Source organism: Parasteatoda tepidariorum, chromosome 4 (genome assembly GCF_982258835.1).
Source record: "Parasteatoda tepidariorum strain Cologne lab strain chromosome 4, Ptep-v5.0, whole genome shotgun sequence".
Lineage (NCBI taxonomy): Eukaryota > Metazoa > Arthropoda > Arachnida > Araneae > Theridiidae > Parasteatoda > Parasteatoda tepidariorum.
The window spans coordinates 103,727,344-103,871,522 of NC_141758.1; the positions used below are offsets into that span (position 1 = coordinate 103,727,344).

Genomic DNA, 144,179 nt, shown 5'->3' on the forward strand with positions numbered 1-144,179 from the left:
AAAAACTCATGCTTGGATAGTGTGCTTGTTGGTTCACGGAGAAAAGTAATTTTAAATTGTGGCTAACTAAAAATGGCTTGCATTTTAAATGATAATGTGTTTTGGTTCACATTTCTGTTTTAATATGTTTGTTGGGTGTAGTGGGAAGTTCTAGAAAGAATCTTATTGTGGCATAGAAAGGAAGTTTGTTTTAATTCAGCGTGAATTTTTTTTAAAATCTTCCAGCGTTATCGTTTTCAAACCAAGGAAACTTAATTTTCAGTTTTTGGAGGGAAAAAATCTCCATTTGGTAAGTTTTTAAAATTAGATTTTTATGTCTAGTGAAAAAAATTTTGCAAATCAAGAATCAGAAGTGTTTTCAATCTAGATTAATACTAGTTAATAATTTAAAATTAGATATTAATTGTCCTGATTTAAAAAAAAAATCAAGGAATTTTGTATCTCTGCAAATGCATGTGAATTACATTTGATAGTTTCAAATTTGGATTCTGCATAATTCAATAATTTTATACTTGTATTTGGCATTATAGCTTTACTCATAAGATTTGTTTGTTTAAAAAAGAATTTGGGAAGAGAAATTATCTTGTATTATCAAATTTTCGTGATTATGAATTCTATGGTTATGATGATTTATTTCAAATTGAACTTATTAATTGTTTGATTTTTTTTTAAATATTTTTCTGCATTCAGACATAATTAAAAAAATTTCAGCTTTACATGAAAACTTTAAATTACCGTGTTGGTAATTTTTCCAAAAACTTTTTTATCTTTCAATAATAAATGAAGTTACATGTTTTGAATTGGTTGAAATTTCATCCGATATTTAAAGAAAAAATAAGGCGGAAGTTTATTTAAAATTGTAAAAGACAAGGTTGAAAAAGTAGATGCGTTATTTGGAGATAAAATAAGTTCAGATAAAACGTTAGTAGCCATTTTTTAAAACTTATCTGTTCAGTTGGACTGCAATAAGTCTGTTCTTTATCAATGGGATTGAAGTTCAATGTCGCGAAAATATCTCTACCAGTTTGTATATTTTACTGATAATTTTTATAGCTCTAATTAAGTTAAAGTATGATTGTTCTGACTGAATATTTAGTTGGTTATTATATCTTTTTTATTGTGATAAGGAACTTATTTCAATTCATTGTTGGGCTAATCTAAATATTAAAAAAAAAAACTATTCGCCGTTTTATACGTACAACTTGAAGCTGCATTTACTTTAATTTTTATCATTTATCCGTTATCTATTCGCACAAGCAATAAATCGAATACCATTTTTCAACTGAATTATATTTTTTTAACGGCAGAATCGTTCGAATGGAAATATTTTATGGCGACTACATGATTTTCAAACATTGATTAAATTTAAGGATGTTGAAATATAGAATATGGATTTAGATTTTTTATTAATTTTGAGTGTTCCGTAATCCTCTCCCTGAATGTATATTTTTAGAATGCTTATCGAAAAGGAAGACAAGTATGCATATTACGATCAGCAAATTTATGTATTAGGCAAGGTATACAAAAAAAAAATAAATGATATCGAAGTATGACTTCACAATTAAGTAAGGTTGATTTACGGGACGTGTCAAACCAATTTGATTGCTGGAAACTTGAAAGTGTTTCTGGTAATTGATTTTTAACTCCTGTGTCCAGCAATGAAACGGATTTCGCATTGGCGCTTTCTTTCACTATAAATTCTCAGATTTCGAAAGCATTCTTTTTTTTCCTCTCTCCTTTCTGAATAAAATATTTATCCCTAATTTGTATACTTTCTTTGTCTTCATTTTTATCAAAAATTGGAATGAGCATAACGAAACACTTGTATAAGTTGTTTTTTAAACTTATTGTACTATATTTTTTTCACGCTATTGATTTGACGTTTAACAGCAGCACTTAGATCGCATGCTTGAAAACGGCGTTTGCAGGTATCCAATCAAACCAGATTCGGAAATTGATTCAGCGTTATAATACCCAATTGTCAGCCCGAACCAACTACCTCTGGTTTAATAGTCTAAAAAAAAAATCGGTAACATCCAATGTGAAACTTACCGGATCAACCTGAAAAGTGGGCTTCTGTAGGCAAAAGGTATGGTCCTTACGTTAAACATTAATTAACGTGAAGGTTGTCAGTTCTATTTCTGTGGCCATTATGGGTGTATCTTTTATTCTGCTTTTGAAATGTTCTGTTAGTTTATCTTCTCTTTATAGGGGAAGCCCGCCGCTTACCATAGTTGACTCGGGCTTGTTTATTGAACTTTCGGGCGGTCTTGGATTCATGATGCGTAGCTGCCGACTCTACTAGATTTTACTCGTTTAATAAAAATTCTCCGGATTTTTGTACATTTTAAAGCTTTTTTTTTTGTTACAAAAATTCCGGATTATTTTTATTCTTAACTCCTCTTTCAAATTAAATCTTTTAACCATCAAATTACTTATCGATTACTATTCAAAATTGTGAGTTAACATAATAAGAATCATTTATAGATTAAAGTTCACAATCGGAAAATATTGGTTATAAATTATTAGTGTAAGAGAGTTTTGTATTTTTATGACAATCAAAATCCCTATATGTAAAATATTTGGCATATTATGCAACTATTGTCTCAGCATTTATATTTCGTAAAATCTACAAGATTTTTTCCTATCTGTGTTGGCAGCTATGATGATAACATTTAAACTAATGTTTGGTACAGTGATTAAGTATGCGATAAAAAGATTTTAATGTCTAATTTCCTTGTTTACACATCCAGGCGGACTCGACCTCCAGAAGCGAGCCTGAACTCATCTCCAACTTGGCGATTAGTCCTATATTATGGTTTTGTAACTCGCACCAAACAAGAAAAATAAAATGTCATACGATCATGTGATAAATTTTCAGCAAGCGTTTTATAGTCTGGAGGTAACGAGTTCGAAACTATCCATAACCGTGGAATATTTTTTTTTTACTATCCTTTAATTCGTGCTATCAGTACTTCAACTTGACATGGGTTCATAAACCATTCAATGTATTGAGCACACAAGTATGGGTACCATCTCATCCATAAGTAGGTAGGTACTTAATTTACGTGTCTCGCACTGGACTGATCATAAAGATACGGTTCCCAGTAGAACACCGAAGTCAAGCGTCACTGGCTGCGGTCTGTAAGCGGGTGGGTGACCACTTTGATCAGCCTGCTTAGGAACCGAGGATGCGCGGTGTCTGTCCTCTTTGTAATCGGACGACCAAAACAGGGGAGCCATCCCCTCTGCAGAGGATCAAAATTGTGATGGTATGTATTTGGATCATCCTCAGGGATGTTTCCCAGACCGTTGCCAATAGCCCATTGTGGAGCTTTAGTGCGACGTAAATAAAATACCTACCTACCAATTTTATTTACGTAGTACTAGAGCTTTACTCTGGGCTATCGGTGAAGGTCTGGGAAACATTCCTGAGGATGATCCGCAGATTATGATCCTCTGCAGTGGGATGGCTCCCCCACTTTGGTTGCCCGGCAACCTTCGCGCGTAGTCTAGAACTTTACGGTATTAATAGTTTAACCAGGACTGATACCGCGCACCCTCGGTCCCTACGCAGGTGATACTTGACTTCGGTGTTCTACTGGGAACCTTGTCTTTACAATCAGTCCAGTGGGGAACACCATGAGCAAGGTCAGAAAAATGGGTCAAAGGGGCCTCAGGCACCCATATATTTTATTCAGTTTAGCATACAAGCATAAACATGCATACGAATGAAAAATAAATTAAAAAAACATACTGATCACCAGGCTATCTTTCTAAATTTTTAAAACTTATGTTGATTTTGGATTTGTATGGCGTTTTTATTACTTAGGTGTTGTTGTAGTTCATTTACGTCGCACTAGAGCAGCACAATGGGCTATTGGCGACGGTCTGAGAAACATTCCTGAATATGATTCGAAGACACGCCGTTGCAATTTTGATCCTCTTCAGAGAGGATGACTCCCCCACTACGGTAGCCCGACGACCTGCACGCGAAGTCGAGCACTTTACGGTAGAACAGTTTAGCGAGGACCCATACCGCACACCCTCGGTCCCTACGCAAACTGATCCAAGTGGTCACCCACCCGCACACTGACCGCAGCCAGTGATGCTTGACTTCGGTGATCTGCTGGGAACCGTGTCTTGACGATCAGTCCACTGCGGGGCATTAATACTTTGTTGTGCTATAAGAAATATTGATCAGCCAACAAAAAATTTTTTTTATTGTTTTTTCTTATGAACTTTTTAAATAATAAAATAGGTGAATTTGTGAGATTACAATAAGTTATAAAAGGTAATATTTATGAGTTGATCATCTCATGATAGTTTTAAATGAAAAGGTTAAAGGTAAGTGATTTTCTGCAACAAAATTTTATTCGTGGGTATTGTATTCTTAAATATTGTTTTATTTATATTATTTGGTCTTGCAAATAATTGCGGTATGTATTACTCGCAAACTCATATGTAATATTCATAAATTCTGTGCGCAAAATAAATAAAACCATTGAACCTTAATACTTTTAATCAAGTGATCGAAGTTTCGCTTATATGATTCAATCTTATTTCGAGAGATCTTACTTCGGGCTCAGACCTCCAAAAGCGAGCCCGACGTCATTGCTACTACTGAGGTTACAGAATCGGAAAGAAAAACGTATTTTTTCTGGATAAATGAACCTATTTTTTTTAATGGAGTTAGATTTTTAACTATCAAAATATAAAAAATATAATTTAATCAAAAAAGCATAACCCTTTGAGGCAGAATTTTTACTAAACATATTTTTCATACTTTTTTCATAATTTTCTTTATGTTAAAATAAGTGAAAAATATTATATTTAGGATTTTAATAATTTATCGTTATGAAATACATCATGAAACAACTGCTGTCTTTTTAAAAAAATTCCAAACAATAATTTTTCAAATTTGCACTTCGTTGCAGTTATTGAGATCTAAGATAAATAGTTTTAAATTTATTATTGATATAAACTTAAAAGTTTTAAATTGATCAATATTTGATTTTAAGTGCAATATTTTATATAAAACTAAGTTTAATTTTTAGATGCAATGAATCTCGAACATTTCAATTGAAATATTCTTTGACTTTTTTTTTTTTTAGATAAGATTGGAGATTATTTTATTTTGCTAATTTGAGCTGTTTTACCTTGGAATAAATTGCACTTATATTGCATGAAAAGAAATTTAAAATATGAATTTAACTTTTTTTTTTTTTTTTTTTTTTTTTTTTTGCAAATTAACTTTTTGTTCTATACAATATTCTATACACTCCTCTTTATGAGGGGCGTTTAAGAAAGATAACCTCCAATCTTAACATTTTCTCGGAGCTCCCAAACAACCCTTTGCATCACTGCCCATTTTTACCAACTTTTGTTATTATTTTAGAATTTTGGACAAAAATTACAAAAAAATTATACACGTTAGGAAACTCAAATGTTAATAACGCACTGTAAAAATATGTTGAAAAAACATATGTAAATGCATTAGAAAAAATATTTTTCAGAATTTTTTTTATTTATTATTTACCTATATTTTAAAATGTCGGTCGAATTTATTTTATTTTTTTCATGAATCAGTAAAGAAAGTTTAGTTTATTTGAAAGATGAGTTTTATCTCTCTCTTGTACTCAATTCAAACCTTATCACATGTTTATTGTACAAACAACATAATTTTTACAATCCGATAAAATAAAAAAATAAAATAAATGTGTTCGTAAAGTCACTCGTGATACAGTAGAGAAACTCGTACATTTCTTTCACAATGGATTTATTTGGTAACTGAAGATAAAAAATGGATACAAAAATAATCGCTTCGATTCTCTCACTCATTGTTTTCAGTCTCAGTACACTTTGTTCGATGATAAATGAATGGAAGGTCAAATCTATCAGTTGTAGAATAAATCAAATTTCATATTGATAATCAGAATTTAATTTTAAAAATTTAACAGTTTAATGAAAAGCTACTCATTTTATAACTTAAGTTTTCAGTAATTTTTTTTATAATTATCGAAGTTAAAAAAACATTAACAATATATTGTTAATAAATTTTAAAATCATCGTTAAAAAGTAAACTCTTAAATTTAAGTCACGTTTTATTAAGTCCTCAGCAACTATATTTTATAGTCGGAATAACCTCGAAATTAGAGCTTTAAATGAAAATGGGATTTTAACTCGGAAATATGCTTAAAATAAAAAGTAAACTCATAAAGGCGGTTCAAAAATTAAACAAAAGAAAACTTCAATTAATGAACCTAAGTCGTGGGATGGAATGTTCGCCTTCCAATGAGGTGAACCGGGTTCGAATCCCAGAGATGGCTGGTTGATTTGGATTCCGCTCCCGGCTCTCACCAACCATAGTGCTGACGTAAAATATCCTCAGTTGAACACGGATCATGAGATAGAGTTTCCTTGCTGTCAGGCTTACCGTGGGAAGTTTCCCTGGTTTTCCTCTCCAAGCAATGCAAATATGGGGGTTAGTTCCATTAAAATGTCCTCCAAGAAGGCAAATTTCTTCCAATACTTGATCCAGGAATTCCCTTGTCTTCTGGATTTGATTCACTATTACAAGGCTACGGAGTTGAACATTAGCAAGTTTAAACCCAATATTGGGTCGGCTGTTCAACGACGGTTATAAAATAAAATTAAATCAATGACCTAGAGCCGTGGTGGCTCAGGGAATAGAGCCCTCGTCTCCCAATGAGGCTCAAATCCCAGGGGTAGCTATTTAATCAATGTAAATGAATCCAATAATATTTTTACATAGGCACAGGAATGAACGTCCATTTGATCTTTTCAACAGTAACTATGGAAACCTGTTCTTTGAGGGCGAAGTTTTTTACTGTACATTTTTATAACTTGGGTTTCCATTTCAGCTTTTTAACAATAACTATGGAAACCTTTTCTTTGAGGGTAAATTGTTTTATTGTACATTTTTATAACTTTGGTTTACATTTGAGCTTTTGAACAATATTTATGGAAACCTTTTCTTTGAAGGCGAATCCTAAAAATGCATCTTAATTATAGAACGTTTGGAATCTTTGTATGAGAGTGCTAAGGTACGAAGATACTAGAAACAGTTAGTTAGGGACCGTATAAATATTATGTAAGCATTTTTCTGGAGATTTCTGAGCCCGTCCCTCACTCTGTGGCAGGGAAACAAATTAACAACTATTATATTTTTTCTTACAATGTTCTTTTTAATATTACTTACTATTAGCAATAATATTATTGCTAATATTACTTTCAATTTTCAAATTTGTATCCTTGTAATAATGCAATTTACAATTGAGGGAATTTAGTGTCTTAAATAAACACTTCTTAAGCTCAATCAAAAATAAGCAAAATCTATTGAATCAGCGAAAATAAGTAAATCAGAACTCCTTTTCTCTTAGGTGCTTACGTAATATTTGAACGACCCCTGAAAAGCAATTGGCGGTTTTAAAAAAGGAAAAAAAACTTTCTTCTATCAAACTTAACTGCAAAAACATTATAGATAAAACAAACAGATTAAATAACATTGAACTATGAACAGGCAAGATAATGGCCCAAGGAAAAAAGTATTAAAGGTATAAAACTTAAATGCTAATAGAAGAAAAGGGGGGAGGGAGGTGAAAACACAACACGGTTAACACTTTTAATTTCATTCTTCAAGATTCACTGCAGTGAGTTTACTACGAATATTTGTATATCCTTCATACACGATTCGTACTTAAATTTTCACAGGATTGAGATGTTATAGATAATATGTCTGATGATACTATAAAATTTACGAGTGCGAAAAGAGTTTAATTTGGAATTTATTAAATGCCTGTGTAAATAAAAATCTAATATATTTATCATACATAAAAAAAAAAAAAAGACGGAACATTCAGTATGAATATTTAGTTTTCAAGGTTGTCATAACTAGGACTAGAAGAATTTTAAAAATATTGTTAGCCAGTAAAAAATATTAGCATTTTATTCATTTCTAGTTTATTTTTTCTTCCAAATTTGAAATTTAATTAAATACATCCATTCAAAAAATAAATAAATGAATGAAGTAATTTAGAATGTTTAGTACAAATGAATGAAACACTGCTTATTACTACGTAATAAAATATTATAAAATTTTTGAATGAAATTTCAAAGTATTATGTTTTGACTATTAAATATGTATAATATTTCAGAATTTGAGAAAACTTGTACTTCATTCGTCCGCTGTAGCCGAAGTATTTCGATTGAAAATTCCGAAATCACGAACCTCGCACAAAAATTACGCAATTGCCACGAATAAATATATGTTTCTTGTTATTTTGCTATTAAAATGGAATCGAAAATTTTCCATTTTTTTAGTTTTCGATTTCTAATTTTCTATTTTTTTAGTACGAAATTAATACGTCACGAAACTTTCGAATCATGTGTTCAAGTGATCATCTTTTGTGGAGCCAATTTCATCATAAATCCATGTGGTTTCTCATTGTAACAGATTTCTATACAGTTTTTTTGAAATCTGCTGCTACATTTAATCGGATATTATTACGTTGGTAAATTTCAAATCCCACCTTTGAAAAATAATTTTAGATCCAAGCGCCAATTGCGTAGTGATTTTTTCTTCTTTTTTTGAGAACTTTTTCGGTAGTTAAACACATGTATTTCAAAAATCTCGATATTTATTATTTGAAACTATCACGACACAGGAATCTCGAATCGCGCATATGAGTAATCAAGACCTTTCGTTTTTCAGCCACGTTAGTAGGATTTTGCACCTGTTTCATTATATAAATGTGCTTTTCGATCGTAATTCTGCTGTCATTCTTATGTATTTCTATAGGAATTTATTTAAATTCCAGTTTTTTTTAACACATTGTTACAAAAGACGGAATCAGAAATTTGAGGAATGCACGACAGTGAGAATATAAGAAAAATTCGGATTTTTTTTTCCAATGATTGTTCAAAACAAAAGCGAGAACGGAGGGGAGAGGGGTGATATCACTCAAGTTCGATTCGGAGACCGACTTTTTTTTCTAGCATAAAAAAAACTAAAAATATAGTCGCAATTTTAAATTTATCGGTTGACCGTTACGAGTCCTGATCATAACCATAAGTCTGCACATGCACAACCTTTTTCAGAAAAGGGCTGCAGGGGTAAAGAAAGAAAAAAAAAAAAAAAACCTAAGGAAAAGTCGAAATGAATTATACATCATATTTAAAAAGTTATATTCAATATAGTACTTTAAAAATGCGGTATTTTATCTTGAAAAAAATTAATTGCAGCTAGCTTTAAACTTTTTCAGTTAAAAAAAAATCTATTTGCTACTTTGTTTTAAATAAATAAGTTATTTCTTATATAATAAATTACTAAGTTGTTTTATATAAATAAATTACTTAATTATCTTTACATTTGAGATAAATAATTAAACAACAGTTACAAATAATAATTGAGCAACTGTAACTAAACTGTTTTTTCAAAGTCAATTGAAATTGGATTAAAAAAAACAGTAATAAAATTTCCTACGCTAATTATGTAGGTTAATTAATTTTTTTTTTGCAAGGTGGGTTGTGGTGCACCCCTACATTACAGAATCATTAATAATTTGTTCTATCCAGAATTTCTCGATTGCCGTAATTTAGAACAACTGAATTAGAAAATAAAACTTATAGAAAGGTCCAAATGTATTTTTTTTAAAATAATTATCTGTAATGAAATAATTAATGAAAAAAAAAAAAGCAAACGATCAAGCTCATTATACTACTGTACCTGTATTCTTTGACGTAAAAATCAACTCTAACGAGGTGGGAAAAAAGAAAAGAATAAAAATGGAAAAAATAGATAACTTGTTTCCGTCATAACTAGTCGACTTGTGTCAGAAACTAAAGATACATCCGTTTAACTTAAGACGAAAATAGAAGAAATATTTTCTCAATTCGACAATACGAAAGAAATGTTGCTGAATATAGTAGCTGTCCCCAAATCGTAATTTTAATTTTCTATATCAATAGGGGTCTATATTTTTTATATGGGAGGGAAAAAAGTCAAACGTTCTGGAGTTTTTACCAAAACGATTTTAAAAACTTTTTTTTGTTGAATATTTTATAATCTTCCTTCATTAATAAAGGGTTAAATTTTAATTTTCTTCCGTCTAAATAATTTATTGCAGAAATATCTTAACTAATTAAGAGCATCAGGCATTTTCTGTTTATAGCATTTTCTGTTCTAGAAATGATAAATTGCTCTTCTGGAAGAGATTTCAATGTTTAACAAATTAAAATTGTTATTATGTATTGCGGAAACTTTTTGGAAGAATTGAGAATAAAAATAAAAAGGAAAAATATCGTCATATATTTAGTAAAAACTCGTTCTAAACTCAAACATTGTTTGATTAAAGCACTATTATTTTATTTAAACTTTATTTTTTAAATAACATTAGCACAGAAAAAGTTATGCGAAGAATTTATAACATTTAATCTGCATCAGACAAAAATTGTTATCATATTACTATTTTATGACACTTAGAAAATCAAGTACTCAAATAAATGAAATAGCTACTCTGATCACGTGATTTATCTGACGGAATCGTTTTCTTATGATTTTATTCCAGAGGAAACAGGTTGATATTTTTTCTTGTTTTTCTGTTCTGTGTTCACTGAATTGTGGGTCTTACGTCACTAGATTGCGTAAACAAACTGTAGAAGAGCTTCCGCCTTTATCTCTATTCTGTTATTTTCGTTAATAATTCAGAAGCTATGTATTGGTGATGTGAATTATGTAATACATCAAGAATATTAAATGTCAGACAGAGGCTTTGGCAATATAAGATTCAAATGATATTAGAATACTTGTAACAAACTTAAATCTTTTAATTCTCTTTTAACCCTTTGACGCAAAATTATTATTATACATGTATTTCATATTTCTTTCATTATTTTGTATTACTTATGGTCAAAATAAGTGAAAAATATTTTATTTAGGATTTTAATAATTTATGATTATGAAATATAGCATATGAAACACCTATTTTTTTTTTCTGGCAAAAGGCAAAGTCTTTCAAATGCGGCTTACTTCCAAACAATAATTTTTCAAATTTGCATTTGCTAAGAGAAACAGTTAATATAATTGAACTTTCTCTAATTTACAAAATCAATTATTGATACATTTTCAGGTTGAGTGAAAAAAAATCTGACTACGCTTTTATATTTTTGTACAAATATAATTCTGATGATCTAACAGATTTTTTTATTGACTGCCAGACTGTTTTTTATAATTAAAAAAGAAAAAAGCCAAAATATATAATTCCTTGTAATTAAAACGTTAGAATATATGTATATATATTCTAACGTAATAATATATATACATATATATATAATCTTAGCCATCAATTATTACTACTCAACAATATTGAAATCGTAAAGTAATAATATTGTTTATAATTGTGGTTACTGGTTATTTCGTTTGATTTATATTAGTATAATTTTTAGAATTACAATTATTTTTTATTAATATTCTGTAATAATTTTTAAAGACACTGTTTAATTTCTGCGACCAACGTTGCAACTGTAGAATCATTTTAGCTTAATTTATTTTATTTAACATTAAACAATTTTCAGCTTGTTTTAAATTTATCTTTGGATTTGTGCGACAGTTAAATCAAGTATTACCATAACACTAGAGAAAACAAATGTTTTTTATAAAATTAAAAATGTTTTTTTTTTAAAATTATAAATATATTTTTTTAGTGTTTTTTTTAATTAAAAGAAAAAAGACCAACGAAGCATGTAAAGCAAAACATAACCTGGCCAAAATACATATCTTGCAATATTAGACTAGTATTTGGGAAAACGAAAACGGCCGTAACTTATACACTAATTAAGAAAACTGGTCACTTGTTCAACACAGCAGCTGACCGTCATCCTGCTCGCCTCCCAATGAATTGACCCGGGATTGAATCCCTGAGATATCTGGTCGATTCCGCACTCGGCTAGCACCGACGGCAGAGCTGACGTAAAATATCCTCAGCGAAAGACGAATCAAGAGGCCTTTTGTAGTCAGGCCAAGCGTGGGAGGTTTTCCTCCATGTAACGCAAATGCTTGTTAGTTCCACCTAAAAGTCCTCGAAAGCAAATTTCTCCCACTACTTAATCCAAGGTCGAGATAGCCCGGTTGGTAGGGCGTTGGACTCGTGTTTGTGAGAAAGGAAGTTCGGATCCGGCTAGCCGAAGAATCCCCGTGTATTAAACGGTGACTGGTGCACGTTAAATATGTTGGGGTCACAAAGTCCTCCAAGTTTCTATAACAAATCTGGAGGTACAGATTCAGGAGTTTTCTTGTCTTCCGGATTGGGTTCAAAAATACAAGTTTACAGAGTTGAACATTGGTAGTCGTAAACTCAAAATTGGGTCGGCTGTTCAACGACGGTTATAAAAAAAATAGGGTCTATGATCGCTTCTAACAGCAACACAATTCTTGCATCGTTGTTTCATAGTGTTTACAAGGGTCCTTATCAATCCCTGAGGCAACTTTGAACTTATCTATGTCTTTGAGCTACAATTTAGCGTCCCATAAGTGTTCGATGGGATTAAGGTCTGGGGACAGCGCAGGCTTCTTTAACCGCTAAATGTTCTACGATTGGAGGTATTCGTCAGATAGTTGGACCTTGCATGAACTGGCGTTATTGAGATAAAATTTGGTCAATATGCTTCGGGAAAGTCTCACATAGGAAACAAGGACCTCGTTCCAGTACAGCTGACCCATCTGAGCATTTCTATCGAAAACATGAAGTTCGGTACCCGGCTGTTATGATGCCTGTCCGGAGCATTTGTAAATTGCTTGCCTCTTGTTAACGTTATTTCAACACGTAAAAAGTAAAGAAATAATTGGTTTTCTTTTCCTATATTTTCTCCTTATTACAATTTTTATTTCTTTTTGTTCTTTCTAATAAAACGTCAAGTTTTTTCTCCCATGCTTTTTTTACATAATTTAGTTTTAAAAAATTCCTTTAAAAAATTAAAATAATAAAAAATAAGAAACGGCGAGCAAAATGAGTAAATAAAATATTTTGATTTTATAAACACCAACAAAGTAAAACTTCGGACAATTTTAGATTATTTGTGACTTTCGGTTAAATATTGGTCAGGCAGTGCCGGATTAGGCGTATGCAAGGCCCTAGGCCATTCAAATTTTTGGGGCCCATAGATTAAATTTTTTTTCTCGTATATTTTTTATTTATTCAAATATAATATAAAAGTATTTATGTATCTTTTCATTCAAGAAAGCATATTTAAAATAAAAATAAATTGAATTTTACTTTATTTTGTTAAATTAGAACTAAATCATTACATTTTATAATCATAACATATATATTTGAAATTGATTTTTTTTTAAATCATTGTTTTTCTTAATTTTTTAAATTTATTTAAAAAAAATTCATTTTAAGGGGGCCCCTAATCATTGGGGGTCCCAGGCCATGGCCTTGGGTAATTCGGCACTGGGGTCAGGAAAGGAAATATTGTTATTTTATAAAAAAATCTGAAAGCTTGGGCATTCAACCTCGGAAAATCTACTTTGAAAAAGTTTCTGAGTGACGTAAGCACACGTATTTGGTTGCCATTAGAAATGAATGCAACAAGTAGATGTCTCGAAAGTTGGCGACTTTTTATAAAAAAAAAAAAATTGAGCAGCGTATCAGGAAAATCAGTCCAGCTCATTCAAGCATTAAAAGTAAAGTAAAACATCTAAAGTGAAATTGTAACTATTTTAAAATTATGTGTTTTTAATTATTTATTCTAAGAACTTCAGAAACGTTTTTAAAAACTTAAGTGACAAAACTTTTAATGCACATAATGCCACTAGTAGCGCCATCTATGAGATTCATTATTAACTACGACTGCTCTGCATTCAAATTGAATGGAAAAGAAATTTGCATAATTATTATGCTAACGTCATAATATAAATTCCTTTAAGATAATCTCTCAAAGTTTCAAAATGTTTTCTTCTTTCGGAACAAAGCTGGTTTGGTTTTCCTAAAATCATGTGAAAACGGTCATGTGATGTTAATCCTTAATAATAAACGCAGGGAGGGAGAGGTGTATTGTTAACAGAGATCGGGTAAAAATTCCGTTGCTTATTAAATAAGAATTTTTTTTTTTAAATTCTGGTATAAAATTAGATTTGATTCAATGCTTTTCTGACATTTTCTCACATTTAATAAGTTTTTGTTCGAATATAGGATTTAAAAGTGTTGTTTCTCCATACAGTGGTAGGTAGGTAATTAAATTTCTTTTATGTCGCACTATAGCCGTATAATGCTAAATGCACTGAAATTTTTAAATATGTATGAGATGGTTATGACTGTGTAAAGCTAACCGTAGATGGCATTGGGGTTAATATTCGTCACACGCCTAATATTAAAAGAGCGCGCATTCTAATATTATTAGACTTGTAGTTTTTTCAATATAATGAGTTCTTTCAATTTAATTTTCGACTAAACAAATTAATTCGACAGACTTATAAAGCTTCTTATGCTACCCAAATTATTAAAAACGGCGCTACTTATAACAAATATAGCTAATTAAGGGATTACACACGAAACATGGTAGACATGCAGTATTTTATGCTGTGATACTAATTTTCTTAAATTTGTCTTAGGCTCATAACCTGCTAGAATTTATAAATGGCAGAGAACTCTTACGAATGGTAAAATTGCGTGTGTAAATTTAAACAGAAATCACAATAATAAAACTTGGGCCTGTTCACACATCACAATCTAAGCATAACATAAGTCAAGGGGGATACACGGAAGTTTTCTAAATTTTTTACGGTTTCTAGAAAGGTTGTACGTACAGAACCCGTTATCCGGAAATCAGAAAACCAAAAAACCGGAACGAAATTCAATAAATTTTCCGCCATTTTTTCTTTCCCTCATAAGATTTTAGGATTTTTCTTTCTTTTTTGAAAGATGTTTACCTTACCATCATTTTGGAAATAATCATCAGTGTATTACTTCATCGTTTTTTCTTCTTTTTAAGTTTATTTCCAAAAATTTTTTTTAGTTGGGTTTAACAATTAAAAAAACGGCTTTTTGTAGTGATTCAGAAAACCGGAAAAATCAGTTATCCGGAATAGCGTTGGTCCCGATCGTTCCGGATAATCGGTTCCCTACTGTAATTGTTTACATTCAGTCAACCATCCATATGAGAAAATTCCAATTTTTTTCCTTCCAAAACCTAGACTTCATAAGTGTTCCATGTAATTGATACAAACTGAAGGAAGTAGTTTAGTTAGTGCAGCGAGCAGTTGTGGTGCCTTCCAGTTTGTACTTATTTTCTTTCAGTCATTAAAGCTAATCTCATTTGTAAATAATGCACTGGTGTTAGCTTTTGGTGTGCTAAATCCCTGGAAGTCAAAAGCCTTTATCAAGCAATAATGGGCAGGGCCTGACTTAGCCTAATTGGGGCCCCGGGGCAAAACCTTCTTTGGGGGCCCCCTCTTCTTCACTACTTCAGTAAGAAGAATTAAACTTATGGAGGTATTTAAATTTTTCACCTCATTTTACATACATAACAAGAAAATTGACTAGAACCTAAAATAGCTATAAAGTCCCCCTCCTCTGGTCAGACGAAACATTGTTGTCCATTTTATTGATGTTCTGACAATTCTATATCCATCATGCCTAATGCAGTTTTCTAATTGTTAACTTTGTCATCTAGCTGTGAAGAATTCATATCGTTGCTGACAATTGGGCGGAATTCAGCTAAATTTTGGCTATTACGATGGCTCAATCAAGTCAATCAGAAGCTTGTATTTTTGTAAACATATCGCATTTTGGAATATGTGAAAATACAGGATTTTGATTGGCCAAATTCATCCATAGTAATTGCAAAAATTTAGCTGAATTCAGCACTAGAAAGACATGGATTTACGAAATATGGATTTTCTGTGTTCATACGATAGATTAATGAAGAAGCTAACATAAAACTGATTTATTGTACACTGTACTGTGATATTTTGTTTCAAAAAAGTTTTATTTAAATAAGCTATCAATTCGATTTGGGGGCCCCCTCTTATGCGAGGCCAGGGGCAACTGCCCCGTATACCCTTGCCTTTGTCAGGCTCTGATAATGGGGATAAAAATACTGAATTCCAATTTCACACTTTTCAAAACTACACCGCAGTTGCTAGGTGGCAGATTTCATCGGTGAAATTTGTTTCACCTGGGGACTGTTCCCTTTTAAGTTCAAAACTACTCCTTAAGTTTTGACTTAATGGGGCTTTTTTTTGCCTCCCTATATCATAAAAATATGAACTAGAAATGCTTTATTTCTTTTTATATATGATTATTATTTTAACATGCATAGACATAATACATTTTTAATACATAGAATCGTAAAAAAGTAGTTTTCAAATTTACAATAATGGTAAGGCATTTTCAACGCATTGTGACTAGTTCTTCAGCAGATGTGGGATGGATTGCTACACATTCATCGAATTGTTTTTTAGTTGCACCCATTTTAATTGCAACTGCAAAACCTTGAAGTATTTCATCACAACTTGTGCCAATCATGTGAAGGCCTATCACCTACACAGAAAAAAAACAAAAGAACGTGTGACAACAATTTTTTTACACCTAATACACAAACAAAGCCTTCACATTCACAAACAAAATAAGTTTTTCACCTTATCTATAGACAAGGGTCTAGTGGACTTGATCCTTGTTTATGAAGACAATTTGAACAAAAAAGTTATTTTTGACACTTAGTAAAATGCAGTATAAGAATGCAGATAGGCAGTATAAAGACTTCAAATACTAATAACCTATATTAAAAAATAATAAACAAATAAATACCTTTTCTTCTTTTCCCAAGCAAATTAATTTCATATGGCATTTGGTTTTTTCCTCGGTAATGGCGAAATACATAGGTGTAAAGACACTAGTGTAAATCTTTATATTTTCTTTTCCAAATTCCTTGATAGCTTCAACTACAATAAAATGGAAAAGACAATGATAATAATAATTATCAACATTTATGAAGTATCTGTTTTGTTATTCCGAAGCATATATATTAGTAATAAAATTACAGATCTCAAATAGTAATGCTACATGAGGTAATTAAAATTGCTAGGTACATTAATGTTTAGCATAGAAAAAAGAACTCTATTAATCAGAACTGCGAAACTAGAAGCCAAATGTTCAACTCCAATTCCTGAATTATGCGAGAACTCAAATCTCCATAAAATATTAATATTTTTACTAAAACAATATTTATTTCATTTTATATATGCACCATTACAGTTAAAAATATTGAAGTTGTATAAAACCAATGTAGTAACAGTGATTATATTGCTATAGACTTATTGAAGAAACTCCAAAGTAAAAATTAACAGCCTTCATTTTTATAAAAAAAAAAAAAAAAAAAAAAAAAAAATAGTAAACAATCTCAAGTCAAACAACCTCACACTTGCTAGTCAGAACAAAACGGTCTCCTTTTAGGAAGAAGGTAATTCTGAAGAGAACAATCATGGCAGCGCCATCTTTGATTTAACACAAATACTTATAAACAAAATGATAAATTCTGATATTACAATTATTAAAAAAAAAGCTAGTTATTTATATCTCACATGCACACTTGCAAATTTATTAACATCATATTACAAAAAGATTCTTTAGAGAATATTTTAGAACTAAAAACTATTATATATGATTAAAAGAATTCAATTGCATAGCTTTTCAAATAAGCTAAATATATTTGGTTTTGGAATTTATGCACTTTTTCAATGGAAAAAGTACACAAAGTCGTATTACTATCTAGTCATTGTAAAAAATTCTTAATAGTCAACAGGCGCTAACTTTTCTTTCATCAAAAGCGTGTTGTTTTGCAATGATTCTCAGGCAATTGGTATTGCTATGGCAATGATCAGACAGGTTTTTTTTTGCCAAAAATATGTGCTAAGTTGACACTTTGTATGAAACAAAAAACCTCTTATCTCAGTTCTAAACTATCTATTATGCAGTTAATGCCCCAGGATGAATTCTTATTTAAAATAAAAACCGAATATGGAAGAAATAATTGTCTTTAAGAAATGCCTGACAAACCTAAACTAGATCGCTTTGCATCTATTTGCCGAACAGGTATAATTGCTTTGCTGTTCATCTGTATCATATTCGTATTTTTACTGAGCCGCCTGCCAAGTGACAAAGAAACGAAGCTATGGATTAATATTCCCAGTAGAACTTCCTAGGGCGAATATCGAATTATAGAGATATTGGGAAGCAAGAGGAATGGACAATTATAGTGAATTTTTAAAAAAAATTTAGGGCATTCAGGCCCTCAAAACTTAAAGAAATTTTTTATTACTTTTCTAAGAGTGTTAATTATTAAATTATCTTTAAACAAAAGTGCTTACTTTCGTTTTCATTTGAAACGGGGAGTCATGGGATTATTCACGATCTGACGTCACCCGTGCCCATCATGGCACGGGTGACTTTTGGGGCCAGCGAATTTTCGGGGAATTTATCTGTTTAATAAGTAAATAAATAAACATCTGGAGGAAGAAGAAAAAAAAAACAGAATTTCAGATTCAGGAGAGAATCTGCAATAAGATTGAAAATAAAATTTAAAAAAAAAAAAAAATAATAATAATAATAAAAGACGCTGAAGTTCATTAAATGGTTATAAACACGTTTTGAAAATTTCCTGAAAACAAAATAAAATGAAAAGATCGAACATTGAAGTTGCTCTAAAATTGAAATACGTATTGATTACAAAGTAAGTAAATCATAAACATATAAATCATTTTTAAGATAGATTATTCTTACACAGTAACAAACAAAATATAAATCAGATACAATCAACATCTGAACATAGATTACAAACGTTAAAATGCATAAATTCAAATTTCAGAAGTGAAATATTAGTAATCATTATCAAAATTATTTCAAAACAAAATCTTTTTAAAATTGCATATCACGAGCAAAATGCGTACGAAAAAAAAAGAATAATTTCTATTCATTATGAATAACTTCTATTCAAAGAGAAAGAAAAATCTAAGAAAATTAGTTGCAATAATAAAATGAAATGTCATACCTTCAGTGAGACCGACAGTAGCAGCAGGAGGATGACTAAATACAACAGATGGAATGTTTGCATAATTTAAATGGCTGTCGGCGTCATCGGCAAATAACCGAATAGCTAATTTTCTTCCTGCAGCAATGGCAACTGTAACAATTAAAATAGTTTTTTTTTAAATATAAATAGTAAAATTTATTTGATTACAATTACAGTAGAACATTAATTATCCAAAAGTGGGAGAGAATTTGAACCTACTGTGGCAAATCAAGCCACAAATTCGTTTAATCCCCACAAAAGGGAAGTTTCAAAATGCCTCTTCCCTAACTGACAGAAAAATCAATTGTATTAGAAATTAAACTGATGGAATGAACACGTGGAATGGATTATCTGATTAATATAATGGAAAATAATAAGAAATTAATTGAAACTTAATGTTTATTTGAGTAAGTGTTTCGTGCAGTTAGCATGTATTTATGCAGTCAAAAAACTATATAAAAGAACAATTTCGAAAATTCACGGTCATATATTTTGCTTTTTTTTTATATTTAGACTAGCTATATTTGGCACCTTTATCAAGTAATTTGTGAAAAAAGAAAGAAAAAGAAACTGATTGTTTTTTGATCAAACATTAGTTTTTTGTTGTTGTTGCTAGAAAGCAATAATTGGTAGAAAATTTCGAAAAACATTTTAGGTTTAACATTTTATGTTAATCACTAATTTACTCAAACTTTAGTATACGTGATTACCTGTAATTATAAATTTTGATTACTTATAATCATGATTACATGTAATTGTTTCTTTTTGTGATAACAAGGAATATATGTAGTTAGGGATCATGATTACTTGTAATCGTAATTGCGACTAAAAGTAATAGATTACATAGTAGTAATTATCTGAAATCATTTACAGTTGTTATCGATTACTGTAATTGAGCACTGGTTTGAGAAATGGAATCAAATACTATTTATATTTTTTAAACGGCATTTCAAGTTCTGTCCACTTTCTTAAACACGCATTTCGAAGCATGTCCATTTTCATAAATACACATTTTGTTCTTCGTTCATTTTCGTAAATTTGCATATTGAGCTTTGTCCATTTTCGTAAACACGCATTTCGAGACATGTCCATTTTCATAAATACACATTTTGTTCTTTGTTTATTTTTGCAAATACGCATTTCGAGTTTTGTCCATTTTCGTACACACGCACACGCATTTTGAGCTATGTGATGTTCATTTTTTTTTTTAAAAAAAAAGTGTATTTCGTGCTATAACTACAGATTTAAAATCTCACCGACGAGATGTGTTATTTCTTATCAAGATGAAAAGTTCCAATGCGGAGTGGAAAAACCAATTGGTCAAAAAAAAAAAAGAAAAAACTTTCTTCATAATCGACTTTGGTTAACAAAGATATTCTGAGGGGCTCATCACAGGTCCGCGTAGAAAAAGTAGTAAAAAAAGTGACAACCATTTTTTAAGAAGTGATAAATAGTGACTTAATTATTTAGAAACATAATGAATACTTAATGAATATTTTTTAATTTTTCCTAACTAAAATAAATTAAATGTTTAACTTTTTAGCTACTACAGCCCGGCTAAAAGTATTATATTAAAATAACAGTGAAAGTATGCAACAAAAATATTGTTGTCACTGTTTAACGTCAATGCATGGGCAGTCATTCGTTATTGTTTTATTTTAAATAAATTTCTATTAGACAGGACTTTTTTCAAGAGTATAAAAACGACGTGTTTTTAAACGCAATGTGGGGAGATGAAGAAACGTTAATAATTGTTATTATTTTTCAAAAACAAACAAAAAAAGCAGAAAACTACCTATAGTTTTACAATGGAATTGCCACGAAACGAGTGCAGCAAAAAGTGATTACGAAATAGTATCGTATTAAAGTGTAAATTTGCCTGAAAAACGATAAATAACAGCTAGAAAAATGACGTGTAATAAAAAATGAATCGTCGCATTAGATCAGGGCTGAAGAGAATAGAAGGGCTGGTTCACTCCTTTGAAGAAACTCTCGCCGCACCAATCATCCGATTTTCTCTAGTGACGTCACTTTGGCGCAAAGCTCGCACTTTTACTTCAAGAACAGAGCGTTCAGCCTTACTAGCTCTAACTAATATTGGAGCATTTCTTTTTGTGACATATTCTAAGACATTTGTTATTTTCTATAATGACTTTACTCAGTTTTTGCCGTGAATTTACAAAATTTTAAAACGATTGCGCGATTGCAACTTGCAAAAATTCTGATAGAAAAACAAAAAGAAAAAATATAATTTTCCGCGTGTTCCCTAAAGTAAATGAACAACTATGTAAAGAATGGATTCCGAAATGACACAGTTAATATAAAACAGCAATACGTTTTTTCTATCGTTAAGAACTTTTATAAAAATTCTTTATCTAAATAGAAACCGCCTCGTTACTTCAAAAAGAAAGGCATGTGAAAAAAATTAAAAAATGGATAAAGTCAAAGAAAATTAAAACGTAAGTAAAAAGTATAAATAAAATACATAGTGTACAGTTGAAATTCTCCTAATTTCATAACTTATTTTTTTAATGTAGTTATTCTAAATATTTATGATTCTTTTTTAAAAATTATATTCTCTTGAATTTAAATATCTATAAATTATATCATCTTAAATTTAAATATCTATAAGCAATTGTAAAATTTCTAATGTCATTATGAACCTAAATTATTATTTTGTTTCAGTAATTAGCGTTTAAGGTTGATGTTTCCTAATGATTAAGTATGAACAAATTGCTATTAACGGCATATTTTAAAATCGGGGATTCTAAATTTAACTCAACTTATTGTTATAAAAGAATATGTAGATAAAAAAGTGTCGATATATGCTTTCATTTTTCTTAATAAGTAAAGTTAAAACTGAACTTTTTAAAATAAAGTATTTATAGTGTCATTTTTGCCAACTAGTAAAATATTTTTATAAGTTTAAAATGGTATTTTTTTAATATAATGGCCAAGAAAGTTTTTTTAAACTATGTTTATGAATGGAAATAATGTGTTAATAACGTAAAGTTTGAAAGCTAATAACCAGAAAAAGTCTAACTTCTTTTTACAAAGAGAAAGATGCAAAGTTATCATAATATCTTTGCGTGCGATCTTCCGAGATGTGTGGACACAGTGACGTCATGAGGAGGGAAATCGTAGCTTCAGCTCTAAGAGCGGAGTGAACTAGCCCTTCTATTCTCTTTAGCCCTGGCATTAGGTAGAATTATTTTAATCGTAGAATTAGATAGAATCACCGCATAGACTTGTCACGAAATGCGTGATCACGAACAAAAACTGTCTCAAAAAGTGATACGATTTTGACCCCTTTGTAGAGGACTGGCGTATGGATGTCTACTCGCTCCCAGTTAATACGTATTAAAACGAGGTGTAATACGAGAGTATCATATTCCTGTGATCTTGAGTCGCGGTCTCCATTTTTTTTTCCCGTCTTAGAAACCGTTATTGATGGAACTTCTTTTGGCGGAGCATAGGCAAAAAACAATCATTAGCAGCTGTAGATGTACTAATTAAAAAAAGAATGAAATCTTGGTGTATGCGTTTGCTGAAAATGAATTTAAAAAAAAAAAAGACTTTTATAAACATTGAAAATAGTAATAAGAGAAACGTAGATATTTTATTTTGAATTGAAAAGCTCGAAGAGAAATACTTGTAGTTATTTTTTAATGCATATTCTTTTTGTAAATTAATTATATTGTTAAGATTTTTTTTTTTTTAAAATTTTTATATTTTTTTTTATTGGCATTTTCTATCAATAATTTTATATAAACAACCTAAATTACATAAAGTATGAATTGTTGCTTAGATATGAATATAATCATTACTCTTTAGGGGAAAAAAAAACCTATCTCTCACAGCCACTTGTAATCTTTCCTCGGAACAACAGGGTTACTCCCAACACCTTTTGGGAAACTAGAGTAACAAAAAACTGTTAGAGTAACGCAGTGTTTCCCAAACTTATGACTTTCGTGTACCCTTTCTAAATTTTTCGTAACGCTGTGTACCACTAATAAAAAAAATGAATGTATTTTTTACTATAAAAAAAATTGCACAAAAAAAAAAATCATAACTGGCTGTTGACACTATTAATTATTAACTCTGCACAAAATAGCCAATAGAATAATAAGTAATCTTAAATTTTCATGGCTAGCTTTGTTTTTAAATAAAATTTTTTGAAATTTTCGTTTGTTGCAAGATATTTCGCATAAGAACGCGTACCCCCGCTAAACTGTTCTCGTACCCCTGGGGGTACGCGTACCACACTTTGGGAAACACCGGAGTAACGGAAAGGTTTGGATTGCTAGAGTAACAAAGGACTCGTTTCATGTATGGTACCATGGGGGTTTCCCAGGTTACTAATGGAAGATCTTCGGAATCGAACGAAGCCATGACTTCACCACACTAATGACAAGTAGTCAAATCTTCATTTTGTGACGTAGCTAAATTAATTGTTAACCAATCATAAAGCCAAAGCGTCCTCACAAAGTCCTCTTTTTTTGCTCCTCCGAATACACACATATATAGTTTGTCTACGGTAAGAACTCCCCCCGCGCCACAAAGTCGTCTGCTGCTATGGAAACAAGAGTTGCGCATTTCAGGGAGGGTAGCTTCTCTTCACTCTAGGGCTAACACAATAGACCGAAGTAAAAGATTCTGTTTAGCTCGCCGACCCGAGGCCAAAACCTGTCCTAAATAATGACCACAGCCACAGGCCCAGACGAATGGCTAGGTGAGTTTATATCTCATAACCCACGTTACGGATTTCAAATTATTAGCTAGTAAATTAGCAAAAGATCAAAAGTATTCGCCAGTTTTCAAAAGTCTTCCCTAAATACAAATCTTAACAATTTTTTATGCTAAATTGTTTTCCCATAGAAAACTATTTTACGGTAGTTTGTTTCAGACTTATATTATTTGGACAAAATTTTAATTGGCTATCTACCTAAAATAATGGCTGTAATCGAATAAAAATACTGATTTGTTTAGAAAAATTCATTAAATTATTTTGACGTAATTTTAATTTCTTTCCAATGGAAAAAAAATCATTTGCCAAAACACAATTTTATTAGCCAAATTTCATCGCATTTGGCGAGGAGGCGAATACTTAATGCGTGCCCTGTATATTCTATATATATACGCATATAATAATAAACATAAAAAAACTTCTGAAGCGTGCAGAGAGATTTTCCCTTTCTTTAACATAAAGAACTTGTTACGCTATAGAACCGGTTGAACATCTTTCTTTGCTTCGTAAATCACCTTTACTTACGAGGGAAACATAAACATTCGAACGTAAATTGTTGAGACACAGCCCTGTTCGCGTTGTGTTATTGGGCAATCAAATATTGGCTTTAAATAAAAATATATAAATTGATATTTAAATGACACTCATACAAATAAATCCAATATTCGCTTTAATTATGATTGATATACATTAAGTAATCTAACAATCATGTCAGCAAAACTATCTTATCACTGTAATAAATTGAAGACTTCCCGCAAGGAAGGATAAATGAGAATAATTAGCATTTTTTTTCTATTTAGGAGGAACGTTTGGCTTTTGTTTACAATTCATTCAACCATGAGTTTGATCGGTAAGTCAACATTCATTTTTCACGCCCATGCCTTTCTTGATTTTTGTTAGAAACGCTTTTTACGCTTAAAATATCCAACAATGTTTTTGAAATAATCATTTGCGACATTACTGCTAGTTATTGATTAGTGTGAACAATTATAACGTTTAACTGAAGCTTATTGCAAGTTAAATTATTTAAAATCTCTACAGTCATAAACGCATTAAATTTGATTTTAATGATTATATTTTTATGTATGTACTAGAATATGATTTGAAGTGAACAAGTTTAGTGAATAGAACATGATATTTAGTTTAGTGCTAAAACAATAAAAAACTGTGAAAACTTAATTTGTGTAACAATAAATTAAAAAAAAAAATTATAGCTATTCAGGGGTCTGTCCAGACATTTTGTGAAAGGTCCGTTTTTGTAAAATTGTGAAAAAATGACTCGAAATTTGTGAATATAAAATAAACGTTAAGTCACATTCTTTCAACCAGGGTCCTGCTTTTGTGAATTTTTGCACATAGGGTCCGTTATTGCAAAAAACCTTTTTCAAGGAGTTTTTAAATTGTAAAGAGATACAAGATTATGCTCAACACTGTAAATATATAATTAAAAAAATTTAATTTTAAAAAATAAACAGCAATTGCAGCTACTAAATTAGCAATGCAACATATAAATATTTGGTATTTAGCCTATACTGCTGAACGCAGAATATTCATTTCGGACGAATAAAGCAAGACAAAATTTAGTTCGTTTACATCTGTCTTTCTCCCTGGAAAGGGTTTATTCGATTAACAAAACAATAATGAAAATAAACAAATTTGTGAAGGGTCCGATTAAAAGATAAATTATTTTGTGAAGGGTCCGTTTTTAAGTTAAAATATTTTGTGAAAGGTCCATTTTAATGAAAATATATTTTGTGAAGAGTCTGTCAACGGACCCAACTTTCCTCTAAACAGATCCCTGCTATCTTCAAGAGTGCTATATTAATAAAATAAAATTTTAATTTTTTTAAAAAATTTATTTCTTTTCTTATGAAACATTCAAAATTAGGAAGAAAAAAAAGTGCAAATAAATTTAGTGTGCAGGGATAGTTTCTTATTTTAAATACCATTACAAATTTGTGTTAAGAGGACGACTATTTAGTTACTATTTAATAAATAATGTGCACATTTAACCATGGGAATATAGTAAATTTTAATGAAATTAAGAATTTAAAATAAATTAATAAAAATTCACATGATTACTTTTTATGTCAAACGAGAGTGAATGGTGTTCGTCCCATGGTCTATTACCCGCATTTGCATGACATGAGGAGTAAAACCACAAAATCTTCCATGGTTAGTCCGATGGCAAGGGGATTCTAACCTATGAGAATGTTTTACGCAGCACTGTGACCGGTATACTAGCTGTCACTGAGGTTCGAACTTGGGAAGAGTTCTATCACCGGAATAGTCCCAGCATAACATTTTGAGAGACTTGATTGAGTCTAGATTGAAACCTTTGAAAGTTGCTTAGAGAGAGGATTGATGATTTGAAAATCAATCATTTTCTGTGTTTTGTTACGGGAACCAGATAGTTTATTCTCATTAAATTTTAAAATTAGATACCAAGTTAGCCAACTGATTGTGTTGCTGAGTAGAAAAAACTTTAAAACAATGTTTTCTGCTGCATGTCAGATCATTTTATTTTTATAACCTTCGTTGAACAGCCGACCCGACTTTGAGTTCACGACTACCAATGTTCAACTCAGTAGCCTTGTAACTTTAAACCCAATTCAGAAGAAAAGGGAACTCAAGCATTGGAAGTAATTTGCATTCTTTGAGGAATTTTTGATGGAACTAACTCACACTTGCGTTACATGGAGAAGGAAACCACGAAAACCTCCCACGAATAGCCTGACTGCAAGGGCATTCTAATACATGATCCGTCTACCACTGAGGATATTTTACGTCAGCTTTATGGTTGGTGGGATCTGGGAGCGGAATACGCATCGACCGCCATTGTTGGATTCAAACCCGGCAACTCATTCGGTGGCGAGCGATCTAGCCCGGAAACCACCATGGCTTATGTCAGATTATTTAGTTACCGCCATTGAAGAGCGGACCCAATTTTAGCTTTACAACTACCAATATTCTACTCTGTAGCGTTGAAATTTTGAACCCAATCTAGAAGACAAGGAAACTCCTGGATCAAGTAATGGGAGAAATTCACGTTGGAGGACTTTTTGAGGGAACTAACCCGCATTTGCGTTACTGGATGCAAGATTAAGCCGAAGAAAACTGGATGCAAGATTAGACTACAACAAACGTAAAGAGCTAGCCCTTCAATTCTAAGGTGCCTCGCTATGGGGAATGGATTGCCTTTTTTTGAACTTTTAGAAACAAGTAAAATGTATAGTATTTCGATCACTGATGGGTTTTTAAGGTGGAGTGTCATTGCCTAGTACTAGACAAATATTTTCTTTAGAGCAAGGGCCATTGCCCGAAATTTTTTTAAAAATTTAAATTAGATTCTAAGAGCCAGCTCTAGGAAAAAAAAGCAACTGAATAAATATAATACAGTGTAACTGCTCTAGAACGACCACTTTCGTTCCACAGTAAAATTGTAGTTCATGGAGGTTGATCGTTCTTAGAGCTTCCATTGACTTCAAAATGTTATCGAAGATGCATGATTTTTCGCAAACGATTTTAATTTTAGTCAGTATCATTTTCTTGGTGCGGAAATGCCACTTGTGTTGACATCATGAAAACCAGGTCGATGAATAACATTTAGCATCAATAAAAATGATCCCTACTGATATAATTACATGTAATGTATATAAGTATGTGTGTGAATAATATAATCAGTGCTACAATCGTTCGTCGTAATTTTTTTTAAAAATTAAAACTGTAGCTATAGTCACATATTTGCTCCAATTTTTATGAAATCTTGCCTTCCACTTTTCCAAATCTTGCCACAAAATTTTAATCTATAACAGCTGTAATAAATTTTTTGGAAAAATTGCCAGTATGCAATGTTTGAAGAGATTTTTCGATAGATATTTAAAAGGAGTGTTATATTTTGTTTAAACTTTTCGAATAAGACTGTACTGAACATATTTAATTCGCCTTTTTAAGATTCGTTCTTTCTAAAAATTTATAAAAATTATATCTAAAAATTAATCTAATAAATCTTTCAAAATTTTTTTATTTATTATACTTAAAGAATTTTCTATTAACAAAAGTGTTTTTTTTTTTTTTTTTTTACAGATCTTCTTCTGTTTCTTTCACTGCTGACATTGTTAACAGCGGCAGAAAAAGAAAAAAGGTATTACAGGGCAGCTGTTGTTGAGCATGTCCGATTTGGCGATTATACTCACACGAAGGAGCAAATTTTAGAAACAAATTTGAAAACTTATGAGACAGCTACTCAAATAGCTGCAGATAATGTAAGTATTTATGTGGCCGATAATTCACAAATGCAAAGGAGGCCGATTAAAAGCGCTATGAATTATTATAATTTTAATTTGTAGAAATTTCAACTGTTTCTTTAAATAAGCGCGAACGCTAAGAGGTTTAGGCATTTTTCTTTATATTGGGTATGGAGGATCGTAATGAATGACGATAAATTTCCCCCATCTTTAGCATGAGTTTACATTAATTTTAAATGCCGTCATTAGAACAGATTAGTTAGTCGTTATTTGAGGTGCACTCCTACTTTCCTTTTGTACCTATACCTTTATATTTCCAATCAAGAAAAATCTCATTAAGCTAATAGTTTATGTCAGTCGATCATTTACGGATTTGTATTCATTTTACAGAGAAAATGAATTTTTTTTCACCTTTGTTCAATCAGAGACGTATCTAGGGAAAATAGTGCCTATGGCAAATCTCGAATTGGCGAACTTCACTGTATACAGTTAAACCCCGCTATAGTGGACATGGTTTATAGTGAACTCCCGGATATAGTGAACGAAATGTTCGCTCCCTTGCCTTGCTATACACGTATAATGTTATTTTTTTTTATGGATATAGTGAACCAAAAAAAGAGGGGAAGTTGGGCATTATGAACTTTTTTCTGTCTTCGACTGATTTTCTTAATTTTTTTGTAATAATTTTGAAATTTCTTTTCAAAAATAAATACAATGTACTGATTTATAAAACCATATATTGCATGGAATGTAACAATAAGCATTTTTTCTCATTTGCTTCATTATTAAATTGATTCAACATTCAAAGAAGCTGCAATCGTCCAGTACCTGGACAATTGTTTCAAGTCAAAGCTGACGAATTTGCTAAGCGATTTGGTGAGACTACTTTTATGTGCTCGAATGGCTGGTTAGACAGGTTTAAAAACCGGAATAAAATAAATTGAGGAAAAATTTCGGAGAGTCGGGAAGTGTTTCCATATCTAATATAGAGGATTGCTCATCAGCTAAAGATAAAATTTTTTTTAAGGCGAAGAGTAATAAAAAATAAAAGTTAACACATTTTTGTTACTACGTATTATTTTTCAGTCATTTTTCTATTTCATTTTATTTGTCACTTATTCAAATAATGTCGTGATAAATAAAAGGAACCATCAGTTGAAATTGTTTGCGAAACGGATATAGTGAACCGAAATTTCGGTCTCTTGAAGGTTTACTATTAGCGGCGTTTAACTGTATATATTTTAAAGATAATTAATAAAAGTATGTAATCATCTTAGTTATAGTGTAAAAGATAGTATTTTAACAATTAGTAGACAGTAACAATTTTTAATACATGTGTCGGATGTAAACAAATTAATGACTGATAAGTATGACTCAATGAAGAATATTATTATTTTCCTGGAAGGAATTTATTACAGGGCCCATAGGGGGTACACAGCATGACCCTAAAGTTTACTATGTATGTATATCTAAAACAGTGTTCTTAGAAGCTTTATTTTGAGGAAATTCGTATTCTAAAATGCTTTGAAACGGGGGTGTTCTAAGTCATTTTTCAATTCTAACGCAAGGCGCGATATGGAACCTTAATATTGACCCATAATATTTAAAATGCACCACGTATTATATTCTCATTGAATAGTGTACCCTACCAAAGGAATTAATTTTAGGTCCCATATGGGGCACACAATGTGGACCTACAGTTTACTCTGTATGTATAACTAAAATAGTGTTCTTAGAAGCTTAAAATGAAGAAATTCTGAAATTTATTAATATTATCCTGACTAATAAGTATGACTGAATGCAATTTCAATCCTGTGAGGCTTTTAAATAACTGTTCTTTGTCAAGAAAAAGTCGGCAATGGCAATGAGCTTTTATCATAATACTCAATTATTATTTTATTCTACTATTGACGAAAAGCAGCAAATCCACCCAAAATCTTGAGTGCTTCACTTTTTTACAGCAAGGATTGTTTTGAGAAAAAGTTGCAAACAATAAGCACGTGATTAAAAGGAGAAAATTAAGATTTTTCAATTGTTCTCCTCGTTTATAGAGATACGAAAAAAAAAACTTAGATAGTAATTATTAACACAACGTCCTAATTGTTTTAATCTAAGAATAACATCTTCAACAGGAATTGAACAAAAATTAGAAAGAAAAGAATGTTTTTTTTAACTAATCGCGAAAAATCTTGGTTTTAAAGCGTTGAGGATCACATAATTTTCAAAAGCATTATAATTGGTGGTACAAGTGCATGGAATTACATACAAATTAATGTCATTTTTTAAAATTTTAATGTACCGGCAGCTTTCTAACCTTAATACATTTGAAAAGAACAAAATAATTAGAAAAATAGTTTTTTAATATTATGACAATTTTACAATTTTTTTTTTATGCATTGGGTTTACCACCCATTAAAATGATTTTAAAATAATGTTTCAATCTTCAACATACTCTGTGGTCAAACAGAGACTATGAAAAAGAAAACATTAAAATAACCAACTCATTCGTAATTCTGCTTTTCGGACTATAATTCTTGAAATTTTTTTGATCCAAATTAAAGAGGCAATACAAGTACTTATTTGTATTTATAGGGTGCGGACATCATCGTTCTCCCAGAATTCGGCATTTTCCTTCCAAATAAAGAAAACAGGAGTTGGGTGAAGAACTTTGCCGAAGACGTCCCCGATCCCAAAGAAGAATTATCAAACCCTTGTTCTCAAAGTGATATGTTTGAAGATCGTCCGATATTAAAGCAACTCAGTTGCTTAGCGTATCGAAACAGGATTTATCTTGTGGCTAATTTGGTAGATGCCAAGAAATGTTCCAACAGGGGATCATGCGACGCAACTGGCATCACTTCATGTGCTGAGAGTTACAGTTTCTGTCCAGAAGATGAAGTTTTAATGTATAACACGAATGTGGTTTTCGATCGACAAGGCACGCTCATAGCGCGATACCACAAAAGACATCTCTACTTCGAACTGGACTTGAACCATCCTGTTGACCCGAAAGATATCTATTTCGAAACTGATTTTGGGACATTCACTACATTTATCTGCTTCGATATGATTTTCAAAGAGTCCGTGGAAGCCGTTGAGAAGTCTGGCGTGGTGAATGTGGCTTATCCAACGTATTGGTATGACACTGCTCCTTTCATTTATCTGGCTCATGCATACCAGCAGGCATGGGCAGTGAGGAACCAAGTCAACTTGCTAGCTGCAAACGCTCATAATCCAAGCAGTGGAACAATGGGAAGTGGAATTTATTCGGGAAGTCACGGCGCTTTGATTTACAGCCACAGTCCAGACTGGCGGAGTAAAATTCTGATATCTAATGTACCAAAGTTCATTGAACCTAAATTGCCAGAAAATTTAGATACAAAGATATTTTCAATTGATGGAGATAATTCTGTTGAAATAACGGAACAGAATGTGGATATCAAGCAAGCTAGTTGCATTGTAGGAGTGCCCGGGCCCATCAAAACAGGAGTGAAAGAATATAACTGCTTTCAAATGGATAGTAGCATGTATGAATATATGAAGTTGAAAGACGCGGAAGGCTTTCTGAAAAACTGCATGGATGATTTTTGCTGCGAGCTTTCTTATAAAGCAAACTCGATGGAAGAAAATTATTATTTAGGAGTATATTCTGGAGATTTTACTGGTATGCAAACATTCTCGTTAGGAACAGAAGCTTGTATCCTAGCCCGTTGCGATTCTACAAATGATGTGGCGTGTTCGAACTTCAAAACCAAATCATCAACAGTTTTCCAATATGTCAATATTCAAGGCAGTTTTACAAGCAAACATGTTTATCCGACTGCAGTTGATAGTAATACACGATTAACTGATAAAAAACAGTGGTATTTCAATGGAAAGTCTCAAATTATCTACAGTAACTTAAATCAAAATAGTTCATTAATTTTCTTAGGTTTGTATGGAAGACATTACAATAGAGATAAGATACCGGTTATGAACTATTAACAGGGATGTAGGTAAGGGAGGGGTTTAAACACCCCCATAGTAATTAACTCAATTATATATTATGTATGTAAAGGCTCAACCTGGATTAGATTTGAAGTGCCAATATATTTCATAAATTAGTTCTTTATAGGATTTTTTAATTGTTACTTGTTATATTTATTACAAAATAATTGCTATAAAAAAAAGATACTGAAAAAAAAAAGATACTGAAAAAAAAAAGATACTGAGATTACAAAAGTAATAACACTAAACATATAACTGTCGAAGAAAATGAAAAAACTGTTTTTAACCAACAAAGTAATAAACATACAATAATTAAGTAAAGTTGCAGTCTGACAACTGAAAATCTGCTCTGATTTAAATACTTCTGAGTAATATAAAATATTTGAGTTACTTAGAAAATTAAAAACAAAGTTAATAAATGCATAAAATGAAATAAGTTCACTCAAAGTCACTATTATTTTCATTGAAAATGGGTTGCAAAGAAATTTTACTTAGTTTTAAGTTTTTTTTTTGTTATATAATTGTAGCTATACATTTTAAGTTTTTATACTTGAGATTAAACATCGGCAATCACTCAAAAGGTTTTGATTTGAAGAAATATATTTAATTATAGTAAGAAAATTTTTTATTAGTCACAAATAGTTATTTTTTTATTTCTAATAAAGCAGTCACTTTAAGAGAAATAGAACAAAAGTTATTTTTTGAAAAATCCAATATTTCAAAAAAATTATTTATCAATATTATATTTTTTGGAAATTATGTATTTGAAATAAATTAAATCTGTAAGTAAAAAAGGGCTCTATGCAATCTGAGACCCACAATATATTATATTCATCTTTAAAAGTTGCATAAAACTTTCAAAATACTACATGTACTTTATTCTTTCTTTAAAACAATAATTTAGTTTTCGATATTTGTTTTTATACCACCTACTATTGAAATTATGTAATAACTAATTATAAAATTAAAAAGTATTTTTCTTTCAAATTTTCAGTTAAAGTGTTATCAGCAATTAGACATAATTTTTTTTAAAATTCTCTTTTATACTTATTTTAAAAGTTACTCATTTCTTATTAGTCACATATTTATAAAATCAATAAGTCTTACCTTACTGTAAAGCAATCGAATGAGTTAGAGAGATGGGAGATAAATAGAGCAATTGTTTTTATCTCAAATTCCAATCATACTTTAGTTTTTTTGCATATAAGTAGAAATATTAATCAAATTTTATTGTCCTTTAAAAATATCCACACGTCATTTTGCAAAACTTTGTTAGAACATTTTTATGGAATCGAAAATATTAATTAAAATGAAAGAAATTGTAACTCAGACCTAAACTATTTGAGGATTCAACAAAAAATACTCTCTGAATATAGTATCGTTAGAAATGTATTGATTTTGAAAATATCCGAAATTGGCACAAAATAAGCGTGAATTTGATTTTTTTTTTTTGGGGGGGGGGGACAAGAATAATGCCTAATGCTTATTTGCTGTCAAAATATTTATAATAATAAAATTTTTTGTAGCGAAATTATTAGCAAGGCAACCAAGGGATGATTAGAACATGCACTTGCTTCCATTTTCTGTTCAGTTTAACACAAAAAACTAATAAAAAACCTTTTTAACTTATTAAAATTCACATTGAAAACTAAAGTTATTTTGAATTGCGAGTTTTACGTTATTGCATTGAATAGAAAATCGACACCAACGTTCATTTCACTTATTCTCTCGATGCCTTAATTGAATTTTCCCAGTTCTGCATTGCATAGCATTATGTTTGAGGATTTTTTAATTTCAAAAACTCTAAAGTTAAATAACCCTTCGCCCCATTTTTCTTCTACATATTTTAAATTAAATTGTTAATAAAGAAAGTGAGTCTGTGATACTATTGCTTATATTTACAACACTTTGAATAAATTTTTATTAAAATTCTTCCTTTTGTTATGTTATTGATAGATTTGCTTTCATTCATAACTCTGTGTTATAGGTAGATTAAATTTTTTTTATTTAAAATTGAGTTTTTTTAAAATTATTGTTTTTGAGTACTTTTATGCCCATTTCGTTGATTTTTACCTTTTTTAAAAGTCGGTGGCATAAATTAAAAATATAACATCAGCATAGAAATTAGTTCAATTATAAATACAAAAAAAAAACTAACAAACTAGGTTATGCTGGCAGTTGACCATTGAGAAGCTAAAATAAACTAATTTTGAGAATATTGACAGTCAGAATGTTTTAACAGTGTCTCAATTTCCAACAATTTTTAATTTTTAAAATTAGCATGTTCTTTTAAGAATTTTTGTCATAAAAAAAGAAAGAAAGAAAAAAGATGTTGATATGACAAACTGGTTATCCATGTATATTTTTTTAAGAATAAAAATGTTCAAAAATTAATATACTTTTTGATACAAAATACAAGAAAATCATAAAAAATAATAACTAAGGGGAGAAAGACAAATGAATTTCTATCTACAAATTTCATTGGTAAGAAGAATTAACATACTATACTTCATTTACCTTTATAACTAAAAAAATAAGCATGTGGAAATGATTGACAAAACGATTATAAAACGAAGTAGATTTATGATGAAATTAAATCCTCAAAAGGGATAATTGAAATTTAAAATTTGTGTGTCGTAACTAGGACTGGGCTATAGATCGATATATCACGACATATCGATTTAACGCCTGTATCGGCAGGCCGATACAGCGACTTTCATTCCAGGCGATGCATCAGAAATCTGATTTAAGCCGTCGAGTAAAGAAGACGAACGATATACGATATAGCGATACAAGACACGCAAGGATCTCTTACGTTCCGATGCCAACTCGCGCTGGGGAAGACGATGTACGTATCGTTATATTGAAACGGCCTTGATTGATGAGCGGTAGAATCAGAATCAGTTTTGAGAACATATATCGTGATCTCGCATGTTCGTTTCCGCACCTCTTAGTTTTTTCCTCTTCTTTGTCGCGACTTGATATCGTTTCTTGTAGATTATTTTCAGTGGGACGGACTTTTTGTAATCGCCATCGTTACCTTGTTCTGAACGTAACCTATTATTGAAAAGAATATATAAAGAAGTGTTTCTTATTTAATTAGGTAAATTTTTTTTTTGAAACAAAACTTTCTTTTTTATCTTTAAATGTAAAAATTAATTTTGATATTATATGTTTCAGTATTATTTTACAAGATTGAATTTATTACAAACGGAAATCTAATTTAAGGTGCCCATAAAGAATTAAATTAAAAAGTAATTAAATTTGTTAGGCTATTTTTTACTTTATTTTAATTTATTAAAAACTTTTTGGATAAAATAATAATTTAATGGGTTTTTATTACTGATTTTAAATTTATAAATCTTTAGTTGTTTTCATTTTTATAAATAAAATTATAACAAAACTTATTTTTGCTCTTTTGAATTTAGACATAAGTCAATCAACTTTGTTTATTCAAAAAAATTAGTAATGTTTGCGATTACGACTTCTTTTTTTAAAACTCATTTAGCACTTCGTTTTATTAAAGAGTATAATCGTGTTTTTTAATTTTCTTTCAATATTGTCAGTTGAATGTATTATCGAATATCATAATTCTTTTGTTTTTATTTTTAAGGAATTAAACCCTACTTTGTTTTTTCGTTCACAATTTGGTAATTATTCAATTTAACTTTATTATTTATGTGAAGTAATAATGATAAAAAATAGTGTTTTTTTTGTTTAATTTATTTAGCACATTGTTTTAAGCATACAAATAATTTTTAACGAACTTGTTTTTTAAATTTTCTTTCTATATTATTAGGTAAATATATTGATAAATTTCAATTTTCTTTCTTTTTTTATTATTTATTTTTAAACTAAGAAATCTTTCGTTATTTGCGCGATCATTTTTAGAAAATATAACAATATCTTTATCAAGCAAAACATATACATCAAATTCATAAATTGATTTAAATCAATCTGAGTATGAAGTTTTGATAGAAATCTGACTTTCTGCGCTTTACAAGTAAATGAATTTCAAAAATACTATATCGCGATGCAAAACTGACGATGCATCACGATATAAAATTTCTTATATCGCCCAGTCCTAGTCGTAACATGGTATAAAAAACAGCACAATTTAAAAAACCAAATGGAAAGGACTGAAAAAAATTTGAATTAACAACTAACATAAAAATTAAAAAACATCTCAAAACGTGAAATTGCATTCCGAAAAGAGATCACTCAAATTCGAGCAGAAATACACAAAATTTCATGTCCTGGCAGTTCCACAGCAGATAAGAAACTGAAAGATTTATAAAATCGTTCCTCGTAAAAATTTATTGTCAGTCTTACATTTCAAGAGGTAGCTGATCACTGGTCTAGTGGATACTGTACTGGAATACGGGGTCCGAAGTTGTGGGTTTGAATCCCACCGTAGACATGGAAGTAATTTTCTCTCTCTCTGTGTTCTAGGTCCTTTCTTCTGTGTGATTGTGTGAATACAACCGGCCCTTTAAATGGGTTTGTGGTAGTATAACGTGGGCAACACTACTCCAGACCTCGTGGCTCGGCCACTGGTGCCTACAGGGTAACAATAAGAGAGCAGCAATTCTGGCATTTTTGAGGCCAATGGGAAATAGACTCAAGTGCGCATCATTAAAAAAAAAAAAACATTTCAAGAGGTATTAATTTGAAAGTCCATTTCTCAATCCTTTTCTATGTCCCACCCACTTGGATGACTTGTTCTTGACTAGTGCAGGTGAACCATAATTTTGTGAGTTCGATGAAAGGGTAAATGGGAAATCTTTCTTTTCATTGGAAAGGGGAAAAATATGTGATACGCAAAAAAAAGGTGAGATAAGTGACAAAGCCTTAAAAATAGTGACTTTGATAAAAGCGATCCACACCGAGTCCTGCATTCTAATGTAAAATGTATAGATAATTTAACAACATAGCTTATTTGAAAATTGCAAATTTCAACCTGGTGTTAGTAACCATTTTCCGCACACATCCCCAAGAGCGTAGATTCCCTTTTCAGTTGTATTTTGATCAGCGTCCACTTTAATGTGTCCAGAATCATCAAGATCAATATTCTAAAAGAATCAAAGAGCAATACTTTGCATTCAATATTAAAATCTTAAAAATCTATAAAATACAAGAAAAAAATTAAATTGACTTCTTGTTTTATCTAGTTTCAAGTCAGTATTTGGAAATATTGAGTGGAAATTATAGTGCAAAAACTTTACAGTATGTTCATAAAATATTGGTAGGGCTTTAAATTATTGCACTTTTGAAATAAATATGATAAATTATAAAATTAAAAGAATAACACAATTTGATGTTAAAAGTTTCCTATCTGTTGAGTAGTGTTTGATGTAGATCTCAAAAATAATTTAGTCTATTTCAATACACAACCAAAAATAATTGAATTGACAAAGAAACAAAATAAAAAAAGTAATTCTTTCTTTCAAATAGATAAAATTTTTAACTTGAATAATTAAAATCTGATATTTTGTATCAAAACCAAAATATTGGAAAGTTAAAAAGAAAAGATTAATGTCTTGAGATGTATGAAAATCTAAGAAAGGAATGTTATCTTTAATTTTACTCATTGCTGTGCAGTACCTTGTCCTGAAACTATTACAACAATTTTGAATTCCATTATTATTTTATGAACACAATATGTAAAAAAAAGAAAACATAACTTACAGCTTTATCAAGATTTAAATCAATATTTGGTTGCCGTCCAATCGCCCACATGACACACTCTACATCAATAGAGTTACCATCGGAGAAGATAACTCTTTTATGATGAGAGGTTTTTTCTACAGACTTTACCTAATTAAAGAAAATGATAATTAAAAGAAAAAGCCTATGCACATAAAATTAAAAAGCATAAACTAAAAAATTGTTTTGTTTAAAATACTGTTATTTGTTTTCAAAGCTGTCCACTTCATGGAGCAAACTTCAAACTGAATTAAAGCAAATTAATGCACAGTAGTTTTGAATTGATATGGAACACTAAAACTAAACATACAAAATTAAAAAAAAAATCCATTTATATTTAGTTTGTCTAAAGTAAGAACTCCCCCAGCCATTTGTCTGAACTTGTGGCAGAGACTATGGTAACGAAGTATAGCTATTTCAAGTAGGGGTGTGGGGTCACTGTTTAGGACAGGTTTCGACTCAGGTCGGCGAGAGAAAGAGAATCTTTTTTTCGGTCTATTGTGTTAGCCCTAGAGTTAAGAGAAGCCACCCCCTTTGAAATGCGCTATTCTTGTTTCCATAGCAGAAGTCGGACTCAGATTATGTGGCGGGGGGAGTTATTTCCCCCCGAATCCCAGTAATGGCTTGTCGATACGAATCCAGCTTGCACCAACCACAGTGCGAACGTGAAATATCCCCAGTGGTAGACGAATCATGGTTTAGAGTCCTTTTGTCGTCAGGCTAACCGTGGGTGGTTCTCGCGATCTTCCTTTCCACCTAATACAAATACGGGTTAGTTCCATCAAAAAGTTCTCCATGAAGGCAAATTTGTACCAGGAGTTTCTTTGTCTTCAGGATTGGGTTCAAAATTACAAGGCTACAGAGTTGAACATCAGTAGTCACAAACCCAAAAAAAATTGGTTCGGCTGTTCAACGACAGTTATAATATATATATAGTCTCTGGATATTTTAGACTTTCATGAGGGAGTATTTTTGTTACCGAGCTGAATAAAGTCTGTATTAGGTAAGGTTCATTTTCTTCTTTATCTATATTGACTCAACATCCCTTTGTGAGCCAGGCCTTCTTTAAAACCTTTTTCCATTTTGCTTTCTTTCTTGGCAGGGTATTCCAGTTTTTCAATCTCAGTGCTTTGAAACCCTTATTAACACAATCAACCCACCTTAGTCAGGGTCTACCTTTGATTTGGTAAGGGGATGTTAAGAAAAATTCATATTGCAGTCGATTTAGGAAATGTGTCCAGCAATAAACAATCATTTTAATTCAGAAAAAATGCCATCAATTTTACACAAAGGATATTTTGAGAAGAAAGCAAATTTCTTCATCACTAATTTTTGAAAAAGATCATTTGAGTTATCTTTTAATATTAGACATATTTCATCAATTAAACTAAAAAGCTATTTTTTAATAGATATTTTAAACATTAATTTCATTAATTTGAAAAGTTTATTAAAAAACATTACATGCAATGAATTCTTTGAAGTTAGAATTTTCCCTAGTTTTATAATATTTCTAAGCACAGCTCAAGTATTATTTTGATTATACTGTTCAAGTATATCAGACAGCATTAAAATAAAATTTTTATGAAAACAAATTAAATGAAATATTGCATTTAAAAGAGTAATATTTTCCCGAATTGCACTAAGAAATTCAGCATTTTTTACAGGTTTGAAAGGAGATAATAAGCTCAAAAACAGAATGTTTCAGCCTTAGGGCGATTAACTATTAATATTAAGTAGGTAAAAAAAAACATGTTGAATAACTACTTTACACATTTCTTACTACAGGAGTTTATGTAAAATCAAATCAAAGAAAATGACACCCCTTAAACTTCGCAATAAATAAAGTCAAGTAATGTTAGCATATTTTTTTTCAATGCTAAAACACAAGAAGTGAAGCAAATATGTTAAACAGTTCTTGAGATGTAAGTATAAGGAAAAATCAAGTAGCTTTTTGTTGAGGAGAATTCAAATTTTGCATTGTACAACTTATAACATGTACCTAGCAGTTATTTTAAACATTTTTCGTAGAATGTTTCATAATGAAAACGGATATAATATCTAAAATAAAATTTCAGTTCACATAATTGAAAATATTTATGAATATCTTAACATTTATCAAAATTTAAAAAAAAAAAAAAACATTTTTAGTGACACTTTTGCACATGGGTTTAAATAAAGACAGAAATATAATCATAATAATTTACTTCTTTTGATTTATTTATGAAAAGAATATTAATGTTAATTCTTGTCTAATTATTATGATAGTTAGAAATAATTAAATAGAATTTTTTTAACAATATTTTTTAAATAAACATTTTTAGTCTCTTTTGTTGAGTGATACTTATAAACGTTGGTATAAATAATGGCAGTAATAAAATCATAATTTAAATAGAAAAAAACAGTTTAGGAAAAGATATTTAGATGTTAGTTCTTATCTAATTATTACTGTTAGCAATATTTTAGTTTTGAAATACAGTAAGCTCTCGACTATCTGGCTTAGTAAAAAATAAGAAATGTTGGAACCAGCTGTTTTTCTAACTAGGTAATTGTGGGAGGAGGCATTTTTCGTTATTCTATTTTTCTGTCACAATTACGATATGCTCAAAGCCTATTGTAATTATGAGATAAAATAATACCTTTCTGATATCTGAAAAAATAACAAATTTCATCAATAATTTTAAAATACAAATTAATTTAGATTATGTACTTACCAAGGAATTGGTTAATAGATGGACACCCGATTTTTTTATTTCTTCTGTAAGCACATCACTTATGATATTATCAAAAGTACGAAGTACCTAAAAGTATAAGTGTTATGTCACATTAGAAATAGTATTTCAAAAAAAAAAAAGTCGAAAAAGAAAATAATTTGTATATAAAAAATGAAGACAGATTAAAATATTTCAAAAAATGTTTAATTTATAGGTAAAAACAGTGACAAAGAGGAAAAGGAAAAAAGAAATACATGTCTTGGAATGAGTTTTAACAATGAAACTGAGAGTACATAGAAACATTTATAGCATAAAAAATTATATTTTCTCACTTTAATTATTTTCCTTTAAAAAAAGTCACGCATCACATTTAACACTTATAAATACATCAAAGCACAAATATCATTTCAGTTAAAAAAAACAAACAAACATTAAAAATGTAATGGATGAAATGTGAATGCTTTTCGCCAGAGGAAAATTAAGGTCCAAAATTAAAAAGTTATTTTGCATTATGTGAACTAACACATTGAAAATCAGCATTTTCTTTTAGTTACTTCTTTCAAAATTAGAAACATAAAAACTCATTATTTTTTCATTTACAAACTTTAACAGTTACACTTATGACTTAATACATCTTTGTCTTACCTTTTCTCCCCTAATTGCAAGATAAACATCAGATCCAAGAGCTTTTAAAATACCACATAATTCCACTGCAATATATCCAGCTCCAGAAACTAAAATTGACCTAACAATAAAATATGTAATTATTCCAAAATATAATTTTTTTTTATTTTTTATGCAGAGATATTCTAAATTTCAAAAAGATTTTTAAACTACTAAAATAAGTATAAATTCAAACTTGAGCTTTAGTTAATACTACAATGTGTATGAGTACAACTATCTGGGATTATGTGAGATTTCATTAGAAATTATTTTAAACCTAAATCATGATTTTCTATTATAAGCAAAACTGATTGTGTGTAATTCATAGGTTGAGTGATTTAAAAAGCATTAGTAAGAGCTATAAATACAAATCGCAATGTACGTAAATCAACACCAAGACACTGCAAATGATTTTTAAACTGCTTTAATAAATGAATTTCAAAATAGGATTTATATTATATTATAATAATGAAAATATGTTAGCTGTAAAATGATTTGTGAATGTTAAAAGTATTAATCATAATTCATAGTAAAATGAATTAGGAAATTGATTAATCACATAATTCTTATGAATGAATTTTTGCTACAGGGAGTCATAAAATTAAATGTTTCAAACAGTGTTGCCTTTTTTACCTCTAGACTTATATTATATCTATATAGATATATTATACTTTTCTTGTAATCTTGTAACAAAGGCAGTGCAGCAAAAAGAAAGTTTTTGTAGATCGGGGCATGGCCTCTCAGTTGATCCCAACTATCCATATTATATGTATATAGTGATTTTTTTTATATATGTGGTATAAAACTGAAATTGATGAAGTAAAATATTTCAATGGTGATAATTGAATTTTTAGGGTTGGCCAGACTCACTCAATTCTCTACCTAGTTATGCCAATGGACTGATAATATATAAACAGAAGTTACAGTAATACCACATTATATGCAATAATAACTATAAATTTTAATAATTTTGCTGAATAATTTATGTTTATTATGTTTACTGATAAATTGTTAAATGTTACACTTATGAATTTTAAAAATTGCTAAGTTTTAATAGCACCTAAGTTTCAATATAACTTAATGATTTTTTTAAATGACACATAATTGCTTATAATATCTTAAAGAGCCATTTTAATGAAAATAAGATGAAGCATTGGAATAAATAGTTGATATACGTTTGGAAGTAACTGTGTATGATCACGATATAATTTTTCAAACTTGCATATGTTCATTTACTTCAGAGCATAAGTATAAGAAAGTACATTGTTAAATCTCTTTAAATTAATTTCAAACTTACTTAGGTAGACTCTCAAGTTCAAAAAATCCATCACTAGTAATTCCAAATTCGGCACCTAAAATCATTAGTATTTTGGATAAATCTGTTGTAAATTGATGTTTATTTAAAGAATATATTAACGATATTTTTACAAATAATAATAAAAAAAAGAAAGAAAACCTTAATACATAATTCATTTGAATTTCATCAGCTTATATTATTTATAAATAAACAATTTCTTCACAAACAATTTGCAAACAAAGCTGCAAATTACACAAAAAATTATTTTACAGTTATCAATAACACAAACATATTCTATATCAAAATCACATTGTTTATTATGTTAAAAATTTACATATTTGTATAAAAAAAAATAACTTTATTTGTTGGTTTCATTTGTAAACGAATAATTTTTTAAACTTCAAAATAAAAAGTTAACATGAATTAAGCTACAGCTTGTACACAATGTCATTTTACAGTTTTTAATTGTGTGACTCTTTAGTCATTTAATATGCTACTTACAACTATATTTAAACAATTTAAATCAGCAGTTTTAAATAATATTTAGAAAATAAAAAAAAGACAAAAATATACCTGATATTTTTGGAAACGATGGTTTACCGCCGGTTGCTATAACAATATGCTCAGCTGAGAATTGCTGACCATTGACATTAATAGTATTGCTTGAAACAAATTCTCCTTTACCTTCAATAAAAATAATTCCACTCTATAAAAATAAAAAGAACTAAAACCCTGGGCAAGCAAACTTTGAAAAAATTTGTTAACAATAGATAAATTATGTGTCGTACCTTTTCTAAATTTGAGAAATAGATATCATTCAGCTTTTGTACATAAGCATCTCTTTTTGTTTTAAATTTTCTAAAGAAAGTTGAAATATTTGTAGTGCAATGAAACTTATTTATGGATGGTAGAACACTATTTATTGTTACGGAAATAAAAGAAGCATATACGAAAATTATTTATTTTTATTTTAGAAATGTAAAAGTTAAGAAATAATAAAGTAAAGAAATTAAGCAAAGAGGAAAATACAATAAAAAAAAATCAATGAGGATTAATCTGAAGTAGATGTTTCTGTAAGATGAATTCCCTTTTATCTTCATTAAAGTTAATTTTATAATATTAAAGTAGCAAAATAATAATAATAAAAAAAAAAAATACACAGAAGGTATTTTGGCAAAATGGACAAGTATAGATAAGTTACATCTTATGAACTTTCTAAATTGGAGTAATAGATATTATTGAGTTTTTACACAAAAACAGATTGTCTAATATTTTAACCTTTTTTTAAAAGAAAATTCTGTTTAAATTTTTAAGCATTACAACTCTGAGTAAAAATGAAGGGAAATTTATTTTCTAAAGGTCAATTTTTCTGAAAAGTAAGTTGAAGAGAAACTGATCTTTGCTGTAAGAGAAAATATAAACTTAAATTTCATGTGAAAAAAAATTTGTTCTTATTTGCAATTATATTTAGATCTAAGACAAACAGTTATTCATCAAAGAAATTTCTTTAATTTAATTTCAAAATAAATTACACATGTAATTTTTTGGATGTGAATGAAAAAAAATCCTAGTTTTTTAGGTATTTTAGTACAAATATATTTCCGATAATCTAACAGATTTCTTTTAGTAACTATTAGACTGCTTCTCATAATTAAAAAATACCAAAAAATATTTTTGTTTGCAATCAGAATGTCAGAAAATGTGTATATATATATATATATAAAAAGCATACCAGTGTCAAATCTGCATCAAAGGGTTAAGTCAGGATGTCCGTTAAATCTCAGTCAGCCAAAATTATCAAAAATAAATGCTGTATGTAATGCACAAAAATAAACAAGAAACACTAAAAAAAAAAAATGGCTTACCATTTATTGGAGTAGAAAATATATTAACTTTGTTTACTTTTTGATATGAATGTATCTATTTGATGTATCTCATGGCACTAAATCTATGCCATGTATGATACATAGTATAAATATATTATTATGGCAATTTACGAAAAGACCGACAGAGGACTTCACATTATTACTTTAAGAATCCTTAGATAATTTCTTTTCAGTCAAACAGAAAGTTAAAATACTTTTTTGTGACAACTTCAATAACATTTTCCTTTTAAATTCAAATTATGATTGTGTCAATACATAGATTTAAGAATGTATAGGCTTTTTAACAGTCAGATAACCATTAATTAAACAGTTCCTCATTAAAACCTATAAAAATGAATTACATAAGAGGATTTTTAGTTTTGATAGATTATTAATTTGAAAATGTTTTTACATTTAAATAAATCCTTTTACACTCTGCAAGGGGAAGTCTGTTATTCTAGTACATTTGTTACATCAGTTGTAAGCAAAAATTTAATAGAAACAAAAAATCCTAAGTATTACAGATTTAAGCATAAAAATTAAACAAGGAAGTTTTCTTTTTAAATTGTTAATTAACTCTGGTTAAAATATAGAATTCTAAAAATATTCACCCAAAGTCTATAGATTTGACATCCACAGAGATACCATAGTCTGGCATAAACTTTAAGCTTTCTATCAGAGCAGCATAGTTGAAGCTCACTTTTTTTGGAACACATCCAACATTAACCTATTCACAAGATAAAAAAATATTAACCTTTTTAATAATAAAAAATATAATTTAATTACAAAAGCACAACATAAGTTAATTTCTTATAGTTTTTAATTATGTGGAAGAGTGCGGGAAGATGTTTGTTGGCTGACAGCTGGGATCGAATCATGAAATTTCTGGTCACCACCACAGAAAAAGTTGTACATTTTCCAACCAGGGTGGGAAAAGAAGCTTCATCTAGTTGACATCGCAAACCCCTTGCAATGTACAAGAAAGTTGGACAGGTCAACCACTAGCTTTTCCTCTACTTTAGGTTTGGGACAAGAAATTAAGCAGCATTCCAAGGCGGTTGGGGTCTTATCATTGGTTTATACCCAGGTTTGTTTGCTATGTCAAAGAAACTATATAACAAAGCAAACTAATGTACTGATGCTCTTCCTGGCAAGGAGTGAAAGAGTTGTGAGCCTGGGTCATTAATTTAAAGAAGTGCAGGAGAGACATTCATATGCTTCTTGCTCGAATCAAAGCATGGATCTTTGACTCTGTATCCAAATGCTCCTATCTTGTAAAACGTACACTCCATTCAGGGTAATCTGTGCAGGATGATAGGCTTGAATCAGTTAGAAAACCCTATATGATATGCCTTAATGTTAAAGTAACATAAATGTAAATATAATTGTGAAAAACAATGATATATATTTGTGACATTTTTTCAAGTCTTTTAAATTAAAAACAGTTCCTGCATTTGCTAGGTTTTAGTAATAACTGGGCAATGATAGGAGAGAAAAACAAAACAGAAAGAGGCTAATTGAAGGGTGTATAACATGCAGCACCTACCCAGGAAAACTTCTACAAATTTTTGTATTTAAACGTTTTGCATGTAAAAAAGATGAATATCCTTTACATATTTTCATCTTATTTGATTGTAGTTGGCGAGAGCAGGGAAAACTATAAAAGCATTCCAGATGGGGACCAAGTTGGGGTTATTTACATATATGGCATTATAACTACAATAGCTAAAACACCAAATAAATTTTAAAATTCCAATTAAAAAGAAAAAATAACATGCAGAGGTTTACCCGGGGGTGGTTATGAGTTATACTCTTCAAGTTGGTCCTTTTCTGTGCTGTTCTTTACAGTTTCTCGTAAACTGCAACTAGAAAGTTGTCAAGATGTGACGATTGCTCTGCGACAGATCACGATAAGGAAAACTTCGCGCCAATTGGAAGGGTATAACTCGAAGCTGGCAAACATCTACATGTTTTTTCTTTTCAAAATTTGCAAGTTTAAAATCCACTTGCCCTCTTAGATTGCAGTTAGAGAAACGGAAAACTCGAAACATACATGATAAGAAAATACTTCCGCTTAATTGCAGCTTTGTTAAAAAATATGAGTTATATTCGTTAACTAGGAGTGTATTATTTTAGCCTTTAAGATTTTCACTTAAAATCTTAATAAGATTTTGAAATGTAAGTCGGTGGAACATGATAATACATCTATTCACTTACACAAGTTCCACCGATCCGACCTTTTTCAATAAGTCCCACTTTCGCTCCAAGTTCTGCAGCTTTACGAGCACAAGCAATCCCTCCTGAGCCACCACCTAAAACCAACAGGTCAAATTTCGCGGGAGGCATAACTATCTTGCTTAACAATATTCTTGAAATTAACATCCAGATAACTGATTACTAGTTTAATACAACGAAAGTTCAAAAATGCAATCTACAATGAGTGAGGCAGTGAGAAAGTTTAATGTTCGAAACTATAATTGAATTTATTAAAATTAATAGAGGGGTTTAGATTATATGGGAAATTATATTTAAAACTAATTAGTTATATTCATATAAACAACAATTTCCAAAATATTTAAATGAGGCTGATTGTTCTTTTTATTCTAAAAACTTTTGTTATTTTCAGCAATAGACAGCAAGTCTTATCTAACAGCAATCAAGAACCGGAGAAAAAATGTAAATAAACAACACATGTGTTTACATCACAGTTAAAGTTATATAAATTATTTGCGCGATTATTTTTTTACAATGGAATAATCTTGAAAAGTAAAAATATTCAGGTGTTTTCCAGAGAATAAAAATTATAAGCTTCTATTTTAGCTTTGTAAGAAATCATTAAAAATTATATGACTTATTTTCCTTTTAAACTGTATGCTGTTGTTCTTCGTTCACTGCGGCCATGACACACTGCAGTCTTTAAAAACAAAACCATTCTAAAAATAAATAAATAGAAATTACCGTCATTTTAAAAAGTTGGTTCGTGCTAACTTAATTTTACAATGTGGTTATTTGATATTTTTTAATGTAGGTGAAATACCTTCTAAGTTACTGCTGCAGCATAAATTTATAAAATTACTGAGCTACTAAATTTATTATACTGTAAGAAAGTTTACCATGTATGTATACAATAAATTTGCATACTTTTCATTTGATTGTTTTATTAGACATGTTAATCCCTTACAAAGTTTTGGAATTTTGTATTGGTATAAATATTTAGAATTTCTTTCATTAGAAAGTAATTGGATTTTTTTATTTATTTAAAGGAATGGAAGGGAATTGAATTATTGAGTTTGATTTGGTTTGATGCACAAGTTGAATTTTTTTTCTATATGGAACAAATTAATTGTAATTTTCATATATAAGAAATAAGTATTTATTGAGCTAAATATAGGCTATAAAGTGTAAGAAATTGAGAATTTATAGATTGTCTTTCTGCAATTTAATAAATAAGCTCTGTTGAAATGAAATTCAATTCATTTTTACTTCTTTATTATTTTTACCTGTTAACAATTGCATCTTGTTATTATGCATATAATTTTATAGTTTATAAGCTTTTATTTGAATCAAAGTTTAACAGTATAATTCAGTTCTATGAATTAACATTATTACATTATCTGGATTTGTGAATTATTTTTTGCAATAGTAATTATTTTGTAGTATGATATATATTTTTATGCTAAATAAAAATCAGGCTGATAATACCAAATCGGGACAGTTAGAATAATCAGTCAAATCAATTTGTCTTGGAACAAATTAAATCAGTTTAGTATGATTTACTTTATCTGGTAATTTACTATATTTTTTTAGATATTATATATAATGAAAATTTAATTATACTTATTTTAAAATAGATTAAAGCTGGGATAAGTTATGCCTGGAAAAAATCAAAGTTCGGATAGTTGCTGGATATCTGGATTTGTGAATTATTTTGTGCAATAGTAATTATTTTGTGGTATGGTAAATATTTTTATGCTAAATAAAAATCAAGCTGATAATACCGAATCGGAACACTTGGAATAATCAGTCAAATCAATTTTGTCTTGGAAAAAATTTAATCAGTTTATTATGATTTACTTTATTTGGTAATTTATTATATTTTTTTTAGATAAATATATAAATGATAAATTAATTGTTTTATGTTTAAAATAGATTAAAACTGGGATAAATTATGCCTGGAAAAGTCAAAGTTCGGATAGTTGCGGGGAGAAATCTTCCTGTAATGGACAGAGCAAGCGACACCTGTGATGCATTTGTTGAAGTAAAACAGGCTTAATTTTTTTAAAATTTATCACTCAAAGTAATTTTGTTAGTATGATAATTTTTACTGTGGATTTTCTTATTCTAGATTAAGTTAAGCAATACAACCTACAAGACAGAAGTGTTTCGGCATTCTCTGAACCCAGAGTGGAATTCTGAATGGTTTCGATTTGAAGTAAATATTTTAAATTTTTGTAAATAAATCATAAATGAAAGATAAACATTTGTTTAATCGATTAAAAAGTAGCTATCATCAATCATATTTTGTTAGAAACTGAAAAATGTCCAGTATACTTCATTTAACTATCTAAACTGGCTTTAATCAATCCTAGTTGTTCAAAGTGAAGTTAGATATATTAATAAATCAATTAAGTAATATGTAGGCAACCTTTGCCAGTTATGGAGCCTATTATTCTCATATGATATAATGTGTTTATTACATTGATTTATGTTTAAGGTCATTGCGGAGATAATGATTAATAATGTGTATTGTAAATTTTGGGTTTAATTAAGATAGCTGGCTATGGGTGGGAGAAAAGAAGATTTTTTGGTTTTAATTAGCTAAGATTGTTAATATCCAACTTTAATAGGTTCTATCTTAAATTTTATCTTTAATTTTTGTTTTATCTACAGTATGTACATTTTTTGATCTTTTTTTCAAAAACAGAGTAATGAAAAGTAAAATTTAAAAACATTGTGGATGAGTATAATTGGTGACAATGAAGTTAATTTTATTTGAAAATGAATAAGAACAATAGAAAATTCTTAATAAAACATCTTTCTCTCTGAAAAATAATTTTTTTTTTTTTTTTGAAAAAAAATTGTAAATTAATTTTGAAAATTGCATTTTGAAGTTTACAATTGACCTTAGCATGTAGGGTGATCTGGGGTAATTCCTGATCAAAAAATGCAAACATCTATTTTGTAAGAAAACTATTCAAGATAGAATTATAATATTTACTGGAAGTTTGAGGCTATATGAGATGAGTCCCAGGCTACCTTGTTTTGTTTGAAAATCTAATTAGAATTTAAAATATTTTAAATTTTTAGTGATCAGGAATTACCCCTTCTCTTGATCCTTTCTGGGGTAATTCCTGATCACTTCTGGGGTAATTACTGATCACCAGTTTTAATCATAATGGGGCTGTTTAAAAATAATTATGCAGTGGTAATTAACAAATAAAACATTAAGATCAAACAAATAAACCAAAAATATATGTTTAAGCAGCTAATAAAACGATTTATTTAAAAAGCAAAAATAAAGGTTAGCACTTTAAATTTTCCAAAAATCTTTGTATCCTGCCATACATTTTAGGCAAGCAGCTAACTTATTCTCATGTTCTGCTGGAATATAAGAAAGAGTTCCCACATGGGTTATTTTTGCTGGATTTTGTAACTTCATTAAGGGAGAGTGTAAAGTTAAGTAAGGTATGTCAACAGCTCTCACACTGAAATTTTCATTTTCAATCACTAAAAGAAATTTACTAATTAGGAAATTTTAATTACTAGAACTAATTTTGCTTTCTAGAAGCTTTGTATCCTTTTTAGGCTTATAATTTCTCACCATATTTATATTAGGCTAATTTATAAACTTAAAAATTATTCTAACAATGTACACACATAAAATTAAGATAGAAGCAAGGTAAGATAAATTGTGGAACACATTTGTCTAGCATACGGTTAAAAACAAATTTTGTGATTAAATTGAGTTAAAATATATTTTATAGTTTCATTTGAAAAATATGAACTGTTACTTAAGAAAAGACAATTAGCTATTTATTAGTTTATTTTAATACTATTTATGAAAAGAAATGACAATGATCATGAATTACCCCAGTGATCAATAATTACCCCATCTGTAGGGGGCAACATTTGATATAGTTTCCTATCATCAATTATAATGTTTACAGTAGATGTGAAACAATTAAACAAGAGCTTACACTATTTTCATATCAAAGAAAAAGAAAGTAACTCAAAATATTTATTATTAAGAGAAGGAGGGAGATCTTTGCAGAAATGTACACTTTTTGAAACCCATCTTTGAAATGGAAAATACAGAAAGCAGTTTAAAGATACTTATTTTGTTACATTAAACAAGAAACTATTATTAAGTAAATGTAGTTATACCTTAGTAAAGTGTACAAGCATTCTTGTCCATGTCTCAAATTTAGAAAAAAATTATTTTTTTAAAATAAAACTTAGGTGATCATTATTTACCCCAGAAACAGAGTGATCGTGAATTACCCCGGGTCACCCTAATTTAAATTTTAGAGAAATCATATATATATATTAAATTCGTGAAAATTATTGTTTGAAACTCAGAATTATCTTAAGTATGTGATTTAAAAATGAAAATAGGAATGTAACCAGAAGTCACTTTTTAGTGATATTTTAGAAACACTCATTCTTAGGAAAGTATGTGTTTAAAACATGTAGACTAGAAATATTTTCTTCTTGCTAAAATACACTACCTGAAAATAATGAAAGAAACACTTAAGTTTTCGGCTTTTTTTTCCATATTTCTCAAGAAATACTCAAAGAATTATTTTATAACTTAGGAGGTCATGTGATTAATTAAAAAAATGTTAAAAACTGAAAGTTTTTCTTTATTGTAGAGTAGTATATATGAAAACATGTAAATTAGTTGAAAGAACATTCTAAAATAAAATAAGGCACGAACTTGTTAAAACCTCTAAGAGAGATGGTTTAAAAGAATGAGCATGTACTTTACTTAATATAATGTAATAACAATATATATATAGTGTATTATTATTCTATTATATTTTAATATTTTACTTTTTGCTTTAAATTTTTTAAATAATAAAATCAGCATAAATTTTTTTTTTTTAAAATTTATCTTAACATATTTATTTTTTCTCTTTAAAGTTACGTTTATTTATAATTCGTACTGTCGGAGATATTCTGAAAATTCTAAGTTTTATTTGTTTTTGTGGTTTATCTTAAATACATAAAAATTATATTATATATATTTTATTCAATAAGTTTTAAAAATTTGCTTTATAGGATGTTGAATTTTTTATTATTTTGCTCAGATAATAATAATAATAGTGGATTTCACAAATTACTTAGTTAAAGCGTTAGGTAAAAATTTTAATTCTTATTCAAAATTTTCTTCTTATTTATTTTGAGATAAAAAGAAAAATAAATACTTTTAATTGATTTCAACATTATAGTTTTCACGAAAGCATTTTATTTCATTAAAATATGTGTTTTGTTATAAATTTTGCATAGTTATGTTATATATAAACATACTAAATATTTTAAATACAATGTTTTTATTGTTTTTCAATGTTAGTTGTTTTAGAACATAGCTAAGATTTTTCAAAGTTTTCTTGAGGAGATGTATGTAGAACTTTTTATTTCTATCTAATAACCCTTAAAGAAATTTTAAAAATATTTTAGCTAAAACCTTTGCTATACTTTTAATGTTTCTCAATCTTCCTCAGAAATATTTCACCTGATAGTATGTAAGAGAATATATGTTAGTAGAAAATTTTTTGTTGTTGTAATGTTACTTTTTGAAACATTTTGACAACATTTAAATTATTTTGTTGTATTTAAATTTAAGTAGGAGGGCAGTGGTTATTTTAAAGAATAAATCATAAATAATTTATGATTTTAGGTTGATGATGAAGAATTACAAGATGAGCCATTACAAATCAGGTTTGTATTTTCTGTAAATTTTTGTGTTTATATGTTTTTATAATGAAACCAATTTTTTTAATTGCATAATTTTTCATAATTGTTTCAACAAATCCAAAGTACGATGGGAATTATTCCTCGTAAATAATCATTTTCTATTTTGAAAGACCATAAAAATTCTACTTAATTGTAAAGGTGTACCTACATTTTAAATTTAGTTTATTTAGAAGTAGTTTATGAATATTGTTTACTATGTTTATCATTTTTATTCTACATAATCTATTTTTAAAAGGCCACTTAATATCTAACATTATAAATAAAATAAATTTTTTTTTTCATTTCCAGGGTTTTGATTTTTAAATTATTTATAAAGAATATTAAAATTTATGTTATGATTTACTTTTTTATGTAATAAATTCATTATTGAAATTTATATTGTTAAATTACATATTTACTTCCTTTAAGTTAAGCAATTTATTTTTCTTTTATTGCATAGTTTATATGTAAGACATCTGAAGAAAAGGCTTCCAAATTTTCAAAACAAAGCTTTTATTTGTGGAATTGTAAGCCAGTTACACATATTTTGTAGAGCCTACTGCAAAATCTTGGGAAAAATTAAAGACAATTATGTTCATAGTCCTAATGACCATAATCTCTTAATATAGATTTTTCTTTGTCTTAAATTGATTAACATTTTTTATATTAATGTAGGTGTTACTCTTTAGTTTTTTTCCTAATATTGTAAAGTTTTAAAGTGAACAAAATATTTTTTTATAGCTGTTTTTTATTTACTAATTTATGGTTATTAAAAATTTTGGATTACTAGCTATTGTATTTTAAATGATCCACTTAGTTTTTCAGACTAAAAGAAAAAAAAATAGGCACAAATATTTTAAATAAAGATAAACATTCTGAATCTTGCTTAATTAGTAATTTCTTCCTATCGTTGGTAGATAGGTACTTCCCTAGATAACTAATCATTTGACTTATAAACCATTAATGAAAATCTTATCTATTTTTATATTTCCTTTATTTGTGTCAAACAAATTAATGTAGCTTAAGAAAAAATATTGAAATTTATAGAACAAATTCAGATAAGTGATGAAATTTAATGTTAGAAATTTTTAGAGACGTTAAAGTGTTTCAGAAACATTCTAACTCTATAAAATTGAGAGTTCATTTAATGAATGTTTAGTTATCCAGGGTTCCTAAATATTTTAAAATTAAACACTTAAATTAAAAAAAAATCATTAATATAAATATTTTATGTTATTATTGTATTAAATCATATATTGCTGAATTCTTTTACATTTAATGTACTATTTAATTTCAGAGTGATGGACTATGATACCTACAGCGCAAACGATGCTATAGGGAAAGTATACATTGACTTAAACCCATTATTATGTAAGGAAGCTGGCTCTTTACTTTCTGGATGGTTTCCAATATACGATACCATGCATGGTAATATTTTTATTTTATTTAAACACTGTAGAGCCACAATTATTTATTTTTCAAGGGACCATTAATTTAAAAATAGATACAAAAAGACGACGAATGCTGTTCAGTGTAACATACCTAATAATGACTTAAAAATGTATGAAAAGTGATAAAAGAAGTAATGTATGAAAAGTGATATAAAAAGTAATAGACTTGAAAATTAAATAATTACTATAGAAAAAATTTTAAGTGAAAAAATTATGTACTTAATGCATAAATATATACAATGCAAAAGAAAGATTAATTAAGAAATTTATTTATTTAAAATATTTATAAATTTTGGTCATAACACCAAATTTTTTCTTCTTCTGAATGCAAATAATACATTTTGGACACTTGTAGCATATTGCTGTTCATTTTCTGTATGTTTGCAGGAAAACAGAAAAGCTCCCCATAGTTTCAATGACTTTGAGGTTTTCCACAAAAATCGGCATTGTTCTCAGTTCTGTTTCGCCTTCATCTGTGTCATTTTGTACTTCCTCAGCTTTTGCAACTATTTCTTCAAACAAAGACTCCAAAGTTTTCAATACTTTAATCAATTTATACATTGATGCATAATAATGATGAGGTGTTATCCCCAAGAAAATGGGGATATGTTAACAAATCCTCATTTTCTACTTTGTCATTAGCATTGCAAATTTCTGGACTATAGACCTGAGAATCTGTTTATTTCAAAAATGATTTTACTGTTATTATTGATATTAGAAGAATAAAATTTGTTATGGAACTGATAACATGAGAAGACGCTAGCTTCATTTCATTTATTTCATATTGAATAATTTAATCTGTAACCAACCTGTTTAGAACATTTAGTTTTTTCATTGTGATGTTCTTTTTCGTAAAGTTTTTTATATCTTAGTGGACATCTCTCTTTAGAAGATGATTTTCTTAGTTTCTAGGTATCTCATAGAGGTATCTGTGTATTATAAAAATAAAATGTAAAATTCAAACCACAAATTCAAAATTGCTAAGCAATCAGAAAAGTACTGTGTTATTATGGTTTGTTGAAGAACAGGGTGCAAAAGACAAAATATTTTCTTGGTTTTATTTAAAATAAGTATATATTTCACCTTGTATAAATTAAAATTATTCAGAAATCTTATTTTGCAGTAAGAAGGAAAAATTATAATTGTTAAAGAAGGATTATTTTTTGTTAGGAATTCGTGGTGAAATTAATGTGATGGTTCGAGTGCACTTGTTTAGTGATTCTAACAAATATCGTGAATCATCATGTGGAGTCCAATTCTTTTACAGTGAGTATTTTTCACTTAATATAGCATGGCGTGAAAGGTGTAAAATTTTTTATTTATACACATATTAAAAGTAAAAATATATTGCTTTGTACAATCTTGCTCTAATGAAAATTATTCTAGATTCAAAGTCTGAGATTATCTGTTCCTTTGTAAACAAGAAAAAGCTTTATTGAAGGTTTAACATACATTAATTAATCATTCTGTAAATTTAGACACTAACATATATATATATATATATATACAGTGAAACCTGAGTATAACGATACTGTCTATAACGATAAACCTGTCTATAGCGATATTTCCTTGAGGTCCCGGTGAAATTCCTATTTACTCAATGTATTTTTAATCTGTTTATAGCGATAACCATTTTTCAGTTAAACATGTCTACAACGATAATTTTTCCTCTTTTGATAGTTGATAGTTCTATTCCGATTTTTCTACCGTTGGAAAACGACTCCCCATCAAGCCTGAATGTGAGATAACAAAATTATTTTTTTTTTCCATCTCCTTTGTATGTAATATTCTGTTTCTGAGAAAAAAAGCCACTTTTAGGGGAAATTAGAGCAGTAGAAATGGGTGAAGGGGTATTGTAGGGTGGATTACATCATTTCGAGAACGTCATGGTATTGTTTTTAAAATCATATCAGGTGAAGAAAAGTCAGCTCCAGTCAATGATGTTGCATCCTGGAAGCAACGAGAAAAAAGAGACAATTGAAAAAACTTATTCTCCAGAAAACGTGTACAATGCTGATGAAACTGGCTTATTTTATCAGCTCATGCCAGATAAAACAATGGCATTTAAGGGAGAAAATGGCAGGCTTAAATTCGATTGTCAGTGATTTCCAAAGATCATCTAATGCATCATTTCTATTTAACGTAGATGAATTTTTAAATTTAGATAATGATGTGTTGGTTTTCAGTGGTGCAAGTGATGAAGAGATTTTAGCAGAAGTTATCCCGGGTGATCAAAGTGATGAGGAAGAAGCAGCTGACTGTTCTCAAAACAGGACTCAAATTTCACCCGAGAATGCCATATTGCTAATTAACACTTGGCAAGATTTTGTTGCAACATTATCAAATGAAACTGATGTTCATTTAAATTCATTAGATGGACTGAAATCTATGTGAATGGAAATGGCAATTGCTTCCAAAAATAAGCAAACAATACTAACCGATTATTTTTCTAAATAATTTCTGTTTTGATTCATAAAATTGCAAGTAAATTTTTCTTGTGTGCTGTTTCATAATTATAAGTAAAATTTTCATTTGGAGCCTATAAAAGAAGTTTAATTTATCATTAGTTTTAAATGTATACTTTTAAATTTCAAACCTGTCTATAACGATAACCTGCCTATAACAATATTTTATTTAGGTCCCTACAGTATCGTTATAGACAGGTTTTACTGTATATATATATATATATATATATAATGAAAAAAATTATACCAATATTTCAAAAACCTACTTAAATTTATTTGTAAAAATTTAAATATGACTGGTGTTATTAATAATTACTAATTCTGACATATTTTTATAAAAATTTTTATTGTGCCTATTTAGTTATAAAATGACAAAACATAACAGGATATATTTTTATCAAAACAGATCTGACAGCATACTTTGTCAAAAACTACTGAGCAGTAGTATGACTTTGTTTGATTTAGGTATTATCCTGATTTTTAAAAACGAAAAGAATTTGTCTTTCAGTTAAAAAATATTGTTTTCCAATTTGTATAGTTGTATATTAACTTTTGAAATAAAATTATAAAAGGACTCACGTTGAATTTCTTACGACTCTATTTCTGGTTTTGTAGAGTTTTAACTATAGTTTTTATTTTATTTTTTATTTAGGTGGTAGTATTCCTTGGGGTTTTAAAGCTCAAGCCATTCTTGGGTTCGTTGAAGAGTTAGTGGTGAATGATGATCCAGAATATCAGTGGATTGATAAAATTCGTACTCCTCGTGCTTCTAACGAAGCCAGGCAAACTCTATTTTCTAAGTTATCTGGTATGTATGTAATCATTACTAATTATCATTTACAATTAACTTTTAATAAATATTTCTTTATCATAGATATGATATATTATCATAATTTAAATACTGGTCTGCAGGTTGCAAACCCTTGATCTAGATTATCCGACGATTTTGGTTTTCTGACATCCATGCATGTCAGATAATCTCAATTCTTTTATATAGTATAAATTTTTCTTATTTATCTTTGATATTTTGCATGGAATTCTTTACTCACTAACTTTTACAGGTGAAGTTCAGAGAAAAATTGGGCTTAAAGCTTTGGAACTTGGAGGAAATGCTGTGATAGGGTAAATTATTTTCTTCATTTTTGAAAATGAACTCTTTTTATAAATGTATTTAATAAAAAATATATAAATAAATTTTTATTAATTGCATTATTTTTTATGATTCTTAAGCATTGCATATCATATGGTACCTTTGGTTAGTCATTTAGCATGTTTCTTCTTTTTTAATGGCATGACAGCCGAGAGTGGGTCCTAGCCTTCTTAAGAATTTTTTTCTTGGCCATATTATTCACTTTCAGGATGGTGATATCTCTTTCTAGGCAGTCAACCCATCTGAGGTTTGATTGACTCCCAGTTTTTAGTTCAGTGGGTTTAGCTAATAATGTTTTTTTGTTGATTGTTCTTTGTTTACTCTAATAATGTATTCAGCCTATTTTATTCTTTGGATTCCAGGTTCTTTATAGGCACTATATTGAAATTTTCCTCTCTATTGGTTATTTTTATATTGAACAAAAATATGAATGATTAGAGTTGGTATTGTTTGTTGAAGAAACATCTAATTTAAACATGATTTATTTTAGTTACCATCAGTGCTTTGATTTGGAAGGAGAGTCTGGAATTGTAGTTCGAGGCATCGGAACTGCTGTTATTTTGACACAGAATCTCTCTGCAGCTCAGTATGAAGTTTTTCGAGAGTAAGTTAAGACTTAAAGCTGCATTTTGTTGTTGTTTGCTTGTCGAGGCAAATTTATTGATTATACTTTCATTGATGATGTTGAATTTCATTGATGTATATCATTCATTGATTTTATTATGTTCTTTAGATCCAGGTTGCTTGGACTATCTTTTTTCAGGTTTCTGGTGTACGCTTTCTAATTTCATTTTAAGATATGCTGTTTCTTGTATGTAATTTTTTATTTTTATACCACAGTTATGCTCTTTCAGTGGTCAGTACTAACACACTTCAAGTAAGGAAACTAATGTAGTTACTACACTGGTTATCATAAATTAAGGAAAATTCACAAAAATCGCGATAACTCAAGAAATTACACATGGAATTTTATGAAACTTACCCACAATATACAACACATAGTAAGGTATTAAACAACATAAAAAGAAATTATCAGACATTAATAGTAGTATAGAAATTAGCACATGTATAAAATAAACAAATTGGAAGTATCGGTTTGCAATAGAAAAAGTACCTTTAATATGGAATATGATTGCCTCTAGAAGCAATACAGCACAAACAGCGATGTGTGATGCTTTCAATTATGCGGTCTATCAGTTCAATAGGAAGTGAGAGCCATTGCTCTTGTAAAGCAGTTGCAAGCGTGGCAAGGGTCTGAGGGGGCGGATTGATGGCAGATACACGCCTCCCTAGAGCATCCCAAACGTGCTCGATAGGATTCAAGTCCGGGGATCGAGCTGGCCACTCCATGCGAGTAATTGTTTCCTGTTGAAGATAATCATCAACAATGCGAGCTCTGTGTGGTCTTGCATTATCGTCCTGTAACAGGAAGCAATCACCAATTGCCCCGGCATATGGGCGCACATAAGCATCAAGGATGTTGTCTCGATAAACCTGAGCATTCACGGTTCCCCTTGGAAAGACATGGAGGTATGTGCGCCCTCCTAAGGATATGCCTCCCCAAACACAGACACTGCCTCTTCCGTATGCATCTCTTTCACGGATGTTTGATGGATGATAACGGGTCCCAGGTTCTCTCCATATCAAATAACGTCTACTGTCACTTTCTAGACTAAACCTGGACTCATCCGTAAAGAGAACAGGCCTCCATTGATCTGACGTCCAGTGGACATGTTGTCGGGCCCACTGCAAACGGTCTCTCCTATGGCGTGATGTGAGCGGCACGCAAATGGCTGGTCGTCTCGCATACAGACCACCTTCGTGGAGCCTTCTGCGCACAGTTGACGTTGACACCAACCTTCCGGTGGCTGCAGCAAGAGAGGATCTAAGATGTGTCGGAGTAGCGGTTCTATTCCTGCGTGCACTTAATGTCAAATATCGGTCATCGGCACTGGTCGTAACAGTTGGCCGTCCTTGACTGAACCTCCTAGATGCCGAATCTGTGGTTTGAAATTGCCTCCAAAGTCTATGAACCACAGATGGACTCACATTTAGCCATCTGGCCACTTCTGATTGACTCTGCCCTGCCTCTAGTCTCCCAATGGCTCTCCATCGTAGTTCTTCAGGCAAATGATGCCTAGAGGTCATTATTACGAATTGGCTATCTCAGATTTTCAATGTCGCAATCACAGTAAAATTTGTGTGCTTTCTCTCAAACTTGGACTTTTATGCTCCAGGCAGATGACGTAAGCCGAGTGCAGCGCCACTAATTTGCATATTGCAATTTTACTCAGCTACTCTTAGTGGACAACATATGCAAATTTTGCACGGTTTGGCTTACTTTTGAAAGAGTTATCGCTATTTTTGTGATTTTTCCTTAATTTATGATAACCAGTGTACTTTAGCTTGTAGTATAATCCCTTACCAAAAAAGTAAGGTGTTTTTTAAAATTGTTTTGAGGTTGTATAAAATATAAAAAAATACACCTGAGGTAGAAAATGAGATGAAATGAATGTTTTGCACCAAAAAATTAACTCATTAATTAACCTCAATTTCAACCTCATATACTCCTCATAAAATCATCCCTATATATAACTCAGCAATACCTTTAGTTAAGATTGGATGAAATTATTCCCAACTCAAACATAATTATTCGCTTGAAGTGTAGAATTAATAGCCTGTACACCTCAAAAATAACCCTTTAAGCTGCTGGTTGCTCTAAAGTAGATTTCCAACAACTTCAAAACAACCTCAAGTGTGAATAAAAACAACTTCATACACCTTGATTATACACCTTGAGAGGTTGATCTTTCTAGATTGTTTTTGAAGTTAACTTCAAAAAACCTTAAATCAACATTGACACCTCAAATTTTTATAAGGGAATGCACTTCTTGTTGAAATGGAAGTGTAGTGAGTAGTGCACTACAAGAAATTTTATTTTTTGAATATTCAATTTTTTTAAATAATTTTGTACAAAAGTGTAAATTGAATTCTCCAGGTAAATTAATCGACTAAAAATAGCTAAGCAGTGATTGCATTTAGTAAGTAGTTTACAATCACTAAATTTTACAAAACGAAAAAAAAATTTCAGTTAATTACATTTGTATTAAAGTAGTTGTAGTTTACTACAAAAAATGTAGTTCTTACAACTTTTGTGCTCATTGTATTTAATAATATGTTCATAAAAAATAGTTATCACTCAGTTTAAATAGCCTGTAGGTTGAACACACGATTTTTTTCCTTATTCTAATACACTACAATTTGAAAAAACAATGAATAAAATTTCTATGAATGTTCCAAGGGAAATATATTTTCCTTAAAACATTCATCAGACCTGTTAGTGTTTATATATTATTTCAATTGTTCATTAAAAAAAAATCTTTCTACCTGTGACATCCAGGCAATCTTTTATAATTTGTCAACACTGTTAGTCTTAAACTTGCAAAAAATTTGACGCATTATTAAATAAACTTTTCAGTATTTAAAAATTATAAAAAATATCCTAATAGGAATATTTTTATACAGAAATGAAGGATGTAAGTACGTGTATACTCTAAGCCAGTGGCCAGTCTAAGTAACCCTTATATCAAACTATTAGTAACCAAACATACATTTTGATCAAAATCATTTTAAAGGCAGTTTTAAGCCGAACATTTAAATCAAAATCACATAATATACAATTTAACTGTTAAAAGTATGCTCCTGCTTGATACCAGAAAGGAATTCTTTGTAGAGGATGTTAAATGCAGAATACAGTGTACTTTGCATGGCATTAGCTTAATCTTCCCTCAACTCAGGTGGCACCTCTGTGGATTGTGTATAAAACCATGTGGATTGTTCAAGAGCCTGTAGGGTGCTACCACCTTGTAGACAAACTAAGAACTACACGCATTACTTCACTTAAACAGTGTCAGAAGCACCTTTAATTATTTAGTTATTTTGGGTTCAACTAACCCTAACTTATAGTGCTGTTAAATTTTTAAATGGAAAGATTGAGTCTGCAAATATTAAAATCACTGTTTTAAGAAAATATCATTCAGTGGTTTTTAAAGCCTATAATACCCATCTATAGTTAAATGTGATATAAATATATATATATATATTTGCAATTCATAAATTCCTGTTTACTGAAAGAATTATCTTGCTTATAGTGTTAAGCTGTATTAAAATTGAAAACTCATTCCCAAAAGTTTTACAGTGCTATTAAATTATTTTTAATGAAATTAACTGAAATTATCATGTTCTAATATTACTTCAAAAAATTTCAAGTTATGACTCTTAAATAATATTTCATAGAATATCTATACTCTAAAATTAAGCTGAAAAATGGAATCTTGTTTGAATTCCTCTAAGTAATGTATAAATAACTTCTTTTCTAATATATACTAGAATATAGTTTCATTTCATTACTAATTTGGAATTATTTTTACCAAATGAGTATTTGCGATATACTTTCACCTGTTGTTTTTACTTTTTTGAAAAACTTATTTTCTTTGTTGTAAATGAGGAAGTTGTGTATAGAGGAAAAATTTTTGCTGGAATTTGCCCAAATGTAAAATGCTTGGTTGATCTAATTTATGACAAAGCTATGTATTATCAATTAATTATAAATTCAGTTAAAATCATTAAATAAATTAATTAAATAAATTAATTAAATAAATAATAAATTCAGTTAAAATCATTAAAAAAATTAATTAAATAAATAATAAATTCAGTTAAAATCATTAAATAAATTATTTAAATAAATAAATAATAAATTCATTTCAAATCATTAAATAAATTAATTAAATAAATAATAAATTCAGTTAAAATCATTAAATAAATTAATTAAATAAATAATAAATTCAGTTAAAATCATTAAAAAAATTAATTAAATAAATAGTAAATTCAGTTTAAATCTGTTATATAACATATCATGTTCATAACTTTCTAATTTGTCTTTTAACTTACTTTTGATTAATATTTTTGTGTCAACAATTTTTTTTAAGTTTGATTTTCATTATTAATTTAAAATTTCTGAAACATCCCTGTGCGAAATTTTATTATTTTTGTATGATATTATAATATATATTTCATGAATTAATTTCATCCATGATAATTCATTTGTTTTTGAGTTAAAACTAAATTTATATGTATAAATAACTCTTGTTAATGTATGTGAGAATAAAGATCCATTTGGTTATAATTATGAATTATTTTAAATTTATAACTAATCTATTGCATCTTTAGATAAAGCATTAAAATATACTTCATTAATAATTTTCTAATTTATTTTTAACTTTTTGTCATAAAAAATATGTTTTTGGCTCTCGTTTTTTTTCTTTTTTAATTTTAGTGAATCCATTAATTTAAAATCTTTAAAACTATTTGTGATATGTTATTTTTAAGCATTATAAAACTTATCTGAGTTATTTTAGATATTATAAAACTTATTTTATGAATAACTTTCATCTGATGTAGATTATTTATTATATTAATAATTATTTATTATATAAGTTTAAGTTGCACATGAAGATAAAACATTAAAATATATTTCATTAATAACTTCATGATTCTTATTTTTTAACAACTTTTTAAATAACTACTTTTTACGTATTTTTAATCTATATAAATGTTTCTGGCTATAATTTTTTTCTGACTTTTAGTGATTTTTAGTTCTATTTTCATTTAACTAAACATCTCTAAAACTTCTATCTGTAATAAATCCTTTTTTAGTAGGCTATTATAAGATATATTTTACAAATGAACTTTATCTGATATAATTGGTTTATTGAGTTAAAAACACAAGTTACAAATATAGCCTTAGGTAAGTGAGTTTTAAAACATATTTGTTCCTGCCTGTATGGAATTTAATTTATTTTTTAGCGATTCCAGTCTTTTATATATTTCATTGATTATATAGATAGTTATGCATGATTTTTGGAATTACAAATCTGGAAATTATTTACTAACCAAAATGCATATGAATAATTCATACCAATTTTTAGGAGTGCATGAAGTTTTAATAACACAGTATTTTGACTCTTTATTATGATATAATTTATAAAATGTTTTTTACTTCTTGAATGTGTTAGGATGAAACATTTAAAAATATTTTTTCTTTTGTTAATTATATATTTCTTTTGCATATTGTAATGGTATTTGGTAATTTATTATGACTAAAATATTATATTTATTTGCTATTTAAATGCTTTGTTAAACTACAGTGTAAATATAGTTAAGTACAAAACAATTAAAAACATAAAAATATTATCTAATATTTTTACTTATTTTCAATAAGTTGACTTATTTTATAAATTAACTTATTTTATTTAATTTCCTACGACATTACTGTTACAGCACTTTATTTAAAACTCATTAATTATGTATGGCTATTCATTAGAGTGATGATTTCAAATATGTGAGTTTGATGGTGTAATAAATGTTAAAAAATTAATGAAAAATAAATTTATAGAGTTTATTTAATAATTGATAGAAGTATTTAAATTTTTTTCTCTGTTATTTATGATTAGGCACACTTTTACTTATATTCAGGAGCATCAGAAAAAAAAATCTTAATTAGTTAAGCTTTAACTTGAAAAAGACTTGCTTCAAATTGCTTTCAGACATTTTATTAACCTATAAACTAACTCTTATGAAACTTTGCTGGTTAACTATTTCTGAAGTTTTGTCAATATATCAATTAGTGTAAAAGCAAGTGACATTTTAAATTAATTCATATTTCTGACTTAACAGACAGACAATAACTTTTGTACTTTTTTACTATAAATCAAAACTTCTGTGACATGTGCTATTTTCATTTAAATAAAAAAAATTGCATTTAAATAACTTCAATGCAACGACACAATTTTGTTAAAATTAATCGCAACAGTGCTATTAAATCAAATAAGTTGTATATACTGAATTAAGCAAATGCGAAATATAAACCTAGTTTTAACTGATATAAGTTAAGAATTAGAAGTCTTTTCCAGTTAAAGTCCAAAGCAAATAATTAGAATGCACGTTAATTGAGAGATTTTGCATATTTTTGTGTAAGTCGCTGCACCACCAAAGAGTAGAAAATAAAAGTGGTATTATGGTTAGTAAGAGACAAATGCTATGCAAAATCTCTCTAATATCTCGGAAATGTCTATGAATTTTTTTAAAAAGGTAAAAAAAAGAAAAAAAAAACAGTATTAAATCCTGTTATGGTACAAGTGTCTTAGGCATTATTTTGAGCAAGGGACATTTATGCTTTTTCTAATGATATTTTGCTTTATGAAGGTACGTAATGTAACTCCAGAGCTTTACTTTAAATGATACTGATTGTTTAAGCTTAAATTTGCAAGTTTTTTGGATTCTTACTCTTTAACCAGTTAAACAAAGCTTTTTTCCCCTTCATTTTTTGCTTTATCTGTAATATCTGTATTTCCTAATAAGCTTTCTTATTTCAACTTACTTTAAAATTTTGTTGCTTATACAGTGCAGAACCTCTTATCCGGAAATCAGAAAACCGGAAAACCATATAACCGGAATGAAATTCGGAACCGGAAATTAATTTTCTTCCATTAAAAAAAAAAAATTTTCCTGCAAGATTTTGAGCCCATTTTGTTATTTAGAGCGTACAGCGTATCGAGTTGACGAAAGAACTGATTTAGAGGACGGATCAAAAGCCGTTAGTAGACGAATCTCACATAAGCACAAATAGCTTACATATGTTATTAATGTTAATAATAACATTAATAACATATATAAGCCTGTATATAATTTTTATTTCATAATTTCTTTCCTTATTTAAACTTAAGTGTATTATTATTTATCATTTTTTATTATTTCTAAAACTGTTTCAAAATAATTTTTTAGTTTCGTTTTATAAACATTAAAAAAACGGCATTTTGTAGCGATTCAGAAAACCGGAAAAATCAGCTATCCGGAATCGCGATGGTCCCGATCGTTCCGGATAATCGGTTCTCTACTGTATTAGGCATAATTATATTTTACCTCATATTTTAATCTTTTTTGATTCACCATAAAAAATACTTGTAACACTGAAGCTATTCATTCTATATGTACGTTAGAAATGTGTAATTTTTGGATTACATTTTGTTCAACAATGCAAGTGTATTTTTTTTTTTACATATTTTGTTAATATTTTTTTTATGATGCACTATTGTTATTTTGTTAAAAGATTTACTACTTCTTTTGTTGTCAAAAATTTAATTTATTTCAGGACTTTTTACTTATTTTTTAGTGGATAATGGTATTGGTTTTGATGGTATTTTAATAAATTTTGTAGTTTATAAAGTATAACTGTTTTTGTAATTTTTTGCTCCACATTGTATGTGAACATGTTTTTAAGTTGGTTATAAAAATATTAATTTGTAAGAGAATTTTTTTAAAATTAACTTTTTACTGAATACGGCAGGGAAAACGAGTAATTTTTTTTATTACAAAGTGGAATAACTTTCTATTATTAACAGAAAAAAATGTTCAAAGTATTTTAATAGGTTCAATTAAATTGTTATCAGAGATTTATTCATATTAAATCTGGGGTATTCAGTAAGTAAGTAAGTAAACCAGATTTTTGCTTGCTAATAGCATAGTTTTTATCTTTCTCAATTACTTTCAGTTTTACATACCTATATCTGATAATAATTTTAATGAATAATTTACTCGTGTTCTGATTTGCTGTTAGCATAGTTTTACTACTATTTTATAATGTTAACTTCTCATATATTTTTTTATTATACTGAAAGTCATTCTTTGAATTTCTTTTTTAATAATTGAAATCTATTATTTGTATTGCTATTTCTTTAATTATTAATTGCTTGAATATTTGCATATATTTTTGCATCTGGCATCTTTAGTTAGCAGAGTTTTATACGATTGTGCACTGTCTTTTGCTGCTCATAGTTTTGATATGTGAAAATCTTTGATATTAAATTTCAGTAGTAGCACTTTATTATTAAAGTTTTACTTTAGTGTACTGCAGAGTTGGACAAAGCATAATTGGTTACGAGCAGTTAATTTCTTTTAATCATAATTGCTGATTATGATTTTAAATGTGATAATAAGCAATAATAATTGTAATTAATATTGAACTGTGATTATTACTGATAGCGATCTATGATTACAAGTAAACTTGCTTACATCTAATCTTAAAATTCAATTGTAGTTTTCATTAAAAATACATTGATTACAGAGAAATTTATGACCTTAATCAAATATATTTTGTCCAACTCTAGTGTACTGTTGGTGCTTGCCTTTTCTAAGGATGATGCTTCGAGTTCATCAGTAATCGCTAACAAGTAATTGCATGAGGAGTTTGAAGCGATTTGCAATTGCACTTGGGTTTTTTTTATCTGCAGTTTTTTTTGTTAATTCATTGGGAGATGGAAGTACCAAATTATCAGTTTTTTTTTCTTTTTTAACAATTAACTTTTACACCAATTATTTTTATTATAGGAGTTGTATATTTTGTAAAGTGTAATATTATGCACAATAATTAAAAAATGAAGCAGAGGCCGTTTAGCCATAACTAGGTAAATTAGAGAAATGGTGACAAGCCTGAAGTGTAATTGCTATGACAAAACTACAGAGGATTACTTTCTATGCCTCTAAACCTAAGCCGACCAGTAATGACTAAATGAATGCTAGTAAATTATTTGAATGTCTCTTGGGTATTGATCGACTTTTAATTTATGTGAGAATCGGAATTACATTTTTTCCCCTCTTTGCGTAATAGTTAATTTCTTTACAAGTTGCTTTTATTGTGCAAGTTGTAGATTCCATAAAATTTAATAATAGATAGAGTCAATAAGTACAGCCATTAAACTGGTATGAAGAATTCACATTATATTTACTTGCTAAGTTACGTTAATTGCTATGCTTGAGAGGATGATAATCAAGCAGCTGTCAGTAAATTGCATATATTTATAAAAATGACGCGCATTGAAAGGACCGATCACAAACAACCATTCCTTGTCAATTTCCTGGAACCAAAGATAATTATCAGTACTTATTTTGAAATATCAATATTTGCGAAACCTTAATTCGACCCTGTATGGCTGCGAGGGATAAATTGTTGATCTTTGAAAGAAAAAGTTTGTGGAAAATTTATGGCCCTATGAATGAAAGTAACATGTTGAATACTTTACAACCGTAAGATCTACAACAAATTTACGGAGTCCGACATCTCCCAAATCATCAAAGCATGTACTATAAGATGGCTTGAACACTTTCAAAGGAAACTGTCCTTAGGCACTATCCTCTGGCACCAGGAAAAGAAGTTGCTCAGCTATCTGGTTTCTGGACGATGTATAAAGATCTTGACATGTTGGATGATTGAAATTAGAGAACAGCGACCTTGGATAGACAGTGATAGTGGAATCTGACTGGAACGGCCTTTGCCTGTTTTAGGCTGTAGTGCCAAAGAAGTTATTTTGCAATTAGCCATGAAAGAATAATCAAATTGGAAGGTCCTTATTAAAGTTCTTGTGAAGTCCACCTGCTTCACAACTATGCTAGACTAGGCATAACCATGGGAACTTCAGTAGAAAATTGAATGGGAAGTACTGAGCCACCCATCCTATAAACCAGATCTGTCTCCCTAACAACAATTTTACCTTAGGCCCCAATTTGACTTAAAATTGGCTCAATATGGGTCCTATATAAACATGCACCGAGAGACCAATATTGGGACGTCTAGATTTGCCTTATATAGAGCCAGTATTAACCTTTATTTGGCCAATATAGAACTTATAAATAAATATAAAATATCAGGTGAATATGACAATTCTACATATGGCCGATATTGGTTGTAAAGTGGCTGTGAAATATCGCTTGAATCAGACAATCCTGTATGGGGCCAATATCGGGAAATAACGGCTCTTTGAAACCCTATTGAGCCAAGATTCGCGAATGTTGGTCCAATTTGGGCCCGAATTATTTTGCTGCTAAGGCAGTTTTTTACACATTGATGATTGATGAGCCGGAAAACCTTGGCAAATCATTAATTTTAAACAAGTGAAGAAGTCAAGGTGTGCACACACAGCTTTTTCTAAAAACAGTCAATGACATACTTTGAATAGTGTCATACTGGAATAATTGAACACTGGAATAATTGATAAATTGAATGAAATAGACTTTGTATCGTTATTTATTGACTATATCTAATATTCTTTCTTAAATACAACTTTTTATATAATAAAAGTTATATAATTTTGAGTCATAATGTTTTCTTTAGTTAAAATAATTTCTCTATTATTACCTTACTTGATATAAGTTCTGACTAGAAAATCTGCTAAAAATAGAATATTTACCATAAAATTATCCAAGTAACTTAAATTAACCCAATTACTTTAAATGTGTAATTCTAAAAACAATTCTGTTTGGGGGATTCTCTTTTCTACGCATGTGATTCTTTGCGCTGAGCTTGCTTTTTGATGCACTAAACTAATTTCTACTTAATTTGAGAAGGGAGAAGAATTCGCTTTGGAAAAAGTTACCACTAATAATTGTTTGAACTAGTATTGTTTTTCGATTTTCCTATCACAGTTAAAGATTTCTATAACAGCTTGCTTTCTATTTTATCCTTTCTTTGCTTTATTTACAATTGTTTTTCCCATTATAAAAAAGTATGAGAAAATACTACATTTGCATTTCCCAATAGAAACATTAGGTAAAGTATTGTTTTTTGAATAGTATTTTTAAAATTACATTGGTCTAAGTTGAAGGTTTATGTTACATAGAAATAGAAATATTAAGTTGCATCATAAAAATTTACTGTAGTTTTTTATTAGGAATTTTTTAACTATACGGACTTAAATCGACTGCTAATGTAGCCAATCTTCGTAAAAATTATAGGTTTAATCATAAATAATTTACAGTAGTTATTGTTTTTGAATAGAATTTTTTGAACTATACAGGCTTAAATCTGTTATCTATATTTATTCATATCAAACTTATGTTTTTTTATTAAACAATAATTGAAAAATATTAAGTTAAAAATAATTAAAAAATAAAATATGAACAAGAAAATAAAATATGAAAAATTTATAGATTTCCAATATCTTTAATTTGTAGTCATTTTTATCCTTAGTATTTATTTACACGAAGTTTCTCTTGTTAATATCTTGTAAATAGCTTCTTTAATTAATTAAGTTTAACATTAAAAGTAGTTGTTACTGTTAAAATTATTTAAATAAATATCATTGATGAAAAAAGTATAAAATTTTTTTTTTTGACCCTAAATATTTATCTGCATTTTAAAAAATTTTTCTATTTCATTAGATGTAATCTTCCTTTTTCATTATTATTTCTTTGCTCTATTTTTTTATAATTACTTCTTTCATCATTTAAAATTCTGAACTTTCTTTCATGATACCATCTATATTTTTTTACTGTTTTTTTTCTTAGTGACAAACTTTATCTTCTAACTGCTCTTTAGCTTTGATCGTGTTTTATGTGGGCTCATTAAAATCGAGGTTTATTGTATTTCCTTCTGAACATTTTCTTTCATTACCAAATACAGGCCATCTCCATCGAAGGTAGCCTTGCGTAGGGCATCTTCAAGCACTTCAGTCGCTTCCACACAAAGCCGTGAAGTACGAAACATTCGATTAATCCCTGTCCTCGCCTCAGCCCGGTCCCGGTCTCCATCTCCTATCAAAACACAATTATCGCCAGTTCCTCGCCGGAACGCTCGATTGAGTTCCAATCTCTCGCCGAAGAAAATTGCAAAGGCGTGTTCTGAACTCATTTCCCCAGAGTGTGCTGCTTGCAAAGAAAACCATCCGAAAGAAAAGGCAAACCAACAATTGTCACGAGGCAGTATTCCTGCTCAGTTAAAGCGATTCGCCTCTTTCAAGTCTGCTCATATAAAAATATCTCAACTGAAGCGAATCTGCTCTGATCCCCTTTATCCCAGGTCTCCCGTGTTAGAAGAACAAGTCGTTCCAGGAACGAGTTCTCCGACAGCGTGCCACTCGCCTGCCAAAGGAGCCATTTCTTCTGCACACAGAAGGTCTTCAGACTCTGATCTCAGTGCAACTCCTAAAGGTATTTACTGAGTAAGCTCTACAACTCAATAAACTGAGGTGAAAAAGTTTTTTGTTTTGTTAAAAGTTGCCATTTTTGATAGTCAATGCACAAAATTTGTCAAATATCATTTATTGTTTTGAAGGAGTGGTGGTGTCGTATAGTATTTTGTTTTTCATTTGAATGTCATCTTATAATGAAAAAAAATGCTTCAACCAATTTTTTTCCTGTACTTTGCCAAGAAAAGATATTTATTAAAAATACATTAATGGCACGACATGCTATCTTAAAGTTTGGAGCTGTTTTAGAACTGAATTATTTGTTATTTCTAGCTTCGGAGGATCAAATTTAGAGTCCCTGTTCGAATTTCATAATATTTTTGAATTTTCTTTTACAGAAAGATGTGTTCCCTCAAAATAGTTTACATCGCCTAATTTATTTTGGAAAATTATTTAATAAGCTTTTAATTCACAAGTAGGAGTTTCTTATCAGTAAAATATAGACAATAAAATTAGTTACAAGAATGTTATAGTGAAAAACATAAATAGAAAATTGTGACAGCTACTACTCAAAACTTTAAATTTGTTAAATTTCGCAAATTAACTAACCATAACTGATGGCAACTTTTGACAGCCATTAAAAGTAAATGTGAAAATTTTTGCATGACCTTTTGTTTTTTTAAAAATATGTTTTTTTTTAATTTGGGAAACAATCCCTTATTTTTAATTTGGTACCATAATTTCAAAGTACTCTTTTTGCCATTGTAATGAATTCTAACTACTATGTAAAAAGCAATTTTAAAAACGAAAAACTTCTGGTGCAGCTGATCTCTTGGAAGTAAAGCAAATTTTTTAATCATGGTTTTTATATTTTCATGATTAAATTATTTTTTTAAAACAGTGATTAAAGTTGTCATTTATATCACATAATGTCTCATTTTGTTGTAAAGAGAATTAGCTAGTTACATGTAAGGACACAAAGATCTATACATCTAAATATAAAATGCTGAGCTTGATTTGTCACTGCACTGAAACAATTGAATAATTATTGATTCCAGTTAAATGTTTGTGGTAATTATTTATTTCATGCTATCTTTGAAGGTGGCAGTTTGGGTGATAATAGTTGTGGATTACGATCAGTGCAAAGGCCTGCTGTTGCTCAAGAGAGTCTGAGTATGCTGGTTAGTATTGTTTAACACGGAGCTTTTAAAAAAATTTTCGTATTAAGATTTTAAATGGAAAACTCATATGTATTATCGTAAATTTCTTTTTTTTTTTTTATTAAGGCTATGTAAACTGTATTTTAATTTGATTTTAATTGGTCTCTCAAAGTTCATAATTTTTTTTTTCTTTTAATGCTTAATAATTTCTCAATGCACGTAATAAAAGTATCAGTTTCTGATTTTATCATAGCTAAGCATTTTAGCATTATTATTAAGACACATACATCATTATTGCTTTTTATTCAAACTCAATACACAAAATGCTAATCAGCTTTTGATTTCCTGATTGCTAAATGTTACAGCACCAACACTAAAACACATAATACATCACATTCCCCATATTTCATTATTTTATTTGATAAAGCAAAACATTTATTTTTGATTCTCACAATTTTGAATTCATTAATTTATGAGCAGGAATATAAATATTACTTTTATAATGATATAGTAATAACTATATTTTGTTCGTATTTTATTAATGTTTCATTTCGCATTTTATTAACCTTATTCCTTACTCACTTCGCTTCTTTCTCATCAATCATATAACCAACAAGTTTAAACAAATACATTCTAGAGTTTTCAGACAATTTAATTGATTTTATTTTGATCAACATAACAGAATAAACAAAATATGTGGTCCAGTGATACTTTTTGAGTCAAAATCATTTTTTAAATTCAAACAGTAGTATATGATAATATTACTACTTTTTTTTTATTACTTTTTTTTTAAAAATTAAACTCTTTTTTTCCAAGTTTTTTTGAATAAAAATTAATTAAGGAATATTTTTTGCTATTATTTTAGGAGTATCCCTTTATTACTATGCGTCAGTTTCCAGCAGGTTTTATTCAGCACATTGGAGGGGTAGTTTCAGCACGTTCAGTCAAACTTCTTGTTCAAATAAATAACCCAGGTACTTGGATTTATTGCTCACCTAGTTTTATTTTTAAATAATAATTTTAATTATTTTTTTCCCCTTTTGTGACAATATTTTCTTACATTCTTATGATGTACTTAAAAATTTTAAATTTTTAGTTTTATTTTAAATTAATACATTTGCTCTAGTACATTGTCACACATTTTCTTCCAGCTATTTAAAAATAACATATGTATTATTATGTGAAATAAATTGTGGCAAATTTTTTTTGGACAAAACATTGCTCTTGTCCAATGATTATTTTTAAGCTTATAAATACTCATTCTTCCATTTTTAATATTTTTATTTAAATAATTCCAAAAAGTATTACAATGGAAATATTATTGTTAAAAAAGTGTATTGCAGAGGTGATGGAAGAAAATATGCTATTACAAGCACTACTACAACCGCTAATCCAAAGTCTAAATATTAATCGAACAATTTTAAAAACTTTTTTAAAGTTGTTCAACTATCCGGATTTTTCGTTATCCGTATTTGCTTTGATCCCAATTGGGCTGAATAATCAGCACTCTACTGTATTGTAAAAAATAAATAACAATCATTACATGGAGTTAATACAGGCATCACATTAGGATGTATTATTATTTGTAGGTTGAATTTTTTTCTGTAGAAAAACTTCTTATTAAGCTTTCTTTCCCCTCTAAATTCTGTAAAATAGCTTTACCACAGAAATTATGGCTTGAATAATCAGCATGGTTATTTGGGCATCAGAGGTGATTGTGCACCGGAAAAAATCTGGATTTCCGGATTTTTCCCAAATTGCACTCCGGAAGATTCCGGAAATCTTAGATCCCGAAGTTTCAAGAAATCATCGATCACATTTATGTATAAAATTTTTTGTCTATTTTATTTAAAAATATTAGAACTAGGCCATGGCACAGAATAGATCAAGATGACAAAAACTTTTTGGGACGGCCTTGGCCTATCATAGGCTGTAGTGCCCAAGAAGAAGAACTAGAATTTATACTTGGTATCTTTCATTTGTAAATATTTTTTCGGGTAGAATAATAAATGTGATTAGAGATAAAAATAAACTTATACATAATTATTCATTTAAGTTATGCTGTATATAATTTATTTAGAATTCAATGTTTTGAAAATATCAATGATTTAAATTTATAAAGACATTATGCGTCTTTAATGATTTTACTCAAGAAATTTTCCGGATTTTCGAGTTGGACTCACATTCAGCCCTGGGGCATGTATAATCACGAGCTTGGAGGCAAGAATAATTATAGAGATTGCAACTCTGTATGTTGTAAAAATTACCATTAATTATTGAATGTTCAGAAACTTTGTCACGGTTGTACTCATTATTAGTTCTAGTCTAACAATTATCTTTTCTTTCAAAAATATTTTAAGATGAACCAGAGACTCGAGATGCATGGTGGACAGAGTTAAGGAAAGAAATAAGATCTCATATCCGTGCTTTAGGCTGCAATGTAGTTCTTGGGTACATGGAAACCACCAATATAAGGTGAGTATTTATTTTATTTTAAAATTATTATTTATAATTTCATTGATTCAAATTCTTGATAATATGAATCTTTGTATGTTTTCTTTTAATGTATGTAAACATGAGTTTGTAATATCTATTGGTATAGCTGGTTTTTACTTAACATGAATTAAGTATTTCAAAAATGACTGGCGTTTTAAAAAATCAACTAAAAAAAGATATAAATAGATATAAATCTATGGCTTGCTGCATTCTAGAAAATGGATACTTTTTTTTCTAGCTTAATTACGAACAGTTTAGTCTAGCTTAATTACAAGAAGTTGAGTCTAGCTTAATTATAAATTTTGTCAACAGATGGCCATGTTTTCTGAGAAAAATTAATAAAAATTGCTTTTTAAATAGCCACCATTTGCAGTCTGAGGAAAAAAATTAGCAGATGGCCTTGCAAATATTTCAGTAGGAATGATTAAACATGGAGCAAAATATATTCCTTGATAGTTTTCTCAGTTAGTAGCACTATCTGTTGACGAACTCTGTTACTGATTTTTGAAGTTGTTGAACCTGGTTTTGTAATCAGAGTGCAAGAAACTATATATTTTTTTCTCGAATCATTGATAATTTTTGGTTTACATTGATTTGGTTTAGTTTAAATATGTTAATAAGCTGGAAAACCTTATAAATCATCTGCTTGCTGTCTGTTTAGTGATATTTGCGTCATTGGTTTGTTTACTGACTTTGCCTATTTCAGTGATGATATCTGTGTGTTGTCTGCATCTGGTACAGCTGCTGTCTTATGTACATCAGATCAAGAGGTGTCAAACATAAGCACTCCTGCTTTGTCGATGAACTTGCAGCCCCGCCCTAGCGTTGTAACTACTGGTGTACCGGGTGATGAAAAGACAAAAGAAATCCCAAAAGATAAACCCTTGAAAATTGATGTCAATCTAGCTAATCAAATAAGGCAATCTCATCTTCATGATTGGTATAGTTTAGTGCCACCTGCATCTTTTTATTTATCACTTTATTTATTTTGTAGTATAGATGTTTATGCTTTAAATTGAGTAAACTATAGAATTTTGCTTAGTTAACTATAGAATTCTGCTTAGTTTTATGTTTTTTTGTTTGCATCTTTTTTTAAAATTTAATGACACAGTGGATGCAGAAATTTTTTAAGGCATATGCTATTTTTTAACATATAACAAATCACAAATTTTAATGTTGTTGTTGTATGCCATTAAGGTAAAGGGGGTGCGCTTCTTGTTTTCAAGTGGTGCCATCTATGGCCAAGAATTCAATTTCCGTCACACACATACGTCACAACCCATTTATGAGGTTCACCCATTCATTCATCCACAGATCATAATTTTTAACCTGAACCAGCGAACTATTAATCTCCAATTCAGTACCCTCTGATGTATGATTTGTTATGAAACATGGAGGACTTTGTGGCCCAGTAGATTTAACGTGCACTAGTCATCATTCACTGCTCAAGGTGTTTTTGGCCGGCGGGTATTCAATTCACTTCTTGGACATTTGCCTAACGCCCTGCCAACCAGGCTATCCCGGATTAGAAAATTTAAATAGTTTTAATATAATTCAAAACGTCAAAAAAAAATCCACATATTCATCAGTAAATTGGTTCTCACTTCAATACTAAGGAATAATTTTTCAATTTGTGAAAGTTAGCTTTCTGGAATTTTTTAATTTTTATTTCTTTGATTTGTTAATTTTTTTTTTAAAAATTGTATTTGGGAAAAATATTTATCAAAGTAAGTTATCAAAGTAAGGTTATCAAAGTAAGTTAAAAAAAATGTTCATTAAAGCATTTTCCTTTTTTTTATGAATTAGAAATTCAAAGAAAAACTTTTTTTCTCAAATTAAAGAAAAAAACATTTACCTAACTAAAGTTACAATTATTAAGTTTTGATTGTATATATTTAAAAAACGTTTTAATTGCTTCATACTTGCAAGGGCAATCTTGAGCATTGATGATCTTATTTTCTTTTATTTTAACTATTCTAACAAAACTCAGTGGCAAGATAGCCCATAGAGGGCCAAGGCCTACCGTGCGCATCTCAGTTTTCTTGACCTTGGGTGCTGGGTTGCAGGAGCTGAACATAGAACCCCCAGTTTTCAGTCCCCAAGCATGCTTGATACTCATTTTATCCACCCACTGAAGAGATGAAGGGCTGTTTTAACTATTCTATTCACATTATATTTTAAGTTACTTGCTTCATGAGTAATTTTTGAGAACAATAAAGCTAAATAAGATTGTAAAATATGGCTGTTTTAATTTTAAATAGTAAACATTAATGTGCTTTCCTTTTTATAAGTGTATACTTGTTTAAAATGAATTCTCATTCAAAGCTAATAATATGCCCAACACAATCATTAACTTATTAGAGTTATATGTTTTTATTTTAAAACATTATTGTCCATTTAACTTTTGTATGAATTTTGTGATGAATCTAACTCTAAAACAAGGTTATTTTTGTTAGAGAAATGAACTTTTATATGAATACACTTGTTGAAATATATGTAATCTTGAAATGTGAAACTTTGCATTACGTAGAATTTTGTGTTATATAGCTCATTTCTCATACCTTATTCTCATATCTTCATTAATCTTGCCTGCTGGACTGTGAAGGTTCTGGGTTCTAATCCTGGGCAAGGCATAGATGTTCCTTTATTGTCTGTATTATCTGTCCTTACTGTGGGAGCAACGTTGACCCACCTTATATGGTGCCCCTGAAAGAGTGGCCAACATAAGAGTGGTCCCTATCATAGTTATTTTTTTTGTCATAGCCTTATAAATGCCTGAATTGACGAAATGTTAAGACAGGTTGGCATCGGAAATAATAATAAAGAAAAAAAATATTGCCTTTTAAACATGGCTATTTGGAGCAGATCAATATTAATGTTTAGATTCAATATTACTTTTTAGATAAAATATATTAAAATACAAAAAAAATGCATTTAAGTATTCATTTTTTATAGAAAAAATTGCAAATGTCAAGAATAATAGACATAAAATCCAAGAAATGTATAAATTTGGTTTGCTTTAGAGATTGTGAAGTTAGCGCAGAGAGTTGCGGTTTACAGTATTGCGTTATACAGATCTTTTACTGCAACTTTATTTTAATCCATTATTAGCTTTATTTTAATTTTCACGATTGTTTACTTAGTAATCTAGCTATCTGTTAAGTTTTTTTAAACTTTTTACTGTGAGAAATTTTCGACTTTGTCTTGCAACGCTCAATGGTATTATTTTCTGATTATCATGCTGTAAGTTATTTTTTTTGTCATAGTACCAAATTTAAAGGTAATTAGTGTTCACCTCCATTTATGTATAATTTTGAATTGAACTCAGAAGAGAAGTAAATGCTTAAGAAAAAGTATTTGGTTAAACTGACACACGTAAAATAAATACATAAGTGAATCATATTCCATTAATATTACACAAATAGGAAAAGTTATAAAAATCTCTTATGCCTTATAATAATTTGTAACTCTTGATATGTATATTAATCGTAATCAATCTAATTGACAGCAACAATTAACTTGAGCAGGAAAACGCTACACAAACATAAATTATTCATAATTTTTACAACTTTTACTGGGATTTTAAACTAGGTTGCATTTCTTCAAAAGCAACCTAGTGAAGAGAAATCATAAAAACTTCTCAAGATGAGTATGTTAGTCAATTTCCAATATATTAGTTGCAAAACTTATGAATTAATGAATTTGAGTATAACTTATTTTATCTTATTTTACTTAGGTCAGAGGACTTGAGCAAAAATGCTGGCTGCAAAGTATGCCATATTCCATATTCTGAATCAAGTATTCCCTTCCCCACCAATTTAGTCAGATGCAATGTCTGCAGGTATTGTTACTAAATAAAATCCTTGCACGTGTATTGCAATATAATTACTTTAAAAAGTCCATGCACAATTTAAGCAAAAATATAAAATTATTTTTTTAATTTGAAGTACTTGTTTGCTACTTCTTGAATGCCAGTCAATTTTTATTAAAAATATACTCATGTATGTTTATGTAATATTTTGGTAGTCCGTTGCAGGCTATTTTTAATGCTAAAATTAATTCTATCTTATTTATTTTTTTTGTTTCTTAAATGTATGTTATTTTGTTAAAGAAATTTTTTCTCTTACAAATCTGATAATACTTTTATGATTGTTTTATTTTTTTGATCTGATAATATGATATTATAATTGCGGTTATTGCAATTTGCCATAAATACTTAGCGTGTATATATATATATATATATATATATATATATATATATATATATATATATATATATATATATATATATATATATATATATATATATATAAATAAAAGAGGCTGTTAGCCCAAAGAGAAGCAGAATAAAAACTGGAGATAAAATAATGAGCATGCTTTTTCAAAAAATAATTAGCTTTATTATAAAGATGATTTCATTTCACATTAAAAAATATTATTTTCAAAAATTGTGACTTGCTAAATTTTATCCATTTTTCGAAGTAGGGTTAAAAAATTTCTTTTAAAATTTAATAGGACATGTTTAAGATTTTCATCTCTGTAAGTACGGCAAATAAGGATGTTTTATGATACCCATATTCTATACCCATATTCTTTAGACATTAAGGAGTAATTAAAAGAAATATATCAATGTTTTTTTGTTTTTACTGACTCGACAGCGCTCTGTAAGCCAAGATTACAAAGGACTGTGTTACTTAGATTTTTTTTTCATTCTCTATTAACCTTTAAAACTTTGTTATTTTTAAAACATTTAAGTTGAACAAATTTATGCTATAGGAAAGCAAAAGTACCAGATGTTCTTTTTATGACAATTGAACCACCACCAAATATTTCTGTAAATGGCAAAAGTTGCCTGCTGCAAGCTAGGTAAATGTTTCGAGTTTTTTTTTAATAAATCCTTTTCAGTAGTTTTGAATGATTTTGTGTAATTTTAATATTTTTCAGGGTGTGCAAAAATAAAAAAGATGGTAAAGGTGAGCAAAATGCTAAAGAAATTAGTGATGTGAGTATTTTATTCTTAATTTCTTGCAAAATTCATATGCTTATTGTTTTCCCTTTTTTAAAATGAAATATTCTTTTTAGAGTCTGCCTTTTCTTGAATATGAACTCCACAGGCAGTTGCTTAATAAATTAAAGGTATGTTGTTATTTTGTTAAATTATTTTATTGCATTGATCATGCAACAATACTGTTTTCAAATGTCACAGTTGACTTATGATATTTTACTATTTGCAATTTCTATTCTTTTTTCCTCAATTTGACTTAAATACAAGCAAGGTCCTTTTCTGACATATGATCCTATACTGTTAGAGTGAATGGAGTAAAATTTTGTTTATAGGTATAATGATTTACAGTTTCAGTGACAAAATTTTGAAACTTTCAAATGGCAACACCCACTTTTTTGATTGAATTGCAATCCTTACAGTAAAAACTTAAAATAGAGTTGTTTAGTGAATAATATTTTTAGCACAAGAAATTGCGAACATCATCTTTTGTGACCACTAATGAGAAGTGAGTCTGATAAAAGATTTAAGAACGATGTGCCAAAAAATTTTTAAATATAAAATGCTTCATTTTTCTTCGTAATATCTTCTTAGTTAAGTTTTTTTATCACACTCTCTTTTCATTAGTTGTCGTAAAATAGTCTGAATAGTCTGATTTCATTAGTCTGATAAAAGATTTAGGAACAGAACGTGTGGGCGATGTGTCAAAAAATTTTTAAACGTAAAATGCTTCCTTTTTCCTTTGTAATATCTTCTTTGTTTTTAAAAGTTTTTTTTATCACAATATCTTTTCATTAGTTGTCGTAAAAAATAGCAATACTCGGAAATGGTTTAACTTCACAATTTCTGTGGTAAAAATATCTTCCCAACTCCATTTTAAGTTTTTTTAAAACTGTGTTATACTTTGGTTAAATAAAGTGAGTGTCAAAACTTTGTCAATGAAGCTGCTGTAACCATAAAAGCTATGCAATTATTTTTAACTTCATTCTTAAGCGCATGGATCATAATACCAATCACAAAATTTTTTTTTTGTTTCACTCAAATGGTAAGTTCTCTAAAGGGAAATATGTTGGCAAAGTTATTTTATAATCACCATGTATATATTTTTAATAGTGACTTTCTATACTTTTGAAAAGTGTTTGCAATGAGAAATCGTTCTTTTATTGTATAAATATTATATTTTTATCTTTCCATTTTTTTCTTTACATTTTTATCTTTGAATTTTATTAACTATTTTTTTCAGGTGAAGTGCATGAATGCCATATTTGGTCTAAAGGTGCAAGTATCTATTGGAGATAAACTAATCATAGGCATAGCTGTAAGTGATGTAAAGGGTTTCGTTCCCCCTCCTCCTTCTTTTTTGCCAATTGAATAAACTATTGTTATGTATAAACTATTGCCAATTGAATAAACTATTGTGTTGTATTGTTGAGTTTTATTAGCATCAATTAATTTAAAGAATTTTTTTAATAAATATATTAGTTTTTTTAAAAACATTTTTAGATGCACTGATTTAACAATTTAACTGTGCATGTCAATATCTCAACTAATTTCTGGAATGAATATTAATATTTTTTTCTTGTTTTTTTTGTTACAGAGATGTTTTTCTTTTTCTTTGTATGTTATGCAAATGTGTTTTTTTTTTACTTAAAAAGCTCTTTTTAAATGCTAATTTATTCCAATATCTTTTATTTTCCTCTCTATGTTTTGTAAATGTGTCTTTCATTTAAAAAGTTCTTTTTGAATGTCAACTAAGTCCGATATTTAACTCAGGAATTTTCTCGTCTTCTAAAAAGAGTTCAGACTTTCAAAAGTATGAATTTAACCTGACACAAAAACAGCAAGTTTCTTTTTCAAAATGGAAGATGAGGGAAGACAGGTCATCAGTAAAAATCCATTGACATGAGCTTCATCTCTCCTATCTCTTCTGAAATTTGGTTGATCGTAAAAGGAGGATCCACATTAATTTTCTGACAGATTTTAATTAAGGTTTTCATCGCTTCGAGATGCTGTTTATAGTGCCTAAGCCTTTGGAAAGTTTGCATACCACTAAAAAGTCTGTTGAAGCATTCGTTTGCTGATTTTCCAAATTTCAAGATGCTGAAGAGCACCCAAAACGACCATGATCTTCAATCATCTCACCATGTTTATAGCTCCTAAAATTTTTGAAAGTTTGCATGCGTCCTTTTGCATACCACTTAAAAGCCTATTAAAGCATTTATTTTCTGATTTTTCAAGCTGCAAAACGAACTTCAAACACATTCTTTTTTTTCTTATTTGCTACAACGCCTTCGCAGGTGGAACAAAATAACAGTAAAAATAACATTAAGCTCAAAAGTTAACTAACATAGTGTTCAGAGTTGTTTCCTAAAGATCTTTACTAATCCCATTAAATGATAGAACATTTAATGGATAATGAATGAATGTTTTTTTAATGTTTTTTAATATTTTTTTTAAAATTTTTGTTCTTTTTGGGTCTTTCCTTGCACATGTAAATATACAAACATGTTTGCAACAAAAAAACGAAAAAAAAATAATTAGAGCTATTTAATATTTATACTAAAGAACAGTTCATCAATATTGATGGCACTTAAGATTAACTTAAAATTACAGTGCATATTATTTGCACTAAGCTAAAATAAATGCAAATAACTGAAGCTACGATGTACCCTACAACAAGTAGAATTCACCGCAGAAAGTTTACTTGTATAACCAATAAAAACTTGTAATTTGGAGTGTCACACAAGTTGATTGACCTGTTTTGATGGAGTTGTTCCTTGGAATATTACAGGTTTAACAGGCAATTTTAATTATTTAAATAATTTATTCTGTGCTGTGTATTGTATAATACTAATTCTTTTATTGCCAAGTTTCTACGATAAAATGTATTGTAGTTCTTGGTGTATAAATATGGTAAATGTTAATTACACTTTTACATGAATAGAAATTGCTTTGTATTAATTATTATGAACTAAGCTCAAAATATTTCTTAATAATAGTAATAATATGAAACATAGAACTATTATAATGGTTTTAGTTTCTGATTTTGGTTAGATTTTATTAGTTTAGAAGAAAAAGTTTTTACTATATTTTAAGTCCTGTTTTTTCAATTACTTTAATTTTTTCAAACTAGAAATAGGTTTTGTGAAGTTTCATTTATAGAACTTTGATTGTTTATTTCAGACTGGCACTGGAGCATATTTAGCTGCTTTACCACCTCCAACTTTACCAAAATTAGCATGTGGAAAAGTGAGTATGATTCTCTTGATGATAAATTTTTTAAAATTTTACTTGAATTAAATGTTTGAAAAAACTTATGGGTTTGGTCTGTTTTCTATTAGTTCTATGCTCTTAAATTTTTAACTCTTTGTTTTGCTTTTATGCTATGAATTTCATTAATTCTAAATTCTCTTTTTAGTTTAAAGAAATTTTCTTTTTATTTCTAACTGGCTTTTTTGAATATTCTGAGTATAAAATTTAAGTAATTTAAAATTACCCATTAAGGGCAGGAAGGGTAATTCAATGCTGAGATTCTTCAATTTTGTGATAAGCAACATTATGGGGACAATGTGGGACTGTTGGACTGTTTAACCACTATGCTATCACTTTTTTTAAAGCCACATTTTTATTAATGGAAAAGAAATTAAAATGGAATAGCGAAGGAAATGAAATCTGTGTTAGAGAATTTCAGAAGACTAATATAAATATCTATATTTTTATTTTATTTTCATCTCATAATAAAAAAAATATTACTTTATTTGTATCTCTATAAAGTAAAAAATTCAGTTTTAGAAAATAATGATTAGTATTATTTTTTTTAAAATAAAAATATGCAAAGTTTTTCTTTCAAATTACTTGATAATTTTTTAATATTTTTAAAATTTTTTTTAAATTGGTAATTTATTAACAACAGTACTTAAAAATCAAAAATATCATATAAGTTTTATAATACTTGTCAAATATTATGAAATATTCTAACTGTAAGTATAATTAATTTGACTAAACAGTTTAAAATGAGCAAAACACTTTTTTGCAATTTCGTGATCAACATGAATACTATGATGCATATTTTCCTCAATTTTCTTTTTGTGCGTATGTACACAAGTTAAAGGATGCAATTTTAGAATAATAATAAGTAAAAATTCATTTCATTTTTATAATTTTTAGCCTATTTATAATTTTTTATAATTTCTTAAAGTCAACTCTACATTAAGTTCCAGCTTTTATGAGAAAAAATACCTTAATTTATTAAATTTCTTCTAAACTTTTTTTATGTGTTGCAATTAAGAAAATTATGAAATATAAATAAGGTGGCATTGCTTTCTTCATTACATGTTTAGCCATCGAAAAAAAAAATAATAAAACTAATCAAACTTGAGATAAAATTTTAAAGTTTATAATTTTGCAATGATCATGCATCATACAATAGCTGAAAACTCTAAATGCTATTCAATCATATAAGTATTAATTTTTTTTATTTTTTTTACAGTTAATGGATCTCATAAAATAAGCTATCTCTTTATAAGAACTATTTTTCTTTTTCCTAAAATATTTCTATTTTTCTATTTCAGATCATAAAATGGTACAATTTACATATAAATATTTTGATTATTTGATTTCTTAATTTTTTGCTTTAAAAAACATCATCTTTAATTTTACTAGGTTGTTGATGAGAGAAAGATGTCGGTGGTTCAGAGACAGATCCAAGAAGCTATGGACAAAAATAGAGAGTATTTTGGAATAAAGTTACCTTCCATGGTAATGTTCAATTATTTCCCCTTCAAATTCCAGCCTGTTGGCAACTGGGTTATTAAGCAGCATGTTGTCCAATAACTTATCACAAGACAATTAGAATGCTGAATATTCTTCTATGTGGGCAGTAGTCATATCTAGTCTAGTTGAGCATAAAATGCTCATAGAAGAGAATTAAATGAGATAAATGGGCTTCAAACAAAAATCTAAAAGTGGTAAATCTAAAAGAAAATTAGTCCTATATGTATGAATACAGTAAAAGCTTCATTATAGGAAATGTGGGAATTCAATCTTGATAGGTGAAAACTCTGGATATTTGAGTGTTGTTGAAAATCTTAGCTTTCTGTATTACTTTAAATTCCAGGAAAACATCGCTACTTAATAAGGACCAAAGTTTATCCAAATTGATTGGTGGAAGAAAATCCTGGTTGAATTGGAAAAAAAATTATTTTTAATGTTGTTGTTGAAGGTCATTAATTCACTGGGGGTGCGATTGTTCTTGTTTTCCAGTGACGCCATCCATGGTAAAGAATTCAATTTCTGCCACACCCATATGCTACACCTGTTTACAGGGAGGGGGGGACCCATTCATACATCCATTCATTCATCCACAGATCAAAATTTGAACCTGATTCAGGAACGATCAATCTCCTATCCGGTACCCCCAGAGGTATAATTTGTAATGGGAACGTGGAGGACTTTATGACCTGATAGATTTAACGTGTTCCATTTACTACATGGTGAGTTGGGTGCAAACTGCTGTTCTCACAAACATGAGTTCAGCACTCTACCCACCAGGCTATCCCGCCCCAAATGATTTTTAATTCTTATCTGATTACTATCTTTTTTAATTTGTTGATGCTAAAATTTTCAGCTTTCCATACTAAAGTATTTACTTAAAAAAATTCCTGATCAGAATAAAAATGCTAAAAAAAGATCCTATAAGAATCATTGCTTATAGAAAGTAATAAAGATAAAGAGGCAAAAATTATAATAGTTGCTTATAAAAAAATGTTAAATAAGTAACTGACTGAATAATAGTTATATTAAAAATAAATTTAAAAAAATGAAATCGCGAAAAAAAAGTAAAAGAAACTGAAAGAAAAAATACTGTCTTTAATTTATTACCATCTTTTTTAATTTCCGAATTCCAAAAATCACAAAATACAGTAACACTTCAAACGTACATTTCAGTGCATTTTTAAAATTCAGTAAAAAAAAAGAAAAAGAAAATATATATTTCTTTTTTTATCTACAGGATGACTCTCACCAATCTATGGGCAAAAGTGAAGATGGTTATAGCAGTGAAGAAGATTTACCTGATATTGATTTGTCAGCAGGCAATAAAGATGCTTGCATTTTAGAGGCAAGTAATTTTGTTTATGTTCTTTGCTGTATTCTAAATAGTAACTTATTTAGTTTAGTCATGGGGCAGAGTTCCCATCATCCTCATGAGGCTTCAGTTATAGCATTTTTGTTATACTTCTATGTATTATGAAATGAAATTTTTATAATAGTTTTTAGTGTCTATCCATAAATTATATGACATATTTTTCTATATATTTGACCTGCTCTCCTTTTTCTCACAATGTGTCACACTTCACCATACAAACAACCACGCTTTATTATGTAAACAAATGCTTGCAGTTTGGTAACAGAACACTTCTTAAAGATAATATTTAAAATTTTAGTTTTTGAACTTTACGTTTCTTATTAAAATTTTTAAGCATACTAATAATAATCTGATGTGTACTTTTTTTAATGAAAGAGATATAAAACAAATAATAAACAAACATTTAATTTACTAATTTCAACTACTTTTATTTCAACAAAAATTGAGGCACTTTTTATTATCCTAATAATTGTTGTCACTAACTGTCACAATTTCATGAACCTCCTCCTAGTGTGTCATCACTAACATTTTTTTGACAGCTCTTTATTCTAATGCTCCCACTCGGTAATAAAAAGTTGTTTTCCTTCCTTTGTTAAAAATATTTGTTGTCACTAACTGACACAATTTAATGAACCTTCTCCTAATGTGATATCATTTTTAGACAGCTCTTTATCCTAATAATCCAACTCAGTAACAAAAAGTTATTTTCCTTTCTTTGTTAAAAATATATTTTTTGTTACAATGATTTAGTGAGATTAAAGTTGTATGAATTTTTGTGTATTCAGTGTGTCTTATTAAAATGTAACACACTATTTCAATGACACTTTTATCAATTATTTATTTGTAACTTTACATTTTCAATCTTATGATTAAATTTAGATGAACTTTGCTAACAATTTTCAATTTAAATTTATGTAGGTTGATGATGCAGATGATGTTGATATTATTTCTCAATTAATTGATCCTAAGGTACCTCCTGGATTTGATTTATGTAACACTGAAACTTTGCCTGGACTTGATAATTTTATGTGCAATCTACAAGTAAGTATAAACACATACAACATACTCATACCCATGAAGTTTACATACAAAATGAGTTTCATGATCATTTATACTCTTTCATTAGGATGTTTTTTTTGTTTAACAGGCAAAACAATTTAAATATTATATTGCAGTGGTGAGGTACCTGCAACCTTGTAGTAAACTTGCATTTAGTTTCTAGTGTGGTAATCTAGCTCTTGTTATAATTAATATTTAATTACATTCATTACAACAATTTGAAAATTAAGAGAATTAAATAACATGCTGCCATCCATTCGGCATAACATGAATTAGAATGCTGTTGTGATGCAATTCTATCAGACTTTCATAGTTTGAAATTATTGGCATTCTGGTGCACTTTTCAGTTTGCCAACATATAACAATACAAATTGTTCTATTTTGGCCATGACTCCCTCTACTTGAAACACATTAACCCTATCCACTAGTCTTTGTAACGGTGGCTGTTCTAAGAGACAGACACTACCTACATCTCTCCTTCAGCATTCCCATATAAGTTATGGAGTTGGGGATTTGTATATACATGTTACAGATATGTACATGCTTCTTACAGTTGTATTGCTATCAGCTATTGTGAAAAACTAGTTATTGCTTTATTAATTCTGATATTTTACTCATACACGGTTTTATTGTATTTTTATTAAGTATACAATTTTTTCAAGATACTATTTGATATTCATTTTTTCAACAGCATGTCAAATTGTAAAATAGGAAAATTATGTGAGGAAAACAGAATAATGCAGAGATTATTTCTTTATTAAAGTGAAAGATGAAAGGTTGCGTTTATTGTGCTATACACTTTTGACTACTTTGAAAAAAGTGAATGCAAATAAGTGAATATACTATTTGATTCATAAAGAACATAAATATATCAATTTAAAAGGCAAATTTTGATGAGAAGTATTTAGTTTACAATAATTCTTCTTCATTATTTTTATTTGAACAATATTTAAATATATGTTGCAGTTTATTAAAAAATTATTAAATGTTAATATAAGTTGTTGTGTTATGCCACTTGTCAATACTGACAAGCTTATTTTAAGGCAGAGGGGTATTATAAGTTATTAGCCTTCTGTGAATACAAAAATATTTTGTTTGAAATTTTTATTTTAACAAATGACTTAATGTTTTTTTTAATAATTTCTGTATAATGCAATAAAGTGATAAAACTATAATAATTTCTAAAAAGTTGCACTTATATGACCTCCATTTATCAGAGTGTAATTTAAATGTGCCCCTCTCATTTTAAAAAGGTTTTCCCTCTGTTAAATTGTATGCTCGCAATCACTTAGCAAGTATATGTGTAAAACTGCAATTGAAGTGAAAAATGTAGAGCAAGGAGAATTGTAAAAAAAAGTGGAGAATTTGATCTTGAGTGACACTTTTTTATATTCTTATTATTAATATTCTTTTATATTGTTAAACCTTTTCTTTTAATTCTTCATGTATGGGCTCATTATTGATATGATCATAAACAAGGTATCCATCAAAAAAGTTTTTATCTAAATAAGATAGTTTATACTGTAAACAGAGAACAAATAAGATAAGCCATTTAAATGATCTTCTTAATGTTTTATGCCTGTAAATTAGTTAAAGTGATCACGTTTATCCAAATATATTTTGTTCTATAATTTATTTACTTTAATTTTACAATTATGATCAAAATACTATACGTACTGGGTGTGTTACTATTCCCACTGACACCTGGAAGACTTATAACAATCAAAATATTACCAATACATCAACAAATTTATTTTACCTGATAAAGGAACATCACAAGTTTTTTTTAAAAACAAATATTCAATTTGTGAACCTTTGGTGATGCAGGTGGCTTCAAGTTCAGTGTCAAATTTTCACACTCGCTGCAACATGCCACAATTAATGTAGAGAATGTGATTGTTGTACCTCCGTCGATTTGCTGTAACTGTGGTCTATACCTCAGTTGCTGGAGGATTATGTGTCATTAATTTTTCAACAAATGGTGCATACCTTCTCCTTATGAATGTGACGTGATTTCCTAAATAGCGAACTTCCTTGACGTTGGATTGTCCTCAGTTTGGATAACAATTGACTTATTTCATGGACAATATACTCTCCAGACTGCAGGGATGAGATTTTTCCGCTTTTTAGCGGATTTCCGCTTTTCTCACCTTTATCTCTTGAATTTCAGCTTTTTTATCAAAAATTCAGATTTTCTAAAAATTTCACTTTTTTTATAAGTATTCCGCTTTTTTAGAAAATTCACCGATTTTCAGAGAGAAACAGAAAATTCAAACTACATAGCTACCAATTCTTTCTCATTTTTACTTATTTTAGCTATTTTCTCCCCTTTTACACGCAGCAGATAAGATTTTCCGAATTTTTGACCCGCCCTCCAAATAGATTCGATTTTCGTAGTTCAAACGACGCTGTTTCTGACAAGCCTTTTAAAGGTCCCAAGCCTGGAATCTGCTAATATCTCGATTCTCAATTCACACGATTTTAATATCAAACATAGCTTTTCATATTTGCATATTGCGATTCTTATTCACGCGATTTGAATATTGTATGTTGCTATTCTTAGTTACGAGATTTAAAAATCTGATATTGTGATTCGTATTTACGCCTTTTCAAAAACCTATGTAGTGATTCATACTCTGAAATTCAATGTCTTGATTTGCTCATGCGGTTTATAATATCAAACATTGATTTTCTTATTTATACGTGATTTTAAAAAAAGGCATTGGGATTCGCATTCTAAAAATTATACATCATATTTCTTATTTATGCAATTTAAAAATTTTGCATCATGATTCATATTTACGCTATCAAAAAATTATGAATCGTGATTTGTATTTACGCGTTTAAAAAATTCTATATCCCAGTTTGTATTTTCTCATTTTCAAAATCGTATATCTAGTTTCATATTCATGTGATTTCAAAATCCATAATTGTTATTCCTATTCATGCAATTTTAAGATCAACTATCGCGATTCTTGTAAGAAGTAAAAATTTTTTTAAAATTAGTTACTATAAAGGTGACTGTTTTTCTAACGACGATTATTAGTATATGTAAGTGTTACAACATCAGAGAAACTGGAAGGGAATATATTCAAAACCTACATTCTGTGCTTGCAAAGAAGAAAAAATAGGATTTGTCACAAGATATTTGAAGATAAACTAACGACTAAATATAGCAAACATAAAAGATATAGTAAACGAAAGCAATCACTTAAGAAGGGATTTAATTAATTTTTTTTTTTTTTGTGGAGAAAGAGTTAATTAACTCATCATCAAAATTTTATTTATAATTCCTGTTATTTATGCTATAAAATGCAAAATCCTTACCAAATAAAAAACAATTATCTAAACAGTTGCTGATTGTCATGTAATTTTTCAAACTAAAATAGCAATTTTTGTATGTTAAGGAGTTAATATATATTTCTACTTCACTGTTATTGATATGTTTCAGAGGGCTCTAGTTAGATTAAGACTATAATATGAACTTAATGATTCGGTCCATTGTTATAGTTTTTTTTCCAATATAATTTAAAAAGTAATATTACTGATATATTTGCTATAAATCAAATAACAGTATTTATTAAAAGAAATGAAATATTAATGTATATTCTCAGTAGTTTTAATTTGCTAAACCAGGTAGTTTTTCAAGTAGTAATTGTCTCTTATGTGAACTGAGGAAAAATATAATTTCCAGCTTTATTTTTTCAATTGGTAATTTTTATTTTCACTAAATGTTAAGTATCAATGTAATCATTTATATAATAATAGATTAGTACACAATTGTATGTCAGCACATTATTTATTACCTTAAACTGTCCGGAATTTATTATTAAAGGGTTGCGCTTGCGTAAAATTTACTATCATGGAAATTCAGCTTTTTTACCTTTTGGCTAATCTCATCCCTGAGACTGTGACTGAATTAACTCAAAAGTCTGAACAATTAAGTTTGTTTTGAGAGATCCAGTTTCAAAAAGTACTTCCTGTGTACAATTCTATTTTGTGAATTGGTGATTACAGGGTGTATAATGCCAGTGTTTTCACTACAGCGCGAGAACGCGAGAATCTCGCATATTTTTTTCCTTTCTCGCATTAAAAAATGATTACCGCGAGAAATTCGCGCATTCTACAAATCAATTTCAAAATTCGCGAATTTCTCGCATTTTTGAAGAAGCTTCGAATTACACCATTTAGAATAAAATCCATTTCACTTTTCTTTTTGGATCATTCATTATTTTCAACATTTGCCCTGTTATCTAGCATCCCTATTTACCAGTATTGTTCAGAACCTTTTCGAACAACAGAACACAACCCCTTCGAACCACGGAACCCCTTTTAGAACACATTTCTCTGCAACCACGTGTTTAACGTAGGAAATGTTTTTTCATGTAAGACGTTCAAATTTTTTATGCACTTTTTTATGCAAATTTTTTAAGATGAACAAATATGCAGTAAAGGCAAAATCTTCTATGATGATGCAACAAAAATATTCAATGCTTTAAAAAATAGATTTTAAAAATGTATTATAATAAAAGAAATTTTTTCTTTCAAGTCTATTTGTTTTTTTTTTGTTTTTAGAAATCTCACTAACTTTCTGAAATCTCACCCTGTTTTTGAGAAAGGGTGAGAAATTCTCACCCATTTTTTTTCTATGATGAAAACACTGAATGCTTACAATAAATATGTATTTACTAACTTGGGGTTGTTTAAATATTATTTACGCACCTAATGGGGGAAGAGTGCTTGTGATTTGCTTGTGCCCTGAAAGGATTGATGGAGGAGTAGGAGCAATGCTTACATAAAACATCCCCATATTTTCACATTTTTAAAGCAAAATAAAAAAATTTAAACAATAAGTAACGCATGGAAAATTTTCAAATTTAGTTGAAAAGCATGATTCAAATTTCTCAGAAGAGTTTCAGAACTTAAATTTTGTTTTTTGCAAAATTGCATCTTTAATTTTAAATAAGTCCTAAAATTAGGTTTTTAAAGTAAAAGTTAAAGCAAAAATAGTAGGATGTTGCATCTTTCTTATGTAAGTTTGAGAGAGGGTTTGTGATTTGCTTTTTTGTTCAGACAACTGGGGAATCCGAAATTGCCGAAAATATACTAACACTATATTTGAACCACTTTTTTACCACATTAGCAGAAAATAATTACTTCAACTATTGTCTCTTTTATAAACAACTTTTTTTCTCTCCATATATATGAACTTTATTTTCATCTAATCAAAATATGGTAATTTGTCCATTATTTTCATAATTAAATATTAATTGTCATGGCTATTTATAGTACTTGTATATACTTGTAATAATCAGTTTGGTAAAAAAATGTGTAGGCTTTAGTTTTAAGAAATAAAAGTAATGATTTATGTTGCAGATGTTCACTCGCATTTTTCGCACAAAATTTTCCAGTCCTCCCAATGGAAATCAAGTTTCTAAAACATTTGAATCTGTCATTAAAGTGAGTACAAATTTAATACAAATTATAACAGCTTCTAGAAATAATAAATATTTTTGTAAATAATAATTTTTATGAAAAATATATATGGTTTAGACATTTTATTATAATTTTGTATTTTTTAATTTTTATTTTTAAAATTTCAGTTTTGACTTTGATATTAGATTCCCAAAAATCATACTTTCTATATAGGTATTAAACAATGTTTTAATCTAAATTTTTTAAATTTATTTAGGCTTTTATTAAAAGTATAAAATGCAATAAAATAAAAGGAGTATTTTGAGCAGGTGCATTTGTAACAGAATTCACATCTTGTTGCAAGTTTTAGAAATTAAAATTAGTTACTTACTTAAGTTAACGATCAGTATTTATTAAAATCTTCTAGATCTTGATAAAAATATATTTCAAGAGAGTTTATAAAGTTCAAAATACCTAATAACTATTTCTATTTACTACATATTTTCAAGTGTGTGAAAAAAAAATCAAGTTTGATAATTTACAAGTTGATTCTTTTATATGTATTGTAACTTTTCTGATAGCTTATAGCTCAAAGATTAACTATTTCTATTGGTTTGTGAAATAAAAATACATTTATTGTCAAAAAGAATTCAAAATTTTATTGTAGACTAATTTCCAAACAATTGTCAGTTGACTTATATATCCTAAAAACTATAAAAAATTTCTTAAACATACATCATACCTTGTTGATCAGGAAAAACAGTCTTAACATAATTGTGGAAGTTCGGAATCATAAATTATTTGTGTCAGAAAATAATGTAAAAATCAAATGAAATTGAAAAGACAATAGTGATATACAGTGGAACATCGTTTATACGACGCCGAAGGGACCACCGAAAAACGTCGTATAAACGATAACGTCGTATAATCGATTTTTACTTCTAAAACTGAAACTAACTCTGTTTTTTAATTTTATTGTTTAACGTGTTGATTTACATAAATTTCTAAATTAGACAAAGCAAAACAAACAAATAACTAAAGAAGAAAAATTGCAGTGAGCAATTTGAATGTATGTTACCTTTAATTATATTTTCTTGCTATTAGTCTCTACAATGCTTTGAATAGCGAGTTGAACTTACTGCTTTCTATGATGCAATTTTAGATTTCTAATCACGGCCAAATCTAATGGCTGAAGCGCACTTGTGCAATTTGCAGGAAAAAAGAGAGCTTTTACATTTTCCAAAATAATTAGTATCGATGGGTGCGCTGGACATTGGTCGATGAATAGCAAAATATTTTGTTTTTGCCTCTTCATAACATTGTCCAGTTTTTTCAGTCCTCTAGTAAAAATTACGGTCGTCATCCAAGCATTCTTGTTGGCACCCGTTTCTGTATCATTCATGTTGGCAAATTCCGCCCTTTTTTAAAATACACAAAAAGAAATAAAAAATTAAATAAACATGAACAAAATCTAAAAACCGACGTATAACCGATTCTGTGCGTCGTATAAACGATATATTTTTACATTAAAATGAATAGGAATGATTTGGGACCACACTAAAACGTCGTATAAATGTAAAGGTCGTATAAGTGATCGTCGTATAAGCGATGCTCCACTGTAGTTATTCCATGCACTATTATACTCAATACCATATGCTATTTTTCATACACTAGGCTGATCTTATATTTGTGCTCTATTTTCACACTAATTGAATCTGATATATTATTCAGATTAAAAAAGAAAATTTGTAAATTTTTGGTTCGAGCACTAAGCCACACAGTGAATGTGGCAATCACATATCTATAGAATATATATATATATTTTTTTAATAAGTGCCTATAAAAATATAATTGTGTGGTATTGAAGGTGGTTAACTTTTTATGAATACCATATTTTCTATAGCCAATTTATGATTATTAAATGTTTTAATGCATTATTTTTATAGATTAGAACTTCAAATATAAGGTGAAACATTTTAAGTATTGCTTTCAAAAGGGTAGCAGTTTTATTTTATTGTAATTTCCTATTTCAGAGTTTATTTGTTAAATTAAGAAGATTAGTACCATGCTGTCTCACAAATTTAACCTTTCAAGTTGATCTGGTTGAGCAAGATGAATTACAGGTTTGATAATAAGAATTTTCACTTTTCTTTCAATTTACATTGTATAACCCTTTGATGCAGATGGGACATTGGTGTCATCTAATTACGAGCTAATAAAAATATTTTGGTGTTCTTTAATTATAAAACACATTCTCATAGTTACTTATAAAAATCTGTTCGATTATCCGAATTATATTGCTCTAAAGTATAAAATTAAAAAGAATAGTTAGAAAGAGGATTTTTTTTTTACATTCATATTTAAAATTTCATCAATAATTGGTTTTGTAAATTAAAGAAATCTCAAAGATGAATACTTGTTTCTCTTAGATTTAAAAAACAGCAAATTGGAAAACTGGTTGTTTGAAAGTGAGCTGTATTTGAAAGATTTTACCGTTAACACAGAAAAAACCTCGATATTTCCTAATCATAAATTATTAAAATGCTAAATATAATATTTTCCACTTATTTTGACCTAAATTAATTCAAATTAATAAAAATTGTATAAAAAATATGTTTAATAAAAATTCTGCATCAAGGGAATTAGAGACACCACATACGGCATATATGTGGTGTCTCTTAAAACACAAACGTATAAAAGAAGATTGTTCTTTTATAGGATGTTTCTAAACAGGAAATTTGTTTAGTGTAGCACCAATAGTGATGAATCAGTTGTCTGTCATTAACTTTCTATCTTTGGACTTCTTGAATTGCTCCTTAAATTATTAGTTTTTCTACACAATTAGTATTATATAGTTAGGAGGCAGAAATTAAAAAATAAGATTCACACATTAGCTTCGATGTGCATCCGTATCATCAAAATAGTTATTTGCAGTCAGATTTTCATATTTGTTTATTGTTGTTTACTTTTATGTCTTTTAAAACCAAGCATTTCTTTTCTTTATAATATTAAGTGAATATACTTTCTGGAATGGAAGAATATTTCATAAAAATCGAGAAAATGAAAATTGTGTCAATTTTGTGTTGGATTTAATAAAATATTTAATGATGCAAAATGGATGCTTGCTTGAGGTTTTCAAATAGTTCACATTTTGTATATATATATATGAGCTGACTTTGTGAAGAATTGAATTTTGACCCCCCAGTGGGAACTTGTAGTCCACCCAGCTTCAGATCGATGGGTACCAGCTTGTCTGGAAAATAAAGGCTGCATGTGCACAGTGCTGACCACATTGCCACAATCATGTCGTTGGTCGCAATGAAATTGGGGAGCTTTAACTGCTATGATCGCTCTGGCCCACTACGGACTGTTTGAAAATATGTTTAGATGAGAAATTTATTTCTATGTGTATATATAATAAATGATTCCAATTAATATAAAAAAATTTATTTTGATTTATAATTTGAAAATTTATTACAAGATTAACTGTATAAAAATACTTTTTCAGCGTAACATTTCCCTAGAAAATTTAGAATTGAACATTGACTCCAATTTTTAGTTTAGCATGTCTTGTTTTTTTTATTTTATTGAAATACGATTGGTTGATAAGTGTTGAAATAGGTTTAATCTTTATTCCTAGCTGAATGTAATTTTTTAAAGTGGAATAAGTTTACTTGGAACTAAAATTGTATTTTTTTTATTACAATTTTAATGACTATTATAGCGTTTTAATGTTAAATTAAATTACTTAGGGTGTTTTACAGAAACCCCTAAATTGATTAACCTTTGCCAATATTAAATATCTCTTTAGAGAAATAAATGAACTTATCTCATTTTCAAAACTAATAGCACGTTTAATCATCATATAAATTTTAGTTTATTATATACATATATATATTTGTATAATAGTAATATGTATATTCAAAAAGTATTCTATAACAATTTTTTTTTACTTGTTTCGAGTAACTATTATTTATTGTTTGTAGGTTACTGTTCTTGGAATAGCTATTGGATTAGGAGAATTCAACTCTTCTCTTAATAGTACAGGATGCAAACAATACAAACAAAGTACGGTTTTGTATGTTTGAAATATATCTAAGTGCTTTATTATAGGTATTTTTTCATTGATCTAAATTATTTGAATTCGTTTATTTGTTAAGTTTAAATAGGAACAAAACTTTTCTTAAAAAAATCTTAAAAACAACGATAATTTTGTATTGAGAAATTTCTTTACAATTGTAGTACACTATATTAATTATTTAATAACAACATACTATAATTAACTACAAATATTTATTCTAAAGAACCATAAATAATTTTATTGTTCAGAATAAATGTTAAGTAAAGAATTCGTTTATTTTGGGATGAAAATTTGATTAATTTTAACAAGCAATCAAAATCTACAAAAATAAATTTGCTATGAAATACATAGATGCTATTTCTTGTTTACAATAAATGTTGATTTAAGAAGAATTTGTTTTGAGTTTTAAACAGGATTATTTTTAACAAAATAAAACTTGAGACAGTAATTAAAAACCAAAATAATTTTGTTCTGAGATAAAATGTTTTTATTTTCAATGCTATATCAAATAACTTAAGTTCTGAATACAATTAACTAATTCTATTAAAAGCAATTACATACAATTATAATTTTGTTCTGAGATTTCACGTTTCTTGCTCACAACAAATATTGAACAAAGTAATAATTTAAGTTTCAAATCTTATTAACTTTAGCAACTTAACATAGTTTAATACAAAAGTAATTTTGCAAATTAAAAAGTAATTAAGAATGTAATTTAAATTTTGCGTACCATTAATAGCCTTTTCTTGTTTGCAAAAATAAGTAAATAAATATAAAGTTTCGAATCTGATTAGCAACTAAAAGTAGTTTAATACAAAAATTATTTTGTGTTGAGATACATTATTAGGATTTATTTTTTCACAAATAATTTTCAGAAAAAATAGAAAAATAATTTAAGGTTCAAACCTGATTAATTTTAACAACTGACAGTAAACTGATAAATCAGATTATTTTTAGCGTGTTTTTTTTAATACTATTTTGTTTATAATTTAGATGATTCAGAACTAATGTTCCACATGGAAGTAGAGAAAAGTTCAGAAGCTGCCCAGCCTTTGAGTAATAACATTTCATAAATAAATCAATTTAATATACTTGAAAATGTATGATGAATTTTTTTTTATTAAACATTAATTTATTTTCAGGTTTTAATAGAAAACCACTTCATTCCAGTGACAGAAGTTATTGTTATCATGTATGTATGTTAAGTTTATTAATTTTATTTTGAAATCTAAAATTCTTTGTAAATAAAATTTTTTGCCCTGCTACCTGCATTAATCTGTTCTAAGAGTGGATTTTTCTTTACGTTTTTATGTTTTGTTTAAGAGAAATTAGTAGTTATGTCATTAGTTTATGAAAAATCTAAAATTATTTTTCACACAAATGTAGTTAATTGAAAAAATTTATTTGATAATTTAATATCAAGGCAGCATTAGATCTTTTAACTTTAGTTAACTAATTGCTTAAACTGAAAAACATTTCAAGTATTGGAAATAAAAACAATACTTATTCATTTTGTTATTAATTTAATTTTAGAAATTGATATCAAAACTATATGAACTAAACCAACTTTTTCTATATTAGTTTTAAAAGAAAATAGATGCACCCTGTTTGAAATAATTTGAATTTGATAGGACAAAAATTCAGGTCTTTAACCTTCTCATAAAGATTTAGCTCTTATATCACACAAACTCCAGTGCAACTCATTCAGAATTATGTGTATTTGAATGTATACATCTACATTCAAACCTTTCATTTACAAATTGCAATGCAATTTAGGGCAAAATTAATGGTGACCATTGGCCACAGATAAAAAAATAATTGCGATTAAAAAAAATTGTTTGCCAGTACCCACCTGATTGCCATTTTCTCATCGAAAATACATCTCATGGTCATATTGTTATTTTAATAAATATGGAATTATGAATATTTAAAATATTCTGAAAATTATTTGATTTTACTCTTGTCTCAGAAAATTTTAAAAGTAAACTTTGTAATTTATTATCTTTTGAGAAATGCTGCAAAAGAAATGCCTTACATTATTAATATCAAAATTTTATTTATTCGTTTAAAATTTGATTTTTTTTAAAAAAAAGATGACCATGTATTTTAAAAAAGTCGTCATTGTTAAAAAATACTACAACTGGTCTCTAGTAAAACTTCCGAATTTTGCCCTATATGAGACAATATTGATTCTGATAATTCAAACAACATGGACTATACAAAACATTTATTTTTAACGTTTGTTGTTAGTTCTAAGGAAAAAAAAGCCGCATTTGTTGTTATATAATTGGATGTTTATTATTTAGATGTCTCTTGGAGAGCACAATGGTGTTGATATAACTCCTCTTACCTACATTCCTGGAAAGAAAATTGAACAGTATCTGGGCGATTTGGATTTCTTTTTCATTCGAGAGAGCAGTAGCATAAGAGAAGTAAATATTAAATTTTTCTCTAAAACCATATTTATTTCGGAGCAAAATATTTTCAATTTAATGAACTTTTAAAATTATAGTAGAAGAGCTATCTAACACAATTCTCCATGAATTACGTAGTTATTTGAGGATGTAAACAATGAAAATTGCAGCTAAGAAATTTCTGTAACTAAGCAAGAATTATTAACTTTTTCCACTATTTGTTTATTTTTTTACTAAGAGGTTTACATTTTCAAAATTTTAGCAAACTAAAATTGAGAAATTTTTTTATTAGTTTCCATGGTCTAGAAAATTTCAATTTTTTTCTTTAAATAAACAATATTTAAGTACATATTTTTGAGTTTTTAAATATAATAATTGTATCTAAAAATTATTTTAAAGCATTTTAAGATAGGTCTGTTCTAGACTAATATTGCCATGTTTGGTAGGTAAGTTTAAAAGCATACCTGCCAGCGTTGGAGAAATAAAATAACTAAGATTTTATAAGTGACATTTTTTGGGCTACGAGAAAAATTTTGATACATCATGCATAATCAAAGTCAAAATTGGAAATTATATAAGCACTTGCCTTTAGCGAAGTGAAAAATATAAATCTTAATTTAAAGAAGATTTTTTAGAAACCATTATTTATAATTACTTAAACTATAGACACTCAACAAAATGCAGTATTGTCAATAGTGCCATCTATTGAGGAACAAGAGAAGTATTTTTTCTATTATTGGATATTTTATTGCCAAATTTTTTTTAAAAATTTCTTCAACACATATAGAGAAATTTGAGAATATACAGGTAAATAGGAGATAGTAGTAAAATACAGGAGCCTTCGTTAATAAACAGGAGACTTGGCAGGTATGTTTAAAGGTAGGCGAAATGATTTATATAACACAAAATTCTTTAAAACATGTCTTGCATTTCTAGGTTTTCATTATAAGATCTGCTGTAATAACTTTTCAAATTATTGTAATAACAAAATATATCAAGTAAAATTTTTTTTTGTGGGAATATATAACTTGCTTTATGATTGAAATGTGTTGTTTTTATCAATCTAAAAAAATATTACACATAAGAATATTCTAAAGAAGTGAATTGCTAATTAAAGAATCTATTTGTTTAAACTTGTTGTAATCAGTTGAAGCTTTTACAGGATAATATCAAAATGTAAAAAATCTATATCTCTATTTAATTAATGGTTAGGTAGTTAATTCTTAAAAATAATCAGATGGTCAGTGAATTATTAATGAATTGTTTGAATTCACAACTATGTTATTCATTTTGTGAACTCAAGTAATATTTTTTATTTAGTTTGCCAGTTTGTTTAAAATGGATATTTTTTATTGTTTCAGAGTGGTGGTTTGAATGGTTTTATTCAAAGTTTTGTAGCTGAAACACTCGCCATAGTGAGGGCACATGTTTCTGCCCTTGGAGGCAATGCTATGGTTGGATTTCATATGACCCAGTGCATTTTACTCCACAATCCTCATAAAAACCAAGTAATATTATAATGCTTTGTTTTTTTATTTTATTTCTACACCTCTGGAAATTAATTTAAAGATGCCCATAATTTCTTGTTAATTCATTAAAATTATTTTCTGTGAGCTAATGATGAGATTATATCTTCTAATTTTTTTTGTTTTCCAGCTTTTTAATTTATATTTTTCTAATATTTTATTTTAATAATTTTTCTTCTCTTTTCATTAATCTTTATTATTTTTCATGTTTTATCTATATTTTTTAACTTGGAAAAAAGTGTAATTTTTATTAAAATTTATTACTACATATTTTTTTATTTAATTATTATAACACATCGTAGACTTTATAAATTTGCATTGAAAAATTCTCTTAATTTTTTTTTTATATTCATGGTTAAACTTCTTTGAGTAATTATTTTTACTTCATATTTTTTTGCTTTTTAGCTGTGAAACTATGACATTTTTATAAAAACCAAACATTCCTTTTTAAAACCTTTCCTATAACTTTATAAAACTTCGTGTAAATGCTCTATAGGTTAGTAAGGGTCTTACAAGCTTTTATCTGACACATTTCAGTTGTTTTAAAATAAGTCATCCCTTGCAATAGAGAAGCAACTTTTTTCTAAATTGATGCCATTAAAGCAGTAAACATTACATAGCATTTAATTAATCCATAATAATTTTTTTGATGACAATGTTATGCTGTTTCATGTTGATGTATTTAAATGTATTTCCATGGATATATGTGATTTTAATTATCTTAAAAAAATATTATGTTAAATAATGTTTCTTAAAAAATTATTGATATAAGGCTATTTCTAATTAAATTAATTTAATAAATACAATGTAATTAATGTAATCAATTATTTCATTCCATAATTTACTGTTAGAAAAGTCATGTCCTTAAATTAAATTATAATGATTCATTATTCATAGCTGTCAACTCCACTGGATTTTCCCATAGACTACTAGATTTTACCTGTTTCTGGTCTACTGGTTTACAGAAAATTCTGTTGGTTTTTAATTTATTAAAATTAATAATTTGGTTTAAATAAGTATTACTAATATATAATAAAGGGAGCCTGTTTTATAGAAATCAGTTTAAAACTTTTTTGTTCTAAAATGTGCTGTTTATTTTTGTTTAGAACTTCTTTTTTTAAATTAATTAAAAACATCTTTTAATTATTTTTGATAAATTAAATACCTATTACTATTCAAAATCATGAGTAAACATACATAACATTTCAAGTATACTTAATGTCAATCTTACTGGAAAATATTGGAGTCTTTCTAATTTGATGACTATAAAAATCCTTAAAATTCCCTACTTGTAAAATATTTAGTTCATTATACAACAATTATCTTGAAATTTATATTATTTCTAAAAATCTACAAGATTTCTTCCTATCCATGTTGTCAGCTATGATTATGACTATATTCATTGTGAATTAATAACTATAATCATGTCATAATATTAATTATTCATTTTCAATTAAAATAAAGGGACAGTGTCTAGTAAATGTTGCTGGAGACGCAGTGTTCGTTCAGTTGCCAACAACTCAAGTTGCAGATTGTGATGAGGTAAAATTAGCCAATTTTGAAGTGCAAGATTCCTATGGGCCTTGATCATCACAAAAGTAACTTTCAAATCATTATTTTAAATATGTACATTAATTATATTTTAGATAAAGCAACGTAAAATCTGTACATAATGCTCTTTAGTATTTTTGTTTGTTTGCTGTTTTTAAAATTATTTATTAGAGTTTTTTATGAGGAATTTATTTTATACAATTTTTCACATTGCATTTAATTTGTAATTATTTCATCACTATCTACATTTGGTTTCAGTGTGTAATGTTTATCATGTTAAGTAATGAAACAAATACATGAGATTTATATTTGTTTAATTATTAAATTGTAATTCACAATGATGGAACCATTTTTATTTTTCAAAAATATGTTGGATATCTAATCTTCTAGTTATAAAGATTTGCAACAAATTATATTTATTGAATTAATAGAGTGTATTCTATAAATATTATTACCATAGAATAATTCTACACCGCCCAAAAAATCTTATTAAATTGTAAAAGATTTCAGCTTAACATTTAGCTAAATGCCTTGCAGAATGAAATGTTTAGTTGCAAATCATTGAAGTTAAAAATTTTAAACTATTTACTTTTTATTTCTTCATTAATTTTGAATTGAAAATGTATTAGGAAAAATACCCCCCCCCCCCAAATAAATACAACTAATTATATACATATATATGCTGTGAAAATAGTCCACATTTTAAGAAGATTCATATGAAACCAAACAATATTTCTTGTTTTTAATTAAAAAAGAATGTGAGAACCAACCGTAGTACATTTTTATTTGGGCAGTGTTTTTTGTGAAGTTAAAATTAAGCACTATGTTTTGATGACTTTGAAATGTTAAAATACTTTTTTACTTTCACTAATTGTGCTGTAAAATGTTATATCTTACATAACCTGATAAAAAGTTTGTGATATATTAAAACATTACTACAAATTTAATTTGTAGTTATTTTACAATCAATATTGACTTCAGTTATGCTATTTATTAAATTAAATGTCTAATTACTTGTTTTATTGTTTATGATGAATTTTAATTTGTTTGATTATTCACCAACTTAATGGTGGAATGGGTTTAAGGATGTGTTTATAAAATAATTTATTTTTATGTAAAGTTTAAATTATAATATTGTAAATTTAATGAATGTTATTTTGTTAAAAATTCATCAAAATTTATCTCTTTTTTTATTATAATAAATTTTTTTTTTAATAGTTATAATGATTAGGAACATGTAAAACTTTAGTGTAAGAACATTTTTACAATTAAAAAAGATATATTGTAATGATGGATACATTTGATAATATGTATCTATTCCTTACTGCCAGTGCCTATTTAAATAAATTATTATAAATTTTCTCACTCTTGAAATCTCTACGAGTTTGTAATATAAGTAAATTTTAAATACACATAGTGTTTAGCTTCTGGGCAATTTATTGTTAAATAAATAAAATTTGTCTTTGTAGCTTTTCCCCCCCAATTATCTTAAATTACTACTTAGTAGACTAAGTATAAAACTAATTCTTATAAATCTATATTTACATATAAATTTTGGGCAAACTATCCTAAAAGTTCCTTCTCTGTAAGGAATTTTAATGCAAGTTTTTACTAAACTATAGAAAAAGTATTAAACATTATGTAACATATGATAGCTCATTCTTAAATTTGAGGGTATTTGAGTTCTTTTTTCATAAGGTTTTAGAAGCATTTAAAAATTGAAAATAATTTAACCGAAAATAGCTTTGCATTTAAGAATGCTAAAATTTAATTTATTTTTTGTAGTTTATGATAATTGTTTTTTCCATTAAGAAATAATTATATTTAAACAAATATATTTTGGGATTTGAAACCTATTAATCTTCATTTACTTTAATATTTGTGTTTTCTTATTTTTTATATCTATGTTTTAATTTTGTTTAAAAATGTGTCTTCAGTAATAATTTACTCTTGTTTTAGTATTCAATATCTCTGTATTAATTCATATTTTACTATGCAGGTGAAACATGTGATAAAATTTTATTCAGTTTAATAGTGCTGTGATATTTCAATGTGAGACATTTTTGTTTTCAATTTCCAAATTATCTATTTTATTGTCATTTTTTAAAAATGTTTGCTAACTCTGCATAGTATCTTATTCCTTAACCTTCACGTTTTGTCCAAGATAAGAATAGTTCTGTTATTCCTTATTAAACTATCAATGAATATATGTTAGAAAATGTATTTTATTTAAATTACCCAAAAACATGTTAAGTAAGATTTTGTATTTGTTAAGAGTTTTGCAGTATTAAAAATATAGTTTAGTAACAGAATTTTTAATCTGTATTAGTAAAAATCAGTTTTTATACAACATGTGTTAAAAATAGCATTTCCCTTTCTTCGTATCTTCCCATATATAAATTTTTTTCTTCATAATAATGAATTTTGTTTAAAAGTTTCCATAAAGCCTCTATTTCTTAATATGTTTATATTAAAATATTCATTTGACTACAAGTAGTCAAAAAGAACGCTTGCTGTCCATTTAAATTGTGTTATGAAAATGAATAAAATTAAAATTACGAAAATTTAAATTGTCAAAATATATCAAAAACAGTTCACGATTTCCAGATGTTTGTGCTGAGAAAAAACATCGCATTTTAAACAATCTTTAATATAAATACATATTTAAAGAACCTTTATTTCATAATAGTTGAAGAAAAAATATCACAAACTTTTAACATAAGATGTATAGAATCTACTGATTTTTATTTGAACTAATTTTCAAATTATTTCTTCAGTGTAAAACTATTGATTAATAGCAAATTTATTCTGATCTCAAATAACATTTTAACTAGTCAAAGCAAATACTCATTTACTGCCTCTTTTTTTTATGAAGGTAGTATTCTTATTTTTACAATTTGTTATTATCTCAAGATATGTTTTTTTTATTACTTTTATGAAGCATTAAATATTCTTTTTAAAGTTTTAGTTTTATTTTATTCAAAAGTAAAAGATTGTTCTGTGCTTTTTTTCTCTCTAAGAAGATATGTTATGCCATGGGGAAAACTTTGCATGGCAAATCCTATTCTACCCCCACTGTTTATTTAAGGTTTAGAGAAAATAGAGTACAGGTAAACCCACAGAAAAACCATGGCATTTCAAAATATCAAAATGTAAACAAATTATGACAGGATTTTGCAGTGTGTAAGTAATCTGGCGAACATTTATTATTATTATTTTTTTTGTAAGCATTTACTCTAAATTTTCCAGATATCATTTTTCTCAAAACTGCCAATCACTGGTTTTAGTCTAGTTCTTACTGTACTGGACTACTGGGCCAGTAGTTGTGGGTTCGAATCCCACTGTAGACATGAATGTAACTTTCTGTGTTCTATGTCCTTTTTTCAGTGTGATTGTGTGAAAGTAACCCACCCTATAAATGGGTTTGTGGTTGTATGACGTGGGCAACAAAACTCCACCGCGGTGGCCTAGCCACAGATCCCCACTGGATAACGATAAAAGAGTAGCAATTCTGGCATTTCTGAAGCCAATGGGAAATAAACTCAAGTACCCTTGATAAAAAAAGAAACTTTTCTCTAAACTTTAAAGAAGGTGAAAAATAATTAGCCATGAAGAGTTTCTCAAATTGTTTATCACTAGTGATAAAGTTAATTTACACAGCAGATAGCCTCTCTAGGTCTTATAACATGGTATATCAGAAGAAATATGGAAAGCTGTTTGTAAAACTTTTGCTTCAAAGGAACAGCCATTTACTATAGAGGATTTTCGCTCGCAAATACACAGAATGATTGGCAACCATGTGGCTCGTTTGTGAGAGGTAAATATGGTTTATATGTTATTTTTTAAGGTTAAGATAACCTAACATCCTATTTAAAATAATCCTTTACTGCGAATATAACATTATAGATGTTTAAAGTGTAAGATACACACATTTTTGCATAATACCAATATGATTTTAAAGGATACAATAAAGTTCTCCTTCAGACAGAAAAACCATTTTACTTCTCCCTAAAGAGAATTATCTATCCAGAATTTGGTTGCTAACTTTTTTGTTTAGTTTTAATCGAATACATTTTAAAAGATGAAATGAAATTAAAATTTTTTTTCAGTTACTTAATAAGGAAATTCCAAATATATAATAGTCTGTAGAAATAAAAGGCTTTTTCTGTCTAAAGGGGAACTGTGAAAATTTCTGAACAAAAGATGGTTTTTATCAACTATGTAATTTCTACGGTGAGAAACAATATTTCTCATAATGTCTTTGTTTGAATAAAATAAAACTTATTCCAACAATAAATATTTATTTTTATATAAACAGTATGTTAGTTATTCAAAATATATTTACAAGTAATATTGATTGTCTTATAGTAACTTCAAAACTTGATTTGGATTTACTAAATCAAGTACAAGGTCTTCTACTTCTTTTTGTGAAATGTTTAAAGAAGTTAAAGCATGTTCACACAGTTTAGTAAACTCAGCTTCTTGATACAAATCTTTCAATTTTGTTTTAGTTAATCTGAAATGAAAGGTAGTCTTAATTAACATTGTAATTAAGTATGAAATTAAGCTTCAATTTAGAAATGGAACATTATCTGCTTGGTAAATTTTGTCCAAAAGTATTGGTATGATGCAAATATACAAATGTAAGATTTAACAAAATTAAAGTTTTTTTGTGGGTGGGAGATTTAAAAAAAAAAAACAAACTTTTTTTCTCAAACAGTTTTATACCTCATTAATTTTTTAATAATACAGTCAAAACCCCGCTATAGTGAACATTCAAGGGACCGAAATTTTGGTTCACTATATCCGTTCCGCAGGCAATTTAACTAATGGTTCCTAAACTCCTCCCTTTTATTATTTAAATAAACTCGACATTATTTAAATAAATGACTGAAAAATATTTTTTAGTAGCGAAAAATGTGTTATTTTTCATTACTCTTCGTCTTGCTTACAAAAAAAAAAAGGAAAATTTTTTTTAGTAATCTTTAGCTGATGAGCAATCCTGACAGAAAATTCATATTGATCCCACTGACACCTTACAGGTGCACTATCTGCCAGGGTTGAAAATATCTGCTTGGTTTGTTTAGGGATGGGAAAGTGAGATAAAAGAAGCTTATCGCTAAATTCCCCTCTATAGATGGTTTTAAAAATCGGTATATGTATTTATTTTAAAGTAAAAATTTCAAAATTATTACAAAAAAAATGAAGAAAAAAATCAGTTGAAGACAGAAAAAAGTTCATTATATCCAACTTCCTCACTTTTTTGGTTCACTATATCCACATAAAATAACATTATACGTGTATAGCAAGGCACGGGACCTAACATTTCGTTCACTATAAACCGTGTTCACTATAGCGGGGTTTGACTGTACTTATAAAACATGTGATAATTTCCATTAAAATACAATTGATACTTTGAGGGAAATTATTATTAGTTGTAAAATTCAGTTCATTATTTTTGCAATAAGTTCTCCAAAACAGGAGACTTTAATTGTGTATGAAATATAAAATGGAGTCTTAATAAAGTTAGCTGAAGAATTTTACTGGGTAATATGTGATTGGAACCTGACCTGGAACCATCATCATGTGTTGAAATGATCCAACATAATAAGTTTTTTCAAATAAAGTCACACAAAATAATTGCAGAGATCACAAGAAAGGGCTTAGCGGAAAACAATGTTAAATTCACTTCAAGTGTCTAGAACATTTTCATAGAATAATAGATAACCAAGATAGAGTTGAACAATATAAATAAAACACAGAAATAGAAATACCATAGTTTTATTTCCCTATAACAAGAACATGCCTCAATGTCTAACAATAGAAGATTAAAGATATTAAAATTGGTGAATAAATAAATAGTGTTTAACAATTTTTAGCAAGAAAAAAAAATTCAAATCTATGATTACCAGCATATCTCTTAATATTCTGATTTTGGACACTTCTTTAAATTTAAGAATGCCTATAATTTGTTCAATATACTTAAGACCACTCTTAAGAAGAAATTCCCCAAATACCCCAGCTTTAGGGTTAGTGAAATTTATCTTGTTTGCAGGGGAAAATACGACTTTACACTCAAATTTATTCAAAATATTAGCAATTTGGGGACTGACTGTTGGATAAGAAAGTTAATCAAAGTAGAGAGTTTGTTGGATTGTATGCTTAATTTTAATCAGTAATATTGGAAGGAAATCAGAAGTTGACAACAATAGGTAAAGGAGTTCTTCATTGAAAAGAATTTGTACTATTAGAATAGATTTTAGAACCACGTGTGTATAAGGCTGCTATTTTTTGTTAGGGGGTGGGATGTAAGGTTAAACGGGGAGAGTGAAATTGCAAACGGCTTCCAATAAACAGTAATGAGAAATTCATCGCAGTTATAAAAGCTGATTTAAAATATATTCACCATAATTCATATAGAATGAACATTTAGGTTGGACTCAACTGTTTAATTTTTTAAAGTATATCATGTCAACTTAAAAATTATAAGGCATTCTTGATAAACAGTTAAAAACATGACCTTAAATAAAAAATAATGAAAGTAACTTACAGCAGGAAAATAACAACAGCTACACATTTCAATTGCTTCGGTTTCAGAACAGTATTGGTTGGTGTCAGGCTATGAAATGAAATTTAAAATTAAACATTTATTTTACATTTGAAACAATGTTATGGTTTAGGCAAAAAGTAAATAGCATAACGTAAAGAGGAAATAAAGTTTTAGAAAATATTTTACTATCAACATTTTAACTTAGAATGTCTATAACTACTAATTACTTTCCTTAGTAGTTACAGAAAATATTTTCACCTATGGTAGTGAAGATACTTCTTTATAAATTAGAATATAAATTATTTATCTTTAGTTGTGGACAAAATTCTTTTGACAGATATGTATATAAAAGTCAGATGATCATACTTTTAAGTTTTGATAAACTACAGTGAAACCTCTCGGTAAGGGCCACCTGTCGTTCCATTGAAAATTGGCCCTTATGAGGGGTGGCCCTTAAATGGGGGTGACCAAAAAATAAAATGAAGAAAAAAACTGTTTATTAACATTTTAAGTTTTTATACATGTTTAAAAAAATTTCAATTGAAGTTTGTTTACTTTTTACAACTTTTTCGCAAACAATTTTAGTTTCTAATGATTCCTTAACTCTATAGAACAAATTAGTTAAATTCGCATCATTTATTAATGCCTTGGATTGGGATATCAGTTTATTTAGGAAGATTGAATAATAGGAGGATTGAATAATTGTAAAAATTCATAGCTACAAGATTTGTAACCACATTAGCTGAAAATAAAATCAAAAATAAGTATATAACCCCTGAATTCATTAAAAAAAAAATTTGATAATGTAAACTTTATAATTGAGTTTCTTTATCATAAAATGAATGAAAGTTAGAAACAATAAACCCTGTGGTTAAGGCTATATGCCAGAACTATGTATATAACTAGTGGGTGTTCCCTAAATTAGAATTATCAAATACTAGTAATAATAATTAAGGTAAAAAGATGTTGGATCAAGAATCCGAATTTTTTGATTTTTCGAATTGATTGTTTCAAAATACACAGTTGGTGTAAAAAATGGGATATTCTGAAAATACACACACAGAAATCGGGAATATCAGGACATAAAAGCTAAAAATCAGAACAAATAAGGGTAAAATCTTTTTCATCAGGAAAATCAGAACAACTATAAACCATTTATGCATACATTTTTAATTTAAGATATACAAATATTATCTATCAATAATTGTATTTTTTTGACAACTCAATAGACTGAATGAGTAATGTATTTTTTGAATATGAGATTCAACAACATTAAGCAATTAATTCAGATAATAAACTACACAGATAACTTAAAGTAAAGAAAAAAAACCACCACAATATTTTTCATTCATTATTATACAGTTAATACAAAAATTTAAAATATATCTTCTAGTAAGTAAGCTTTAAGTTGAATACTTATAGGAAATAAAACATTTGCTAGTAAAACTACTTAAAGCACAAATGAGATTAATCTAATTGGTAACAAAAATAAAACAAAGCTTTTTACAACTTACCTAAACGTGTCCACTAAATCTGTAACTTCTTTTTTAATCGTATTGTAGTGCAAGTCAATAATAGGGAGTACGTTTGCAAACCTGAAAGGAAATGAAAAATATGATTGATTAAACTTTTATCATTTTGCTCTTTAATATGATATGCAAATCAAATAAAACGTAATTTACCTGAACTTTTTTGCAATTTAAGGTTTTTTTTTTCTTTTCCTATTTAATTTTTAAATTTCGCAATTGAAAAAAAAAATGCTTTACCCAAATGTATACCAGAAAAAGGATTCTGTTGAAGCTGGTTTACTTATTTTTATAATATTTAACTATTACTCTTAAACATTTTTTTGTTCTATCTTAGTCAATCTTAAAGTTAATTTAAAAAAAAGAACTCTGTCAAAATACTGATTGCTTTCATTTCTGTTAAATATTTTTAGCACTAATATTAACCTCAACATTCTTATTATAGGTTACCATTCACGGGCAGTTTATTAAGTCAAAATATTACTTAAATTATATTTCAACTAGAAAAAGAAGTGTAAAAATTAATAATATAAGCATTTTTTTCATATTACACTTGTTTGTTTAAAACACATAAAATAAACATAAAAATATGCACATTTTTTTAAAATTCATAATCTAAGTGCCCGATGATTAGTTAATGACTAATATTGATTTAAAATAAAGTATTTTAAATGAAACAAGACACTGCACACAAAAACTTGAACATTTGCAAACCTAGAAAAAAAACTTTGGCGCACCCTGGGCTGTCGAGCCAATGAAAAAGAAGAATAAGATCAATTTTTGTAAACAAAAGATGTTAATACTAAAATTTTGAGTAAAAAAGGTAAACTTCGAATAAAAAGTAAGAAATTAAATAATGAAACATAAAGAAAAACTTACAAATTAAAATTTTTCTGTAGTACAATATTTTATACTTACATATTTTTTAGGTTTGTTGTTAAAATTTGCTTTCTCCGAATACCTTGTGACAGAGAATCAATTAAAGGTAGTGTAGGTTCAGGTAATGTTGACTCAGATTCCTTAAATTTCAAAAATATATTATTGAGATGTAAAGAAAATAAGAAAAACAGTCACCTTTTAATGAAATTGTTCTTAGAATTAAGCTTTAAAGTAAATTACAAAATCAAATATGTACGATCAATGTTACACAAATGCATGTTTTCTTCTATTCTAGGAACCCTGAAATATTCTGCATACAACTGCTCATCTTTTACCGTAAAAAAATAAGATTACTTATTTTTAGTATAATGTGGAAAAACTAATAAAATCAGTGGTGGGAAAACAGCCAAAATTTAAAAATTGGTTTGCACTGAGATATATACTTTGCACTTGGTATCTTCTAAAAAAATGTAGAAAGTTGTTAGAAGATTTTGTTATAAAAAATCCCACTGTTATTTATAATTAACAGTGTATCAAAACACAAAATTATCAACATCAAAAACTGATTAAATATAAATACTTATTAGACTATAGAAATGGACTACTCAAAACCTAATCTTTAGGCTATAAAATTTGTTTCCACAATTGCATGCAATTTTAGTAAAAGCTAAGATAATAAAAATGACTCAAATTGTACATTTTTTTTTATTTTTAAAAATCAAAATGCATAAGTTCTTTGTAATGAATATGAAATGTCATATTTTTAAATGAATGTATAAAACTGCTTAGCTTTTTAAAGCTATTTATTTAATCAAAACATGCTCCATTTGAAATACACTTTTTTAACAAGATTTTTTTTGCATAGATACTTGTCTTAAAGAAATTCTGATCTTTGAAATCAATTAACTACTTATTCACCGGATTTTTCTCCGACAAACTTTTTGATTTTTATTTAGAACAATTATTATAGGATAAATAATATGAAATGAAGACAATATCAGAAAATTCAGGATCAGAGTCGATTGATAATCAGAATTTCTTTAGGACAAGTATCTATGTATTAAAATCTCATTGGGAAAAGTGTATTAAAGTAAATGGAGCATATTTTGATTAAAGCTCCAAGGGGACTCTAACCCATGATACATTCACCATTGAGGATATTTTATGTCAGCACTACGGTCGGCACGAGCCGGATGCAAAATTGGTATCTAGTAGCCATGGCTGGAACCCAGCTCACCTCATTATAAGGCAAACGCTCTATCCCCTGAGCCATCACGGCCTCTGGTAACCGTATATTGGAAGTTAAGAGGGGTCTCAACTGAAGATAGAACTCCAACTCACAACCTTAACCACTAAGCCATGGCGGCTCAGTAACAGAAATTTAAATAAATTAACGACAAATAGTAACTATTTGCACTTACTTCAGGCAAATTAATTGGTTTTGAAGGTTTGGTGCCGGAAGCAAATGATACATTTTTTCCTTTACTTTTTCTTTTTACTTTCCTTTTAAGGTTAGTTTTAGTTGCTTCTAACTTTAAGTCCGAAGCAAGTTTTTCCATTTTTTCCTGTTTTGTTGCACTTTCTTTAACACGCTTCACATCACAAATGTCAGTGTCGAAAGTTTCACCGATTTCATCTTCTTCTTCTTCATCCGGAAGTTTATCAATCTTTAAACACAGATTTACATACTCTTCTTTGACAGCTGATATATTTTCAGCAGAATCGGTAGAGTTCACTAAAGTTTTAAATAAGTGATCAGCTTTAATAGAATAGAGTTGCCTTTCACCTAATAAGTATTTTAGTGTGTCTTCTGTGTACCAGTCTTGAAAAATTTTGGCGATGAAATTGATAGGAAGCTGTGCACTATTTGTGGTGGGTTCTTGAGGCGCTCTTAACTGTGGTATAAGCACAGCTCTCTTTCTCTTTCCAAGTTCTGTAGGCATATGCTTATTAGAATATGCGGCTATGTTGCCATATTCTGGAAATGATGGTTTATCATCGTCCTCATCACTATCGGAACTCTGGGAATCAGAAAGAGTTTCCTCATCAGAATTTTCAGGATCTTTCACCATTTCTGTGCCAAATATAAATTTTTCCCTGTTAAGAAAAGTAATAATATCAAATTATGCTAATTGCCTAGTTATTTCTATTATGAAAGTCAATACAATTAAAGAGAGGTATTATTTAATAGGGTGCCAAAAACGTATTTAACCCAGTTACTAAATATAATTATACAAAAAACAAAATCAAAAACATTTATATATACTGTTGAAGATCAAGGATGCACAATTAACTTTTTGTTAGAAAATACTAAGTTCAGATCAAAATTGACATAAAGCTCTAAAAATGTTGTTCAATTCAATAAAGCTCCATTAAAAGTGTTAGATTCAATTTGAAAGCTATATGAATGAAATGTTAATGCAAAACTAAAAAAAAATATACTAGGAACTAAGCCTCCTGTTTGCTGACGCTCACCAACCCCCGATGATTGCTTCGCAATTATTGCTGTTTCTTGGCATGAAACAGTTGAAAATATTCAACTAAAAATATATGTACTTAAGAGGACACTTATCCCGCCACTTGCAATGTCCAAATATTTCCTTCCCTTATACTATTAAGATCTATAAGTGAACATAAATCATTTTTTGAAATAACATTTAAAATTATAAGTATATTGTTATAACAAATTTGGTGAGTTCACAACTATAATTTAATATTTTTGCTTACCATACCGAACGAATGTATATCTTAAATACAATTTTTGCATTCATCACTTTGTGCATGCAGCTTAAAGTGAAGTTCTAAATCATTTATGGAATCACCTAACTGTAATTCATAATAGTATATTAATGTAATTTGCAATGGAGAATGATAATTGTAAAACGGTTAATAAGATCAGACACCGATTTAAATAACTTTATCTTAAAATATAACATAGAATTACGTTACTCTAACAATTTTTCAGATTTTTTTTTTTAAATAATTTTTATTGGTCTATTCAGCTAAACTGGCAGCTTTGCCTTTTATAAATTTAATTTAAAAATGCTGTTTTCTAAAAATTTAACATTTAAAAACATCATTGTACATTATAAGCAATCTGAAATGTGAAAATGAACAAAATTTCATTAAAGAAGTATAAATTACACAAAGATGTTTTTTTTTTTTCACCACAGGAAGTGAAGGTAAAAAAATTGAAAAGTTATAATTTATGTATCAGATAACAGTATAAATGAATATTGATTAGAGTGTTCAAGGATTTTTTTTTATAAATATACTATATGAATTGAGATTAATTATGATATTTAAATCATATCAGTAGGTTTAGAAATAAATAATTCAAAAGTAAAAAGATAAAATTTTTAATAAATAAAACAAGATTCATTAGGAAGTTGTCTTATAAAATACTAGCTAGCAACTTATAGACGAGTACATTATAATTTTCATTTTATTTTTTCAGTTTTCAATTATTTTCAAAGGCTATTTTAAGGCACCAAGTTTTATAATTAAATAGAAAATAATAATAAATTGAAAGCACATTTAAAATTTTTTCACCCTTTTGTTATGGAATGTATTTTAATCATTACATGTTTAGAGAATATCAGAAGGTTTAATATTAATAAATAATTTAAGTAATTATTTCTGACCTTTAAATCTCAATAAGAAAAACATAGAAAACTAAAGTAGTAAAAATATTTACAGGTATAATAATAATAATAATAATAAAAAATCCTCTCCAACTTTAAAACTTCACAAATTATCATTTTATGAGATGATATTACTGATGAAGCATTTCATGCTTATTTAACCTTGCAGAAAAATGAAACTTTTTCACCGTCCATACTAAGTAAGTTACAGTGACATTGGAATATTATATACATCTCTTTGATATTTTATAAGGTGGCCACTAACACTAATGAAAAAATTCTCTGATTTTCTTTTTGTATCCTGTGGCAGAAATTTTATTATTAATTTTACTAATATGCTTTACTCTTATAAGATATATCTTATATGATATATTAAAAATTACTTGTTATTAAAATTGAAAATAAAACATAATGTCTTGTTTTTTAGAATAAATTATTACAAGAGCAATAATTTTGGGAAAAATATTGACCTTTTAAATACTGTTAACTAAATATTATTTCATTTTTCTCGACTGTTTGAGCATTTCAATTAAATTTCCTAACGTTTCTCTGATTTTTGCTAACTTCTATAATTTTGGAAAAAAATATTGACCTTTTACATATCTCAAACTAAAGATTAGTTCATTTTCCTTGACTTTTTGAGTATTTCAATTAAATTCGATAACATTTCCCTGAGGGGACTCCGAAAATTCCCTTCCTGTTGCCACCCTGTATCAACATATTTAAATTAAATACAGAAATTAAAAAACAAACATACTTATACACTTTTTCCTTAATATTTAAGCCAACCAGATGTTCAGTACAATCTTTTATGTCTTCCTGGAGCATATTATTTAAATTCATAGTTGGGATTGGCTTAGGGTCTTGGTGAAGATTTTGTTCCACTTCAGTCTTGCTGAGAGTATATTTGAAAAGAAGTTCTTCTCCTGCACTGCCTCTGAAGATAAAAAAAAATACTGATAAATAATTTAGCAAAAGACAGTTCTAAGTGGAATTTTTTTTGGAGAAAATTGAGATTTCTTGGGAAAAGGTCTTATTTAAGTATACAGTTTTATAGAGTCTTCATATCTTCAAGATGTTGGTAGAAAAATTTAGCATGATTTAAATCACAATTTTAAAAAAAAAATCAAATTTAATTCAAATTTACAATAAAACATTTTAATATAAGATTTGACAACCAATCACACTTTGTTGGGGAAGAGGGAACCAATATCTACCATTGTATACTTCGAAGCTTAGTGCTCACATAGATTTACAAACACACACATTGCTATTATTATTTTATAACATGTATAGGGATAAGGAGATGAAAATCTTAAAGGTAAACTATGCTTCTCTTAACAAAAAACTTACAATAGTACTTCAATAAACCTTTAATAAAAAACCTTAATAAAAGCTTTAAAAAAATTGCCTTTGAATAGCAATTTATATGAAGACAAATTATAACATAAAATATAAATCCGAGACTTTGAAACAATTGCTAATATAATACAAACAACATTAAGTGTAGCATCTAACGAGCTTATGCATCTAACTTAGCTTATGCATTAGCTTAGGCATCTAACGAGATTATGATGTCAAAAATTTAGCTTACTGTTTATTAACCTAGCCCTCCTCAAACTGGGAGTCGCCCTAGTTCCAAGAGCCTTAAGAAGAATTAAAAGGTGGAAGTCAAGTTTGAGTTTAGTGTTCACAAAATGTCAGACAAGTCTATTTTTGTTTGAAGTTTCTCTCCTGTTTCACCCCAGGGTGGTAAGATTTGAGAGGGAAGCGATTTTGCTATTCTTGAATGCATCTTTTGAAACTATTTCTCACATGTACTTTTAGATTATTAACACAATATGTATTTTCTGACAAATTTGATTGCTTCCATACATTTTAGAGATCCTGTATAATGTTTTAGTAACATTAATTACACTCTGAAAATTTTTACTAAATGAAAACTAAAACAAACTGCCATTACATTGCTACTAGAAAGAAATTTTATCTTTGGCATTTTTGCTGCTAAAAAGAGCTTTTTAGAATTCCAGCAATTGAAATTAAAACAAATATGAATAATATGTATCATAGCAATATTCACTTGTTTTCAGAATCCAACAGAAGTTTTAATTCCAATGAAGATTTTTCAGGTTTTCTTAACCAGAGTGGTAGAGAATGTAACTGAGCTTTCAGAAAATTGGAGGCTTTGTAGCATTCATTACTACAGAAATTCTAAAAAAAGAAAAGTTTCTTTTTATAAAATAATAATTCACGTCATGCAATGATACTTGCAAAATAATTTTGGTAAAGATATCCTATAACAGAATTTACAACATGATTAAAATAACATTCTTTTAAAGTGATTATAATTGCTTTATAAAATAAGAAGTAAACCAAAATTGTGTTTCCGAATTTAACTTGTCTTAAAGCTTAATTTCATTAAAATACAGCAAGTAAATTTTTTTAAAAAATTAAATACAAAGTGCGCATAAATTCCATATCCCCCTTATAAAAATGTTGCAGCACTAGTAATAATAGTGTCTAGCTGCAGTAAAATGGCTATGTGTCACTACATGAGATTGCTTAGAGCAGTGATTCTCAACCTTTTTTTTGTGACGGCACACTTTTAACGATTTCTAAATTTGACGGCACACAATGAAAAAAATTAGTTTAAAAGTTATTTACTTAACTATAATACACTGTGTTAAATAGTTTGTGATAATAATTTTGAATGTGAAATAAAGTACTACAAAAGCACATTTATTAAGGGATTAATTATTTCTTTCGACTAATTTTTTATTAGTTAATAACAGTTATTTATGTTTTTTGCTAGTTATAAATTGTTCGCTTGTTTTCTATAGCTAGTTTTTTTGCTGATTATTAATTCTTGTCAACTAGTGTTTTTGCTGATTATTAATTGTTAGCTTATTTTTTGTTAGTTTTTTTTATAACTTTTAATTGCATAGCTTACTTTAATGATTAGCCTTTATTTAAGTTTGAAAGTTAATATTTAGCTTTGCTTTCCTTTGATAATTAATAATTTTAATGATCATTAAATTTCCTACTTATTTCAACATTTTTTAAAATTGTCAACGACAATTTAAACACTTCCTTCTTATTTTAAGATTGTCAGAGACAAGACAATCGCTGACAAAGATGTTCCCGCGGTTAAAGAGTGGAAAAATTATAATATACACTTTTCTTTAATTTAAACTTTATTCGTAATTAAAAAAGCATTATAATTTTTACTGTATCATTTCTAATATTTGGCGGCACATTTTAAGAATTTGGTGGCACACAAAAGTGCCGCGGCACAGTGGTTGAGAATCACTGGCTTAGAGGATTACACGGTGAAAAACTTCAGCTTTCCCACTCTTATTTATCTTGTAAATGGTTCAAGACAGCATAAATAAGTTGTAAGGCAGGGATGGTGAACCAATGGCAGGCGTGTCATTTATGGCACGAGACACAATATTTTGGGCACGCTACTGATCACAATTGTTATTATACTATGAATTGTTATTACACTACGAAACAATGTAACAATTAAAATAAAATTCACAAAAAACAAACAGAATAATAAACAATCATTAATAAAAAAATTAACAATTAATGCTAAAAAAACAATTAATAACCATAAAAAACAAGCTAACAATAAATAACTAGCAAAAAAAAAAAAAAAAAAAAAAAAAAATAACAGTCCTGCTTGAACTAACATCTTACAACCTAATATAAGTTATTTGTCATCTAATCTGCAACAACAGAAGTCACACTATTATTTTAAGTTGTTTTAAGACATGGCAAAGTGTTTTTTTTTTCAATGTAAATAGAGTTTTGAGTTGATTGTATTTAGTATTATTTTCCCAATAATCACGAAGTCAAAATTATTTGACGGCACGTCTATGACCTCATTAAACAATTTTTTAGAAAAATTGGCACACTGGTGTATAAAGGTTTGCCATCCCTGTTGTAGGGTATCACAAATTCAGTATGGATGTACACTTTACAGACATTTAAGTAAGAAAAGTTGTTAATAAGAAATTAAATAAGAAAAGAAAAATTTACATTTGTTTGATTGAAACTCCCTACCTTGTGACTGTAATCTACAGTTTTAGGAAGAGAAAAGAACAATTCGTATTCACAAGATATCTTTGTTTTTGATATGCAATGAAAAAAAAAAAGTTTTACTCAAAATTAATTTACAGTACTTTTCAAAATGAATTTACAGTAAGATATTAAGTACTAGCCACCTCCAACAACTAGCTGATTCACGTACACGAACTCTCCGCTTTGCACTTCCACATTGTTTTCTATCTTTACGGAGCAGCGGTCTCACATTAACTCTTCGAGAATTATTTGTACAGGACAAGAAACCAAAAGAAGAATTGTTAGCATAATCTATCTAAGAGTATTGCATACATTACTACAGCTACCACTGTTTCCAAAATTATGGGAAATAATATAAAATATGTTCTTCCTTTTAGTTAAATTTCCTATAACTTCAAAAAATAATTAAAAATCATCTAATTATTTTTGTCTTGTATCTTAAATAAAAAAGGAAAGTTAACTATATATGTTCATCTAAATTCAAAGTTAATATCTCTTACAAAATTATGGAGGTCACAAATTGAAACATTTTAAGGGAAAAAAGATGATGAAAAAGTTGGTTTCTCAAATTACTTAATTCGTTTACAAGAGTCCTCATTTAGCTTCATGCGAAATGTCTTATTTTTAGTGCCTACGGGAACCCACTACCCAACAATTATAGTTATTTACTAAAAATAAATATCAGAAAATAAATACATATTAACTTGCTTTGAATATTCAAGAGAAAATATCAAAAACTATGTTTAAGACATTTAGAGACAATCTTGTTTAAAATTATCATTTTTATTTTCAAAAAAATGACAGCATTAACACAGTCTTGTAATGATGAAGTTAAAAATTAGCGATTGCAATTATAATTTATTATGTATGAAAATTCTGAGAAAAATATGGTTTAAATTTTTTTAAAAACAAATTTAAAGATAAATTAAATATCACAATAATAATTTTATTATAATTATAATATATTTTTTAACAAGTGAATTAAAGATTAAAAAATATAATAATAAAAAAAAAAAGAATTGAACTAAAAACTACTAAACTAAAATAAAAAGCAATCATTGAACTATTAACTGACTAAAATTTTAGCATTATTATAAAATGCATACTTACCTTTCTCTCACTTATATCATATACTTTATTTTTGCTAATTTTAAACTGCTGCCGTGGAACCTAGGAGGATGAAAAAAAAAAGTTTGATCAGCAAGTTTTAATTGGATGCAATATTTATAGTACATATGCAAAGTAATTTTTATTGCACACAATTCATGAAAAATCAAAATTTCAAAGTGCAAATACAATATAGAGTAGTAAATAAATGAAACACAATTTAGGAAATATTTTACTGATTATTATTTTAGTACTCTTTTAAATTAAAATGGACATGATGATGTATTTAAAATACATTATCATTAAAGTGATTTTTATACATGCTAAAATGCACACAAGTACAGCATTTGTTTCAAAATTTGCCAAAGATATTAAGTTATAATTCGAGTGACCAGAGTTTCACAGTATATAATGGTATTTTAAAGCATTCAATTTACAATTTTTGCCAATTACAATTGAACACATAACAATTGTTTCACAACTGAACACATGAAAATAGTTTTCTTCCAGTAAACAATTATAAAAAGGAATTAATAAATGAAAACAATTAATTAAGCATACTTAAATGCAATAGATCATGTATGCCCTTAAAATATACAAACTACATTACATTTTTAATGGGATTTGAACACAATGGATAGCCACATAGGTGAGTGATACTTCGCTCTTGCACCACATCATCATAGTCAGCCTGACACAACTTTGAACACTAAAAATAATTGTTACAAGTTTAGCCATGCAATTTTAGAAGAAAAATTTTACAATGTTTTCAAATTGCTTTTTTTTTATTTAAAAAAAAAGAAAAAAAAAAGAGGAGATTATATGAATATTTTAAAACATAACAATGGAACTTGTGAGTGGTATAGGGAACAAGAATAATAATTTTCATTTGATGATTTTGAAAATTTTTAAACTTGTAGAACATTTATAAACTTGAAACAATTGTTTGAAAATTTTGGTTTCAACTGAATTGACATTTGAAAAAGAGATAAGATATAAACAAATTCCAGTTTTTGTTATAGGTCATAAATACTTTAACTTTGTGTTGGACAAAAAAGACATTAGTTCTGCTTTTCTGAAGAATAGAAAAGCAAAGATTTCCTTTAAATTTATTAGTTTCCACACAATGAAAATATGAACTTGCAGATAAAATGAAATCGAGATATTTTATGAAACTTAACATAAAATTCATAAATTAGAAATCAATAAAGGAAAGAATAAACAAGATAAGTAAAAAAAGACAACATTACGTTTTGAAGAAACCATTCTTTAGAAATCTCTTCTTCCAACAAAGCTTCTACAATTTTTAAAGTGTCCCTTTTTATTTGTAAGATTTTTTCTTTAGATCTAAATTATATAAAGAGCAGAGTTATTAACAGATTTAATGTAAGATGACAGATATGTAACACATATGAGAATCATCTGACAAACAAAAATATAGAAAAAGAAATAAAACAGTCACACTTTGTAGCTAGTATATTAAAAAATAAATAATTATTATATTGTACAGTCCAGTGAAGTCTTATTGTTAGAGTAATTGAGCTGAGTATTGTTCTGGTGAGCCAACTACAATCGCCAAGGTGCCAAATAGATTTTAAACTTGCAATTTTAAAAACAAAAACAAGTAGATGTTTGCCTGGAGTGTGGCTACGAGTTATACCTTTCAAGTTGGTTCCTTTCCATGATGTTTTTGTTTAATTTCCAGTGGGCAGCTGCCCGGAAGTTGCCAAGACGTGTCGATTATTCTGTCACAGATTCTTTGATACGGAAATACCCCCTTAGATTACAATACTTAATTATCCCCTTATATTATATAACCTAACGTGTGACAAGGGAGTACAGTGAAGTGTGACACTTTATAGCTATGTGAATAAGAGGTCAAAAATATTGAAAAAAAAAATCATTGATGGACGGTCAAGCACATAAATAAAGAAAGTAGGGATGTAACGAATATTCGGCCCTTTTGCCGAATATTCGGCAAAATTATAAAGTATATGCTATTATTATGAAGTATATGCTATTATATACGCCCGGTGGCTGAGTGGTAGCGCTTCGCGCTGCCGTGCCACAGGTCCTTGGTTCGATCCTTGGGCCGGGCAAGGCCGACTCAGCCTTTCATCCCTTCAGTGGGTCGATAAAATGAGTACCAAGCATGCTTGGGAACTAACACTGGGGGTTCCGCGTTCGGCTGACTACCTGACCGGAACATATGCTCCTGCACCCCAGAGCCCAAGGTCAAGAATACTGAGATGGGCACAGTCGGCCTTGGCCCTCTTAATGAGCTGTCGCGCCACTGAGTTAGTTTTAGTTTGCTATTATATGCCGAATAATAAAGTATATGCTATTATTAATTATGCTGCTATTATTAATTATTTAGATTTGTGAAAGCCTTATTGTTGGCATCAAGATATTTAAAATATTGCAAAAAATACATCAAGTTGTTAAATTTTTTTTAAAATATAGAGAGTTTAAAAAAGCAAATTTGTTAATATTTATTTCATTTTTAATTTAAAATTTGAAAATTATTTAATTAAAAAAATAAAATTTCAAAAGTGAAACTTTTTAAAAAGTTCTTAATTTTCTGAGTTTTAATGGAGGATTCAAATCAAATCCTGACAAAAAAAGAAAGTTAAGAATACATTTAACAGTTGTATGTAATGAGTTCTTATCTTAAATACAATAGCATATAAATTACAAGTATAACTATAACTTAAATATGCTATTATTAATTATTTAGATCTATAAAAGCCATATTGCCTTGTTATTGGCATCAAGATATTTAAATTATTACAAAAAATAAATCAAGTTGTTAAAATTTTTTTAAACATACAAAGATTAAAAAAGGCAATTTTGTTAATATTTATTTCATTTTTAATTTAAAAATTACTTTAATTACAATCAAAAGAGAAATTTTTAAAAAGTAAATATTCGGCCACCGAATATTCGGTATTCGGCCTAAAATTTGGCCAAATATTCGGTATTCGGCCCATCACTATTCGTTATTTCACTAAAGGAAAGTAGGTAAAAAATTACAATTAAGTTCTCTTCCTATAACGGCAAGTTTTTATGCTTTACCTGAAAAAAATGTCTAAAATGTTGAATTTTCTAACAATAAACAATAATTATGTTGAAGTTTTATTAACTATAAAAGCTCCAAAGTACAGTGCCTTATTCAACGGGCAAGCTATTCTACAAACTAAATCCACTTCTTAAAATTTACGTAGCAAATTAGGTAGCATGTTAATTTAAAGACAAATCTTCGTTATTTTGAATTTAAAGGAAATATCTCCGCTTAGGTTTCAAAAGACAAAAGAGCTTAATGATTTGACGCATTCACTGTATTTTGCTTCAAAAAGAGTCAGAACCAGTAACTTAAACAAATGTTTTAAATTTTAGGAGGAAGTAGTAGAATGAAGCAAAATTTATATTGAATTCTCATAAATATTCTAAAATAGTTAGCAGAGACTCAGAACTTCAACATTATTTTTTTAAAATATACATAAAAATAAGATGAATATCATGCAAAGAATACATTTTATTAATTTTAAAATTAATATAAGACAAAAGTTGTCAGAATGCTAGAAAAGAACTTTATTCAAAAAACTTACGGAGACTTTTCAGGAGCCATCTTTTGACGTTTGTTTATAATATAAAAATCATTGGAAGTTTTAAGCTCCCTCTTTCTGCCCCACCTAATATTCGCCGACAAGATTGAGTTTTTTAAAAAATATTATTTATTTTGAGTTCGCAATTACAACATTCAAATACGAAGGAATACTGAGGAGAAGACCGGTTCCATGTCTTGATCCATTCATCCCCCTATTCTCAGTTGTATAGGAATATACTACGATATTTTTCCTTTTCTAATTACTTCTTGCATTTACTTGTGAATTTTTTTTTTTTTTTTAAATTTCCCTGGCTTTTTCTATTAGATCTATTTTCAATTGGCGATCGAAATGGGCAGCAGGTGGCGTAGAGCAGAACTCAGGAAAGTTTAAGAGCAGGAAGTACGTTAGTTTCTCTCTTGATTTTCATATAGATTGAAATCTTTTAACTTGAAAGACCATATGGAACTGAAAACTACATTAAACATAGTTCTAAAGAAAAGTATTATGGAAATTTTAAAAAATATTCTTATTAAATAAAAAGGAAAAATATTAAGAAAAGGGAAAATATCGTAGTACATTCCTATACAACTGAAAAGAGGAGGAGAGGGAAGGGAGAAGAGCTAAAGGCATGAAACCGGTCTCTCCCCAGATGGCGTATTCGAGTGTTGCGATCGCGAATGTATTTTTCAGTTCCAATTAGTTTCCAAACTTAAATTTTTTTAAATCTATTTGAAAATCAAGACAGAAACTAATGTATTTCCTTCGCCTATGACTCTCCACATGCTAATAGTAAAAGCACAAGAACAACTGCCAAAGTAGAGGGTGCTGCTCCAAGACACATGTTGACCAATTCGATCGTCAATACAGGAACGGATGCATTTTGGAACTGCTCCGAAAAGAGCTTATCACTTATAGAATCATCACAGTCGGAGATGACTGTTCTTTATCAACCTGTTCTTTACCCATTTTCGGCCAAAAGTTCGTGAACGCACCATTTAAATAAATATTTTCCAACTAATACTGTGACGTATATTTTTTATCAATTTTATTTTTCTGCTATTGTGAATGGATTTGAAGATATCTATAAAATATTAATTCAATTGGTGTAAACACTTTATGTAAAGAAATTTCTGAAATACCTTCACTCTTTCTGAAATAAATAGAAATTTCTGTAGTTCCTTAACTTGAAACGGTTATTGCAAAATTTAAGCATATTTCAATGAAATGCCTCGTTTTATAAAACGTCTATGCTTGGATTAAAATTGGTTAATAACAATTGTAAGTAGATTCATTTATTAAGAGTATAACAAGGGATAAAATAGATAAGAATGTAGCAAGAATATAAAATTTTATAACATATACAATTTGCGAGAATGAATTTTTATTGTAATATTACTATAATAATTATATAGCATTAGTGGGCCGCGTTATCAGGTTATTTCAGTTTCCGTTTTTAAAAGCGCTATACGTTGAGCCACCTCAGCTAGATTCGGCAAGTGACATTTTTAGCTGCAATCATTGGTCGATTTTCTAGCGTTGCCATTCGGGGAGTTGTAATGAGTTTTTTTCTTGTCGCCGTGTAAGAGAAATATATATATATATATATATATATATATATATATATATATATATATATATATATATATATATATATATATATATATATATATATATATATATATATATATAAGATATAAGATAGTAATAGTAATTTATTTACGTTACAATAGAGCTGCACAATAGAGTACAGGTGGTAGTCTGGAAAAATCTTTGAGAATTATTAGAAGACACGACATTACAATTTTGATCCTCCTCAGAGGGTATGGTTCCCCTAGTCAGACAACCTGCGTTCAAAGTCGAGCATTTAAAGGTTGAACAGTTTTTCCAGGACCGATACTAGAAGTCCTCTGTTCCGCCCACTAGAATGTTAGGGAAGCTTAACCGTTCGTAAAACTGGTTTAAGAAAACTTAAGAGTGCTTAAACCTGTGGAAGAATATATTTCATCTATCAGGTTCTAAATCTCACTTGACGGTGATTGAAAGTGCATATATCGCAAACGGGGAAAATGGCACTAAAGATTTGTTTTACATTATCGAGTTAAATTAAAGTTTTCCGTTCATTTTTTAATAAATAGAAATCGCAGTAGTAATAGTTTGCATCGCACTTGAGCTTCACTAAGAGCTAAAGGCTACGGTTTGGAAAACATTCCTGAGGAGGATCCGCTAATATGCCATCACAGTTTCAATACTCAGCAGAGTGGGTTAGCTTCTCCTTATTTGGTTGCCCGTGGACAAGAGCTGGAAATCGAGATCTTAATGGTAGGCCAGTTTGACGAGGACCGATATCGTTCACCGTTGGTCCTTTCGCAGGTTGATCAAAATGATCTCCTACCCACCCATTATCTGTCGCAAGGGATGCTAAACATCTCTGCAAAATGTTTTTGCTCAACGGTTACATCTTGGGAGTCTTAATTTGGGAACGAGCTTCCATTTCTGCTTTTTCCAGCTCCCCGTTGTTATCTCGGAGGAGAGCAAGTAGGTTTTCTTTCGATGCTGCTTTCTTCACATCGAACAAAATAGACTACGCCTTTTTTTGATTGAGCTTGACATCTATCCCTTAGCTTTTTTGCCCGAACTCGTTATTGAACATTTCAACTTTTGAATTTCACATGGCGTATAACTCTACCATGACGAATCTTTTTGGGGTGCCTAACTCCTAGCTTGAGTTTTGAACAGGATTAATATTCTCCTTGCTGGCTTTTTCAGTTTGCTCAGAAGTTTCGCCTCACTTTGACACCACTAGTACTACATGTTTGGGGGGTAGATACTAGTGGTACTTCCACTTGGGGTACACTAGCGGTACGAAATTTTGTTGATTACACCGGCAAAAGAGTTATTTTACTTTTTTATTCGATTTTAATCTCGTCAAGTGCTTTTCGAGCCTACTGCTCTAGACTTTTTGTGTATGAAATTCTTCAATCTGCTTACTTAGTAGGTCTGCAAATTCAGAAGCTAAAATCATTAACTTTGAGTAAACAATTTGACTCTCGGCTTTATTTTGTGTTTCATTAGTGACTCTGACCATGGACTGACTTAAGCAGTAGACTTTGCCCAGTTTTTTTTGAAAATCTTCGAAATATAGTTCGAAATCATTGGACATCTCTTTACCCATCGACTTTAAATCAAAATAAGAGTTCAAAACTCAGCAGTGACCACTTGGATCAGTCTGTGTAGGGACCGAGGGTGTGCGGTATGGGTCCTCGTTAAACTGTTCTACCGTAAAGTGCTCGACTTCGCGTGCAGGTCGTCGGACTACCGAAGTGGGGGTGCCATCCCCTCTGCAGAGGATCAAAATTGTGATGGCATGTCTTCGGATCATCCTGAGGGATGTTTCCCAGACCGTCGCCAATAGCTCATTGTGCAGCTCTAGTGCGACGTAAATGAACTACAACTACACAAAATACAGTACGTTTAAAATAGAAAAATTTCGATAATCCACCAAAATATACTCTAAAAAGACTTATTTGACTTTCGTCCTTTCTGCTTCCGTCAGCCACCCTTGAGAGTTCACCGTGGCAGCACGATGAATTGCTGAGCAGGTTAAGATTTTCAGCTACTCCGGATGCTATTTGAAAGAAGGTTTGGGACATCAAGCGGGGATTAGACTCCAAGTCTTTTTCTACCACGAGTAATCGTTTTCGAACCCCTTTTAAAGGTTAATCGAACTCCAAGGGACTCGACGGTGAGACTTTAAATGGAAGAAATGGATATATGTTTTTACAGTTTTGTGAAGATGCATAGATATAAATCCTCATTCAAAAAGACACTGTTGTTTCATCAGTCTTGTCTTTTATCACGGTCAGGGGTGAATGTAAACAAATTTTATTAAGGATGTAGGGTAAACTAACCAGTGAAGGAACACTTAAGCTTCGCTTGCCTTTTAAAAAATCATATTAATTTCAAAATTCGTAATTTTAGTTAAATGACAGTGTCAACATGTTTGTTACTAATTGCAAATTATGAAAAAAAATTGTAGAGAACTTACATAATATTGTTTTAAAGTTTTGGAGGTTCAAATAACAAGTAGTAAGAAAACCAAGTGAAGGAACAGCTCTTACCATTGAATGAACACCCAGTAAAGGAATACTTAATTTTGGTTATTTTTTAATGCTCTTTATGAATTTATAAGCCTTACAAATATTTAAAAACAAGTCTATTCCTGAAATTATAACATATAAATATTTGGAAAATGATAACTTTTTTTTGTAATCATGAATTGAAAATTAAAGTGTCAACATATTAACACACATACTGTTCATTCACTGGGAAATCTATGCCCAGTTAAGGAACATGTCTGTTCCCTCACTGGTTAGAAGTTGTTTTTCGTATTTTTAACATACTTTTGATGCGGGACATCACTAAAGGTACAAGAAAATTAAAGTTTATCTTTTATTTTCATTAACTTAGAAAAAAAAACCCAGTAAAGGAACACTTGTTCTTTCACTGGTTTTTCATCGTTTGGTGATCCAGTGAATAAACACTCCCTTATCTCAGTACTTTATTATGCTACGATGCTTAAAAAAAGATAAAACGTAACTTCAATAACTATATTTTAAATTCTCTTTTCCACAGTGAGAAAAATAAAACTATTACATGCAATTAATTCCACTTCAAACATATAAATACAAACACTCACCTTATCATTTTTTCAAAGAAACAAGGTGTTGTAGAGATAATAACAAATTCAAAAAATTTTCCAGAGAAGTCTATTTTACCAGGTAATCCAAAACATTGCTAGATGACTTCCTATTGTTTGGTAGTAAGCTATTGTTACCAATCAATCTAAAGAAAAACTTTCAAATTCTTATTTTTAATCAATATATATGAAATGTTCCTTCACTGGGCAGTGTTCCTTCACTAGTTGGTTTACCCTATATGACAATTTTGCCAATCTATAGAAAAATCAGAATCAGTTTTTTCACTTTAGAATATAACGAAGAATAAGGGTATGTTTAATGGTGGACATACTTACTACAGTCCTTCATTTGCATTCCACTGTTGTAAAAATTCAAACAGAAATTTACAGTTTCGATTAATTAACAGATTTTTCTGTGGATTAAATCATAGATTCTTTGAATTTTGTAGGCCTTCCTCTCCTTGCGCCACATGCATTTTAGTAGAAATTCCTTATTCCCAACATCTACGCTTTCATCGTAATTGGTACACTTGACACATTCACTCCAATTTCTCCACACCAATTTCTTCTTCTGAAGCCAGTTGTTTCAGTTTCACGCACTACCATCGCCGTTGACATCAACAGACAACCATCTTGTCACCCGAACATAAAGTTAGAAGTTAATTTAAATAATAATTTAAAATCAGTTAAAATTTCACTTGGTACAACTATTCAAATGTAGAACATAATTTATAAAATTAAAACCATTTTAAGTAACGATTTGCCATTAAAAATTGATATTTGCAGGATCTCACGTCATTCACTCTTAATCACCTGTTGCATGTTCCTCTCTGCAGAGGGTATGGCATCAGACACCTTGCGAAGTCGAGATGTTTACAGTGGAATATTTTAACGAGAACCAATACCATGCGAGTTCCAATCCTTGGCACTCTTGGCAGGCTGATCGAAGTGGTCGGTCACTCACTTACTCACTGACAGCTGTTAGGGATGCTTGACTGCGCTGAGATACTGGGAAGCGTCGGAAGATGGGCGAAGCGAAAGAGGAACTGAGAATTATGAGAAAATGAATGTCGATATATTGGCGCGTTTTACCATTCGTTCTCTCTGTAAAAGTAATTCGCCAACTTATCTTGGCTGAATCTCTTATTTGAAAATCACGCATTTATTCTTTTGTTTACAATGTTGATAACTACTGTTGTTGTGGCTTATCCTCTAAATGCCTGACGAAGTCAGACAAGGTCCATCAGACCGTTGACCCTAAGAAAATCGAGTACCAGAATATATATACCGAGTATATGTTCTCTCTGGAAAGTCCCAAACAGCCAGGGTGTGTTCGGGAAAAGCCTGCTCAGTTTGACATTTGGAGCAGACCTCGAAGGGTAGGTGCCAGACAAAAAAGAACACCAAACACGAGCCAAGACAGACTTCTACCTATATGGTGCTCCGATCCACAGAAGCTGCATCTCACCTCCTCCTTATGACTTCGTTGAATCTTGATAACTACTGACAATATTAAATAAATTATCCCAAAAAGTTAAAGTGGTAAGATATTACCCGAGGGAAAACTTCGTACGCTTCAAAAATATGCAAAAATGAAATGACAGACGACATGTTGACTGTTATTTAATTTTTGTATATTTTTAAAGCGTATGAATTTTTCAACCAGGTGAGTTTTGCTGAACCTTATCAAAATTAGGAGAGATTAATTTATTTTGCAGCAAACACGACAAATTTGAATGAAAAGTCTGAAATTTTGATGCTTAGTATCGCACAACTGTTCCCATTTGAACATTTGGTCACTTGAAACTTATTTTTCTATTCGTTTAAAAAAATGATAGTTTTAATATTCAAGTTTTTATCATTCAGAAGAGTATAATATTCTCGATATTTATGGAGTTTGATTCTAAGTTGTTTAAATTCTTTTTTTAATGTGTTGAACCGTAATTAGGTTGGAATTTGCTGACAACTCAATACGGTGCTACATTGGACCTTATTGTCGAATTTCTTAAACTTGATTACATTATACTATAGTTAGATTTTAACGGAAAAATGGTTAAATTTTGTTGTTAATATGCAAATAAAATCTCATTTTTCCTCTCCCTCTCAAATAAGTTGCGCGAGTTGCGTGATGTAATACAACGACTTCCCGATAGGGGAAATAGATATATATTTGTTGTAGAAGCTGACTAGTTGTTGGTTGATTCAGATGTGTAGCACTGTGTGTGCGAACTATTGTTTCCTCATATTATGTTTTAATAAATACTTTATTTGCCGGCATTAGCCTCTGTGTTATTCAACCAAACAACAGTGGTAGCAGAGCGTGGTTCACGATCATCATGGAGAAAGACTTAGCTTTTGGAATTCCGAAGTTGACTGGAACTAATTATCATCTTTGGGCCATGAAAATGGAAGCAGTTTTGAACCTCAAGAAACTAATGTCGGCAGTGACAGAGGAAGCTCCAACTGACCCTGGTAAATTGCAAGTATGGGAAGCTACAAACCAAGATGCCGTATCATACTTGAAATTGTCTCTATCAGACGAACAGGCTTTGCAATATGCAGAAGAAAAGAATGCAAAAGCTTTGTGGACAAGAATTAAAACTACCTACACTGGGCTTGAGGAAGATAGAAAGATTGATGCGGGTGCCGAACTTAAGAGCTTAGAAATGCTGGATTCAGAAGCCGTAAACGATTATATAGCTCGAGCTAAAGGATTATCGACTAAGTGTGCTTCCTTGGGACTGAAAATATCTGACAGAGAACTAGTGTTCTATACGGTCAGAGGTCTAGCTGGAAAATATGAGCGCATAAAACAAGTTTTAAAAACGCAACGAGAAAAGTCGATAGAAGAAATACTTGAAGTCTTAAGGGAAGAAGAAAAAGATTTACTACAGAAATCCCGTGGACATAGAAATTTGGAATCCGCATATGCTACTCAGAAGAAGAGTTTACCTAGGAAAATTTGCTACTCCTGTAGACGTCCGGGACATATAGCAAGGGATTGTTATTCGAAACATCAAGAAGTGGGAACAGATAGAGACTACAAAACATCGACCAGCAGAGCAAAAGGTCGCCGAAAACCAAATTTTCAAGAGACATTGGTATCCGAAAGTGCTACTCCAGATGATTACGCCTTAGTTTCAGCTGAACAGAAAGGGCAAGTGGACGAATGTTGGATCCTGGATAGCGGAGCCACGTCTCATATGTGCAAGGATGAACGCTGGTTCGAATCTATAGATGCTTGCGACAGTAAAATATACCAGGCAGGTAAGACTTTTACATTAGATACTAAAGGAACCGGAACTGTTAAAGCTATTTCACTAAGTAATAATGCAAAAATTATAATTAGTAATGTATTGTATGTACCAGAATTACGTCATAATTTACTGTCAGTTACATGTTTAATGGATTTGGGGTTTAATGTAAAATCACATTCAAACTCAATATTAATTATTGCTCTTAATGGACGCGTAGTTTTGAAAGCTTTAAATGTGAATAAAAAATTGGAAGTTAAGCTAAAACCTAATGTTAATAACGAGGTATGTCTTTCTGAGTGTAACAAAGTTAAAAATAACGCTGAAATGAATGTAATTTGGCATAAAAGATTGTGTCATTTAAATGCTGATTATATGCGTAAAATGTGTAAAGTGTTAAATTTAAAAATTGATAATGAATTGTCTTGTGAATCATGTGATATTTCTAAGATTACCAGAAAACCTCATTTTAGTATTTTAACTCCTCAAAGTTCAACAACTTTAGAATTAATACATGGTGATTTGTGTGGGCCATTCCCAGTTAAGTCCTTAGGTAATTCAAGATATTTTTTAATATTAGTAGATGATTTTTCCGGCATGTATTTTACTTATTTTCTTAAGAACAAAACCGAAGTATTTGATAAAATTGTAAGTTTTAAGTTGAAATTTGAAAACTTAATAAATAAGAAAATTAAGAAATTCCGTAGTGATAATGGTCTTGAGTTTGTAAACAAAGATCTTGAGTTTTATTTCACTGAATGCGGAATTACACATGAAAAATCTGTGCCGTACAACCCAGAAAGTTTGGGTAAAGCTGAAAGAGCTAATAGAGTTTTGTTAGATAGAGCTAGAACATTAATCTATGATAGTAAACTTCCTTTAAATTTTTGGGCTGAAGCAATAGCCTATGCAACGCATGTTACTAACCTAACTCCTCGAAAAGGTAAAACTGAAGTTCCAAAAGAATTATTTTTTAATAAAAAGCAGAACTATAAATATCTACGTGTTTTTGGATCTACAGTATACTATCACGTTCCTAAAGCTTTAAGACACAAACTTTCTATTCCAGGTAAAAAGGGTATTATGTTGGGATATTCGAATGAAAGACGAGCTTATCGTATTTACGACCCTGAAAGAAATAAAGTAATCGAAGAGCGTTCAGTAAAATTTAATGAGAAATTATTAGGTAGTAGTAATTTGTTTAGTGAGGATAAATCTAATGACATCGATGAATTTTTTAATATTCAAACTAATGTAGAAGACCAAAATACAGGTTTTGAATTTCCACTGGATTTGAAAGATACCCGAGATCTAAGTGAAACTAAAACTCGCGGTCGTCCAGTAGGTTCAACCAAAGAAAAAATTAGGGAATTAAATGAACAACGAATAATTGAAGACGAAAACAGGTTACTGGAGCTAGGTGTACGTCGATCAGATAGAATAAAGGAAAAAGCTAGTTCGAACTTAGTAACTAATATTCCAGGTAATTTTGATGAAGCTAAACGTGATAAAAATTGGTTAAAATGGGAAAAAGCAATGAATGAAGAATTAAATTCTATTCACGAGCACGATGTTTGGGATCTAGTTGATAAGCCTGAAAATGTAAAAATTGTTAAGAGTAAATGGGTTTTTACTATGAAAGAAAATAAATACAAAGCTAGGTTAGTAGCAGCAGGTTTTAATCAAGTAAAAAATCGTGATTATTTAGAGTCTTATTCACCCGTGTTAAGTACCGAATCTTTGCGTTTGTTGTTAGCATTATCTGCCAAATTAAATTTAGAAGTAAAATTTTTAGATATTAAAACTGCATATCTTTATAGTAATTTGGTAGAAACTGTATATATGACTATTCCCCCAGGTTTTAAACATTTGTATGGTGAAAATAAAGTATGCAAGTTAAAACGTAGTCTTTACGGATTACCACAATCAGGTCGAAATTGGCATTTACATCTTAAACGGGAATTAGAAAAGCTTGGTTTAAAACAGCTAGCTTCGGATAATTGTATTTTCACTAGAATAGAGAATTCTAAGTATTTTTATATTGGAATATACGTCGATGACTTAATAGTTATTTATTCAGATCTACAAATGTATAATGATATAGTGGGAAAATTATCTCGGATATTTGAAGTGAAAGAAAGTAAAGAGAATAAATTTCTAGGTATAGAAATAAATAAAAGTGAGAAGGGCGTAACTTTGTCTCAAACTGAATATATAAACTATTTATTGCAGAAACATGGTATGTTTGATTCTAAATGTGTAAAAACACCAATCGTAAGAGGTGAGGATAGGAGTTTTAATTGTTCAAACGAAATGGTTAACCAAACACAATATCAAGAATTAATAGGGGAACTTTTATATCTCTCGAGCAGAACACGACCAGACTTAGCATTTGTCATGAGTTACTTATCTCAATTTAATCATAAACCTGAGAAACGACATTTTAATTTAGCTAAAAGAGTGTTAAAATATCTCAATGGTACAAAGGATAAAAAATTATTTTTTAGTAACAAATCAGGACTTTTGAATGCTCATGCCGATGCAAGCTGGGGAAATGCTGAAATGGGAAATCATTTTCAGGAGAAATTGTAATGTTAGGTGATTCTTTAATTTTATGGAAGAGCAATAAACAAAAAACAGTTGCTCTATCTACTTGTGAAACGGAACTTGTTTCTTTAGGTGGTGTCTGTAGAGAACTAATGTGGATATTAAATTTATTGGAAGAATTGCATTGTTCTATATTTGTAAAGAAACCTGTGACCATTTCGTCTGACAATCAATCTGCAATTGATTGGTTGAATAGTGCAAAATCATCTTCTAGAACGAGACATATAAATTTGAAACTTCATTACGTAAAGGATATAATTGACAAAATTATTAAAGTAGAGTATGTGCAAACGGACGAAATGATCGCAGATTTCCTAACTAAAGCTGTAACTTTTGACAAGCTCACTTGGACTGTGTCACAAATAAATTTAATTGATTAATTATTAATAAGTTTAAGTTGTCTGAGAAATTTAGTATATTTATGTTTTATATTTTGTGGAAAAATGTGTATTTATTCGCAGGGGGAGTGTTGTTAATATGCAAATAAAATCTCATTTTTCCTCTCCCTCTCAAATAAGTTGCGCGAGTTGCGTGATGTAATACAACGACTTCCCGATAGGGGAAATAGATATATATTTGTTGTAGAAGCTGACTAGTTGTTGGTTGATTCAGATGTGTAGCACTGTGTGTGCGAACTATTGTTTCCTCATATTATGTTTTAATAAATACTTTATTTGCCGGCATTAGCCTCTGTGTTATTCAACCAAACAACAAATTTAACACATTTTTAAGGTTACTGCAAACGCTGAGTCCTAGAACGTGAAAATCGGATCATCAAAAGTTATTCAGGGTGATTCGTTTTTTTTTTTTTTTTTTTTTGCGGACTGTACATAGATGATTTGCAATGAAGAGTTTCTTACGATAGCGCCATTTTAATATATCAGCCACGAAAGAATATCACGAAATAACAATTTAAAAAACAAATTGCTGTATTTTGGTATCCTTAAAAAAATTTGTAGTTTAAAATAAAAGCTTTTGAATTATAAACTACTTTTACAAAACGCTTTTCACAAACATTAAATTTCCACTGTTTTCAAACCAGCATAACAAGCCAGAGAAAATAGTGCTTAAATATTTTACATTTTATAGATATTAATTTATTCATAAACTTAGAATGCAAATTACTTAGAATGATACAGCGATTTTGTATTGCATTATTCCGCATGAAATTCACAAGAGATTTCAATATACTCAAATATAATTTGTGGGTACTCTACCGAAATTTTATCCATTTATAAAGTTTACTGATTTTGATAGGATTTATTTCTATTTGTGTTTGCTTTCTACTGCATCCTTTATGGAATAAATAGACAAAACATCAAATAAGAGTTTCCGCGAATGTTTCCAAAGCGGTTTAAAATCGAATCGTCATACTCAACCGAAAACGATCCTTTCAGATAAATATGTACTTTTCTGAATTTAAATATGTTGCTTCAAAATAGGAATCGAAATGTTGAAAATAAAATATTTAGAGAAAACTGGAAAACTCACGAATAATTTACTTTTGAATAAAAAATTGTTTTAAAAAAAGTTTTGTTCGAAAAAAAACTTTGAATTTATTTTAGTATCAAATTAATCTGGTTTTCGTAGTATTAAAATTAGAATAATGTCTAAGAAGATATGCTATAAAAAAGAAAAAAAAATCAGCCATTTATATATTTTTTAAAAAAGAAAAATATTAAAATGGTGCACTGTATCTGTAGGCAAATGATACAGTGCAGTACAGAAGATTTAATAATTCGTAATCAGTTCGAACTACAAAAATATAATTTTCACCATCGTTCAACCAGAATAATAAGGACTAGAAAATAATGTCCAGATATTAAGTAACGCTTTTTACTTTTATTGATGTTTGTTTATACTCCAATTTATGAATGCAAATTACTTTGAATGATACAACGAGCTTGTGTTATTTATTCCACATGAAATTCACTTGAGATTTCAATACACCCAAACAACATTTGTGGATCTAGCGGAACAATATCTAATTTTAGAATTCACTGATTTTGGAAGGCTTTATTTTCATTATTTGTTTACTGTGTCTCTTTTGAAATAAATAGATAAAGCGTCAAACAAGAAGTTTCAGCTGATGTTTGCTAAAGCTGTTTGAAATTGAATTGTTATAGTCAACCGAAAACGACCTTTTCATGTCCTTTTTTTCTGAGTTTAAATTTGTTACTCTAAAATAGGAATTTATAGTGATTGTCAAAACATTATTTTTGTCGATTATTACAACTACAACTTTATTACAAATGAGGTTAATTACTTCCATAACTACTTTTGTTTTAAAATGTGGTGACTACAAACTACTTTTGAAATATAGTTATTACTTCACTACTTTAAGGAGACGAATCTTGCAAGAGAAATAAATTTACAACTATGTTCAAAATAGTTTTGAATAAAAAAAAAATTGGCTTAGATGAACCAAGAGGAAATATTAAGAAATATTTATTCTTATTTTCCTGAGTCAGTTTGTTATTTTAAAACTTTTTTTTAATTTGTTTGTTTAACCTTCAACTTTTTATGCCTTTCTCGACAGTGACTATTTAAATTAAGAAATCCTAGGAAATTATCATATACTCGCATGTGAAAATCTGACCAAAGTGATAAATTATTTATCATTCCAAGCTTGAATATTTGTTAGACGTGATCATTCTAAATACGCAATTCTTGTTAACTCTCAGTCAGAGGGGTATTTTAAATTGCGTTCATTGACAGATTCGCGAAGATTTGTACCCACCCACATCCAAGGTTTCGTGGCCAAAATTAGTATTTCGATAAAATTTGTTTGTTTTTTATTTAGGGTTTTTTTATGTGTAGGTAAATTGAATTCATAGTTTAAATTTTGAAATACACTAAAAATACCCAAAAAACAAAATGGTGGCTGAAATATGGCGAGCAAAAAAAAAAAAAAAAAAAAAAAAAATAGTATGTTTGAATAATTAAATATAGCAGTGAAAATATAATAATTTTCGTAGTTTTATATTAAATATGAAAAGCAAATTATATTTCAGAAGTAATATTACAAAATAACGCGAAAACATGAAAAAAAAAACATCATAATTTTTCTTTTTCGGTAGATTTAGTTCACTTTTGCTATACGGGCGAATTAGGTAGGTTTTTTCGAAAGAAGAAATATCAAAGAAGATAACAAACAAAAAATCTAATTACCTCGTGGAACTTCTTGGAACTAAGTTTCGAAAGTCATTCAAACATTGTAAAATGTCAAATGAGGAGATATAAACTATAAGTTTGTCAAGAGTATTAACTAATCCAACAAATTGAAAAATTGTACTATAATTTCAGACTAATTACTCTGATAAAAATGCAATAGTAAGGTGAAATTCCTATATATATTTCTGAAATATAAATTTAAAAGTTACATTTAAAAGAAATTTTTTAAACATATTTTTCATTACATTGTACTCTCGTCGGTCCAAAAAGTAAATTATATTGTTTGCAATGATTATGAATACTTAATTTGGGCTACATTAAAACTGCTTACACATATTTTAGTTGGAAATTTATTTTTGACTTTTGGCCAAAGATCATGGTCTTCTGGCTCACAGTGCCATCCAATTCGAGAAATTAGCTGTGTTAGAACTTTGTTTCTTTACTAAACTAACTTCCAAAGTAGTTTCCGGGAATCGCTACAAACTGTTTTTTTTTGTAGTGTTACTCACTAAAATTTTTTTAAAACACGTAGCACACTATACTAAAAACTACAAAAAAAGTAGTGACTACACTAGTTTCAGACTCGTAGTGCGCTACTTAAGACCACTAGGGATTGATATGTTAAAAATAAAATATTCCTTTTAGAAAGCAGGGAACCAGAAAATAAACTTACAGAACAACTTACTTCTGAGAAATTACCTAAACATAATTATTATATTTAATGTTATTATAGTTATATCATAATTATTATAGGTATATTTCAGTAAAAATTCATTCTCGCAAATGTAATACGAAGGCTATTTTTTAACTAAGGGTCGTTTGAAAAGAAAAACCAAATGAAAGAAAATTTTCATGAAGCAAATTTATTTTTTGATTCTACATGCGTTTCTCTTTTTTTCAAAATCGTTGTCAACTTTGCTTAAACACTTATCATACCTTACAACTAGTTTAGAATAACCTCTTCATTGTAACTTGCCGCCTGCTTCGATATCCAAGAGGTTACGACCGTTTTCACGGCTTCATAATCGTTGTACTGGTTCCCTGCAAAACAATGTTTAGGACATCGGAAAAGATGAAAATCACTTATTAGCTCAAGGTCTGGGCTGATGAGGGGAGATCCAAAACTTCCCAGCTGAAAGAGCCAACAAAGCTCGGGACTGAGCTGTGGAGAGAGTTATTGTCATGGAGTAGCGAAATTTTCTGACAGTAGGAAGCTTCGTAAGCTTCAAAAATCTGTCGGTGAATGTATGCAGCGGACAGGTTTTTATGCCGATTAGAAAAGCATCACTGACTGTACCTCGTATTGGCGGGTGATTTGTTAAATTTGAACTTTTTAAAGACACAGAACTGACTGCACAGGATACATACACAACTGTAACTGAGCACAGTTGTTTCCAAGGAATGCCGAGACACGCCGCAAATACTCGTTGCGACGGAAGCGTCATCTATTAATGTACTCAACAAAATGGACCTTAATTAAAAGACAGACCTCGTATGTTATAAAAGGTCATATTCTTGTTATGTTCTTATCTATGTATTTTATTCTTCTTATATTCTTATCTATGTATTTTATTCTTGTTATATTATTAATATATAAACTGACAAACGATTGACATTAACCCATTTTGATCCAAGCGTAGACATTTTATAAACTGAGGTATTATTTTCAATGCTTGAATTTGTTAATAACCGTTTTAAGTTAATGAACAAGCATTGTTTAAAAATTTATCTACAGAAAGTATTTACTCTAATTAAATTACTAATATTTTATAGATATCTCCGAAGTCCTTGATGATAGCAGAAATGAAATTAATGAAAAATATACGTCACAGTGTAAACAAAATAGTGATTTAAATGGTGCGTTTTTAAGCACTTTTAGCCAAAAATGGGAAGAAAAAAAAAACAGATTGATAAAGGACTGCCTTCTCATACTCTAATGATTCTATAAATGATAAGTTCTTTTCGGAGCAGTTCCAAAATATATTTGTTCCTTTATTAGCTATCGAAATGGGCTACAGGTGGCACGGAGCTCTCTACTTATGCCAATACTTCACATACTTGCAAGTGGGGAGTCACAGGAGAATGAAGTACGTTAGTTTGTCTTGATTTTCAAATAGATTAAAAACTTTTAAGTTAGGAAAATATATGGAACTGAAAACTACAATGAGCATAGGTGTAAAAGAAGACATCGAGGAAATGTTAAAAAATATTTTTGACAAGAAAATGCGAAAAATATTATGAAAGGGAAAAATATCGTAGTACATTCCTATACAATTGAGAAGAGGAGGAGAGGGAAGTAGGAGGGTCAAGACATGGAACTGGTCTTATACCCAGATAGCATATTCAAGTGCTGCTATCACGAATTGCAGTTTAAGAGTTATTTCCTATATAAAATTTATTTTATTCCACTTTTCGATCATAACCTCTTAGCCACTGTAACGCGTCACTTTATGCAAGACAAATTCAAAAATAACAGGAAGTCGTTTGGAGCTTAGTCACTAGAAAACTACAATTTAAATCATATATCATAAATGCTTACTTCGGATAATGGAAAATAAATCTCGAGAGTTCATAAAAATTTTTTTCTTCATATTTTTGAAATAAAATTTGTAAAATAAGTTGATAAAAATTAAAAAAGAAATAAAGAAAGGACTATAACTAAATAATTTGATACCAGACAATTTCAAACTCTTATGGAATCATTTAAGTTAATCTTGTTTAGTACCTAGAGCTTAAAAAATATACTCCCATTTCAAAAAAAATTAAAAAAAAAACAATTTAAAAAAATTAATAATTCTCTCATATATTTATTAATATATTCCAAATGTTTTGAATTGCTAAAACTATTTTTTTAAAAAATTCTATGGATTAAAAAACCATTCAAATTATGAATAATATTTATTAAAATAAACAAACTGAAAAATTGACAAAAAATGACTGGTATATTTAAATTACTTTAAAGCAAACTCATTTCAAAAATCTTTTGAGATCATTAAAATTAATCTATTTCGAATAAGCCAACATTTTTTTTAATTCCACAAAACTACAGTTGCAACTTTTCCTGTTATTTTCAGATAATCTTCTATAATTACAGTGTTGCCCAGGGAACGCCAGACGAGGAGGCGAGGTTATATTATTTTGACTGCTAGTTTTTTAAATGCAACAATTTCAGGAAAAATTGATGAAACAATAGTATAAAGAAATAAAACTGCTGTATCGAAATTGAAAAATTACAAAAATTTCTTTTGTTTTATATGTCTCTTATAAAGAATTGAAAATATCAAAAATTAAAACACGTAAAAAATAAGATTATAATTTAATTGAAGAATTAAGAAAAGTTCTTTTGTTCGAGACGCGTCTTTTACGAAGAATTAAAGAAATACAATCATGATCTATTAAATATTATTGCGTATATTACTGAAACAAACCGAAAAAATATTGGCATTTTCTCAAGGAAAACAAAATGCTCTTAGTTAAACTAAAAAGTTAATCGTTAGTTAGCGTACTAAACTAAAATGGTCTTTATAATTCAAATGAATAATTTTTTTTTTATGTATTTAGCAGTCAAAATAGTTCCCCAAAGGAGCTACCACATTCTACTATTTCATTCCAGTTGTTGACTTTGTGACAGCCCCCCGAGGAGTAGATAAAAATCGCTGAATCCATGTATCCCAAGAAAACATTTAAAATTCGGAACAGAACTGAGAATTCTATCCAATAGAAAAATATTAATTGGAATATGCACATAAGTGCAACTCTACATACGAAATTTCAACATCCAAATACCAAATAAAGCTTAGACATTTTATGTAATAATAAGCAGCTAATAAGCCAACATATCTTAAAAGCTAATAAACCAAAACACATGTGATATAAATTTTGCTTAATGTACTACAGTAATAATGAAAAAATCTAAATTAACTACGGTTTTTCTGATTGAAGCTTAAAATTTTGATACCAAAGAGGTCAAACAATCTTTCCATTAGGAGAATCTCAGTTCCTAATTCAGAATAGAAATGATCACGTGAGAAGAACAAAATCAACGGTTCAAACTTCTACTCCTCTGCACAATCTAACCAAAGTGGAATAACAATTCTGAAATATCATTTCAGTTGTTTTGTTGTCTTCATCTTAGTGATAAAAAGCATTTTTAACATTTTATATAAGAAGCTGAAGCCATTGTATGGAGTGGGCCAGCGAATAATTTCAATCAAATTAGTAATTGAAACAAACAATAAAAAATTATTTTTCAAGTAATTAAATATTAATCAAGTATTCAAAGTCTTTGCACATACGGGTTTCAAAGTTATAGCTTTTACAAAATTAGTTTTGTTTAGTGCTTTTAATCCAGTAATAGGTAATACGACATTTTCTGTGCTACTACTTTTACGCTTTATCATTTTTTAATTATTGCATTTTAACAAATAGAAAATTGGTAATCGAAATGAGTTGTAAGTGGCGTAAAGCAGAACTCTCTACCTATGGTAATACTTTTGCATGCTTTCACCATTAGCGTGTGGAGAGTCATAGAAGAGGGTGGTACGTTAGTTTCAGTCTTGATTTTCATGTAGATAAAAATATTTTAAGTTGGAAAACTATATGAATCTGAAAACTACATTAAACACATTTCTAAAAGAAAGTATAATATAAATTTTCAAAAATATTTTATTAATTAAAAATGAGAAATATTAAGAAAAGGAAAAATATCATAGTACATTACTATACAACTGAAAAGAGGAGGAGAGGGAAGGAAGAAGGGCCGAAGGCGTGGAACCTGTCTTCTTCCCAGATGGCGTATTCAAGCGTTGCGATCACCTATATTAAAATGACTTTTACGAAAGAATTTGAAAAGCAAAATATTTAGATTTTTTAACAATTAATGAATTTTATTTTAGCTTTCCACAAACTGACATTTGCCACTCTCAATTTTTCTCCAACCCTGTTAGAAAAAGTGCATTTTAAATTTTAGCAATGATTATAAATTCTTCATTTGAAATAAATCTTTTTCTCTTCCAGCCGAGAAGAGTACTGTTAAAAAAAATCATTAGTTTGAAATTTAAGCATTGAAATATTATTGTAAATAATAAATTATCTATTTTTTCTGTAGACCATCTTATTTTATATTCAATTTTCATCCAGACTGCCTTCGTGCCTTTAAAAAATTTTAGTGTGAAATTTAAGCCGTGAAATATTAGAAAGTAATTATTGAAAATGAAGAATTTATTTCTCCAGGCCCAATTTTTTCCATTTTCCAATTTTTTACAGACTGTAGGTAATCTGAAGAAAAAAGTATTAGTTTTGAATTGAAGAAATGAAAAATTATGAATGGTTAGTTGAAAATGAGGAACTTTCTGTTTTCTCCAGAACGTGGTAATTCTGAAAGAAAAAAGCATGTACGTAAAATTGAGGAAACTAAATATTTTGAAATGTTAATTTAGAATGAAGAACATTCTATTTTTCTCCAGACCATGGGAAATCTGAAACAAAAACTCATATATATGAAATTGAGGAAAATAAATATTATGAAATGTTCATTTCGAATGAAGAACTTTCTATTTTTCCCCAGATCATGGGATATCTAAAGAAAAAGGTATCAATTTGAAATTGAAAAAATGGAAAATTATGAATTCTTTTCAGCAAATGAAAGATTATCTGTTCTTTTCCAGACTTTCTTCTAACATTTCCTTCCACCAGACCAAGCTGATCCTAATAAAAAAATATTTTTGGTTTCAAATAAAAACAAAACAAAACATATATCATGTTCAGATTTTTTTGATAAGAAATGATAGTAAATACAGTTATATTTCTTTTTGTCTAATCTTCATTGATATACTTAATTTATTATGTTCTTGTTTAAAGAATAGTGAATGTTGCAAAATATTGATATTTTTCGAATAATAACTGTAAATCTTAATATTAATTTATTCTTGATAGATAATTAAATAAAGTGAAATAGTGACTTAATACTGTATTTGCAGAAAAATTACTATTAAAGATATTTTTAGTTAATTTTTAAGAATTTGAAAAATGGTGGTTTAAATTTAAAAATAAAATTTTTTAATAATAGGAAATTTAAAAAAAATGAACGGTAAATTTCTCAATAATTTTTTTCTTCAATTCTTTATCTTTTTGAAAAACATTTAGAAGAAAAATATTAAAAAGCACTGAGGCACAAGGGTAGAATGCAAAAAAAAAAAAAAATTAAATCACGTTAATATTCGAGAAACTATCTGAAAGTCGGATTTAAAAAAAGGTTATATTAATATCTAAACGCTGGTTACGATCATTTTTTTAAAAAAGGTTATCACTCAAAAATGATTGTTATTAATTTATAAACCTCCCCACAATGATGAGTTTGCGTCATTCGTAAAGGTCAAGATCAAAACCAATATTTCGGGTTCCCTTCCTGAATCCCGAACAGGATTAGGTCCATAATGAAATTTTGGGTTTCTTCTTGGATCCCAAGCCAGACATGGTCCATAATGAAATTTAGGGTTTCTTTTTGGATCCCAAGCCAGACATGGTCCATAATGAAATTTAGGGTTTCTTTTTGGATCCCAAGCCAGACATGGTCCATAATGAAATTTAGGGTTTCTTTTTGGATCCTAAGCCAGACAAGGTCCAAAATGAAATTTGGGGTTTCTTCTAGGATCCCAAGCCAGGCAAGGTCCATAATGAATTTTCGGGTATCTTCCTGGATCCCAAGCCAGACAAGGTCCATAATGAAATTTGGGGTTTCTTCCTGGATCCCAAGCCAGACAAAGTCCATAATGAAATTTGGGGTTTCTTCTTGGATCCCAAGCCAGACATGGTCCAAATGAAATTTAGGGTTTCTTTTTGGATCCCAAGCCAGACAAGGTCCATAATGAAATTTGGGGTTTCTTCTTGGATCCCAAGCCTGACATGTTCTATAAAGAAACTTAGGGTTTCTTCCTGGATCCCAAGCCAGTCAATGTCCATAATGAAATTTCGGGATTCTTTTTGCATTCCAAGCCTGACATGTTCCATAAAGAAATTTCTATTTCTCTCTTGGATCACGCTCTAAAGAAAGTCAAAATAAAGTTTTGGATTTTTCCTTGGATCCCGAAGCAGTCAAATTCAAAGAAATTGGTCCATAATTGAAATAAATGAAACTAATTACTGAGAAAACTATTTTGTTCCTTTATCTTTACTAAGATTTTTTGTTGTTGTTTTTAAGCATAATTTAAGGATAAAATTTTTTAAATTTTAGTAGAAATTCATCTCTAGTACGACAGTCAAAAGATTATTTATAGTTTAATAAATGATTTTATATCGCAATTAAAAAAACCCCAGATATTTCATAATATTAAAAAATTGCTTCTTTTTGACATGTCTGTTAGGACAAAATTCTTGATAATTACTCTTAAACTTTCATACTTTCATTATTAATGAGGTTATTGAAATATTTATCCGTTAAAAGTAGAGTTCTTTTTTAATCGTGAAATAGAATAATTTTAATTTTATGTATTAAGAAAGGAAAATTTATGTCTCAGAATAATATGAAATATCTGGGAACTGTCCCTTTCGGGATAAAATATTTTGTTATTGACCCTAACTGAAAGAATGAAGCCTTGGTTGGGCTCGTGGATCAAACTTATCTGATTTGTTTTGCATAAGCTGTTTGGTCACCATGGGAAATGACTGGCTGCGTTCAAAGTCATGCTACAAATAACAACAAAGGAAAAACACTTTAAGTAAACAAATTACTCCCAATATAGCTAAACGAATTTTTATAAACAAATATTTACCAACTAAATGTTTGAAATAAAGTCTAGAAAATATCTGTGTAATATCTAGTAAAAATAAATTATTTTTCAAATTGCTTAAA

The 144,179-nt window shown here is 28.8% G+C and overlaps 4 protein-coding genes across 18 annotated transcripts; 2 read left to right on the plus strand and 2 right to left on the minus strand.

The window, feature by feature from the left end:
• The first annotated feature begins 4,242 nt into the window (after positions 1 to 4,242).
• Positions 4,243 to 34,002, plus strand: LOC139425738 (biotinidase). Of its 6 annotated transcripts, none has more exons than XM_087161862.1 (4): positions 4,243 to 4,347; positions 24,637 to 24,686; positions 27,923 to 28,101; positions 30,676 to 34,002. In XM_087161862.1, the coding sequence occupies exons 2-4, from the start codon at positions 24,674 to 24,676 to the stop codon at positions 32,065 to 32,067; spliced, it is 1,584 nt and encodes a 527-aa protein (XP_087017988.1). In that variant the 5' UTR covers positions 4,243 to 4,347; positions 24,637 to 24,673; the 3' UTR covers positions 32,068 to 34,002. The 6 variants fall into 6 exon arrangements, with proteins under 6 accessions (XP_087017988.1, XP_087017983.1, XP_087017986.1 ...); XM_087161857.1 differs by lacking the exon at positions 4,243 to 4,347 and adding an exon at positions 13,972 to 14,247; XM_087161860.1 differs by lacking the exon at positions 4,243 to 4,347 and adding an exon at positions 14,003 to 14,092.
• LOC107437221 (glutathione reductase, mitochondrial) lies at positions 16,286 to 47,013 on the minus strand. 4 transcript variants are annotated; one of them, XM_016049150.4, is made up of 12 exons: positions 46,530 to 47,013; positions 44,924 to 45,039; positions 43,236 to 43,305; positions 43,021 to 43,153; positions 42,448 to 42,502; positions 41,133 to 41,232; positions 40,488 to 40,574; positions 37,759 to 37,887; positions 37,031 to 37,142; positions 19,069 to 19,200; positions 16,830 to 16,963; positions 16,286 to 16,562 (listed from the first exon to the last, which is right to left on the minus strand). In XM_016049150.4, the coding sequence occupies exons 1-12, from the start codon at positions 46,692 to 46,694 to the stop codon at positions 16,413 to 16,415; spliced, it is 1,383 nt and encodes a 460-aa protein (XP_015904636.2). In that variant the 5' UTR covers positions 46,695 to 47,013; the 3' UTR covers positions 16,286 to 16,412. The 4 variants fall into 4 exon arrangements, with proteins under 4 accessions (XP_015904636.2, XP_042908948.2, XP_042908949.2 ...); XM_043053014.3 differs by having other exon boundaries at positions 46,101 to 46,970; XM_043053015.3 differs by lacking the exon at positions 43,236 to 43,305 and having other exon boundaries at positions 46,101 to 46,997.
• A 175-nt stretch (positions 47,014 to 47,188) lies between these two features.
• LOC107437218 (C2 domain-containing protein 5) lies at positions 47,189 to 103,337 on the plus strand. Of its 6 annotated transcripts, XM_071181677.2 has the most exons (32): positions 47,192 to 47,428; positions 48,462 to 48,570; positions 48,658 to 48,744; positions 52,213 to 52,253; positions 53,566 to 53,696; positions 54,890 to 54,985; positions 56,837 to 56,992; positions 57,246 to 57,306; positions 57,825 to 57,938; positions 69,846 to 70,372; positions 71,452 to 71,531; positions 72,376 to 72,484; positions 73,871 to 73,985; positions 74,713 to 74,946; positions 77,743 to 77,847; positions 78,783 to 78,872; positions 78,951 to 79,008; positions 79,089 to 79,142; positions 80,252 to 80,326; positions 82,192 to 82,257; positions 83,671 to 83,766; positions 85,019 to 85,126; positions 86,072 to 86,194; positions 91,589 to 91,672; positions 93,661 to 93,750; positions 95,614 to 95,695; positions 96,702 to 96,764; positions 96,851 to 96,900; positions 98,015 to 98,140; positions 99,484 to 99,630; positions 101,113 to 101,246; positions 103,199 to 103,337. In XM_071181677.2, exons 2-31 carry the CDS (start codon positions 48,481 to 48,483, stop codon positions 101,233 to 101,235), a joined length of 3,381 nt encoding a protein of 1,126 aa, XP_071037778.1. In that variant the 5' UTR covers positions 47,192 to 47,428; positions 48,462 to 48,480; the 3' UTR covers positions 101,236 to 101,246; positions 103,199 to 103,337. The 6 variants fall into 6 exon arrangements, with proteins under 6 accessions (XP_042908946.1, XP_071037778.1, XP_071037777.1 ...); XM_043053012.3 differs by lacking the exon at positions 103,199 to 103,337 and having other exon boundaries at positions 47,189 to 47,428; positions 70,242 to 70,372; positions 74,713 to 74,925; positions 101,113 to 101,845; XM_071181676.2 differs by lacking the exon at positions 103,199 to 103,337 and having other exon boundaries at positions 101,113 to 101,845.
• Positions 103,338 to 105,480: 2,143 nt separating this feature from the next.
• On the minus strand, positions 105,481 to 122,719 carry LOC107437223 (putative RNA polymerase II subunit B1 CTD phosphatase RPAP2). 2 transcript variants are annotated; one of them, XM_016049152.4, is made up of 11 exons: positions 122,600 to 122,655; positions 120,242 to 120,338; positions 119,602 to 119,700; positions 118,995 to 119,054; positions 115,879 to 116,009; positions 114,556 to 114,735; positions 111,576 to 112,251; positions 110,194 to 110,294; positions 109,264 to 109,344; positions 107,750 to 107,818; positions 105,481 to 105,715 (listed from the first exon to the last, which is right to left on the minus strand). In XM_016049152.4, the coding sequence occupies exons 1-11, from the start codon at positions 122,617 to 122,619 to the stop codon at positions 105,562 to 105,564; spliced, it is 1,668 nt and encodes a 555-aa protein (XP_015904638.3). In that variant the 5' UTR covers positions 122,620 to 122,655; the 3' UTR covers positions 105,481 to 105,561. The 2 variants fall into 2 exon arrangements, with proteins under 2 accessions (XP_015904638.3, XP_042908947.2); XM_043053013.3 differs by lacking the exon at positions 119,602 to 119,700 and having other exon boundaries at positions 122,600 to 122,719.
• Positions 122,720 to 144,179: the final 21,460 nt, after the last annotated feature.

Bases quoted from the DNA above. Each gene is read 5' to 3' on its own strand.
- LOC107437223 (XM_016049152.4), bottom strand. From the start codon at position 122,619: ATGGCTCCTGAAAAGTCTCC. The intron at 116,010-118,994 runs GTAAGTATGCAT...TTCTTTTTTTAG, and splicing joins ATGATATAAGTGAGAGAAAG to AATTTCTGTAGTAATGAATG. The intron at 109,345-110,193 runs GTAAGTATAAAA...ATTTCCTTTCAG, and splicing joins ACAACAAACCTAAAAAATAT to GTTTGCAAACGTACTCCCTA.
- LOC107437218 (XM_071181677.2), top strand. From the start codon at position 48,481: ATGCCTGGAAAAGTCAAAGTTCGGATAGTTGCGGGGAGAAATCTTCCT. The intron at 57,939-69,845 runs GTAAGTTAAGAC...TACCAAATACAG, and splicing joins CAGTATGAAGTTTTTCGAGA to GCCATCTCCATCGAAGGTAG. The intron at 91,673-93,660 runs GTGAGTACAAAT...TTCCTATTTCAG, and splicing joins CATTTGAATCTGTCATTAAA to AGTTTATTTGTTAAATTAAG.
- LOC139425738 (XM_087161858.1), top strand. From the start codon at position 24,605: ATGAGAATAATTAGCATTTTTTTTCTATTTAGGAGGAACGTTTGGCTT. The intron at 24,687-27,922 runs GTAAGTCAACAT...TTTTTTTTACAG, and splicing joins TTCAACCATGAGTTTGATCG to ATCTTCTTCTGTTTCTTTCA. The intron at 28,102-30,675 runs GTAAGTATTTAT...TTGTATTTATAG, and splicing joins CTCAAATAGCTGCAGATAAT to GGTGCGGACATCATCGTTCT.
- LOC107437221 (XM_016049150.4), bottom strand. From the start codon at position 46,694: ATGTTAATTTCAAGAATATTGTTAAGCAAGATAGTTATGCCTCCCGCG. The intron at 37,888-40,487 runs GTAAGTACATAA...TTCTTTAATTAG, and splicing joins ATCTATTAACCAATTCCTTG to GTAAAGTCTGTAGAAAAAAC. The intron at 19,201-37,030 runs GTTGAAATTTGC...TAATTGTTACAG, and splicing joins AAAATGGTTACTAACACCAG to TTGCCATTGCTGCAGGAAGA.